Source organism: Megascapheus bottae, chromosome 14, assembly GCF_031878675.1.
Source record: "Megascapheus bottae isolate mThoBot1 chromosome 14, mThoBot2.hap1, whole genome shotgun sequence".
Classification (NCBI taxonomy): Eukaryota; Metazoa; Chordata; class Mammalia; order Rodentia; family Geomyidae; genus Megascapheus; species Megascapheus bottae.
The window spans coordinates 21,980,175-22,095,560 of NC_143522.1; the positions used below are offsets into that span (position 1 = coordinate 21,980,175).

The window sequence follows — 115,386 nt, forward strand, 5'->3', positions numbered from 1 at the left end:
ATAGCAGTGAGTTCAACTGCTTTAGAACTGGCATGGGAACCAGAACGATGCCTAGAACACTGTGACTGCTCCAAATAACTGCAGACTGGACATTCTGGAAGCTCTCTATTGTGAGTAAACAGCCTCAGAAGGGAAAAGGAGAAGGCTCTGAATATAAACGTACCACCACTTCATTCTCACCAGCTCAATAGTAACTATGGACAAAGCTACCTTAGCTTGGGCCAAAGATACCACCTGGGCTCTATACAAACGAGATAAAGGATGGGGACCAAGTACCTAAAACTGATTCTGGGAGTAAAGTTAGGGGATTAAGGAGCTAAAAGTTAAGTACCTCTTGAATACCACAGCCATTCCTGGTGGCCTCACAAAATTTTGGACTATATTTTGGAGAAGAGGTACAACTAGTATAAAAAAATTATTCTTTCAATTAGAAAAACAAAACAAAAAACAGCTTCTTCAAGGTTTCTTTTTGTGTCTGTGTGTGTACACCAATACTACAGCTTGATCTGGGCCTTTTGCTCTTAGTTAGCTTTTATGCTCAAGTCTACTGCTTGCTCTAAGACTTCAACCACATCTCCACTTCTGACTGTTTGATTGTTAATTGGAGACAAGAGTCTCATGGACATTTTTGCCTGGGCTGGCTTTGACTTGCGCTCCTCAGATCTCAGATTCCTGGTAGCTAGGATTACAGGAGTGAGCCACCAGTGCCTGGATACTTCCAAGTTTCCTTAATAATAATATAAATTTGAATTTGAAGAAAAAAAAAAAAGACTACAGATTTTGGTGAAAGCCAATGAGAATGACAGGACAGTGGGAAGCCTTGAATTCTCTGTGGATCGCCTTTAGGAGTCTACCCCCAGACTCCAAGCCCCCACTCTCCAAACTGGACTCTAATCTGAGTAAGGTAATACTGCAGTTTTTGTAAAGACTAAGATATCCAGCAGTTACCATCACAGGCCACTTACTCTCCCTGTCATCCTACGTACTTTAATCCTTCTCTCTGAAACACTTCTGAAACAATAGCCATCCTTACGGTTTCAAATATAAAGCAATACATATATGAAAACTCAAGATAGTGGATGTTTTTCAAAAGTGCATAAAACCATCCTATGTAATTGTTTTTCACTTCATTTTTCCAATCCCCCCCAAAGTCAAACATTTAAATTTATGAATAATACTGAAAAAAAGTGAATCTGATTCTCCTACATTTTAAATTAAGATGCCTTCATTCTCAACTTCCTTTTACATGAACTGACTGATTCCAGTATTATAACAAGTTGAGCTCTTGTTTGGAAAATACAGGCGGTACAAATGTATAGTATTTTTAGGATAAAAAAATTTTCTGCATATAAAAATGCTTTCTATGCTTCAAAATAACACTTTTAGATTCTCATTACAGTTCTGCTTGGTAAATAAACCATGAAGTACCCAAGAGGTTTCCTGTTTTGTTTTGTTTTTTTCTTTTTAAGTAACAAAAGGTAACAACATGGTTTTAAATACAAAGTTATATAAGGACCACTCTATCTGTGGATCATCCCCATAGAACATTTGTTTCTAGCTGAGAAAACCCCTAAATATTTTAGTCATACAATTTCATTATCAAAAACTAGCTTAAAATAGAAATCTATGAGCTATTATGATTGCCAGAATTAACCAGCGTAGCTTCAGTAAAACAGAGAATTGTCTAGAAAATACAATCTCCAAAATGTGTGCAAGTACTGCAAATCAGACAGCCCAGAGCAAGCCAGTACCCTCCAAGCCACGTCCTTGTTTGACCTCCAGCAGTTCCGGGATCCCCAATCCCCTTCTTCAGCCTTGTGTGCTTTGCATGTCGCCTTTCCAAACGCATCTCCACGTGGCTCAAGTGTTGAGGAGAAAGAGCGAGTTAGGTAGCTGTAAACGCTTCACATGACTGGGTCCCCAATAAGAAAGTGTGGGAGCTTAGATGAGCCTGGAGCTTTTCAGGAACTGAATGAGAACTCTGTACACAAATGTGTACTGGCAGAGAGTCTGCACCAGCATCATTCTCTGCTGCCTCAACATATCCAGCACTCTTGGGATGTCCAGCACCTAGAGAAGAGCAGCAGTGGTGAAGGGGGAGACAAAGGCTGGGGACATGGCTGCACCAGCAGAAAGCTGGCGTGCTGCAGGCAGGGCTCAAGTGGTAGAGTGTTTCCCTAGGAAACTGGCTAGAACATGGGCAGTCTCTTCTAACACACAATCTGATTCATTTTAACTACACATAGAACATCTGCCAGGCACTGGTGGCTCACACCTGTAATCTTAGCTACTCAGGAGGCTGAGATCTAATCACGCCTCAAAGCCAGCCCAGACAGGAAAGTTCATGAGACTCTTATCTCCAATTAACCAGGAGAAAACCGGATGTGGCACTGTGGCTCAAAGTGGTAGAGTACTAACCTGGAACAGAAAATCTTAGGGACAGCCTAGGCCCTGAGTTCAAGCCCCACAATGGACCAAGAAAAAAAAAATTAATTAAAAAAACAACAGAGCACACTGGACTGCACTCCTCATCTTTGAAATATTGGTATTATGGGGAAAAGTTCTTCATTCAAATTAAAAAAAAAAAACTAGATAAAATTAAACAGCCTTATTTATCACATGGCCTCTCAGTCTTCAGTCTGCTAGTTGAGACTGGGCAAGCTGCAAAACTTAGTCTCTTGTCAGCAATACATAACATGCTGAGGTCACCACAGTCCCAGGAAATGGGTTCAGAAAGAACCATTCTCCTTCCTTGTCTTATTTCCAGCCCTCCATTCATCCCACCAGAAAAGGTCAGGCTCATGTAAGTCATCACCTCATTGTGTTCCAGACAGGCGATCATGATCTCGGACAAAATGACCACACCAGTCCTTCCCACTCCGGCACTGCAGTGGACCAACAGGGGAGGGTTGGGGCTCTTTGGTTCACCTGTACTGTTTGTATGGCGTCGGACAGACTGAATCTCTTCAAGGTATGCTGTAAAGAATCAATGACATAAAAACATATGCACTGTTAAGAATATTGCAGACAGCCAGGCGCCGGTGCTCACGCCTGTAATCTTAGCTACCCAGGAGGCTGAGATCTGAGGATCCTGGTTCAAAGCCAGCCTGGGCTGGCTTTCTCTCCAATTAACCACCGGAAAACCAGAAGTGAAGCTGTGGTTCCAAGTGGCAGAGCGCTAGCCTTGAGCACAAAAGCTCAAGGACAGAGTCCAGGCCGAGTTCAAGCCCCCAACTAACAAAACAGAAAAAAAAAAGAAAACTCCAGATAAAGAACACTGGGCACCTGTGAGCCCGTCCAACGCTGCCTACGTCGATGGGCAGGCCAGCACCCCAACCAAACGAAGGGGAAGACATGGAGAAGCAGTGGAACACATTCCTTGCTAACAAAATTGGCCCTTAGAAACTTCATTTAAGTCCCCCCACCACAAAACATTTCTGTTCTTTATTTTAAAACAAGCCCCATCAGGAGGCTGAGATCTGAGGATCAAAATTTGAAGCTCGGCTGGGCAAATTCCCAAAACTCTTATCTCCAATGAACCAGCAAAAAGCTGGAAGTGACACACGTGGCTCAAGTAGTAGAGCACCAGCCTTAAGAGACAGGATGAGTAGGTGTGCAAGTCCAGGAATTCAAGCCCTGGTACAGACACAAAAAGAATTTTAAAAAAATAATGGTTTTTTTTTTTTTTTTTTTTTTTTAAAAAGTGAATCAAGACCCAAGTTTAAATGAGGCAACATAAGGAAATGATTTCAGAAGCCTAAGTCTAAAGCACGGGCTTTCCTGGGCACAGAGACACTTACATAAAAAGCCCTTGAGGTCTTCAGGACAGCCATGCTCTGGCCAGTCTGTATACTGGAGGTGCCACACTGTCCTCTCCTGTCCTGTGAGGAGATGCTTCATCTTCAAGCCCGTGGTGGCATAGCAGCCAGAGTCTGTGCGAAACCTGGTAGTGATCTTAAACCTTCCATAGGTGACAGTGTTATGCCTGGAACCAAGTCGCGGCCAATATCTGAAGCTCTTCTCCCTTCCACCCTCCTGGGAAAGACAAGCAGGCTTCAACAGCAGCACAAGATCCAACTGCAGACCCAGCAAGCCTCAAATGCAGGGCCAGAGTCCTGCCCTCTCCCCTTCCTCTACAGACCAAGGGAATCAAGGAAGAGAAATGAGCATGTACCTCTTCCGCCGTCACCATCGCTATAATCGCCACTCCCTGCTCCCACACCATCTGCCAGAAGTCCTGACAGGTGTTCTGTAGTGGGCCCTGGGTGGCGATGTAATCCCACTCGATTCCACTGACAGAGACCTAAAATTGAGAAAGGTTAAAAATGACTGTGTGCAGGACAAACATAGGGATATATTCATGGTACAACTAAAAAATGGAATGGATTATTCAGCAGAGTTATGACAGGCTCCTTACCTTATGCTTTTCTTTGAAGACAATGTCCATTACTTACCTTAGCATAAATAAATGCATGATTGTATATAAAATATGTATGTATATATAAACACATTTTATATGTGTGTAGATATAGATGTATACCTTATACATAATGTCTTTATATATGTGTGTGTACATATGTGTATGCATGTGTGTGTGAATTCAGGTAGCAATCTATCAACCCTGAAATCACAGGGTTTAATACATCAAATGTAAATGCTTCCCACACAGGAAAGACTGAAAAGAAATATATTGTGTCAGGCATGTAGGTGCTAGCACAAAACCAAAACACAATTTCCCATCATGAAGTATTACATATGTTGGAAAATGGATAAATGATCAAGCCAAAAACCTGTTAAATGTCAGATTTCTAGAGAAAAAAAATATTTTCACACGTAAGTTTCTTCATCTTGAGCTTCTCAGTCAAGATCCTTCTCCAGAATAATACCAAGTTTCCGCTTGAGATTTAACACCCTTGAGCAATGTCTAATGTCACAGTCATTACAGGATCTACAGTCAGGAAAGGAAACTTGGGCTCCAGCAACATTCAAAGATGATATACAACTGTCTCCTGAGTGTTCCTCCAACACGGAACACCTTGCCGAGGACTATTTCACGCGCTTTTCCACCTTCTCCTGAGCACCTGCTCACAAGGGTTGCTCAGGGGAAGCCCACAGCTGAGGTCCTCCAACATGCAAGTGAGAGGTCAAGAGGTCAAGCCAATGTGCCCAATGCTAAGGCCCCAACTCTTCCCATGACTCTTCAATTTGCCACCAAAGACTGAAAGAAACTACAAGTACACCACCATTGGGGTCTTACTGATTCACTCATAAAAGACGAGATCAGATATCCAAAAGAAGTATCCATATTAGAAAACAAAACAGGAAAACAAAACAAAACAAAATAGGGCCGGGAACGTGGCCTAGTGGTACAGTGCTTGCCTAGCATGCTCGAAGACCCAGGTTCCATTCCTCGGTACCACATAGATAGAAAAAGCGGGAAACGGTGCTGTGGCTCAAGTGGTAGAGCATTAACCTTGAGGAAGCCCAAGGACAGTGCTCAGGCCCTGAGTTCAGTCCCCAGGATTGGAATTTTTTTAAAAAGAAACAAGAAAACAAAAACAAAAACAGAGCTGGGTGCCGGTGGCTCACGCCTGTAATCCCAAGTACTCCAGAGGCCATGATCTGAGGTTCCAAGCTAGCCTGGGGAAGGGAACATGCTAGAGACTCTTATCTACACCTAATCCAGGAAGATGGAAGTGGAGCTGTGATCCAATTAGGAGTGCTAGCCTTAAACCAAAGAGCTCAGGGACAGAGGTCAGGCCTTAAGTTCAAGCCCCCAAGTCAGAATTCCACATGCATACATTTCCCCCAAGCCATTAAAAACACATACAGATTGTCAGGTGTTCAGAAACCCTCAGGGGTCAGAATGGTCTCATAGTAAATAAGATTTGGACACTTAAGAAAATGTGAGTATATGAATTCTCCAGCCAGTAACATAGTTGTCAACAAGGTTCAAAACCAGGGCATTTGTAGAATACAAACTGCAATACAATTCTGATGGATTCTAAGAACCCCCACCATACCATTCCTCTCACCTTAATATGTGAAGCATTGATGTAGCCAGTGTTGTTTTCCTTAGTGGGGACCAGCTCCACTCTGGCATCCTCATAAGGAAGTACATCCTGGAACCGGTTCCTCTCAGCATTTTCAGGAAGGCGGGCTGTGGAACACTCCCCATCAACCAGCCGTCTCTTAAGAATCCTTTCATACTCAGTGAACACTGTCCCCTGCTCTAACCGCTGCTCCAGGACTTTGCACTGTGCAAGAGAATGTGTGGAATACAAGGAATGTAGTCACATGCTTCAACATGCCTCTGTGCTTCAGAAAGCTTGTCTCCTGCCTCAAGCCTGGCATTACCAAATAAAAGTCTTTAACATGTAAACTGAAAAATTTGAACAAGTTATACAAGAAGCGAACAAAGAAAGTTGATGAGACATATGAAAACAATAATCTGTTTCTAAAATTGAAAACTGCTAAAAATTTCTTTCCTCCAAATACCTTTCTTTAAAGTGCTCCAAATCTCAAATTTTTTGAATCCTATCCCCTGCAACATGAAACATGAATTCTCCTGGTGAACAGTAAATCCCACAGTAGAATTAGTTCCAATGTCTGGGAACAATGCTCCTACCTACGATAAGTGATACCAAAAAGTAAACATGGCAATTTTTACCTCCTAGATCCAGTAGTAAGTTAGAGAAGATTCCCTCTTTTCTGACTTTGACATAATAAAATCTCAGAAAATACACCTCCAGCAAAGAGGAAGTTATAAGAGGTTTAATAGACTATTTTCTCTTGAGATAAAAAACATATCAATGTAATGAAAGCAGTCGCGCGCGCGCGCGCGCGTGTGTGTGTGTGTGTGTGTGTGTGTGTGTGTGTGTGTGTGTGTGTGTGTGTGTGTGTGTGTAGAATTCCTTCTCATCTTTAAGGAGATCAAAGATCAACTACCCAACTGACTGACAGAAGGTAAGGAAGAATGTTCGGACTGGAATAGTCCACACTGGAACGTGAAATTATCAGGATACTAGCTATCCATTTGCCCAGTAACACTTACTTATGACTATTCAATAATGCTGGAAAATTCATGGCCTCCATGTCCTGCCTTTCTGGGTGTCCCCGGGAAGTCAGGCAGCCAGTGTGTGGCGTACGTACCCTCTCATCATTCGTCGCTCCGGTAGACACTTCCTTCCCTTCATCAGGCAGAGGCAACCGAGACAGGGATAGTCCATTGAGGGCAGCCAACTTAAGGGGGCCAATTTTTTTTGCATCCACCCGAGACTTTTTCATTCCCTATAAATATATATCCGTGCATAAATATTAAATATACACAGAGAACCCTTTGAAGATCAATCTCAAAGGAGAAAGCTTAGAAACAAACTGAGTGTCCGCCTTCCCTCCTTCACACATCTGTTTAGCAAACATGAGGAGGGAGACATTCCTTTCAAGGCCAAAGCTCTGATACTCAATTGGTTCAGAAACTCAACTGGTTACAAGACTCTGTTGCAATGAAAGGTGGGGCTCCTGGGAGGCAGCATTCCTTCAAATGCTGAAGTTCAACACACACACACACACACACACACACACACACACACACACACACACAAACCATAGTCCCCCCAAATCTTTAAAGTGCCATTGCTTGATTAGAATCTTCCATAATATTTTCAATATAAATTTTAAAAATTATTCTAAAAAATTAAATGTTTTCCTTTTGAGCATTGTCTTCCCATGTCTACTTTCTATTGCAAAATTGTGTGACATGGGCAGGATCATTATTATTATTTTTTTTTTTTAGAATGGCCATGGTTGTTTTGTTTGTTTGTTTGGCGGATCATGGGGCTGGAACTTAGCCTGGGCACTGTCCCAGAGCTCTACAGCTCAAGGCCACCTACCGCCCTGCCCCTGGCCTAGATATTATCCCTGAGCTCTCAGCTCAAGGATAAGGCCCTACCCTTGAGCCAAGCACCACTTCCCATTTTCTAGAGGTTAATTAGAGATAAGAGTCTCAGGTCCTTTTGTGTCCGGGCTGACTTTGAACCTTAATCCTCAGATATCAGCCTCCAGAGTAGCTAGGATTACAGGTGTGAGACACTGTGCCCAGCTAAAACAGCCATGCTTTAAAAAAAATAAAAAATAAATAAAGCATGTCTGAAATTTACATCAGGAAGATGAATATAAGAGAGAACAACAGAATTCTACCTCCTGAAAATAGCTATTTCCTGAAGTTATTATTAAACAATGATTTTCCTTTCAACAGCAAATAAGTCTAAGAAAGCTAAGTCTCCTTGGATATTCATTCTACAATTTCTTAGAAGCCACATTAAGTGGCACCAACTTGAAAGAAATCAGGTTTATTCCAGTTTTACTAGCCCAGAAAAGGTTCCAAAGCCCTGATGTCAAAATGATTGTAGGATACAGTATTGTGTTGGTGATATCTAACAATTGGCTCCAAGAGAAAAAGCTGTTTGTTTTTATCTGTCATGGGGCTTAAACTCAGGGCCTGGGCACTATCCCTAAGTTCTTTTGCTCAAAGTTAGCACTCTACCACTAAGCTACAGCTCTACCTCCAGTAGTTTCTGGTGGTAAACTGGAGATAAGAGTCTCATGGATCCTGCCTGGGCTGGATTTGAACCATGATCCTTAGATCTCAGACTCCTGAGTAGCTAGAATGACAGGCATGAGACCCACCAGTGCCTGGCTAAGAAAAAGTTCTGATCTGCATTTACCAGCTTCCCTGGTATAAAATGGGACATCAATAAGCTTGTCTCAGTCATCTTGTACAATTTCTGAAAAACTGTCTCAGTCAACTGGTCCTAGCACTTCTTTGCCTAAAAAAAAAAAAAAAAAAAATGATTCAAAATGTTCCAAACTGACATGCATGCTAAAAAAGCAAGACCATTTTAATACCAGTATTCCAAGAAAGCCAAAACTAGCCTTCAATAATCCTTACTTCACTCTTAAGAGTATAAGTACATGGATTTAAATATACCAATCTGTAGGGTTTTTATTTTTGTGGTTTTTGAGGAGTGAAGAGGGTGATTTTTATGGCAGGAGGGGCTGGAGGCAAGGGGCTAAAATAGGGTCTTGACTAATGTAGCCCAGTGTGGCCTTGAACTAATGATCCTCTGCTTCTCAAGTGCTAGGACTGTAGCTATGCTCCCACCATACCTGGCCTGGTGATTTCTTAAGCCAGAACAACTTTATCAAATGAAAATCTATATGCAGATATATGAGCACCCAAACCTGTCTGTCTTTGAAATGACAATGCAGCAACTAGAGGTGGCGACACATGGGCAGGGAATTCTAAAATGTTCCTAGCGTGCTAATATCCTTTTCACTGTCTGTAACACTAAGCCATGTCTTTCACTTTAGTTCACATTCATGTATCTATCTGCTATACAAATGACATAAATTGGCAAGTTTGTGTTAGGGGTCAGAAGGTTAGCAGACAATTGGTCTTGAGAAAACAGGAGATTGAACAGATGACACAACCCTATAGTTCAGTTAATGTTGACCGAGCACTGCTCCATGTGGAGGACATGAGATGTCTCTGGAGTCATCTCATTTACAAATAAAACGAAGCCCAGCACCAGTGGCTCACACCTGTAATCCTAGCTACTCAGGAAGCTAAGATCATGATTTAAAGCCAGCCCTGGCTTGGCAAAGTCTGTGGAACTCTTACCTCCAACTAACCATCCAAAACCTAGAAGTAGAGCTGTGGTAGAGTGTTAATCTTGAGCAAAAAAAGATCAGGGACAATGCCCAGGCCCTGAGCTCAAGCCCTATAATGACCAAAAAAAGAAGAAAAATAAAGGGAAAAAAAATGATGTTATAGAGACACTGAACTGCTTGCTCAAGGTTGCAAGGTTGCCTTTTGATAAAGGAATTACTGTTAAAACAGTAAAAACAAATTGTTTATCCCCATTAGTCTAGAAGGAGAACATAATGCTACAGAGCAAGGGACAGGGCAGGGATGACTGTCTGGGGTTACAAACATGCCTGATGGTCCTGTCCACTGATAAGAGCGCGAACCACGGGCAGAGCCCAGACTCACACCCAAGGTTTTTCTCTCTTAAGGTCTCTACTCTTTCTTGCTGACCACAGCTGCCATATACATTTTTCTTTAAACATAAAATCCCTTATGTACAAAGAAGAGGGTGGGGGGAACACAATCCAATGACAACGTTTTCTTAATTTAACACTTTACGTCTCAAAAGTCAGTGAGCTTGGCTAGACATCAGCAGCTCACACCTGTAATCTTAGCTATTTAGGAGGCTGAGATCTGAGGATCACAGTTTGAAAGCCAGCCCAGACAAACGAGTCTGTGAGACTTTTACCTCTATTAAACTACCAAGCAAGAAGTAGAGCTGTGGCTTAGGTGGTAGGGCACTAGCTTTGCGCAAAAGAAACTCAGGGACAGAACCTAGGTCCTGAGTTCAAGCCCTATAACCAACATCAAAAACCAAAGTCAGTGAGCTGATCACCACTGGCTCTCTCTCCCTTATAATTCTAGCTACTCAGCAGATCTAAGGATTGTGGTTGCACCAGCCTGGACTTGTTCAGCCTTGACTGTTCAGATACAAAAGAATGTATCCTCAGGAAAAAGTAAAACTTAAAATCCAAAACCGATTCAAAGAAAAGTCACTGAAATCTATGGCCCTTTTTGTAAGTAGTTCCTATCGGGAGTATTGGTAATTCACACACTATAATCCTGCCTATCAGGATGCTTGCTCTCTAGACACACACTTGACATGGGTCCTCAGGTCTCTGTAAGGAGGGGAGAAAAGCCTTCCTGGCCAGAACTCAAATGGAGACAAATGGAAATAGCTCTGGCTCCACTTCAGTGCAGGACATGGTGGCTTGAGCCAGAAGGAGCAGATGCCTGAGCAATACAAGATGACTTAGTGTGGATACACTCTGTGATATGGTCACAAATGTTTAGGCAAAGGTTGAGAACTTAAATGTTACAAAGTTTCAGTGGCCAGACAGAATAGCAAAGCTTCAACAAATAAATTATTATATTTTAATGTAGAACATTGTAGATGGTAAATTTGGACTAAAAATGTCAGGTCACTTGAGTGACCTTGGAAAAGCTACTATCCACTGGATACTGTCCAGATTTTGTTTGTTTTGTTTTGTTTTTTGTCTTTTGTTTTAGGGGGTCCTTTGGGGGGCCTGGAGCTTAAACTCTGGCCTGAGCCTGCTCCTGAGCTCTTCAGCTCAAGGCTATTGCCCTATTCCTTGAGCCAAGCCCCACTTCCCCTCTTCTAGTGATTAATTGGAGATAAGAGTCTCCTGGCTTTGTATTGCCCAGGTTATCTCTGAATCAAGATCCTCAGATCTCAGCCGCCTGAGTAGCTAGGATTACAAGAGTGAGGCACCACACCCCGGGCTTGACCACTGCTTTATCTGTAAATGGGCAGAACAATACTAAGCTGGTTGTAAAGTAGATATAGAAAAGACAATCAGCCCTAGGCCTATAGTAAACCTAGTCAGAGCTGGTGCCAGTGGCTCATGCTTGTAATTACTACTAAGGAGACTGAGATCTGAGGAGTATGATACAAAGCCAGCCTATTTATAAAGCCCATGAAACTCTCATCTTCAATTAACTACCTAGAACTAGCTGGAAGTGGAGCTGTATCTCAAGTGATAGAGCACTAGCCTTGAAAGAAAGAAGGCTCAGGGGCAGTTCCCAGCCCCCATCCCCCCCAAAAAAAGGCAGTCAGAGATGATAGTATTTGTTTCTTTTACATTTTGTTTCAAACAGGTAAGAAATGCTTAATTTACATTTCTTGACAACACAGAGTAGTAAAGAACCCATATTTCTGCAAAGAACTTGCCTAGAATTCTTAGTTCACTTCATCTTTCATCAAATGAAACATGGGATTTGGGGGGTAGGAAGAGTTTATCTTGGAAAAACTTCCATGCTGACTCCTAGGCCTCAGAGGTCACGCAAAAGTGAGATATATTCAAACTGTGTCCTTGAGATATAATGAACTAGAAACACAGCCTGGGGCACCTCCCTCAGACCCCACCTGGGCGGCCCTGGGAAGCTGCCTCACAGATTTTTAGCATGTAGCTAGGAAATCAATCTTAGCTAGTCATGAAATCTTCACCTCTTCTCCCTTAACACCGCACTTCTAAGATATTTTCCCATTTACTCTGTCCCTTGTCTTCCATGGAGCCTTTTCACTCCATCAATTATCTCTTGGAAAATCACTAACATGTCTCATCAGTCCACATCACTCCCATATATAAACACAAATGTGTTTAAAATAAAGACCAAAGTACAGGGTCCTGGTAGCTCATACCTGTAATACTAGCTACTTAGGAGGCTGAGACCTGAAGATAGAGGTTCAAAGCTAGACTGGATGAGAAAGACCATGAAACTCTTATCTCCACTTAACCACTCCAAAAGCCAAAAGTGGAGCTATGGCTCAAGTGGTAAGAGCACCAGTCTTGAATAAAAAAAAGTGAAGGGGCAGTGCCCAAGCCCTTAGTTCAAGCCCCAGTACTCCAAAAAGGAAGGTAATATGGAGGAGGAGGTGTGAAAATGTTAAAGAACAAGAAAAAGACGCTGAGAACCATGGCAAGTAATGAGCAGAAGAAAAGAAGTATTGAGAGACAGTATAGGAGGAGCCAACTGGGGCATCCAAGCTCTGGGGTGGCTTACCCCCACCGGTGGAAGTCCTTCCACGATGTGCTTCTTCCCCGAGAGGAGATCTGACACAGGCCTCTTCTTCAGAGAGTCTCGCCTGGCTCGGTATCTCCCTGACGTGGTGAGGTCAGACTCGGACATGGAGGGCGTCAGCCGTCCATCCCTTCGGAGCCTCTGGCCTTCCACGACCAGGTGCAGGGGGGTAACGTCCCTGGCTCTCTTCTCTGTCTCAGTGACATGGGACTTGGGTTCAAGAATGTGAAGAGGGCCACTGACGGCACTGACCGATGCATAGGGGTAGTTCAGCTGTGGCTCCTGGCCATAGGGGGCTGGGGGGCGAGGCTCCAGCCGGCCAGGGAGGGCCTGCAATCTACTGTCCTCCTCCAGGTCCTCGTCCTCTTCACTGCTATGAATCAGCATGGTGGCATCGGACAGGGACTTCTTGTGGCCATAGCTTCCGCCTTCCTGCCGCTCCTCCTCCTTCTCCTGCTTGGCTCTGTCTGAGAAGATGCTGGACTGTGAGCCAGCAGAGAGGGCCCTCGGGACCACCTCTGCTGCCGAGGCCGACAGGGTCCTCTCCTTGAGCCTCAGGCCTTCCAGGCCATGGGTGAGGCCGGCGATCTCGATGCTGTTCCTCTTCTGCAGCTGCGCGTGTCTGGCGGCCGTGAGGGGCTCGCTGACCTCCTGCAGGGAATGGGCCACGGGCAGGCTGTCCTCCTGGAAGGTCTGCACCGAGTGATGGACGCGCCTGGTGATGAGATCCGGGTTACTGCTGCTGATGTACGGGTGGCGGGACAGGTCCGGGGTGCTGTTGGCGGGCCTGGGGTAGGGGTAGGGCGGAGGCGGGCGGTACACCTGGGTCCTCATGATGTTGGGGGCCGGGTAGTCGTGGGCCTGGAGCTGCGCGTTGGTCAGCTCGGGCACACTGACGGCGCCCACCACGGGCCGCCGCTCGGCAGGGTAGGGGTAGGGAGACTGGCTGTGGAAGCTGTAGTTCAGGTTGAAGGGGTAGTGGGCCGCCTGGGGAGAGGTCAGGTGAGGGTGCTCGCGGATCTCGGGCTGGCTGTAGACCAGGGCATCGGGCCTGCTGTAGGCGTACGAGTTGCCGATGCTGAGGTTGCGCAGCGAGTGGCTGTGGCGCTCGGCGTGCGCCAGGCCCCGGTTGAGCTGCTTCATCACCGTCTCGTAGTCCGGGGTGGGGCGGTAGGAGGGGGGGATCAGGGCGCTGTGCCGGTGGGAGGGGACGTAGTCGGGTCTCATGAGGTCGCTGCCCGTGATGCTGGGGTTGGAGGACACGGGGGAGGGCTGCAGGTAGGACTGGGGGGTGTTGAGGGAGTTGGTGCTGTGGGCACTGTACACGCTGCCATTGCGGATTCTACCGCTGAGGTCCAGCTGGGCTCGATCCAAACTTGTCTGAGAGTGACAGTAGTACCCGTTCTGGTTGGGCACAAAGAGGTTATCTGGGAAAAGAAAAGTTTTCAAATGAGTTTCTTCTTTATTTCTTTTCTTTTGGACAGTCATGGGGCTTGAACTCAGAGCCTGGGCACTATCCCTGAGCTTCTTGGGGGCTCTACTACTTGAGCCACAATATCCCTTGTGGCCTTTTCTGAGTAGTTGATCGGAGGCTCACAGACTTTCCTGGCTGGGTTGGCTTCCTCCCTCATGTCTCAGCCTCCTGAGTAGCTAGGATGACAGGCATGAGCTAGCAGTGCCAAGTTTATTTATTTTTAACGTATTAAACTGAACCAATTCCCCCAGCAAACAGTTGAGGTAGGCCTTGATTTTTGCCAGCAGGAGTAGTAAAAATCCTGACTCAAATGACATGTCACCAGCCACACAACCTAAATGGGTCCTGGGAGCTTGGCATTCCTCTTCAATAGGAAGAAGGGGGGGTCTACTTGCTAACAGAAAAGGGATTGGGCACCCCAAAACAATCAGCCAAACCTAAGTCCAATGCTAGGAGTACAGTCACACAAATCGAAGTTAAATACGGATGGGGGAGAAGATGAAAGGAGTGGCATCCAGCTAGACACACTGTGTTCACACACTGACATGCTGAATGGAAACCCTTCTGTACAACTATTTAAAGACCAATAAATATTACATAAACAAACAAACAAGCAATAAAAACGTGTTTCCTCAGAGACACAGAACAAACTGGAATTCTTGGTCAAGGCACTGAATCACCAACTGCTTTTTCTGCCCGAATACGGAGGCAGCCAAGGCTGATGCAGAGCTAGTACAAACACCGTCAGTAAACATTTCCTTAACTGGAACTTTTATTGTCTGCACAGATTCTTCCAGAATGAAGAAAAGCATCCCACTATAAAAGGACACTGGCTCGACAGGAGCTGAGCGTCTCCTGCCCACAAGACCCCTCTAGCAGTTGCAACCTCACAAGAGACCCAGAAGGTAAGGAGGCTAACGGCTTCAGCAGCCTGTGCCCGACTGGCATGTTTCAGTAAGACTTAGGTCACAGAATCACATTCACCTTACAATAAATGCCAGGCAGACACCTGCCTGGGACTGAAAGGGACCCTCTGTTTCTTCTGGCCAATCTGTAGCTCACCTGGATCCTAAGCTAAGCATGATAACTAGGCTACAGTAAGAACAAACAACAACAACAAAAAAAAAAAAACAAAGAAACAAACTCAGTCCTAGGCACTACACACTTATAATCCTAGCTACTTGGGAGACTGAGGTCGGAGGATCATGGTTCAAAGCCATGCTGGTCAGGAAAGTATGTGAGACTCTATCTCCAATAAACTATCAAAAAAAGCCAGAAGTGAAGCTATGGCTTAATTGGTAGTACATTAGCCTTGAGCAAAAAGAAGCTGAAGGACAAAGCCCAGGCAATGAGTTCAAGTCCCAGGACTGGCACAAAACCCAAAATACTCTCAGTCCTTCCTCCAGAGAATTGTTTCCTTTGGAAGCATCCTTGTCCCTTCCAAAGCTCTATTATGGCTTAAGGGACAGCTGATCGTCAGAATACATCACAGTTCCACAGAAATAACACTCAAGCACCTCTCCTTTCTTCCTGCCAGCACACACTGCCTCCTTGTCACTGGATGCCATGGACACATCACTAAGTTTCCGGAGTCCATCTCAGCTCAGATGCTTAGCCCAGCTTGTCTGGACCAGTGTGACACTTCCCCTCTGGATCCCTCAAAGATCCATCTCGGTGAGCCTGTCATATGTAAAGGACTAAGAGTAGGCAAATAGTCACCATCAATGAAGGAAAGAGAAGAGCTAAGGGGGCTGGCTTCCCTTGAAGGCACTGGAATGTGGAGGATCTGGCAGCAGTAACCCCTCTTTACAGCAGCCAAGGCAAAAAGGGGAGGGCAGCCAGACAGCAGAGCACATAGAGGTCATGCTTAAAGGAAAAGTGAAAAAACACAAGCCAACTGTCTTAAGAGAGAGAGGAAAACCTATTAGGACAGCTATCATAGAAGGAAGACTGACAAGAGCTTCATCCAGAGAGTGAGAGGGGCTGGGGTTGAAGAAACAAACTCCCCCCAAAAGTGGACGCTCTAAATCCAAATCTGAATTCAACATTGCTGCCCCACTGCCACCCGCCCTTGCGCAGATAGTCTCATCTCCACACCCAAGTCCCTGCCCTAGTTGTACAGTGGCAATCTGCCTTCTGTCCTTTCCTGCAACTCCTCATGTGGAAGGGACCACCCAAGGCTCCAACTCCCTCTCCCTCATTCCAGGCCTCAACAGTCATTGTCCCCAAATCCAGAGCGGCTGCAGAACTGCTGAAACCAGCCACCTCCAACTTCCGGAGTCTATTTTCCATCAAATTGCATGTACTATCTCAGCCAAACAATCACGTTCTCTCTGTACTCAAATTGTGTGCTATGAGAACCTCCCAGTGGGATAGCTCCAAAAATCACAACGATTTGGGGGTAAAACATCAGCCTAAAACTACCTAGGCTTCAGGATCTCCAGGTCTCCACAGATTTACTCATTACAAAACACATATACTTTACCTTGGGAAGAGGTATATGGCTCTGTGAAATGTCCATTGTAATGCAGCTGGGGTGGGGGGGCCATCACATAGGGCTGGGGTTTTGGCTATGAAATGGAAAGGTGGACATAGGGTGAACAAATGGCAAATGAACAAATGCAGCCATGGTCTTCGCTGGACATTGTGTTGAAAATGAACTACATACCTCGGGGGTGGGGATGAGAGGGGAAACTGGGAGAGAGGGAAGGGTGACATAGTTCAAAAAGAAATGTACTCTTTACCTGACTTATGAAACAGTAACCCCTCTGTATATCACCTTCATATTCTTTTTTTTTTTTTTGACAGTCCTAGAGCTTGAACTCAGGGCTTGCACACTGTCCTTGGGCTTTATCAAACCTAGATTTCTACCACTTGAGCCACAGCACCACTTCTGGCTTTTTCTAGGTATGTGTGGTACTGAGGAATCAAACCAGGTCTTTGTCTTTGTGCATGCCAAGCAAGCACTCTACCACTGGGCCAGACTCCCAGCCCACATCACCTTTATAATCACAATTAATTTCTTTAAAAAAAAAAAAAAAAAGTTGTGCTGGGAGTTTGACCTAGTGGTAGAATGCTTGCCTATCATGGACGAAGGCCCAGGTTTGATTCCTTGGTACCACGTACCTAGAAAAAGCCAGAAGTGGTGCTAAGGCTCAAGCGGTAGAGCTCTAACCTTGAGAAAGTCCAAGGACAGTGCTCAGGCCCTGAGCTCAAGCCCAGGACTGGCAAAAAAAAAGAAGAAAAAGAAATATATCTGAAGGAGTTAACCAAATTCTGTATGGTACCTAAACATAGAAGACATAACAAACGCTACCTTATCTATTCCTGTAATACCAGCTAATGTAATGGATGGATGACAAAAACATGGAGGCAACACAAGAAAATCTGCTTCTAAAAGGTTACGAACAGAAGCAATAAACACTAATTTCTTTATAAAGCCACAAATATAAGATTGTGCAACCTCTTTATTTATTTATTTATTTATTTATTTATTTATTTATTGGGGGGCCCAATCTTGGGGCTTGAACTCTGGGGCCCAGGCACTGTCCTTGAGCTCTTTTGCTCAAGGCTAGCACGCTAGCACCATTTCCGGCTTTTTTTTGGTGATTAATTATAAGTAAGAATATCACTGACTTTCCTGCCCGGGTGGGCTTTGAATTGTACAATCCTCAGATCTTAGCCTCCGAAGTAGATAGGATTACAGGAATAAGCCACTGGTATCCAGAGAGCCCATTCAATTTTATTGACAAAGTCACCAAGTAATTTAAACACCTATCAATTTCTCATTATTCTTGGCTATAATCTGTAGTAGTTGACTGGACTAGATATTTGATTATGAATATAATTTTGAATTAATGAAAAAAAATCACCACTTCTCTGGATAATGACCCAATGTCAGTATACTTTGGTGTTCAAATTCTAAACACTACAAAAAAAAAAAAAGCACATTTTATCAAGGAAAATGACACCACCACAAAAAAGCAAACAATTACATTTTCCTTCTTTCTTACCAGAGACATCCTTGAAGATGACCTCCGCCTGACTGGGTTTGTGGCGACAGTCTGAGTTTGCCTACAAAAGATACAACATAAGACAAGTTTACACACTTCCTAGCTTTGCCAAAATAAATGAGAAATCTTCTAAGGCAAAAGATAAAGTCATAATTAGATACCAGAAAAGAAAGTTGCTACCTCCATGTGGAACCTCTGCCTTTTGTTATTTTTGCTAGTGCTGGGATCTGACCTCAAAACCTCCTGCTTATTCAGCTTGCTTGCTAAGCTGGTACTCTACCACTTGAGCCACATCTCCAGCTTAGCTTTTTGCTTTTTAATTAGAGATGGAGTCCCATGGACTTTTCTTCCCTGGATTGACTTCAAATTTCTATCACCCAGATCTCAGCCTTCTCTGTATCTCGTCTACACTGTAGCTAGTCTGCACCAGGTGTGAGCCACCCACCAGTAACAGACCTTACATAGATAGATAAATAGATAGATAGATAGATAGACAGACAGACAGACAGATATGCATACATATATATGTGTGTGTGTATCTATATATTTAACTAAGAGTATTCAAGAATGCTAATATTTACTTGAGGCCTAGAGCATGGCCTAGGGGTACAGTGCTTGCCTAGCATGCATGAAGTCTTGAGTTCGATTCCTTGGTACCACATATACAGAAAAAGTTGGAAGTGGTGCTGTGGTTGCAGGGGTAGAGCACTAGCCTTGAGAAAGCCCAAGGACAGTACCCAGGCCCTGAGTCAAAGCCCCAGGACTGGGGCTTTGTAATTTCAAACTATTTGAATAAACAATTAGATGAAAAAAGGAAAAAGAAAACAGAAAAGCCCCAACAATTTTTTTTCCTCTTGTGTGAACAATTTTACTGCAAATAAGATCTTAGAACCCAAACATATTGGTTTTTTGGCTTTGTGAGTGACATGGTATCATCAAAGGATTTTTTAAAACTCTTTTTCCATCTGATCCTGGCTTATGAGCTTATGTAATATATAATCAGTGATTACAAAATCCACTTTGTGACTTTTGGTTACTATAAGAACTATTCACTACTCTGTACATCACCTTTATACTGACAATTTTAAAAATCTTTTTTGGCCAGGAGTTTGGCCTAGTGGTAGAGTGCTTGCCTAGCATATACAAGACCCAGGTTTGATTTCTCAGTACCACATACATAGGAAAAAGCCAGAAGTGATGCTGTAGCTCAAGTAGTAGAGCTGTAGCCTTGAGGAAGTCCAAGGACAGTGCTCAGGCCCTGAGCTCAAGCCCAGGACTACATATAAATAAATAAATAAATTAATTAATTAATTAATTAAGATTTACTGGATAATCCCTTCACACAAAGTGAATATTTAAAGAACAAATTTACCACGGTAACATGCCTCTTCTTTTCAGTTAACATAGTTCTTAGCAATCTGATAAACAACATCTATATTCAAGTGCTGAATTTAACTTACCTTGCCAAGATTTCTGAGATAAAATAAAACTAGTAGCCAGGTACTTAGTACTAATGATTCCTGCCTATAATCCTAGCTACTCATGAGGCTGAGATCTGAGGAGTGTGACTTGAAAACAACCCAGAAAGAAAAGTCCTTGAGACTCTTATCTGCATTTAACCTCCAAAAGCCAGCAGAGGAGCTGTTGGCTAAACACAAGCCTCACTAGGCTTTTGTAAAAATGCTCAGGGATAGCAACCAGGCCCTAAGGTCAAGAATCAGTATTAGCATAAGGAAAATAAATAAATAAAAAAAAACACCTGATATTTCAAGAATGCAATTGCTTTTATTAAGTAACTTCTTTAAAATATTTCCTTATGCCTGTACTCCCAGCTATTCAGATGGCTGGAACCTGGGGGTTAAAGTTTGAAGCCAGCCTGGACAGTTAAGTGTGAGACTTGTATGTTCCTATAAACCACCAAAAAGACAGGAGTTGTGGCTCAAGTGGTAGAGTGCCAGCTGCACACAAAATCAAGCTAAAGGGCAGTGCCAGGTGCCAGGTTCAAGCCTCAATACCAGTTGAACAAAAATTTTAAACCTTGAACATTGGAAAGTAGGCTGTTGATTAAAAAAAAAAAAAAGATTTTCCTGACCAGCTGGCTTTGAACAGGCATCAGCTACCAGTGCACCCCTAACAGACATCTTTTCTAAAGGGTCTTTCCTAAGGACATTTCGAGCTGGACTCAGTGGCTAAAGCCTGTAATTCTAGCTACTCAGGAGGCTGAGATCTGAGGATCAAGATTCAAAGCCAGCCCAGGCACAAAAAGACCTGAGACTCTTATCTCCAATTAACCTCTAGAAAAAGGGAAGTAGGGCTTAGCTCAAGGGTAGGGTGGTAGCATAAAGCTGAAAGGTTCAGGGACACCATCCAGGCCAAGGGGTAGGGTGGCAAGCCTTGAGCTGAAGAGCTCAGGGACAGCACCCAGGCTGAGTTTAAGCTGCATGACCCACAGGAAAAAAAAAAAGTTCATGTTAAACTAAGCTTCATGGTGCACCTGGGCCTTTTCTAAAACATAAGACACTGCATTTTGCTTTCCTCTGTGGGCAGAGTTAAGTGTAGGTACACAGAGGTCTTCTTAGCTTTATATTTGGTCTCTCAGAAGTTCACTGTCTGTACAGACTGAACTTTTTTAAGTACCATAAACTCAAGAACGGAGAAAAAAGATTACTGATAGAGTACACTGACAAACTGCAACATGTCCAAAGCTGCCCAGCCTGGGGCAAAAACAAAACTGAAATCCAACCCAAGGATGTAGGGCCCAGGAGCAGAGGGCAAAAACTCTCAGCCACGCTATCTCTGAAGGCATCTTGCTGGCAGCACCCAGCACCAGCAGAGACTGCCTATTGCTGAAGCCAGTTCTGCTAAACATCAAAGAAACAAGTACATATTCTACCTACCAAATTGGCTTAACCAGCAGTTCTAATAGTCTAACCTCTTCTTTTCTCCTCAGCACAGTTCTAAGGACAGTTTGCTCTGTGGTCACCCATCATCAACTAAGCACACAAAAGAAATTGATGTAACTCCTGGGTGTTCTTTCCAGATACTAGGGGTGGCTTCTATGCTGATGGACGCTATTAAATATGAGACAGCTTAAAAAAAAAAATCAGCCAGGCTCCAGTACCTTGAGACTGTTATCCTAGATTCACAGGAGGCCGAGCTAATGATCATAGTTCGAAGCCAGCCAGAGAAAGAAAGTATGTGAGACTCTTATCTCCAATTAACCAGCAATAAGCCAGAAGTAGAGCTGTGGCTTAAGTGGTAGAATGCTAGCCTTAAGCAAAAATAGTAAGCAACAGCTTCCAGCTTCAAGGCCCTTAGTTCAAGCCCTAGGACTGGTGCATACGGACACACATATACACTTCTCTTAAAAGAACTCACTGGCATGTGAGCACTAGAGGAGATAACAAATAAAAACAGCTGCATGCCCAATACTGCTCATCGAAACTGTGCTAAGGACAGATTTGATTATCTCAGGAAACCCAAACACCAACCCTGAAAGGGAGGTCCAATTATTATCCTGATTTACAGGTGAGGAAAGTGATACTTGGATTAAGTAAACCAGTCCAGGTCATGTGACAAGCTACTAGCAGAACCAGCATTTGAACAGGCAGCAGCTTCTGAAAGTTAGCTGTGTGACTCCTCCCCGACCCCACTAACTTACAAGCTTCACAGAGACCTCAGACAACTCACAGAGTGGCAGATGCCCAACACACTGCCTGGCACACAAGAAACCCTCAGGTGTGTGCTGAGCAATGGAATGACATCACGAGTGGGCACTGACGGGACCCTCAATCCTGAGCACTTACAATTGAGCCCATGTGCCAGAGACTTTGTGAGCTTCCTTTCAGTTGTCTACTATGCATCTGTATTTGGTGAAGCAGAAATTTTGATACTTAAAAAAAAAAACGATTAGATGGTGAAAATACCTAGAAAACCACTTTGCTCTTGAGCTTCCTTCCCATAAAGGTAACAAAAGCAAAAACTCAGACTCTTCCCCCTCTCTTTCTCTCTCTAGTCCAGGGTAGTCCAGTACATCTAGGCTGCTTCAAAGTCACTGGTCTAGCTCTGAAGGCCTGATCCCCCACTTGTTGCAACCTTCTCCTGGGTGTAGCCAGGAACCCAGAAAGGGCTCACAGAAATCACCCCAGGTAACAGCCCCAAACAACCGACTGGCTTCACAGACAGGCTTTTTTACAATGATACTGACCTTCGAGTATGTGATCAGAAAGGAAATCTGCCTCTCTCCAGCTATGCCCCATGCTCCTGTTCCCAAGTCTTGTCTGAAAGCCATCCATTCCCACTATCCAATGTGGGACTGCCCTTCAACTCCAACTTTTTACTGCCTTGCTCTTTCCCCAGGATCCACAGGAAGAAAGAAACCATGGGCCAGAAGACTGGAAAGGGAGATGGTATTCTACCCCTTTCCAGACTTCCTATAAGTCTGTAGTGGACCCACAAGAAAGTGGAGCAGCCTCTTTCCCCTTTCAGGCAGGGAGGACCTATGTCAGTCTCTCCATCAGAGGCCACTGGCTTCAAGGTTCATCAACAGCCCTAACCTATAGGGGGCGCTCACCAACACTCTACTGCACTCAGTTACCAGCACGCGGCTGACTGTAATCCAAGTTATTCTAGAGAGTCCTGGGTCACTTGGTTTTCTAGTCCTCTGGCTCATGGTTTGTTTTCAATTTTATTCCCCATCAAAATAATGAAAGCTAATATTTAAAAGCTTCATTTTCAAACTTCATTTTAAGCCCTGAGTTCAAACCCCAAGACTAGCATGCATGCACACATGTGCGCCCACATGCATGTGAATCCGTGCACATGCGCACACGCACACACACAAATCATCATCACTAGGTGACATCTGCCCAAAAAAAGCCCAAAACAATTAATATGGATATGCCTGCTGGAAGGGTACTATAGTTTAATCAACATGATTGATTCTCCAGTCTTTTCTAGAAAAGGAAAGAATGCAGGTAATGATATAGACCACTGTGAATAATCTTCAGTTTATGAGAGGCCTTAAAAAGAAAATGCTGTGTTCCAACAGATTCCTATGTGCTGCTTGAAGCTTAAAACACATTTCTGCACATAAGTCATGTCATACAGGGCTGGGTAGCAAGGCCAGCCAGAGGAACCCTAGATTCTGGACTAGTACCATTGAATCTAACTACCAAGGGGACACACGCAAACAAAAATACACTCCAAGGCAGGCAGCCAGCAGAAAAACCAGGCTATGCTATAAAGAACAAACTATGTCCTATGAAGGAAAATGAGTGAAATTGGAGATCATTAGGTTGAAAGAAGCACACCAGATTTTCATAAAGACAAGCGTAACATTTTTCTCATCCGTGGAACTGCAAAAATAGAAGTAATAGACAGGTGAATATTACCAAAATAAGCAACATGAAAGTTTAAAAAAATGTTACAGGGGCTGGGAATGTGGCTTAGTGGTAGAGTGACTGTCTTGCACTTCCTCAGTACCACATCAACAGAAAAAGGCAGAAGTGCTCTGTGGCTTAAGGAGTAGGGTCTAATCCTAGAGCAAAAGAAGCTCAGGGACACTGCTCAGGCCCTAAGTTCAAGCCCCAGGACTAGAAAAAAAAATTTTTTTTAGTTTAAAATTTTAAAAAGAGAGAAGGGCTGGGAGTTTGGCCTAGTGGTAGAGTGCTTGCCTAGCATGCACAAAGATGCAGGTTCGATTCCTTGGTACCATATACATAGAAAAAAGCCAGAAGAGATGCTGAGGCTCAAGTGGTAGAGCTCTAGCCTTGAAACCAAGGACAGTGCTCAGGCCCTGAGCTCAAGCCCAGGACTGGCAAATAAATAAATAAATAAATAAATAAATAAATAAATAGAGAAGTATCATGGGTTTTGTGAGCAAGGGATTGTTGGTGATGGCGTTTGTTTTTGCTTTGAGTTTTTTTTCTTCTGAGGAGGTAAGAGGGAAGTGCAGGAAGGGAGAGAGAAAGTGTGAACAAATACAACCATGCTATTCAGTAGATACTATGTGGAAAACAACCTGCAGGTAGAAATGTGGGGGGAGGAGGAGGGGAAAGCAAAGGAAGGGGAGACAGTGTCCAGAAAAAAAAAAAAGAAGAAGAAATATACTCATTACCTGACCCCTCTGTACACCTTAAAATTAACAATACCTTACTTGTGAAACAATACCCCCGGTGTATCGCCTTTATAATAACATTTTAAAAAATTGAATTATAGGCTGGATGCGATGGCTCACACCTGTAATCCTAGCTAGTCAGCAGGCTGAGATCTGAGGATCATGGTTCAAAGCCATCCCAGGCAATACAAAGCCCAGAGACTCTTATCTCCAATTAGTCACTAGAAAATGGGAAGTGGGGCTGTGGCTCCAGGGGAGGGCAGTAGCCTTGAGCTGAAGGGACAGTGCCCAGGCGCAGAGTTCAAGCCCTATAACCCACCAAAAAAAAAAAAAAAAGAATTACAAAATTACTAAAAAGGAAAGAAGAACTAGAATGAGCAGCACTAGTGCAAATAAGCCAAAGGCGGAGGACGAGGGAGGGAGTGCTCGATCCCGCAGCCAGGGAGGCATAGAGGAGGGGTGCATAGCGCCAGGAAGAAGAAACAAGACAGAGGAAGGTGAAGTGGCACAAGCTGTGATGGAGGGGGCAGGCAAGGGTGGTGAGGAGCAGCTGTCAGGGCTCATCCCCACGGGCGTAATGGCGCACATGGGAATCCCAGCACACAAGAGATGCCTGGCTTACATGGTTAGACCCCATCTCAAAAGTCAGAGCAAAGGCAAAAACAGAAACAAAGAAAAGCATATCTTCTCAGACAAGTGGCTTCACTGAGGGAGCCAGGCAGCAGAGATGAGGAACAATCATTCCAGGCAGGGAAGAGCAAGTGTACCATGTCTGAGAGTGGACGCTCATAGCCACAAAGGACTCAAGTGAGGAAGTGGTAGAGGAAACAAGATCAGGAGGGAATAAGGAAGAACCGCCTCTCACACAGCCTCATCCATCAGCTGTAAGGGAGGGATTCCAGGGACTGGGGGGACCTGACTCATATCAAACTACGATCAATCTAGCCAACTTCTGGAAAGTAAGCCACAGAGAGGACAGGCACGGGAAATGGAGAGTCAGAAAGCTACTGCAGTGGTCCCCGTGAAAAGCAATGGCAACTTCAGCCTTCAGAGAGGTGGTTAAAAAATGATCAGATTTCAGATCTGTCTTCACAGTGGAGCTGGCAGGGCTTGCTGATGAGCTGGAGGTGGCAGGAAAGAGGAATGGAAATCGGATCTCCTATCTTCTAGGTGTGGGGCCCAAGCAACCAGGGGAGCGTGGTGCACGGTGCATGGTTTCCGGGTGGGAAACATAGGGAAGAAGTGAATTTGAGATCAAAGAGTCAGAAGAGAGGGAGAGAAGTTTGGCTTAGACATATCAAATTGAGATGCCTCGTAGGCCCGCACAGGCACAGGTGAAATTAGCAGTGGGATTCAGGAGCATTCTCAGGAGAGGGTGAGGGCAAAGGTAAAATCTGATGCAGTGACAAGAAGGCCTGAGGCTGGAAGTGGAGAAGAAACAGCCCGGTGCCACCATCTCCAGAGGACGTATTGCCCTGGCAGAAGAGGCTCAGTGGCAGAAGTGGTTGAAGGCAGGAGAGGAAATGACAGCGGGTGAGAGTCACCTGGCTATGGCAAGCAGTCCATAGTGTAGTCCTCAGAGAAATGGGGTGAAAGGAAGGGGGACCAAGAAATGTTTCTCTTGGGCCATGTGTTTGGCCTAGTGGTGATAGAGTGCTTGCCTAGCATGCATGAAGACCCAGGTTCAATTCCTTGGTACCACACACAGAAAAAACTGGAAGTGGTGCTGTGGCTCAAGTAGTAGAGCTCTAGCCTTGAGAAAGCCCAAGGTCAATGCTCAGGCCCTGAGTTCAAGCCCCAGGACTGGCAAAAAAAAAAAAAAAAAAATGTTTCTCTTGCTTCTCAATCCCTCCCAACTCTAAAATAAGTCTATGCTAAAATGAAAAAGGAAGAGAAGGCAGCAGTGATATCAGTTCTTCAAATGGCTTGAAAGGCTGAGTATTTACTTAAAATACTGACCAAGTTATCAATTAAAAAACATTAGGGGCGAGGAGTGCGGCCTACTGGTATTGCAGTTGCCTAGGACGAATGGAGCCCTAGGTTTAATTCCTCAGTGCCACAAACACAGAAAAAGCCAGAATTGGTGCTGTGGCTTAAGTGGTAGAGAGCTAGCCTTGAGAAAGCTCAAAATCAGTGCCCAGGCCCTGAGTTCAAACCCCAGGTCTGGCAAAATACTACTACTACGACTACTACTACTACTACTAATTGTCTCTAGTCTCTCTCTCTTTTTTAAACTTTTGAGAATCAGAATGGTTTTAATATACATAATTGAAAGAAATTTTAAGAGACCTAACTGTTATTAGAAGTTAGTACAAGGCCAAAATGGGAAAAATGGAAATATTATTTTCATAAGCAAAAAGATTAGAAACTGTCAAAAGGCTACTATTTGATAGGATTTACCTTTGTAGATGATACAATATAAAATTTCCAAATTCATTATTTTCTGGAGTTTCTTTCTTTTTTTTTTCCACTTTGCACAATTTCTAAGAACAGGACATACTCACAGATTACACTGGTTCAGCCTGTAAAATTTGTGCCGTGCAACACATAGTCTCCACACATATTTCGCTGTTTCCATGTCTTCCTGGGAAACAAAACAGTAATAAAGTCATATGAAGGCACACATGCATACACACAGACACAGATGCACACAGACACAGACGCACACACACATACACGCATGCATGCAAATTAGAGACTAAGACACAGCTGGGTGACATTCTGCCCCAGTCACTTTCCCCCACACCGCGACCCTCTCATTTTCTAACACTGTTTCTTGTATGAACACTATAAGAATTTATATTGTAGGGGCCAGATGTGTGGCTCAGGTGGTAGGGTGTCTGCCAATGTGCGTGAAGCCTCAAACAGTAAGTTCAAGTCCCATTTGCAAATGGAAAAAAACAAACAACAACAACAACAACAACAACAACAAAAAAGCACACAGGTTAAGCTACAAAGACAGAAAATCTGTTCCACTAATGTGAGTTTGATATTTAAATGATCTGGAAATTTAAAACTTATTAAAATATATATTTTTTGAGGGGGTGGTCCTAGGGCTTGAACTCGGGGCTTCTGGTGGTTAATTGGAGATAACAGTCTCACAGACTTTACTGCCCAGGCTGTCTTCAAACCAGGATCCTTAGATCTCAGCCTCCTAAGAAGCTAAAATTACAGGCATGAGTCACAAGTGTCTGGCTCATTTTTTATTCTTTTATTTTGTGTGTGTGTGGTCCTAGGACTTGAACTCTGGGCCTAGGCATCTGAGATTTCTTTGCTCAAGGCTAGCATTCTACCACTTGAACAGTACAACTTCCAGCTTCTTCAGTGATTAATTGGAGATAAGAGTCTCATGGACTTTCTTGCCTGATCCTCGGATCTCAGCCTCCTGAGTAGCTAAGATTAGAGGTGTGAGCCTTCAGGGTCTGGCTCAATTTTTATTGCATAATTTTCAAGATGGGGGTCTCATTTTTATGCCCAGGCTGACCTGGACTTTAATCCTCCTATTTGTGCTTCCCCTTGTCTCCAGGATGCCAAGTATGCACTAGGCTTCCCTCACAGCTTGGGATGACAGGCATATGGCACTGTACCCAAGTGCTATTTTGCAGAATAGGATATTATAAAACTTCATGTCTTATAAAATTATGTAATGCTATCATTTTAATGCTACCTCCCACTGCAAACACACAAGGGCACACAAATGCTAACTTGTTAACTTTAGGAAGAACATTCCCACTCTGATTCCTTACTGTTTACTCACAGTTTGAAACTGGATGGTCTCCTCTTTACTTGCCAGCTCTAATGCAAAAAAGGACTTGTTGTGGGACATGTTTGCAATGTCATGCCACCTGAGGACAGCGGAAAACAGCAACATAGTGTTTAATCAGACAGCGTGCATTTTTCTAATTCAGATATTATCTAGTTTCAAAAACCTGAACACAGCCAGCCAGGAGTCATTCACGCCTAAAATCCAACTACTCAAGAGACTGAGATATGAGGATCAAACATTTGAAGACAGTCAGGGCAGGAAGTGCACAAGAATCTTAACTCTAAATAACCAGCTGAAAGCTGGAATTAAAGAGATGCTCAGCCTGTATAAAATAATATATAAACCAGGCACCAGTGGCTCAATCCTGTAATCCTAGCTACCAAGGCAGCTAAGATCTGAGGATCACTGCAGGAGGCCAGCCTGGGCAGGAAAGTCCATGAGACTCTTACCCCCAATAAGCTACTCAGAAAAAGTAAAAAGTATGGGCCGGGAGTTTGGCCCAGTGGTAGAGTGCTTGCCTAGCATGCACAAATACCCCAGTTCGATTCCTCGGTACCACATACATAGAAAAAAGCCGGAAGTGGTGCTGAGGCTCAACTGGTAGAGCTCTAGCCTTTAAAAGTCCAAGGACAGTGCTCAGGCCCTGAGCCGAAGCCCAAGACTGGAAAACAAAAAACAAACAAACAAAACTATATGTTTAAAAAAAAAAAAAAAAGGAAAAAGTATGGTTGTGGCTCAAATGGTAGAGCACTAGCCTTGAGTAGCTGAGATCTGAGGATTGTGGCTCGAAGACAGCCTAGACAGAAAAGTCCTTTCTGGGCAGAAATAGCCCTATTTTAATTTTCTGCTGATGTCTTAACTATCCACCTAACAAACATTTTAAATATTTTGGGCATTAATGCCCCCAAAACTTTCTCATCAGAGTTGTTCTCTAATAAATCATGCGGAGTGCTTTTGGCACAGTATCTGGCTGAGAAAATTTCTTAAAAAGGACAGGCACAAAACAACCCAGAAAACAAAAGTGATAGAATATATTTTACCACTTTGTAAAAACAAAATCAACTTCTAATTCTTTATCAAGAGAAAATAGAATTTCAAGAGTTAAATCAGATTTTCTAACGCTCTTAAGAAATTCTGTGGGCTGGGCAAGGGGGGAGATACACGCCTGTAATCCTAGCTACTCAGGAGTCTAAGATAGAAGGATCACGGTTCAAAGACAGCTCAGACAGGAAAGTCATTAGACTCTGATCTCCAATTAACCACCAGAAAACTGGAAGTGGCAATGTAGCTCAAAGTAGTAGTGTTTCAGCCTTGAGCAAAGAAATCTCAGGGACAGGATCCGGATCCTGAGTTCAAACCCCAAAATTGACCAAAAAAAAAAAAAGTAAAACTTTTGGCTGGCGCTGGTGGCTCACATCTGTAATCCTAGCTATTCAGGAGGCCCAGATTGGAGGATCACGGCTCAAACCCAGCCAGTGCAGGAAAGTATGAGAGACTGTTATCTCCAATTAACTGCCAAAAAGCCAAAAGTGGAACAAAAGAGCTCAGGAACAGAGCCCAGGTTCAGAGTTCAAGCCTCATGATGGGGGGAGGGAGGGGGAGCCAGGGAATTCTAATGTGAAACAACATGGTTCCTTCTAGTTTTCCTTCTAGAATACATTCCAAGACTGACCCAAATCCCTTCTTTGCACTGGGGGGGTGGGGGGGAGGCGCAGTGGGGGGGAAGGGGGAAATGGGATCAACACTGCCAAAGTAATTGAAATTTGCTGAGATGTTGGTATTTAAGGAATTTCATTACATAACTAAAGCCAGAAGAAAGGTCTAGATTTTCCATAACAACAGTCCTAGAAACCCAGAGCTCAAAGGAAAACTTCATGTGAAGAGCAGGAATAGCCTCCAAATGGCAGGAACCAGGGCGTGCATTTTCAAGCATCTTTAAGACATATCTTTTAAGAAAGCACCATTTTCTACATATTTGGTTTTGAAGAAGGTAGTCTATTAGTTTTACTCTAGAAAAAGGTTATTTCCATTTTCTAATGATAAACGGGGAGAAATTTGGAAGCAATTTAACTACTACAAATACTTTAAAAAAAGAAAAAGTCTGTCACCAACAGGAGCCACAGAATGTTCACAGAAAGAAGGAAGAAAAATACCTAAATAGCACAGGAGGCCTCCCATTCTTGTGTTTCACAAAGATACCTTCAAGACAAGCTCCAATGGATATGTCGCTTCCTTGACTGTCCTGAAAGGGAAGAGTGAGAAAGCAATGCTGAAGAAACAGTTGCACTGATCTGACCACAAGATGCACTGGCCGGAATCTGCCTTCCAGGAATGAAAAGAACTAAGAGTAAAACAGGCTGAATGAAATGAATGAGTTATCTTAGAAACAGCTCTGAAACACAAAGGCTATGAACCCTTCAGGAACTCCATATCCAGATCATTTCACAGCACAAACCACAGAAGCTGGAATGTGTTGCTTTACTACAAAAATTCTGGCCACAAAGACCTTGGCTTTTAAGTTTTCAGGGTTTTGCACCTTAAAGCACATTCGAACTTTCTCTCTACTCTCAAATTGTTAAGACTTTATTGTTTCCTTTTTGGACACAAATCTTGGCATGTGCCCCACACTTGCCTCACTCTCCAGGGATCTGCCTAATCTCAGCCTCCCAAATAGTTGAAAGTACAGGTGCCTGTCACATCCTGCTTATCAAGCCTAATTTTAGAGAACTCCAGCCTTTCGGCCACCCTTACCTTGGCAGGGTAACTCTCTTCTCCATAGCCATCCATTCTCTCCACCTCCTGCATATACAGCATTTCAGCATCAGGAGCTGTAAGCCCTCTGAGACCCAAAAGACATTGGTGAGATTCTTTACAAAAGTAGACCCTTTTAATGTGGTATAAGAGCCACATTTCAATTTGACATAAAACATTACACATTTCAAACTTTTACCCATAACTAACCAGAATGATCCTCCAATATTTAACAAAAACTGACTACTGACCTGCAAAAGTGAACTTTAGAATTCTGTTAAGAGTACTAGAATATTGTGCTGAATGCCAGGGTGATTTATTCAAGATCTAATCCTTAAATTTTAGGTAGGTAAGAGCAGAGACAAAGGATGAGGCAAGCCCTAAAATCGCTCCAAGTTAAAACCAGATTTTTTTCATTTTCTTTTCTTTTTGTGCCAGTCCTGGGGCTTGAACTCAGGGCCTGGGCATGATCCTTGTGCTTTAATGCTCAAGGCTAGTGCTATACCTCTTGAGCTATAGTACTACTCCTGGCTTTTTGGTAGGTTTTTGTTGTTGTTGTTTGTTTGTTTTTTGGCAATACAAGTTGTACAGACTTTGCTGCCCAAATTGGCTTCAAATCAAGATCTTCAGATCACTGATTCTGGAGTAACTAGGATAATAGGTGTAAGCCACTGGCATTCTGCTCAAAGCCACCTTTTTTATCCTATATCATCAAGTAATTGTTCAATTACCCCCACATATCAGGCATTGAAAATTATATGTTCAAGTCAAATGATAAATGGAGAAATTGGGACACAAAGATGATAGGTATAAATCCTCCTTCAACTCAGGAGACTGGAGCACTGCAAGAACATGTAGAAAGCTGGTTGCTGGTGGCTCCTACCTGTAATCCTAGCAACTCATGAGGCTGAGCCAGGGATGGAGGGTTCAAAGCCAGTCCAGACAGCAAAGTCCCTAAGACTCTTATCCCCAATTTACCACCAGAAAACCCAAAGTAGAGCTGTGGCTCTAGGTGATAGAGCAGTAGCCTTGGGCAAAAGGAGTTCAGGGACAGGGCCCAGGCCCTTAGTTCAAGCCCCATGACTGCGGAGGACACAATATAGGAAAAGCTGGGAGTCCATGGTTCATACCAACAATCTTAGCTGCCTCGGAAGCTGAAATCTCAGGGTCACAGACTGAAGCCAGTCTGGGCAAGAAACATGGGGATAATATTTACCTTAAAGATTACTATAATTATATGGTAAATAAAGTACCTGGAACTGTGTGGTATTTGACTTACAGCTAGCATTTTCTATGAAACAAGTTTTTGTATATATATCAAAGAGTCAACATATACAGGCAGACATACACAGCAGAGTTCAGCATAATGGGTACCAGAACTCCTATCACAGGGCACAGGGGATGGAGAACAGTTTGCAAAGCAGCACTGGCATGGAAGTTGGCATGAAGGAGCTCAACTGAGATCCAGAAGCTAAGGCTGTAAGACTGGGATCAAGGCCAACACGAGCTACACAGTAAAAACCCAGGTTGTGGAGTGCTTATCTAGCACATATAAGACTCTGGGTTTAATCCCTAATACCACAAAACAAAAACAAACAAAAAGTATATAGGAAATGGCAAGTGTGCAATTCTTACTGACTTGTAAAAGAAAACAAAGATACCAGGAGGTCACACCTGTAACCCTAGCTACGCAGCAGACTGAGAGCTGAGGATTGTAGTTCAAAGCCAGCTCAGGCAGGAAAATCCATAAGACTCATATCCAATTAACCACCAAAAAGCTAGAAGTAGAGCTGTGGCTCAAGTGGTAAAGTGCCAGACTTGAGTAAAAAAGAAAAGAAACAGCACCTAGGCCCTGAGTACAAGCCCTTGTACAGGGTCAAATAAAAAGAAAAAAAAAAAAAAAAAAAAAAAAGAAGGGGGATTGGAGGAGAGGGTAATGGGGACCAAGACATGTGAAAGGGTATCAATATATGTGAATTAATGCACCTTCTATCTGGCAAATATCATGTAATCCTTTTATTAATTATAATAAAGAACATGAATAAGAAAAAGAGAGAATAGAAGAAAAAAAAACTCTCCCTATAAAGCACCTATAAAGATCTGGCTACCAAACAAACTTCTAATATATGGAATGACAGACTGGCATCTTCCAATGACTAGCTATTTTCCATTTCCTCAGTTTCCTGATTGGTAAGATGGATAAAAAAGAAACCAACACAGGCAAGTGCTCAACACTTGGCACACAAGTTACCATGGACTTCTTTAAATGCAGTGGTAGCAGCTACAGTAAAGCTATCCATATACATTTAATCTATCAACACATACTGCACATCCAAGCTGGCATTAATTCTATACCAGTTCCATGTCTTACATCTTAATGTTACCTGTATTTCTGATGTAGTAAGGCCACTTTCTGGGTTGCTTCTTCCAATACTTTTTCATCCTGTAACCATTCCTATAACATACAAAGCAGTAAAAAAAAAATATACACACACACACACACACACACACACACACACACACGTAATAAAAGTAAACCTAGGAGGAATCACTGCTACTCTTACTGGCTCATCATTATAGGTAAAACTATAACTAGTAAGCCAGGCACCAGCATCTCACACTTAAAGTCCTAGCTAATGAAGAGGCTGAGATTTAAATATTAGAGTTCAAAACCAGCCTGGGCAGGAAAGTCTGAAAAACTCATGTCCAGTAAACTACCAGAAAACTGAAAGTTGCACTGTGGCTCAAGTGTTAGAGCACTAGCCTTGAACACAAAGAGACTCAGGCCCTGAATTCAGAGACCCAGAAGCAACCCCCCCAAAAAAGTAATATTACTACTTGGATGGGTTGGCCTATGTCTATGATCTTTCTAAGGAATTAACTGACTTCTGCTCAGGAGCCTAAATAACTTGCTTTGCCTTTTCAGCTCAAGTTTTAGCTGAGTTATTTCAGATTGGTAACACTCATTAGCCACTTCTGAGCCCTGTGCAAAAAATATCCTGTGCATTCTCTGGCTAGCTATGTAAATTCTCAAGAGTGCACTCCACCTCCCTCAGTTGTTTCAAATATCATTTTTGTGTCATTTCCAACTGCATTAACTTTAAAAAGTTGTGCTGGGACTTTCTGATGAGAAGCCAAATACATTCCAACATTGATTTTGTGATCAAGCCTCCAGCTGAAAGCAAAAGGGCTGTGTGCTACTCAAAAGCCAAGAAAGCATCCCTCTCCTCAGGTTCATATTCAAATCCAAAAAGAATTTCTCTAGTCGCAGCAGGGTGATTGTCCCTCACTTCCATGATCTGACAGTTGGGATGTATCCCAGAGGGAACTGATTTAACACCAAGCCCTAGCTAGGAGCTCTAGTAGACAGACTTCATTTTAGGAATTCAGTAGAAATTGCTTATAAAATTGGGAAAGAAGCCATTTAGAAATTGGGAAGAATTTGTTTATAAAAAGGTCCAATAATCAAGAGTCTTACCACAGGAAACAAGGCAAATTTCTGAAGAAAGTCTTGGGATTCATACTGATCGAAGTCCCCAAAATCAGCTATTGTAAAAAGACAAGGGGGTGGGGGAGGGAAATGGGGACAAAAACATGAGAAGGGGTATCAATGTATGAGAAGTAATGCACCTACTACCTGACAATGTAACAATAACCCTCTACATTATCCCGACAATAAAAAAAGATAAACATTCACATTGATTATATTTTCTTGGCATAAGAAAACAAGCACAATAAAACTCAATTTGCACTATGTTGATGGTATGGTTGATTCAGGAGGCAAATTATTTTTAATAAGCTGCTATAGGTTGCAACAGTCTGTTTTTCTATCAACCAAAGAGACCAAATAAGCCAGTAGGTAGCTCATGTCTGTAATCTTAGCTACTCAGAAGGCTGAGACCTGGGATGATCAAGGTTCAAAACCGATCCAGGCGAAAGAAAGGAAGGAAGAAAGGAAGAAAGGAAGGAAGGAAGGAAGGAAGGAAGGAAGGAAGGAAAGAAAGAAAGAAAGAAAGAAAGAAAGAAAGAAAGAAAGAAAAAATTCCATCTCCAATTAATCAGCAAAATGCTGGACTGGATATATAATTTATGTGGTAAATCACCAGCCATGAGAAAAATTACTGAGCACAAGGTTCTGAGTTCCAAGCTCCAGTACCAGCATACACAAGAAAAAAAATAAATAAATAAATGCTTTGAAAATACATGTATCTCTATTTGCTAAACTATTTATTGCCTTGATATACAACAATGACCCTTCTAGAGACTTCTAAAGTCTCCTACTTCACTGGCATAAACAAGGAAGCCCCTTAGAAAATAACATTTCAGAGCTGGGAGTATAGCCTACTGGTAGAGTGCTCGCCTAGCATGCACGAAGCCCTGGGTTTGATTCCTTGGTACCACATACACAGAAAAGGCCAGAAGTGGTGCTGTAATTCAAATGGCAGAGCACTAGCCTTGAGTTCAAGCCCCAGGACTGGCAAAAAAAAAAAAAGAAAGAAAATAACATTTCACTAATCTAAATACATTACTAAAGATGCATACAAAAAGTTTGATAGAAGTTAATTGTCCCTTATGCATTACATACCTTGCACAGCTAAGCCTGCAAGCTGAATTGCTTGCTCTAATGTACAAGGAATGTTTCCTTCCAAGATATCTTTCTTCAGCTGCAAATAATACTGATACCTAGGGAAAATATCAATTTTATAAAGTCAGTATCATCTCCAATCAAGACACAGTGTTATTTACCACTCTAAGGTATACCAGTAAAATAAAATCTGAAAGGTTGGGCATGTGCGTGTACGGATGCGTGCGTGTGCGTGTGTGTGTGTGTGTGTGTGTGTGTGTGTGTGTATGTGTACCTGTCCTGGAGCTAGAACACAGGGCCTAAGGTGCTGTCCCTGAGCTCTGCTCCCCCCACCCCCCCAAGGCTAGTGCTCTACCACTTGAGCCACAGCTCTATTTCTGACTCTTCAGCAGTTTATTTAAGTTTCATGGACTTTCCTGCCCAGACAGGCTTCACCCCATGTTCTCCAACCTCAGCCTCCTGAGTAGATAGGATTATACACATGTGCCAGGAAAATGTTTAAATTGAGACAGTGATTAGTTCAAGTCTTCCCACCCCGCTTCCACTTTGCTCTTCGACTTTTCTATTTCTGACCTGTTTCACTGTCTGTTCGTGTTGCTCTCTACCACCTGACCTGCTTCTTGCTTAGTTGATGGTCCAACCTCTTCCAGTAACTCAGACTCCCATTGTCAGATTCAGAAATATTTAAACAGGGGCCAGGAGTTTGGCCTAGTGATAGAGTGCTTGCCTAGCATGCACGAAGACCCAGGTTTGAATCCTCGGTACCACATACATAGAAAAAGCCAGAAGTGGTGCTGTGGCTCAAGAGATAAGAGCCCTAGCCTGGAGAAAGCCCCAGGACAATGCTCAGGCCCTGAGTTCAAGACCCAGAGCTGGCAAAAAAAAAAGAAAGAAAGAAGTAATATTTAAACAGATTCAAACTGTCAGATTCAAACAGCTTTCCTCAGGCACAGATCACTGCTACATTCTTATACCTGATACTATCTTTGCTATCATACAAAAGGTAAAGGTAAAGTTGAAAAAAAAAAATGGACTTAAACTCTAGGAAGCTGAACATTGGTGGTTCACACACCTGTAATCCTAGATTTTCAGGCAGCTGAGATCTGAGGATTACAGTTCGAAGCCAGCCCCAGCAGGAAAATCCATGAGATCTTATCTTCAATTAATCACCAAAAGTCAGAAGTGAGGCTATGGTTCAAGTGTAAAACTTTGAGCATAAAAGCTTAGGTATAGCACCAAGGCCCTGAGTTCAAGCTCTAGGACTGGCAAGAAAAAAAGTAAAAATCTAGGAAAATGACATGTAGCCGAGCACTGGTGACTAACACCTATAATCACATCTCAGGAGACTAAGACCTGAGGATCATGGTTCAATGCAAGACCAGACAGGAAAGTCCATGGACTTCTTACCTCCAATTAACCACCAGAAAACTGTAAGTTGCACTGTGGTTCGAAGTGGTACAGAGCTAAAAGAACTCAGTGATAGCACCTGGGTCCATGATTAGAAGAAAAAAAAATGATACAAGCAAAAATAATAATTGAAGTCTGTGACAACCATCATCCTAACGGAAGTACCAGCAAATTCTCGGGCTGTCTGGAGAAGACAGCTCATTCCAGGCTGGGTCAGAGTTTTGAGGCAGAGGGCCCTTCTGAAGAGTAATTCAGAAGATGAAAGGGAGCCAGGCCCCGGGGCTCACAACCACTGTCCTAACCACTTGGGAGATGGAGATCAGGAGAATTTTAGGACAAGGCAAGTCAGGGCAAAAAGGCAGTGAAATCCATCCCAGAGCCCGGCATGGTTGTACTCATCAGGCCATAGGTAAAGATTCCAGTCCAGTGCTGGACCCAGACAAACATTTCCTGAAAGACTAAAGCAAAATGAATAAGGGTGTGGCTCCAGTGGTAGAGCTTCTGCCTAGCAAGCACAAGACCCTGAATTCAAACCTCAATATCTCCTCCTTCAAAAAAAACACCACATAACTGGGGCTGGGAGTTTGGCCTAGTGGTAGAGTGCTTGCCTAGCGTGCACAATGACCTGGGTTCGATTCCTCAGTACCACATACACTGAAAAAAGCCAGAAGTGGTGCTGTGGCTCAAGTGGTAGAGCTCTAGCCTTGAAGAAAGCCCAAGGATTATGCTCAGACCCTGAGTTCAAGCCCCAGGACTGGCAAAAAAAAAAAAGAACAAAACACATAACTATGAGAAAAATCTAGAAAACAAGTATTTAGTTTCTCTATCATGCATCTTAATATTATCTTCCCTTTCTGTGTGCCCTTCAAGTGTACTTACTAGCTAATATTTTCTGATTGTTAATTCTGTGTCTCCTACACCCTAATTTTTTTCTCTCACCAGACTATAAGATTCAGCTTCTAGAGTTATAAGGCTATTTAAAATAAAAAAGTCTTTGGCACAGGTTTTGTGACTTTTTTTTTTAATCCTCTCATTCCCTTATTGGAAAGGAGCAGAAACAAAATCAGCAAAAATATCCAAGATGATACCACTACAAGAGTTCATAGAACCAGGAAGCCAGTAGCTCACTTTTTTTTTTTTTTTTTTTGCCAAGCCTGGGGCTTAAACTCAGGGCCTGGGCACTGTCCTTAGATATCTCAAGGCTAGCGCTCTAGTACTCTACTACTTGAGCCACAGTACCACTTTCAGCTTTTTCTGTGTATGTGGTACCAAGGAATCAAACCAGGACTTCGTGTATGCTAGGGCAAGCGCTCTACCACTAGGTCACATTCCCAGCCCAGTAGCTCACTCTTATAATCCCAGCTACTCAAGAGGCTGAGATCTGAGGATTAAAGTTCAAAGCTAACACAGGCAGAAAAGTCCATGAGACTCTTTTATTTTAAATTAACCTCCAAAAAAAACAGAGGTAGAGGTGTGACTCAAGCGATGAGAGTACCAGACTTGAATGAAAAAGCCAAGAGTGTGAAGCCCTGAGATTAAACTCTAGCACACACACACCAAGACAGAGAAACACAGAGACAAAGAGACAGAAAAAGACAGAGATGGAGAAAAGAGAAAGTGTGATGATAGTGTAGAAATATCTTCTTTTTAACCACTGCTCTGTTCAGGGCAAACATACAATTCATTCAACTCACAATCCGAAACACCGTGCAGAATCAATATGACATGTCCCATAGCAGAACCCCTTGGTGATATACAAGTTAAAATGCAGGGTGGGTGCCGGAAGTTTGGCCTTGGAGTAGAGTGCTTGCCTAGCATGCATGAAGACCCGGGTTCGATTCCTCGATACCACATACATAGAAAATACAAGGTGGGTGGGCAAAGTTTTAGACTTTTCCTGCTGCCTTCAAGTGTGGCTTCACTTTGCAACCACTGCAGGTATAGAATTCCTCACCTGGTAATCTCCTGCTGCAGCTGGGAAACTGAAGGCACGTAAAACACCACTCCAAAGTACACAGTAGGCTCCAGTGCGTATTTATCCAGCTGTTTCTTCAGAGGTTTTTCCAGATCTACCCATCGGCGCTGATTCTGCTTGTTGTAGTACCAGAGGCTGAAGTAAGTGGCCTGGAAGGACAGAAGATCACTGAGAGAGGTAGAGATGCATGACAGGATTTCAGTGATTTCAGCTGACATAGTATATGGTATCCAGTTGCCTCTTTTCTCACAGGGATGACAGTAAGATGTAAAGGAGGGGAAAAAAGTCAGACTTATCACAGAGATAAGAAGTAGTATAAGACAATAGTACAAGTGAGAGGCATAGAGGCAAAAGTCAACTGCAGATCATTTCTTTTATCTCTAGGGAAGTGGAGATATGGTTCAAATGGTAGAGCATTAGGAGCTGGGGAGGTGGCTTAGCAGTACAGTGCTTGCCTAGCATATGTGAAGCCCTGGGTTCCATTCTTCAGTACCATACAAAGAGAAAAGGCTGGAAATGGCACCAAGGTTCAAGTGGTAGAGTGACAGTCTTGAGTACAAAGAGGCTCAGGGACACCACCATTACCAACAACAACACAAAAGGATTGCACTGATCAAGATTCAAAGCCAACCCCACGAAGACAAATAGGAGAGATTCTTATCTCCAATTAACCACCAAAAACCCAGACACGGAGACGTGGCTGAAGTGGAACAATGCTAGCCAGCTTTGAGCAGGAAAAGCCAAGCAAGAGCACAAGACCCTAAGTTCAAGCTCCAGTACCAGCAGTTCTGGGTTTGATTTCCAGCAGGTCCTTCTACCTATGTGGTACTGAGGAACTGAAGCCGGGCCTTCATGCATACTAGGCAAGTACTCTACCACTAGATCAAATTCCCGCCCAACCATTACATTTTATCTGCCAAATACTCACACACAAAAAAAATTACAAACCCCTTCCTCCAAAAGAGGAATTTATTTGTTCACTATCTGTCATTACATATATTTGGATAGATTACAACAGCACAGTACATTTTTATATAATATGTTTGCTGTGTTCCATTTTAGGAAACAATTTGGGACTGCACATAGCATGCCTGCTCTACAATACACAGGACTGCTACCTACGCACTTAATTACACACTTACTTCTGGTCATAAAGTCTGCACCTGGGCAGTAGGCCCAGGACAGGCATCTTTTGGATCTAAAGCTGTTTGATTTATAAAAATATGTTGTTGTTTGGTGCTGGTTCCTCAGCTTGGTGCTGTGATCCTAGGCTGAGATCTGAAGAAACCAGGCTGTTGGGTCTGGGAATGTGGCTTAGTGGTAGAGTGCTTGCCTAGCATGAATAAGAGGCCCTGGGTTCCTTTCCTCAGCACCACATATGCAGAAAAAGCCAGAAATAGAACTGTGGTCCAAGTGGTAGAGTGCTAGCCTCAATCTAAAGAAGCTCAGGAACAGTGCCCAGACTCTGAGTTCAGATCCCAGGACTGGAAGTGGAGGCGGAGAAGAAGAAGAAGCAGCAGCAGAAGCAACCAACCTGGGCAGGAGAACCTCTGAGACCCTTATTTCCAATTAATCACCAGAAAAACCAGAAGTGACACTGTGGCTCAAAGTGTCTTTAAAGTGCTAGCCTTGAACACAAAAGCTTAGGGACAGAGCACAGGCCCTGAGTTCAAGCCCAATGACTGACAAAAAAAAAAGTCACTTTTAGCCAAAATTAAAGGTCTTAAACATTCTTTTTGCATATATTACTCTCTCTTTTAAATAAAGATACACTTTGTTGTCCCCAAAAAAGAATTCAAATATTGAAGAGTCTAAAAGTATTTGCTCCTGTGTTCAAGTAGTTAAGAAAGAAATCAAATTTATATATTGTTAAGTATTTCCAAGGAGGCATTATATTTGTAATACTGCTGTTAGAAATGTGCAGACACATTTCATTAAAATCACATAATGGGAAACTCTCATCTCTAATTGACCACCAAAAAGCTGTCAGCATCACAAAGATATCATATTGATGCTAGGCAACGGGAGGCTGGGATCAAAGGATAGCCATTCCAAGCCAGAGGAGGCAGGAAAGCCTATGAGACTTTTTTATCCAATTAAATACAAAAAAGGCAGAAGTGGAGCTGTGGTTCAAGTGGTAGAGCATTAGTCTTCAGCTAACAAGCTCAGGGATAATGCCCAGGCTGAGTATAAGTACCAGTACTGACACCAAAACAAAGAAGAGGGAAGGACTAACGAGAATGCTCAAAGGGGTGACATTTATCAACATCTATTTTATTCACAAACTGCTTTGCTGAATAACAACTCCTCTTTTTTCCTTTTCTTTACTTTTTCTTTTTCTTTTTTTTTTTTTTTTGCTGGTCCCAAAATTTAAACTTGTGGCCTACTGTCTCTGAGCCAATTTGTGCTCAAGGCTAGCACTCTACCACTTGAGCCACATCACAACTTACGCCTTTTTCTGTGTAGTTTATTGGAGAGACTTTCCTGCCCTGGCTGCCTTCAAGCCGTGATCCTCAGATCAGTCTCCTGAGTTGGCTAGGATTACACAAATGAGGAACCTGGCTAATTTTTTTTTTTTTGGGGGGGGGTGTCATTCATGGGGCTTGGACTCTGGGCCTGGGGTTTGTCCTTGAACTCTTCAGCTCAAGGCTACCACCCTACCCCCTGAGCCACAAGCACCACTTCCAGTTTTCTAGTGGTTACCTGGAGATAAGAGTCTCAAGATCTTTAGCGCCCAGGCTGGCTTTGAACCTCGATCTTCAGATCTTGGTCTCCTGGATAGCTAGGATGACAGTCATGAGCCGCCGGGTAAGGTGGCTATAAATTTTTATTCAAGCTGTCAAGTACAGTTTCTGTTTTCTGTTAACAATAAAGCACACATCTTTTTTTTTTTTTTTTTTTGCCAGTCCTGAGCTTGAGATCAGGGCCTGAGCACTGTCCTTGGACTTTCTCAAGGCTAGAGCTCCACCATTTGAGCCTCAGCACCACTTCCGGCTTTTTTCTATGTATGTGGTACTGAGGAATCGAACCCGGGTCTTCATGCATGCTAGGCAAGCACTTTAACCACTAGGCCAAACTCCCGGCCAAGCAAACATCTTATACTCTAACTTTATGATAAATTTTGATATATAGCAAAAAAAAAAGTGAAATGGCATAGGCTTCTTTTCAGACAACATCGTTCACTTACTCTACATGAACTGACACCACCTGTTCTTCCTAACAATGCAGTTTCTTGTCTAATTATTTTAAGCGTCTTTCTGGTTGTACTATTTTTAAAGCAAAGCAAATAGAAACCCAAATTAGCTGGAGGATTTTTTTAAGCCACTAATGCATTATGTTTGATAAACGTTAATCCCATATAAAATTACAGATATAATTTTATCCTGATGCCTTTCTTAGACCAAGGCTGAAGTCAGAAGACTTTCATCGGGGAATGATGAGAGGAGATGAGAGGAGATAGCCCAAGATATAGTCTATCCCAGGCAGAGATCACCTAACAAGGGCGGTTAACAAGTATTAACCTAATTCAAACCCTGAGCTTACACATACAGAGTCTGCCATAAATAATGAAGCATCCTAATTCTGCCTTCTGACAGATGGTCACACCGTCTCAAACAGGCAGTCTTCTCTGCTGTTTCATTTTACTATGTTCTGGACCGGGAATGTGGCTTAGTGGTAGAGTGCTTGCCTAGCATGTATGAGGCCCTGGATTCAATACCCTGCTACCACATGAACAGTAAAAAGAAAAAAGAAAAATTTAATTTTACTCCGTTCTTTTCTCTCCTTGCTTAAGTAACATACAATCACCTTACAGGAAAAGTGGTAACATGTAATGTCGACAGTCTGTGAAGAGAGAAGCTACATAGTATGCCAGACACTCAAAGTGTGTGTGTGTGTGTGTGTGTGTGTGTGTGTGTGTGCATGTGCGCACATGCGCGTGGTACGAGGGTTTGAACTCCAAGTTTGTGAGTAGAGGACTCACCCTCTACCACTTGAGTCACACCTCCACCTCCAGGTTTAGGTGCTTGGTTGGAGACAAGACTCTCACTGACAATCCTTAGATCTCAATCTCCTGAGTAGCTAGAACCACTTCCATTTTACTTCGGGAAAATAGTCACAGTATTTCCTTTCTTTTAATACAGAAAGGCTACATATCCTTCCTTTTTTACTAATATATAAAATTCCACTTAACAAAGACTATACTTGTAGGGTTTTGTTTTTGGCTTTGGTGGTTTGTTGTTTGGATTTTTCTTTTTGGTAGGACCTGAGCCTGAACTCAGAACCTTGTTCTTACTATGCTGGCTTGCTAAACTGTTGCTCTACCACTTGAGCTATGGCCTAACTTTTTGTTGGTTTTGGAAAGTGTGTCTAGCCTGCCCAGGCTGACTTTAAATCTGGACCCTTCAGGTCTTACTCCTGAGCAGCTAAATTTATAGGCCCGAGTGACTGGAACCCAGCTGTTCGGGTTATTTTTGAGATAAAGTCTTACTTTACTTATTTTTCTGGAGTGAAGTCTTACTTCCTGTCTAGGCATGTTCCTCAACTATGATCTGCCTATTTTAGACTTTCAGGTCCTTGCTGCGCTCAAAGTCTTATACCAACACATCCAGCTCCCTTCACTGAGATGAACTGTCTCATGGACTATTATTCTGCCTGGGCTGACAAGGACAAGCCAAGCACGGAACACTGTACCACCATGGTTGAGAAGGAGCTTTGTGAACTGTTTTCTGCCCAGAGTGGCCTCAAACCTCTATCCTCCCACCCTCAGACTCCCAATGAGTCACAAATTGTACTCATGAGCTAGCGACCAATACCCAGCTCACACTTAAAAGTTTCTTTCTCTCTTTTCTTTTCTTTCTACTTGTGCAAGTCCTAGGGCTTGAACTCTGGGTCTGGGCACTGTCCCTGAGCTCTTGGGTTTTTTTGTTTGCTCAAGGTGAGCATTCTACCTCCTAAGCTACAATTCCACTCCCTGGTTTTTTTGTGTTTAAACTGACAGTAAAAGTCTCACAGTCTTTCCTGTCCAAGATGGTTTGCAACCACAATCCTCACACCTCAGCCTCCTGAGCAGCTAGGATTACAGGAGTGAGCCACCAGGCCCTGGACTGAGTTTTCCTTTAACCTATGTTCCTCAATGAGGAGAAGGCAAAAGGCCCTATGTGAAGATGCCTAATCCAGAAATACATATTCAACATATTTATTTTTTGCTAGTCCAGGGACTTGAACTCAGAGCCTGAGCACTGTTCTTGGCCTTCCTCAAGGCTAGAGCTCTACCACTTGAGCCACAGCACCACTTCCGGCTTTTTTCTACGTATGTGGTACCGAAGAATTGAAGGGTCTTTGTGCATGCTAGGCAAGCACTCTACCATTAGGCCAAACTCCTGGCCCCATATTCAGCATTTTTAACTACTGAACATTTAAATACCAAACATACTTTCATCTAATAAATGCTCTTTAAATATACTTAAGACAAGAGATCTTCTATATTGAAGAGTAGAAGAGGTGGGGATATAACTCACAGGCACAGCGCTTGTCTACCATGTTCAATGTCCAGCATAACCAAAAAAAAAAAGCTGAAAACGAGCTAACCTTAACCTACACACTATTAGAATATTATAAATCATCTTAATACATTATTCTATATCCAATTGGTATTAATATTCTATATTCAAGGAATATAACAGTCCAAGTCTCAATGGAAAATAAGGCAATAAATATTAAATAAGATGATTATCTAGAGAGGAAATTTTTTTCCATTTTATTATCGAAGTAATGTATAGAGGGGTTACAGTTACATTTGCCAGATAATGGGTGTATTACTTCTCACACACTGATACCCCTTCTTATGTTTTTGTCCCCATTTCCCTCCCCCCAACCCCCCTCTCGATCATCTTGTTTCTCCCCCTTGAGAGGAATTTTTTTTTTTTTTTTGCCAGTCCTGGGCTTGAGCTCAGGGCCTGAGCACTGTCCTTGGACTTTCTCAAGGCTAGAGCTCTACCACTTGAGCCTCAGCACCACTTCCGGCTTTTTTCTATGTATGTGGTACTGAGGAATCGAACCCGGGTCTTCATGCATGCTAGGCAAGCACTTTAACCACTAGGCCAAACTCCCGGCCCCGAGAGGAATTTTTTAACTATTGCTTTATTTATTTATCTTTATTCATGTGGCACTGAGAAATTGAACCCAGGACCTCAGAATGCTAGAAGTACTCTAATCACTAAGCCACATTCCTAGTCCTAGAGAGGAATTTGAAATGAAACAATGATTGACAGTGGTCCTGTCTGTCCTTGTGCCCATAATTCATGGATGATCTGAACTGCTATAATACAGAAATGTCATGTGTGCCCTGCAGCAAGATGAAGGCAGCAAATGCTTCAGTGGGCTCGCTAGCTGCTTTGCCTTGCTTCATTATTGATTCTGACTCTACCGCTCTCCAGCTTCATCCAAAAGTACTGTAACCAGATACTGCTTTGGAAAAAAAATCAGCCAGCAGGGGACTCTCCGGGCATCTATTTCTTCAGCCTGATACTTCCAACTGTGCAAGAGAACAAGCTCACAAAAATACTCACTACCAAACAGCCCAACCACTGATATTCCCTCCTTCCCCATCTAGTCTTCTCACAGTAGTAACTCTGGTTCCTTTTCAGGACTCTTCCCTCACCTCTGCTGAACTCAGAATGTGCTTTTACAAACAAGAAATTGTACAAATGACAAAATAAATGGTAACATATCTCAAATGCATTTGAAACAAATCAGCATCAGATGCAGAAGGCCACTCTGTCCAGGCATTACAGGTAGGGGCACAAGAGCAGGACACCTGTCCCTAACCCAAGGTTATATGATAGAAAAAGAGGATGAAGCTTCATGTGATGGCTCACGCCTGGAACCCTGGCTACTCAGGAGGGTGAGATCTGAAGATCTTGGTTTAAAGCCAATCCAAGGGGCCGGGAGTTTGGCCTAGTGGTTAAAGTGCTTGCCTAGCATGCATGAAGACCAGGGTTCGATTCCTTGGTACCACATACATAGAAAAAAGCTGGAAGTGGTGCTGAGGCTCAAGTGGTAGAGCTCTAGCCTTGAGAAAGTCCAAGGACAGTGCTCAGACCCTGAGCTCAAGCCCAGGACTGGCAAAAATAAAATAAAATAAAATAAAGCCAATCCAAGCAGAAAAGTCAATGAAACTCTTATCTCCAACTAACCAGCAAAAGACTAAAGCAGGTATGTGGTTCAAGTGGTAGAGTACCAGGTTAAGCTAAAAAGGTAAAGGATAGTGTCCATGCCCTAAATTTAAGCCTCAGGACCAGCACCAGTGGGAGAACGACAGACAGACAGACAGACAGACAGACAGACAGACAGACAATGAACTAGAAGAACAATTTCGGATGTTGTTTCTACTACATAGCCAGCAGCAAGTTACAGAATCTTTGTATTTAATTTACCTATCTATAAATGAAGATGAGTAAGAGTTTGTGTCACTAATATGATTATTAAGTTTTAGAATAATCAAAAACCCTTTAAGCACTTGAAAAAATGTCTCATGTTAAAAGGGCTCAAGTAGGGGCCGGGAGTTTGGCCTAGTGGTTAAAGTGCTTGCCTAGCATGCATGAAGACCCGGGTTTGATTCCTTGGTACCACATACACACAAAAAAAAGCCAGAAGTGGTGCTGAGGCTCAAGTGGTAGAGCTCTAGCCTTGAGAAAGTCCAAGGACAGTGCTCAGGTCCTGAGCTCAAGCCCAGGACTGGTGCAAAAAAAAAAAAGGGGGGGGGGCTCAAGTAATGTGAGATCTTATCACAGCTTTCAACTCTTCTGAAACTGTGTAAAATTACATTTTTTTTTTCTGGTCAGTTGTGGGGTTTGAACTCAGAGCCTGAGCCCTGTCCCTGAGTACTTTTGCTCAAGGCCAACATTCTATCACTTGAAGCCACAATTCCACGTCCAGTTTTTGAGATAAGTGTCTCATGAGGACTCTCCTGCCCAGGTTGGCTTTGAACCACTATTCTCAGATCTCAGCCTCCTGTGTTGTTGGATTATAGGTGTGAGCCACTGATGCCCGGCTATATTTTCTTTAGCAGAGGAAATTTAGTGCTTACATGTATTTAGCTTTGGTAACTTTTCATTCCTCTTGAAATAAAATAATTGAAACTAGGAACAGAAGGATTGCTTCTTTTTTAGAAGAATGGAGAATGGTGTGTGGCTGAAGCCAGAGGGCCAAACAAGGGCCTCTGGATACTACATGTGGGCCATTCCTAGCATGGCACTAGGTGTGGGCCTCACGCCTGGGCACTGATGGTACTGAATGCAGTATAGAGCAAAGGCTGCATCCAATTTTGTCTTTGCTATTATACTGGAATGTAAAATTATAAAGTCTTCCACATAAATTTGACTTCAAAAGATGTGCCAGCCGTAAAAACAAAAAGAAGTCAAATTTGTACTTGTCTAAACATTACCAGGGAAGACAAAAACAAGTGAATGAGAATGAAGGTTGTTTTGTATACATCAGAAAGAAAAGAAGTAATGTTATGGTAATGGTCTTACTTCTCCAAATTTAATCATCTTAACAATAAGACCTCTTCTAGTCATTTCTGTCAGATCCATTTTTCTCTCTGGCATATTATTCCATTCAACTACTTTCAGTGAGGAAAAGGAGATCGGGAAAGTGCTAAAGAAATCCCACACTAAAAATAAATAAATAAATAAATAATAATAATAGAGTTGTCAGTTAAGCAAGTGTAAGGCAGGCCCTGTTCCATCACCAAGATGGCAGGAGGGGAAATCTCACCAAGTAAATCTCACACACAACTGGCCTATATAAAGACCAAATTCTTCTTGGTACTTGGTACTATTACCCAGTAAACAGTCATTCTTCAGAGATCTGAACCCACATTCAACTAATCTTCCACTTCTGGCTATCTACCCAGAACATTACAAGTTGGGATACTGTAAAAATACTTCCGCAATCATGTTCATTGCTGTACTATTTCCAATAGCCAATATATAGAAACAATCCAGATGCCCTACAATAGATGAATGGATCCCAAAACTGCAGTTCTAGTACACAATGAAATTTTACACAACCATTAGGAAGAAAAATATTGTGTCATTTTCAGGGAAATAGATAGACCTACAACAAATCATATTAAATGGGGTAAGCCAAGCTCAAAGACACAAGCAGTGCACATTTTCTCTCATCTGCAAATACTACATCTAAAATACACTAGGACATGATAAATTGTATAGGACTCTAGGCATTCATACACAGTAAGACCAAGTACAAACACACTTTGGAAAGAAACACAGAGCATAATGTGTATGTGTATCTGATCATAGAAAATAATATTTATCAAAATAAACTCCAGGAAATAGAAACAGGAGATTTTTTTTTTCTTTTTGCTCTTTTTGTTTTCTTTTTTGTCTTGTTTGTTCATTTATCTGTTTTTGAGGATAAAGGGAGGCACAGAAATGGAGGGCCACAGGGTGAAAAAAATGCAGCAGTAATACTCACCAGATGCTATGTGGAAAATGAACTATACAACATATGGGTGAGAATGGGAGGGAAAAACTGAGAGAGAGTGAGACAAGGGATGACAATGTGCAAAAAGAAATGTACTTATTACCTGATTTATGTACCTCTGTACATCACTTTTATAATGACAATTTAATAAATTAACTCCATCTTATTGCTTCCAAAATCCTACTTTGCAAAGTGCAGCTTAAATTTAACCATACAAAGTTAAATTGTGCAAAGTTAAATCATACAAAGTGATTCAAACCTAAACAACATGAATGAGGCAAGACAAGTAGCTGTTGGATTTATAAAAAAAATTAGGCAGATCCATTCTAATCCAGCAAGGGAAGGAAAAAAAAAAAATCACCTGCATTCTGGAGAGAGAAAAAAACAGGAAAGAGGGAAGGAGGGCAGAAAGGGGGTACAAGTACACAGGCATACCAGCTTCAGTTGTCAAGCACGAGATTAGTTGGTATGTTGTTTTAGCCTGCCTAGTTAAAATTTATTCAAAATAACACAATTACTCTGCCCTACTCAGCAATTTAAACTTTTTAGGTTATCTACTACTACAGCATGAATCCTAGACAACTAAATAATTTCTACCACATGCTGTTTTCATATAGGAGTTGTGAAATAAATAAGTTTCTTCTAGAATAGTCTAAGTCAAAGTTTAAATGGCCTCTGGCTATCTTATCAGTTGATTAAAACATACAGGATGGGGCCAGGCACAAGTGGCCCACACCTATGACCCCAGCTGGCAACTCCAGCTGTTCACTCCTGTAATCTCAGCTATGAGAGAAGAAAAGATAGGAAGGATCACAGTCCAAGGTTGAACCATGAGACCATATCCTTAGAATAGCCAAGGCAAAAATTGTGGTGACAGAGTGAATGCCATCCTACCAAGGGTAAGTTTCTGAGTTCAATTCCAGTGTTGTCCTTCTCCTTCCAAATAAAATCAATTGTAGTACTGAGGTCTGAACTCAAGGCTTAATTACAATTGCCACCATTATATCTTCAGCCCAGATTCTTGCTAGTTATTTTTGAGATAAGATCTCATACTTCCCACCCAAGCATGTACCTGATCCTTCCCCCTCCCCACCTACTTTAGACTTCCTGTTACCATGGGAGCCACAAGCGCCCTCCACTTTAGTACATCTTCCCTCCATGAAGATGGAGTCTCAAAAACTTTTCTGCCTGGCTGATCTGGAATCCTGATCCTCCCAATCCCAGCTTCCCCCACAGCTTAGGACAACACAGACACGCCACTGTGCTGATAGTGGCTGAGAAAAGGCTAGGTCTCTTCAACTTTTTGTCCCAGATGAGCTTTGAGTCATAGTCCTTGGTAATTAGGATTACAGAAATAAACAACTAGTACCTGGATACATTTAAGCTGTTTTATTTATTAGTTCTGTGATCTTGCACAAACCACCTAAACTTTTCACAACTTCAGTGCCTTTATTTTAAAATGGAAAATCATACCTAATCTGTTTGCGAAAAATAGATGAAATTGTTGTGACAAGATTGTCCCATGTTCTGGGAATGACCCCCTTCCCCCTTGCTTAGGGCCCATGTACTTGAACCCCAGGTGGCAACAGCTTGGTGCTCAGTGGTTAGACACCTGAGCTCTGATTCCACCAGTGGTTTAGCCAATCAGGTAATTGTAATTCCCCTATAAAGGCTGTGTAAAATCCTTGCTCGGGGCCTCTCAGCGTTGCCGGCTCCGGGTACGTGGAGGCCCAAGTCTAGACTCGTAAATAAAACTTTTTAGCTTTGACTGTGGCCTCTGGTGGTCTTTTCGGGGTTCTAGGAATTCGGGTACAACAAAATAAGAGGCCTGGCACTGGTGGCTACTCAGGAGGAGGCTGAGATCTGAGGATCCTGCTTAGAAGTTAATCGGACAGGAAAGTCACTATGACTCAAGTGTACAGTGACAGTGTCGGGGAGAAAAAGGGCAGACTCAGGAACAGGGCCTCGGCCCTGAGTTTAAACACCAGTAGAGACACAAAAACAAAAATAAAAAGGAATGGAATCTGAAACCACATACCATATACGAAGGACAATGACAAAACTCAAAGAGAGCACCCCAAAAACACCTTTGGAGCTCAACTCATAAACCTACCCAAGCCTAAAACAAAAACAGATCCAGGCTTAATTCCATTTGGTAGTGAAATTAATGTGAAAAAAAGCAACAGAGGAGCCAGGAATTTGGCCTAGTGGTAGAGTGCTTGCCTAGCATGCACAAAGACAGGTTCGATTCCTCGGTACCACATACATAGAAAAAGCTGGAAATGGTGCTGTGGCTCAAGTGGCAGAGTGCTAGCCTTGAGAAAAGCCCAAGGACAGTGAGGACAGTGCTCAGGCCCTGAGTTCAAGCCCCATGACTAGCAAAAAAAGAAAAAGCAACAGAAATGTAAAAGTAAAGAAAATCCTCTGAGCATTCATAGCTAAGGATTATTTATATGCAAAGGTCAATCCAGTGTTACAGTTCTTTCAGAAGGTAGAATAACTTTAATTTAAAAGACTTATTAGTGGGCTGGGAGTTTGGTCTAATGGTAGAGTGCTTGCCTAACATGCACAAAGACAGGGGTTTTATTCCTCAGTACCACATACATAGAAAAAGCCAGACGTGGTGCTGTGGCTCAAGTGGTAGAGCCCTAGCCTTGAAAAGCCCAAGGACAGTGCTCAGGCCCTGAGTTCATGTCCCAAGACTGGCAAAAACAAATAAATAAATAAATAAATAAGACATTAATCCTGTCTATACTTCAATATTATTAATATGATAAGTTATCTGAATTACTAACTATGCAGCTCAAAAGATTAAAAAGGAAAAAATCATTTACAGTTTAATATATTTCTCCCTTACACATATTTCAGTTATTTTTAGAGTCCAAGAGAAACCAGCCAAGACAGAAGGAAATACCCATGAAATTCCTGAGGTCTACTCAGGTAACAGCAAGATAAGGTCAGTGGATATTTGAAATACCTAACACGCTACTTATTCCAATTAATCAACCTTGGGCAAAACCGCTCCCATTGGCCCGCAGAGAACTGTTTCAAGGGGTAGGGAGCTGGCCCCTGCCTTGACATGGCAATAATTCCTGAGCAGCTGCTAAAAGCATATCCCTTCTTAAATGATTCAGAAAAACAACAAAAGGAAAAAGAAAAGACTAAAGGGAGGCAGAGGCAGGAGGATCTGAAGTTAGAGGCCAGCCTGGGCTACATAGCCAACCCTGAAGAGAAGAAGAAATGAAAAGAGAAGAGGGGAGAGAAGGAATGAGGGTGGAAAAGAAGGAAAAAAGTGCTAGAGTGCTTTGGCTGGGTATGATGGCTCACTCCTGTAATCCTAGCCCCTCAGGAGGCTGAGATCTGAGGATTAAGGTTCAAAGTCAACCCAGGCACTAAAGAATGTCAGACTCTTATCTCCAATTAATCCCTAGAAATTGGAAGTAGGACTGTGGCTCAAGGGGTAGGGTGGTAAACTTGAGCTGAAGAGCTCAGGGACAACACCCAGGCCCAGGGGTAGGGGTAGAATGGGAGCCTTAAACTGAAGAGCTCAGGGTCAGTGTTCAGGCCCAGAGTTCAAGCCCCATAATGTCCCCAACCCCCCAACCCCCCAACCCCCCCCCCCCCGCAAAAAAAAAAAAAAAAGAGAGCTTTATACCAATATACAAACCTTTGGAAACAGTAAAAAAAAATTCTTTCCCGGAAATAAAATTGTAGGGCAAATAAAGGCAATCCATGCTTATCACTGCAAATGTTGAGTTTAAGTTAAGAGGATATTTGTTTAGCCAAGTCTGCGCTAACACTAGAGAACAAGAGTCCTATTCCAAAGCAGCTTACCAAGTTCAAAAGCAAAACCTTCATGTGTGTAATTCACTACTACTACAATTTACAGTATATTTTCTGGAGATATACTAATAATTTAGTTACAGGCTAATCAAATATCCAAAGCCTGTAACAAAAAACATGGGAAAATTTTGCTACAATATCTACCTTCTAAAAAGATAAATAGATAAATAGCCATTCTAGGGATGACTTTTGTTTTGTTTTGTTTTTTGGGGGGATCATGGGGCTTGAACTCTGCCTGGGGGCTGTCCCTGAGCTCTTCAGCTGAAGGCTGCCATCCTACCTTGAGCCAAGCTCCACTTCCTGTTTTCTAGAGATTAATTGGAGATAAGAGTCTCAGGTCCTTTTGTGCCCAGTCTGGCTTTGAACCTTGATCCTCATATCTCAGCCTTCTGAGTAGCTAGGATTACAGGCAAGCCCACCAACCTCACCAACCACCTGACTAGGGATGACTTTTAACTCACCTTCCAAACTCTACTAATCAATGTAAGCCATATATGGAATCAACAATGAAAACCTCCCCTAATGGACAAACAAGTAAAGGAAATTTCCTTGTAAATTTAGCTTCAACTGTTCACACCTCTAATTCTAGCTTCTAATGTGACTAAGCTTTAAGGACTGAGGATCTGCCAGTCAAGGTAGACATATTTGAGACTCTTATCTTCAATTAACCAGCAAAAAGCCAAAAGTGGAAGTGGCAAAAAACCAGAAAGAGATGTAGGGCTCAAGTAAGTAGAATGCCAGCCACTAGCCAAACAACTGAGCAAGCACATAAGGACCTAAGTTCAAGACACACATGCTCGTGCATATACACAGACAACATGCACACAAGCAAAGATTTAGATTATAAACGTATTCACCAAAACAAAACAAAAGAAAACAAACCTTTCCAGGCATCAGTGGCTCACACCTCATAATTGTGGCTACTTAGGAGGCTGAGATCTAAGGGTCACAATTCAAAGCCAGCCCATGAGACCCTATCTCCAATTAACCACCAGAAAACCAGACGTGGCTCTGTGGCTATAAGTGGTAGAGCACTAGCCTTGAGCAAAAAAGCTAAGGGACAGAGCCCAGGCCCCTAGTTAAAGTCCCATTCTTTTTTTTTTTTTTTAAATCATCTTTATTTTATTTTTTTGCCAGTCATGGCCTTGAACTCAGAGCCGGAGCACTGTCCTTGGACTTTCTCAAGGCCAGAGCTCTACCACTTGAGCCTCAGCACTACTTCCGGCTTTTTTCCATGTATGTGGTACCAGGGAATTGAACCTGGGTCTTTGTGCATGCTAGACAAGCATAAAGTCCCATTCTTAAAAAAAAAAAAAAAAAAAAAGAGCCAGGCACAGTGACTCATAGCTATAATCCTAGCTACTCAAGAAGCTGAGATCTGAGGATCAAAGTTCAAAGCCAGCTGGGGCACAAAAGGACAGACCAGAGACTCTTATCTCCAATTAAGCTCTAGAAAATGGGAAGTGGGGCTTGGCTCAAGAGTAGAGTGGTAGCCTTGAGCTGAAGAGCTCAGGGACAGTTCCCAGGTTAACTTCTAGCCCCATGACCCACAAAAAAAAAGGAAGGAAGAAAAAAAAAAAAAGAATCAAAGAATAGCAGGGTATGCAAGAAAATAGTTTTATTGAAATCTATGATAGCCTAACAATGTAATTATAATCCTAATGAAGAAGAATTCTCAAAAAGGCATGCTATATACACACACACACACACACACACACACACACACACACACACAACCTTAAACTCTGACAGTTTTTTTAATTGTAGGGTTTACATTGAAGCTAGATAGATGCAAACAAACAGCTCCACTTCAAAAAGCCTTAAACCTTACTAAATCAACTTAAACTGTACTGCAGGTCTGTTTTCAAAGGGAATGGTTAGTGTTATGATACTCATTAACTTTTTTTTCAGCTCACATGGAAACAGTGGTTCAAAAATGGCTACTAAATTAGATGGCATACTAAAATTTAAACAATTTAACAATGTGTAGGAAATATGATTACCAGTGCTCACTATAAAAACATGCTATAAAAAGCATGCATCCTGTACATTAATGGAAAAACAATTACTGTTACAAGAATATGCTATAAAAGCCAGGTACTAGTAGCTCATGCCTATATTTCTAGCTATTCAGGAGGCTGAGATCTGAGGACTGTGGTTCAAAGCCAGCCCGGCACAAGTCTGTGAGACTTCCAATTAACCATCAGAAGACGGGAAGTGGTGCTATGGCTCAAGTGGCAGAGTGACAGCCTTGAGCTGAAGAACTCAGGGACAGCGCCCAGACCCAGAGTTCAAACCCCACAACGGACACTTTTCAGTCACTGAAAAGTGGGCACAGAAATCGCAAACAAATAATAACAATGGCTTGGATGTGGTGGCTCCCACTGGTAATCACAGAACTCCAGAGGAAAAGGCAGAAGAGCAAGAGTTTATGGACAGACTGCATAGCAATGACACCCTGCCTCAAAAACAACAGCAACAACAACAGAAAATTTAAAACAAACAACAACAACAAACCTCTTTAACCTACCCACAGCAACTTATTCCCTAAGACTGATGGCATCTAACAGGAGATGACATTTCCCTGGATTTCTTGACCAGAAGGAAAGAAATGCCAATGGACTCAGTCCAGCCTGAATTTATTGGGCACATTTCATGCTGTGGTGCAAAAATAAATACACCATACTTCCTAAGGAAGCTGATTCCTTGTGGGGACTGTAGGCAGACCTGGTACCACTGGATAAAATTTCTAGAAAAAAAAAAAAAAACTAAAATTGGGGAAAAAAGAGCAACTGGAGGAAGATGGGAAGGGGAGGAGGAGGAGGAGGAGGAGGAGGAGGAGGAGGAGGAGGAGGAGGAGGAGGAGGAGGGAGAGGGACAAAGAAGTAAACACAGGAGGAAGAAGAAGAGGAGGAGGAGGAGGAGGAAGAGGAGGAGGAGGAGGGGGGGAGGGGGAGGAGGAGGAGGAGGGGAGGAAAAAGAAGTAAACAGCCATAATGTCCTGGTTTATGTTCTTTATGTTCTTTTCCTCTACACTGGACTCTTCTCTATTCAACTGCAACCAGTCTGTTCCATCTTTTTTCTTCCCTCATCCCCTCACTTCCCGCACCTGGGCAACTCAGCTAAGCTGCTGATTTCCAGGTCTCTTCCCTTCAGTTTAGATCTCCTGCCTGAGCACCTATCTGTTCAACATCTCAACCTCGAAGTTGGCATTTACTTCCAAAACTGAACTCCACTCTTTTATTTATGTTTCCTTCCCCCAATTCCAGCCCCTACCATTTCAATTAGACCCCCCCCCTCCTTGCTAATTCCTCCACAATACCTAAAAGGCAGGTCTGGTCCTAAATAGCCACTATTTCCCCTTATCCCCATCCAATTCTAGGTGACATGCCTGCTGTTTAAAACTTTTTCACTGCTTTCCCCATATTTAGCAGGTTAAGTTCAAATCCTTTCACAAAACGCCGTTGTTCCCTTATACTGGAAATCTTTTGCAGCCCAGGAGGTCTACCTAGCCCACACTCTAGGTCATACACAGCTCTAACAACACTTTCCCAGGGAAGCTTTCCCAGCCCCCTCCCTACCCTCCTTCCCCTATCCCACTATGCACCACGACAGTCTCCTCACTATCACCAACTCTTTTTCCCAACCCCCAGTCCTAGGGCTTGATCTCAGGGCCTGGGCACTGTCCTTGGACACTTTTGCTCAAGGCTAGTGCTTGCCATTTGAGCCACAGCATCATCACTTCGGCTTTTCCTGTGTATGTGGTATTGAAAAATGGAACCCAGAGCTTTCTGCATGATAGGCGAGCACTAGGCCAAACTCCCAGCCCTACCACCAACTCTAAGGTAAGCTTCTAACACCTATGTATTTGGCACCAATGGTTCTGCAATAAGAAATGATCAGCAAGGGGCCGGGAGTTTGGCCTAGTGGTAAAGTATTTGCCTAACATGCACAAAGACACGGTTTGATTCCTCGTTACCACATACATAGGGGAAAAAAAAGTCAAAGTGGTGCTGAGGCTAAAGTGGTAGAGCTCTAGCCTTGAGAAAGTCCAAGGACAGTGCTCAGGCCAAGCTCAAGCCCAGGAATGGAAAAAAAAGAAAGAAAGAAAGAAAGAAAGAAAGAAAGAAAGAAAGAAAGAAAGAAAGAGAGAGAGAGAGAAAGAAAGAAAGAATCAGCAAGGTACTGATTGACTCACTCTTGTTAGTCTAGCTACTCAAGAGGCTGAGATCTGAGGATCAGAGTCAAAGCTAGACTGAGCAGAAAAGTCTGGGAGATTCTTATCTCCAACTAAGCAACATAAGGCTTAAAGCAGAGCTGAGGCTCCTGTGATGGAGAACTAGCCTTGAGCTAAAAAGCTAAGGGATAGCACCAGACCTTGAGTTCAAGCCCCAGGACCAGCACATACACACACACACACACACACACACCATATATACATACAGTTATATATAAATCACTATCTATATATGATATAGATAGATAGACAGGCAGACTGACTGACTGACTGACTGATTTGTCTAGGGGCCAAGCTGCTCTATTCTTTGTGTAGGTGAGTGTGAGTGAGTGTGTGTGTGTGTGTGTGTGTGTGTGTGTGTGTGTGTGTGTGTGTATAGGCACCCCTGCTCTGGGGCTTGAACTCAGGTCCTGCCTACAACATCATGAGAAGACAATCTGGAACATTCTCATGGCCAGAATACTTTTCTAAGTTACACAAACAAACTGAAACTTGTGGACCCAAAGAAGTCCTGCTACAAACTGGAGACAGGCAGGCACATATAGACATACATGCTGTCCCTGAGCTTTTTGGTGGTTAACTGGAGAGAAGAGTCTCACAGACTTTCCTGTCCAGGCCGTCTGCAAACCGTGATCCTCAAATCTCAGCTTCCTGAGTAACTAAGATTATAGGCATGAGCCAGTGGTACCCAGCTTTATTCCTGATGATGTATTAGTATTCTTAATGTGAATGTGGGATTTCTAGTTGGGAATATAGCATCGGAAATCAAGTGGAATAACCAGTTTCTCCTTCTTTGTCTTACCCCAGAGCCAGACAACAAAACACAGAGAGGGTCCTAGGTTTAATTAAAACCCTTCCGTTATGGAGTTTGCATAGCCTTTACATTTAGGACATTATGTGGCTATGTAAAGTCAAGACTCTAAAGTTTCCTTCCTAGTAGATGAGGGGCTTCCCAGAGTAAAACTTCCTGTGATTATTATAACAAACTAGTTATTAGGGTTATGGCTTTACATGCATATTAAATCACACAACTACTCCAAGAAGTGGGCACTGCTGTTATCCTCATCTGAACCACGTGAATAACTGACCTAGGGTTACACAATTCGTTGGTGAGGAAACCAGACAGCATGTCTAGAATCTTGGTCTGTGGAACAGTCAGCATTCAATGACTACTGAATGAATGAAGTCAGTAAACTACTAATGATCAAGAGGATATGACCTGGGATTGTAATAGAAAAATAACAACTTGGGACTGAGATCTGAGGATCACAGTTCAAGGACAGACCAGTAGAAAAGTCTGTAAGACTCTCATCTCCAAGTCAACCATCAAACAGAGTGAAGCTGTGATTCTAGTGACGAGAGTGCTAGCTTTGAGAACAAAAGCTAAAGGGTCAAAGTTCTAGTCCCAGGACCAGCACAAGAAAGACAGACCAGCAGAAAGAGGAAGGAGGGAAGGACTTGGGTAACCCAAAATGCATTCAACTTTGATTCCTGGTGACATTTTTTGAGGGGGAAGGTGGGACATAGCATGTTCAAAAGGACTGCTGTTTCTTGTAGAAGCACAACCTTAGGCAAGGTTTTCTGGTGGCTTTATCTTTTTTTTTGCTCCGGTCCCTTCTTTCATTGGTAGATGAATGCTGGCAGGCTCAACTGGCACATTACAGTCAGCGTGTGCTTGAGGGGCAAGAAACGGCAACAACCTGCAGCCTCTTTTGTAGCTTACCTCCCTCAACTCCAGTCTCTGGGCCACAGCTTCAAGGCTCTCCTGGCCAGTGCTCTCCACTGACAACGTAAACTCCACAAATTCATTATCAAGCAGCTGGATCCGGGCAACCAAGCAGCTCTTGCTGGACACTGTGTAGCGCCGAGTGCGCTTCAATTTCAATCCAAAAGGCAGAGGCATCTTCTCCCTTCAATCGTGGACAGGCAATGAGGGAAGAGGCCCCCAACACTGGTCCAGTGAGGATGAGGCTGGCACAAAGTGACCTTGTCCCGTCCAGAAGAACTGCAGTCCAGTCTCCCAGATCACCCAGCAGCCGCTGCAGCCATTAAAAAACAACGAAGTCGCCAAAGACCATGAGAAAAGCACAACCAGTCCAGCGCTGAGGAAAGAAGAACATGTTAAATCAACCACACCAACTTGGGACTAGGCTTTGAAATGACCATCTGTGGAGCTCTGCCTCTCTGATAGTTAAAACAGCTACTGGGGAAGTTTATCATCGCAGCTGAGGGTTGGGCTCTGGGATCAGACTCCACCCCTCACTGTGCCCACAAATAGTGATAACAGCCTGTGGCTATTGTCAGGATTAAATGAGATAATGCCCTGCATGACTGTAATCCCAAATTTAGTAGGTAGCATTAGTGGTCATCTTCCTGTTTTGGATGGGGTGTTGAGAGGTAAGTCTGTTGAGCTCCCTAAAACTCCAAATGTCAAAGTTCTTTACTCTGGAGGTGATGTAAGTGCAAAACACCGTCCCACACCCCACACCCCACTCCCAGCGGAGGTTCCAATTCCTGTCCCTTTAAGACAATCAATTGCAAAAGGAGAAAGGAACAATCCAACCTAGCCATGCAGCTGTGGGGTTCAAAAGGAGGCGAAGTGCATTTGCAAAAGGAAAAATAAAATATCCTAGTTGATAACTATTTTATGTCACCAGCATGATCAGTTTACAAACAAATCATAGGAGCTCTTAAAGCAGTTCTTAAAAAAACCAGACCAGGAGGCCTGCCCCCAGCCCCCCCATCTCCCTGGCAGGACATCGGTGCTGACCTAAAAAGGGTAAGGGAAGCCTGAAACATCATCCTGGGTTCCAGAAGGGACGACTGGGTTCTGCAAGCCCAGGAAGCCCAGCCGCGGCTCTGGCCTGTGGTCAAGCAGGCCAGCCAGTCGCCTGGAAGCCCCGGAACGCTCGGCCGGCCGCCGCGTTTCCGGACGGACGCGCAGTGGGGTAGGACCGGGCTCCCGGCTCCCGGAGGGCGCCTTTCGAGGGTTCGCCGGCCGGAGCCCGACGGGCGGTCCGCGGGGCTGGGCTCGCGGCTGGACGCCGGATGTGGAGTCCCAGCACCCCGGGTGCCACACCGGCCCGAGGGCAACCTGCGGAGCGACGGGAGACGACTCCCCCAGAGGAGTCGACAGGACCCCCGCCGCCCTCGCCAGACGCGCTCACCACCCCTGCCATCCCCGCGGGGCTGCACTGCGGCCGGGGGTGCGGATCCGAACCCACCCCCCACCCCGCCGGGCGGCCCCGACCCGGGCCCCAGATTACTCCCTCACTCCCAGTCCGTCCTGACTGCGGCTCAGACCCCTGAGGAGATGGGAGAGCTCGGGGCTCGGGGTATGGTCTGAGCTAGAAGGAAATAATAATAATAATAATAATAATAATAATAATAATAATAATAATAATAATAATAGGTTTAGCGATTAGCCTAGGCTTTGCCAAACTTCACCTTTTGAAATTCCACCCACAAATGTGTACGGCCGGCTCTGAGCGGGAGCCTGATGAGCATCTGGAGAAATCTAAGACCAACCCTAAGCTGTGGCTGTCCTTAAGGAGATTACAAGCAGGCTATAATTACCCACAGAGCTGTATCTCTAACCCTAGCCCGACCGCGACGGTTTACTTTCTGGGTTTTGGTTGCCTGTGTTCTGGTTTCCGTGTTTTCGAGCTCTGGTTTTCCCCAGAAGGATAAACAAAAAGTTATAAATAAAAGGAGGGGGGACAGGGGCTATGACCACCTAAAACAGTGTTAACGTTTAGGGGGTGCTTCAGTGGGGTAAAAGCACTCTACAAATGAGGGAAATAGAAAACAAATACTATAAAAAGACAGCCTATACCTATGGTAATTTTCAGTGCTCCTAGCTTGTTTCAGGATTATAAACACATGGGGAAAAAGGCACACTTAAGGATCTTAAGTAATAAACTTTTCACCAGAAGACTGCCTGAGAGTATCGTTGTAATTGTAAAAGATAATATACACATCTCGTGCACACTGAATAACCTTTCATAAGGTAAAGTGGTAGATGCCACGCTTATGTACAATTATGGTATCAAAACTACCAATAAGTCGTGTTGATGAAGAGACCATACATAGTGTATGCAACCAAGTACAGATTTGATGTAGGGGCTGTTTGAATATAATAGTTTCTTCACTACAAGGATAGAACTATGCTTTCAACACAATAGACACGAGACTGTGGAACCTAATTATTAACTTAAGGTCTGATTAAACGGAGTTGGAGTAAAACTTCCAGTTGTCCCTGAGATCTGAAATGTTTTACACAATGAGGGATAAGGAAAAGCCAATGTTTGATCTTTTACTTTGGTAGATTTTAAAATGAATGAAAGAGTTGGAGAGGAAGTTCATTTTTCCAAGATGTATTCTGAAGGATGATTTGCTTTTTACCATTGACCTACACATCTTAACTTTCAGATCTGTACAGTATCTGCTACCAAATGATGTCATAAACTCATGAATGTTTGGATATAATAAAACTAGGTGTGGTAAGCACGCTTTTGGGGGACTGCTTCCGGTATAAAATATGCAATAGCTTGAAAGGTAATTGGATCTGGGATTATAATTTAACTACTAACAGGAATAACTCATAAGTAGCTTTTGAAATAAAAAGGCAGGAAATAATTTCTCTACAAAACCATTTTGTTGATTGAGAAAGAAAACCGTATTAAATTTTGCATTCGTGCAAGTTTCCAAAAAGCACTCTATTTATGAATTCCATTTTTCTCTCCAGATCTCCTTCCACTCTCTCAAATATACTGTTATCTAGCAGTTCACTCCCTCCCCCCAACTAAAGTCCTCACCACGTGTCATTTGCCAATGGCACTTTAACATAAATAGCCACTTATAGGAAAACAGGGCCTTTTTTAAGAGTCTCTTTTTCCGTTAAATCAAACCTACAGTTCCCAAAAGCAAACATTTGTGTGAAACCACCTCTACAATAAAGATGTCCTAGAAACAAAACAGATCACTTTCAGAGTAAAAGTACTGTCATATTCCAGACTTTAAAAAAAAAAAAGCATGCTAGCAGCAACCTTTAGACATACAGTAGCGATTGCTAGTAGGAGTCCCCGAATGTTCTGAATGTGTTTTCCAGCACACGCTAATATAAGACTGTCTCCGCATGGGAAAAAAGAAAGAAAGAAAGAAAAAGGACAGGCATGCCTGCCCAGGCACGAGCACCCGAATCAGGATTTGCAGAAATCACAAGTCCAAGTCTGCAAATTTTTCGTCCCCCGCCCCAACCTCAAAGTAACCAGGCTTTCCTCCAAGAAAAGGAAACGAGGCGTGCGTGCCAGCCCTTCCCCACGCCCCGCTCTCGCCAGCTCTCCGGCCAGCCCCACGCCGCACGTACTCCGCGGAGCACAAGTATGCCCCGGTGCCCAGCGAGGCCGCGGCCATCCGCCGGGGAGTGCAGGGGGCGGCGGGACCCTTTTTAGAAATTACTCCAGGAGATCGGCGCGCACCTGGGGAGGGAAGCCAGACTGGGCTCTTTGTTTCGCTCCAGCCGGGGTCCCGGCGCCGCCACCCGTCCGGCGGGGCCCCGGGGTCCCCGCCCCGCTTCTCCCGCGGCCCAGGCCCGCGCGCTCACCTGCTGCGGCTCCCGCGTCCTCGGGGCCGCGCAGCGCTCAGCGGCCCGCCTCCCCGGGCGCCAGCGCGCGGCCCCCGCGCCCGCACCCGCGCCCGCTCATGGGGCTCGCGCGTCTCACTTCCTGTGTCCCCGAGCGCTGCCGGCGGACCATTCCCTCCGGCGAGGCCTGCCACGGCACCGGATCGATCGGAGGGGCCGACTGCAGTGCGGGCCACAGAGGAGCCCGCGGGGCGGCCGGGGACGCGCGGGCCGGGCGGCGGGGCCCGGGGTTCCTCCCCCAGCCAGGCGGGGCGGAGCGGGGCGGGGCGGCGGGGATCGGGAGGCGGCGGCTCGTGACCTCAGAGAGTTGGAATGCGGGCGGCGGGGCGCGGGGGAGGCACGGACAGCTGCGCCCGGACGCGGGAGGGGGCGCCCCGCCGCTTTCTCTACTCTGCGTGAGTGCATGTGCGTGTGTGTGTGTGTGTGTGTGTGTGCGCCTGTGAAGGTGTGTGTGCCTGTGTGTGTATGTGCGCCTGTGTGTGTGTGTGCGCGCGCGCGCCTGTGTCGGGGTGTGTTTGTGTGTGTGCCTGTGTCGGGGTATGTGTGTGCATCTGTGTCTGTGTGTGAGCGCCTGTGTCAGTGTATGTGTGTGTGTGTGTGCCTGTGTTGGGGTGTGTGAGCGCCTGTGTCAGGGTGTATGTGTGCCTGTGTCAGTGTATGTATATGTGTGTGTGCCTGTGTCTGTGTGTGAGTGCCTGTGTTAGTATGTGTGTGTGCCTGTGTTGGGGTGTGTGTATGTGCCTGTGTCAGTGTGTGAATGCCTGTGTCAGTGTATGTGTATGTGCCTGTGTGTGCCTGTGTCGGGTGTGTGTGTGTGTGTGTATGTGTGTGTGTGTCTTCTTGTCTGTGTGTCCAGAGTTTCCAAATCAAGCTAAGGCTTGTAATAAGAGGGGCGGGGAGGGTGACTATTTCTACTCGGGTAGTGGTCTGGAAAATGCTTCTATTGTCAGGGTGGCTCGGTTTATTCTTGCACAATTCGGAAGACAGCATCTCGTCGTGCAGGCTACAGACAGCACTGGTAGAAGAGAACACCACAGACCCCAATGACAACAACAACAGGTCTCCAAAAGAGAGCTATAGGCACATGCAATTAAGCCCTCCTCCCCAAGGGGACAGGGAGGAGCACGGATGCCCCCGGGGTCAACTTGTGTGGATTTGAATCTAGTTCTGCGCCATCAGTTAGTAGCTGGTTGACCAAGTGCAAGTTTCTTAACTTCTCTGGACTTGATCCCTCTCCTATAAAACGGTAATGATAATGATCACTATCCAATAAATTGGAGTAAAATATATGAGGAAAGTTTGGCTTAATTCTAGGCCTGCTAGTAATGTTTATTATTATATACTGTACTATACTGCTGCACTCTTTATTGCCTGTATTTCAACATCTAAGCTGAGGAATAAAGCCAAGCAACATTACAAGAGTGTTTGATCTTGATGTGCATGGGATTTACGTAGTTAGAAGCCAGAAACTTTCTCTCTTCTCCCCCTCCTCTTTTTCCTTTTACCTTTTTTTTTGGGGGGGGGGATACTGGGTTTGAATTCAGGTCCTCATGTTTGCTACACGGGTCCTCTACTACTGAGCATTGTCTGGCTGGCCTCCAACATTCATCTCGCGGATTTCAGCCTCCGGGTTAGCTGGGATCACAGTCATCAGCCCAGGCAGTGAAACCTTTTCATTTACACACATTTTAATTTCACTTATTTGTGGTCTCTGGGTAGCTATTTAATATTAATAACATCTCATTTTCTCCAACAAGGAGCAAACAATAAAGTTCTTTTTTTTATTTATTTTTTCTTTCTTGCTAGTCCTGGGGCTTGAACTCGAGGCCTGAGCACTGTCCTGGGGTTTTCTCAAGGCTAGAGCTCTACCACTTGAGGCACAGCACCACTTCTGGCTTTTTTTCCACGTATGTGGCACCAAGGAATTGAACCTGGGTCTTTGTGCATGATAGGCAAGCACTCTACCACTAGGCTAAATTCCTGGCCCACAAAAATACAGTTCTTAATACACCTGAGACACACAGTCCTTGCACAAAAAATGACTGCTAGGGTAGTGTGAACACTGCTACATGTATTGTGCAAGGCCTCAGTGGGGAAGATTCTCATAAAGGTTTGAGTATGATTAGAAGAAGAAAAAAAAAGCCCAAGCTTTTTGATACCTGTGGCTCAAACCTAGAATCCTAGCTACTCAAGAAGTTGAAATCTGAGGATCACAGCTTGAAGACTCTTATCTCTAAGCAACCACCAAAAAGCCACAAGTGGAGCTTTGGCTCAAGTGGTAGAGCACCAGTCTTAAGGGTTTTGTTCAGAGACAGCAGTATCTAGGCCCTGAATGGAGCCCTGATTCAAGTACAAGAAATGTCTCAGGAATTCTTTTTCTCTCTTGCTTCTAACCCAAACCCTCACAATTTTGCATCCTTATTACTCCAACAAAAGTATTGCCTTGCATCTAGTTTCTCATTCTTTCCCTTCCATGCTCCTGCCAAGCTCATGTCTTGTGTTTACCACCTCATCACTGAGAACCCAAAACAAAGCTCTGCTGCCTGCGTTTTGAGGACTTCATCGTTCTCTCAAGTGTTTCCAATGTTTCCCATTAAGCACATTTGCCTGGACAGCAGGACCCTCAGTCCTGCTTTCCTTTCATTTCAGCTTCTACTTTTTCCCAGCCTCCCATCAAGACTCCTGCCAAAGCAACTTTCTAGCCACTCCATTCCTGTCATCTCTACACTTGGCAGCAACTGTGAAAATTGTCTCCTGGAGGTTTCTTTTACATCTAGAATTCCTAGGACAGTACTGGACACGGAGGAGGCACTAAATAAAAACTTGTTAATTGAATTGGGAAGAAAATAAAAGAAATTTAAAAATAGAAAATGGTCATAAAACCCAAGTGGTGTTTTAGACAACTATGTTGAGCCTCTTCACCCACAGTCCACAGATGGCATTCACTGACCAAGTACTTAAGCCCCATTTTCCCTCAGTCATGCTCATTTGGCAATAACATTCCTACCACAAGACCTGTGAACAATCCCCTCAAACAGCCATGAAATTATTTGTGGGGCTGGGAATGTGGCTTAGTGGTAGAGTGCTTGCCTAGAATTCATGAAGCCCTGGGTTCGATTCCTCGGTACCACATAAACAGAAAAAGTTAAGAGTGACACTATGGCTCCAGTGGTAGAGTGCTAGCCTGGAGCAAAAGAAGCTCAGGGACAAAGCCAGGCACAGTGGCTCATGCCTGTAATCCTTGCTACTCAGGAGGCTGAGATCTGAGGATCGAGGTTCAAATCCAACCAGGGCCCTAAAGACCATGAAACTCTTATCTCCAATTAACAACTAGAAAATCAGAAGTGGCATTGTGCTTCAGGGGGCTGGGCAGTAGCCTTGAGCTGAAGAGCTCAGGGACAGCACCCAGGCCCAGAGTCCAGGCCCATGACCAATTAAAAAAAAAAAAAAAGCAGCAGCTCAGGGACAAAGCCATGTGAAATTCCATCAAAAGCAATGTCCATTCATCCCACATTTACTGGAAGCTAGGTGTGTTGCAGGGAAAAAATAAAGAAAATACACACCGAACTCACCCTATGACTATATATTCTAGTGGGTGAGGAAATTTAGACTTGGGTATAAACTCCAAATAGATTGGTAATATCTAGTTAATCATTATGATAAGCCTCTCTTCTTTGAGTCTAGAAGGGCAAATACAAATTCATTAAGTACTCAAGAGAAGAAGAGAACCAGGTACTGGTGGCTCACTTCTATAATCCCAACTTCTCAGATGGCTGAAATCTTAGGACAGAGGTTCAAAGCCAGCCCAAGGAAAGAGGAAAGTCCATGAGACTCATCTCCCATTAATTGTCAGAGAACCAGAAGTAGTGCTGTGGCTCAAAGTGCTAAAGGGCTAGCCTTGAACAAAAGAAGCTCAGAAACAGCGCCTAGGCCCTGAGTTCAAGCCCAATGACCAAATGAAATGAAAAGCATTTCAGTACGGAAGAAACTCACTCCTCAGCTTCTACACAGGGACTCACACGCACAAATTAGAAATTCAGCTGAAATATACCTATGAGAAGGCTGGAGATGCAGAAGAACCATTGTGAGAAGACTCAGGCCTCCATGAATTCATAGCAAATGCTCTTTTCAGTTACCTCCTCTCTTTGGAAGGCAGCCTAGAGTCTGCTTACCTCATACTACCACTTGTTGTATTCTGGTCTTATTCTATCCCTTAGAGCAAGGGTGGGGAGCCTTCTTTCTGCCAAAGAGCATTTGGATATTTCTAACATCACTTACAGACTATATACAATTATCAATAGAGGCAGATGTTCTCATCCAGAAGCTGTTGAGAACATACGAACAGTGTAGCATCTGTCCTGTCATATACCAAGTAATTTCAAGGGCTCTATTGAATTAATTATTATGTGCTCAAGGATATTTCTTTGAGCCACAGATCCATTTTCAGCTTTTTGGTAGTTAATTGGAGATCAGAGTCTCACAGACTTGTCTGCCCAGGCTGGCTTTGATCTCAGCCTCCTGAGTAGCTAGGATCAAGAGCTTTACTGTGGCCAGATGTTGACCTGGCTTAATATTTCTAAAATCCAGTACCCTTCCTCCCTTCAATGCTGTGGTTTATGAAGCTGCATCACAAAGGGAAACATATAAACGAACTGGAACCCCCAAGTATCATTGGCTTACAGTGGTCACTCCTCTGTGACTCATTCTGGATCAACTGAGATCAGAATGTGTTTAGTTCTCAAATAGTCTCCAAGTCCCCTTTCCACCATTGTGAGCTGATTGTCTTAAAAATTAACATGTTCTCCAATACCTTTTGGTAAATTTCCTCATTTTATTTTATTTTGCCAGTCCTGGAGCTGGAACTCAGGACCTGAGCACTGTCCTTGGGCTTTTTCCTTAAAGCTACTGCTCTGCCACTTGAGCCACAGCACCACTTCCAGTTTGTCTATGTATATAGTACCGAGGAATTAAACATGCTAGGCAAGCACTCTACCACTAGGCCAAACTCCCGGCGCCAGTTTCCTCATTTTAAATACATTTGAATGGAAACACTGTTTTATTTTACTTTATTTTATTTTGTTGTTGTTGGTCATGGAGCTTGGACTCAAGGACCTGGTCACTGTCCATGAACTTTTTTAAAAGCTCAAAACTAGTACTTTACCAGTTTGAGCCACAGTGCCACTTTCCCATTTTCTGATGGTTAATTAGAGATAAGAGTCTCACAGAGTTACCTGCCTGGGCTGGCTTTGAACCACGGAGGTCAGATCTCAGCCTCTTGAGTAGTTAGGATGACAAGTACAAGCCAATGGTACCTGGCTAACACTTTCTATTTTTAAATATCCCCTCCCCCACCAGTATCATCTAGATATTGACTGCCAGTTCACCAACAATGATAAAAATGTTTTGTTATTACTTCTAAAAAGGTGGGTAAAGGAAGAGAAAAGAAAAGCTTACTTTCAGATGGTGAGTGGCATGAAAGCAGAGACTTTGTCTCACTCATCTGTGTGCTCTGGCTTCAACCAATGTCGGGCATCGTTGCAGTCATTTAATTTTTAATCAACAAGCATAATGCAGCTATGAGATAGCAGATTGAAACGATCCACAAATATTAACTTACTTCATCCTCATAATGACTCTTTGCAATAGAAACTAGAATAATACCTCTGCCACAGAGGAGGAAACTGAAGCATAGAGAGAAAAAATAATTTGCCTAAGGTTTCATAGGCCACCATTTAAAAACAGCCAGTCTAGTTCTAGTCACTCTGCTTCTCTGCCTCCCACTAATGTGGGAATGTACAATAATTGGATTTATACAGGAAGAATACTACTTTTCCATATTGTCTTTGATTTCTTTGAAACTACAAATAGTTAATAGCTGCTTATTATGTATCTTCTATCCTGAAAGAGACTTTGTAGAAATACTGAGACCCACAGAATTCATTTTACGATTTTGCTATGAAGAATAAACACACATGAATTCACACTATAAAACATATAGTCATAGTAGTATTAACCATATAGATGCCATAGGAATTCAGATGCAACGTTAATGAATTTATGAACAGGTCAGTAGCAGATTTTAATTATACCACGACTCTTATTCCTGTATAAGTCCTATTGCATCTTGTCCAACTCATTTGAGAATGGATTGTTTCTAGCTAACAAATATAAGGCTCACCAATACAAATAAGGCCCTAAATCAATTGATTCTGGCATCAGGCCCTGGGTGAGCCTAATTAGATGGAAGTTCTTGAAAGAGGAACTAGGTCTTCTCTGAACTGTGAAGCACGCTTCTCTTTGCTAGGGTTAAGTGAGCCACTATTGAGGAAACCCTTGGCAGGGACTATGGACCAAACCTAGGACCAAAGAGTCTACAGACAACAGCATGAAAAGAGCTGACTCCCTACCCATAAAACTATAAGGTAGCCTGTGCGGTGGCTCACACCTATAATCCTAGCTACTTAGGAGGCTGAGATCTGAGGATCAAGGTTCAAAGCCAGCCTAGGCACAAAAGAACTTGAGACTCTCATCTCCAATTAACCCCTAAAAAACAGGAAGTGAGGCTTGGCTCAAGCAGTAGCCTTGAGCTGAAGAACTCAGGGACAGTGCCCAGGCCGAATTCAAGCCCATGACCCACACACAAAAAAACAACTAGAAGGTAATGATTTGATAAGAACTGGAATTTGAAAAGGAGCTAGTTCTCTCAGTCCAGCATTTCACAAAAACTTGCTTGTCTAACACTTCCATTTCACCTTCTGAAGACTTAAAAGAAGCTGTGCTCAGATTGTTGGAGGAAAACGATTAAATGAGAAACGTTTTGTGGTTTTCATTTTGTGGTGTGTGTGTGTTCCAGTACTGGGGCTTGAACTCAAGGGTCTGGGTGCTGTTTTTGAGCTTTTGGTTCAAGGCTAGCACTCTACTCTACCATTTGAGTCACAGCTCCATTTCTATATGAGTGTGTGAGAGTGTGTGTGTGTGTGTGTGTGTGTGTTAATTGGTAAGATTCAAGGACTTTCCTGATAGGGCTAGCTTTGAACCTGCATCCTTAGATCTAAGCCTCTTGAATTGCTAGGACTACAGGTATGAGCCACCTTGCACACATGTTTGGTGTTTTTGTGTCTTGGGTCATACTTGGAGCTTGAACTCAGGGCCTGGGCTCTTCCCTGAGTTAGCTTGCTTGCGTGCGTGCGTGCGTGCGTTTTCTTTCTTTCTTTCTTTCTTTCTTTCTTTCTTTCTTTCTCTTTCTTTCTTTCTTTCTTTCTTTCTTTCTTTCTTTCTTTCTTTCTTTCTTTCTTTCTTTCTTCCTGCCAGTCCTGGGGCTTGAACTCAGGACCTGGGCACTGTCCTTGGACACTTTTTGCTAGAGGCTAGCGCCCTGCCACTTGAGCCACAGCACCATTTCCAGCTTTTTTTTTTTTTGAGCATGTCACACCATGTGATACCGAGGAATCAAATCCAGGGCTTCATGCATGCTAGGCAAGCACCCTACCACTAGGCTATACCCCTGGCTCTCTGAGCTCTTTTTGATCAAGTCCAGGGCTCTACCACTTTAAGTCACAGGCCCACTTCAGGCTTTCTGATAGCTAATCCAAGATGAGTCTCCTAGACTTTCCTCCTTCCACAGGCTGGCTCTGAACCTCTATCCTCAGAACCCAGCTTCCTGAGGTTCGCCTGGAAGAAGTGACTCCTGCACCTAGAAATCCCCTCCCAGCACCCCTAACCCTGGCTACTGGCAGGCCTGAGGGCCATGGGAGGTCCCCCAGTCTGAGGTAGTTCCCCACCCGCTGAGATCCACTTCCCTTATGGCTATACCTCTCCCCCTATATAGTCTCTTGCTTCTCACCATGGGGCCTCTAATTACTCCACCCAACTCCATCTTGGGTGGCATGGTACACTGAGTAGCTAGGATTACAGGTGTGAGTCACCAACCAGGTTTGTTTTGTGTTTTTAAGCTGCTAAATTGGTGGTCATCTGTTACCTAGCAAAAGATCACTGACAGAAACGGCAGTGGGGAGTAGAGAAACTTCCCTCTATGCCTATTCTGCTTCCAAAACAGAGACAGACAGGAGAGAAATAAAAAATAATTTGTAGAAAATAATTTGAACGAGAGAAGGGGAGGTGATGAAGATGACTTTGAAACCCACTGGGTTTGCAGCAAATAAAATAGGCCTAGTCACTTAAGACTCGGGAATTGAGAAGTCAAGGAAAGTGGACATTTTGGTAACAAAATCTTGAAGAGTTGTCACACACACACACAAAATTGTCCAAGGTGAGGGAAGTGATGGGGGAGAAAGAAGGGGAGAAAAGAGAGGAGGAGGAGGAAGGGGGGGGGAAGTTGGGAAAGAGGAAAGAGGAGGAGGGAGGGATGGAGAGGGCTGGAGGGGAGGATAAAGGAAGGGGAAGGAAAGAAGTGTTTTTCTGAAAGGCCTTGGTGTAGCAGGGCTCAGAGGCAGAACCAGGTCCTGGAGAGCTGCGGTGTTTACAGAGGAAGGACAGTGTTGGATGGGATCAGCTGTGTGCCTCTCTTCAGTGTAAGTGGTGTCACCTATAGGTAAGAAAATGGAGGGTTCAGAGTCCAGTACATGGATGGCATCCGTACCAACCGTAAAGGGAAGGCTGGAGTTGGAATCCGGATCTTACAGCGCCGATGACTGTCCTGCTGACACACTAATTTCATCCTTACTATCCACGGGCGGGCAGGAGTGAGAAGAGGCTGCGCGTCCTGCCAGGCCACCTGCCCGCCGCGGTTCTCCGTGCTACCAGCAGAGGTCCCCCGAGTCTCCGGGCTGCTCAGGATGGGAAACGCGCAGGCGCGAACGCGTGCGCAGGCGCACCCTCTCTCTTTCGCCGCTCGCACGGGGGCGCCGGGCCGGCGGGGGGCGGGACACGGCGAAGCGGCCGTGAAGGCGGCGGAGGCTCGAGCTGCGGCGTGGGGGGGGGCGGGGGGCAGGGTCGGCGGCCGGCTCCGGGTGAACGAGGCACCGCGCTGTGCTGTGTTACTGACCCAGACGTCTTCCGCTGAGCCATGGAGATTGGCACCGAGATTAGCCGAAAGATCCGGGTGAGGCCGGCTTTAGCCGGTGCCGGGCGGCAGGCAGGCGGGGAGCCGGGCCCCCGGCGGGCGGTTGCCTGGAGTAACGGGGCCGGTGGGGCCTGCCCGCGGCGCCGCCTCGTCGTTTCCGCTTCAGGCCTTGAGGAGAGCGGCGGGCCTCCGGGTCGCGTTCGGGAATGGCGGGAGCCACGCAGGGAGGCCGAGGCGCAACTCGTGCGTCGCGGGCCGCGGGCCGGGGCGGGGGGGGGGGGTGTGAGGGGGAGAGGCGCCTCCCCGCCCCCACCCGGCCGTCCTGGGGCGGGAGGTGCGCGGGGGGGTCCGGGGACGGTCAGGGGTCCTGGGGCGGGCCTACGGAGGCGCGCGGGCGTGGGGGGGAGCCCGGGGCGGGAGGCGCGCGGGGCGCGGGCGAGGGGGGGCCCGGGGGCGGAAGGGGCGCGGGGCGCGCGGGCGGGCGCAGCGCCACGGGAGGCCCGCTTTCCTGAGACCCCGGTTTCTCACCTACATCTTCGCATTTTTATCCCTCCCGCCCTGCTTAGAGTGCCATTAAGGGGAAATTGCAAGAATTAGGAGCCTACGTCGGTAAGTTTTTGGAGTGAACGTAGAGTTTGCAGCTTACTGAATTCTAGGGCTTTTATCCCCGTCGTGCTGTCGACGCTCTACCTGACACGGCCTTGAAAATTCAGTACTCTTGAGGTTGGTTCTGCTGTACCTTCATTTCAACAGCCTTCCTTAAGTCTCTCCTACACCTTCTTCCTCAACTCTGAAACGGTGTTTTGAGAGTTTGCTTTCTAGCTGGGAGTTAAGCCTAGTGGTAGAGTGCTTACTTAGCATGCACAAAGGCTCGGGTCCCATTCCTTGGTCCCACATACATAGAAAAAAAGCCAGAAATGGTGCTGTGGCTCAAGTGGTAGAGCTCTAGCCTTGAGAAAGCCCAAGGACAGTGCTCAGACCTTAGGTTCAAGATCCAGGACTGACCAAAAAAAAAAAAAAGACTAGTGCGAGAGTTTGCTTTCTAAACTAAGACTGTGGCTTAATTTTCTGTAATGTGTCATAGATTTGTGTGTGTGTATACATGTATACTGGAGTTTGAAATTCGGGGGCTGGATGCTGGCTCCTTAGTTTTTGTGCCAGTGGCTGAGGCTGTATCAACTTGAACCACAGTTTCACTTCTGTTAGAATTGGAATTCTGTTTAATTGGAGATAAAAGTTTAATGGACTTTATTGCCCAGGCTGTCTTCAAGCCGCAGTCCTCAGATCTCAGCCTCATGAGTAGCTAAGATTACAGTTTGAGCCACCAATGTCCAGCTGATTTACTGAGTTTTATCTTTAGATCTCTGAATGTTCATCCTACCACTTTGCAGTAAGGAGCTCTTTCTGTCAGACTAGGCCATGTGCCTGGGCTCACCTGGTTCTGTATGTGTATTCCCTTTATACATAATACCTAGGAAAATAGTGAAAAGGTATGTGATAATATCCACATTTATCCTCTCTGTGATCAAGGCTAGCTCTCTACCACTTGAGCTGTAGGGCCACTTCCAGTTTTCTGACATTCCTTCCCAGGCTAGTGTTGAACACGTATGAGCCACTGGCACCTGGCTTTTAAATTTTTAATTTTATTATTATAAAGGTGCCATTTTAGTTTTATACGATAGCCATCAACAGGTAGTAACATACACATAAACCACAAAACTCAAAACTAAGCAGTTTGAAAATTGCTGGTTTTATGGTTTATTTGGTAGGTAAGTTTCAAAAATTGTTTGAGGACTGTTGTGAAAGTCTTAACTGCTGAGAAAAGTGATGCTCAGAGAAGACAAAGCTGAACCAGAATTTGTTTATTTACTCAACACTTCATGGATGCCAACTATGAACCAGTGTTTTAGTTCAAAAAGTGCACCTAATGAGAATTTTCATAATCCTAATATACAAAAGCACAAGCTTACTGTTGAGTCTGAATTCTGTCTTTGCTTGCTTGCTTTGCTTGCTTGCCTGCCTGCCTGCTTGCCTGCCAGCCTGCCAGTCCGCTAGTTGGCCAGTCCTAGGGCTTGAACTTAGGGCCTGAGCTCTGCCCCCGAGCTTCATTTTGCTCAAGGCTGGTGCTCTACCTTGAGCCACAGCACCACTTCCGGGCTTTTTTGGAATAGTTTAGTGGAGATAAAAGTCTCATGGACTTTCCTGCCTGGGCTGGCTTTGAACCGAAATCCCCAGATCGCAGCCTCTTAAGTAGCTAAAATTACAGATGTAAGCTCTCAATTCAATCTTGTTGGTAACTTCCATATATAATTATAGTAAAAGTAATGTTTTATTTTATTTTTTTGCCAGTCCTGAGGTGCTGTCCTTGAGCTTTCTCAAGGCTAGCACTCTACCATTTGAGCAACAGCACCACTTCTGGGTTTTTCTGTGCATGTGGCTTCCCTCATGCTAGGCAGGGACTCATTAGGCCACACTTTTGGCCCCAAATATTAATACTTTATCATTTTAACACTTTCTTGTAGTTTGTTTTTGAACACTGCTAGATTGGGGTAAGAAATGATAAGTGGAATTTGTAGGGGGCTAATTACCATTAGAACTCGTCAGTAACAGGTTTAGAGCAAGGAGCATGGGAGTTTTGGGTTTTAGTGCTTCTGTTAACTTTATAATAGAAACTTAGCTGAAAAGTACATTAGAGTCAGGCACTGATGGGGCATGCTTGTAATCCTATCATTCAAGAGGCTCAGATCTGAGGACAGTTTGAAACCAGCTGGGCAGAAAAGCCTATGAGACTCTTATTTCCAGTTAATCACACGTGAGCTTTCTGAATACTTAGGATTATAGATGTGAGCCACATGTGCCCAGATCCAACTTGGAAGGTTGATTTTTTTTTTTTTTTTTGGTCAGTCATGGGGCTTGAACTCATGGCCTGGGCACTGTTCCTGAGCTGTTTTTTTGCTTAAGGTTAATGGCTTCACCGCTTTGAGCCATAGCTCCACTTCCAGTTTTTGGGTGGTTAATTGGATTTAAGAGTTCTCAAACACTGATTTGCTTCATCTGGCTTCAAACCATGATTCTCAAATCTCAACTTACTGAGTAACTAGGATTTCAGGCATGGGCTTCTTTAGTTTTTTGATTATGGATGACACTTTTACCACTTGAGTCACACCTCCACTTCCAGTTTTTGGTAGTTAATTGGGCATGACTCTCTCAGACTTTACTTTTTCAACTCTCAGTCCTCAGATCTCAGCCTCCTGAGTGGCTAGGATTGTGGGCTGGTACCACCACTTTGAGCTAATCTTATGGTTGAGGTTTTAAGTTAGGTTGTTAGATTTTTGAGTGGTTTGGGTGTAACATTGCTACAAATTTATTATATTAAGTAATTGAAGTTTACTTCTATCACTGACAAAGATATTCTCTAGAGAACTGAGTATTTGAAACAGCAATAAATGGAAAACAAAGCTCAGTTATTCTTAGGATGTCTATTCTTTCTAGAAGCTTCTCTGGAGTGAGTGAGCACTATGAAAGATTTCTTTTAGGGAAATGAATGCCTTCCTAAGATATCTGTAATCTAAAATACCTGGTTTTATAAGAAGGAATTCAATTATTCATAATTCTCAACTTTCTAATAATTGGACTCATGCAATTTAAAGAAAAAAAAGCTGAGCTTTCTTGTCTAACATAATTCCAGTACAGAGTGAGATACAATTTTGAAAGATGGATTTGTATTTTCAGTTACATCAACTTTTTTTTTTTTTAATAGGCTTTATTTATTTATTTTTGCCAGTCCTGGGCTTGAGCTCAGGGCCTGAGCACTGTCCTTGGACTTTCTCAAGGCTAGAGCTCTACCACTTGAGCCTCAGCACCACTTCCGGCTTTTTTCTATATGTGGTACCAAGGAATCGAACCCTGGTCTTCGTGCATGCTAAGCAAGCACTTTAACCACTAGGCCAAACTCCCGGCCAGTTACATCAACTTTTAAGTATTAAGAATCAAGGAAACAAAAGTTTTGATATACTTTTCCTTTTAAATAGATGAAGAACTTCCTGATTACATTATGGTGATGGTGGCCAACAAGAAAAGTCAGGACCAAATGACAGAGGACCTGTCCCTGTTTCTAGGGAACAACACAGTTCGGTTCACCGTATGGTATGTTCCTGACTCTGTTTCAGATTAAGTTTGGGGAAAATCAGAGTAGGTGTTCTGTCTAAAAAAAGATTCTCAACGTTCCAGTTAGTTCAGTGTAGAGAGGCAGTTAGTGAGTGCCAGGAGCACAGCTTCTAAGAAGCCAGACTGCCGTGGTGGCCTTGTTTCTTCATGTGTGAAAGGAGAATAGTTCCTCATCAGTTATACAGAATTATCATGAGAATGAAGTCTGCTAATACATGTTTTTTGCCTGTGTGCCTGGCCCAGAGTAATCCTTAATTTATGTCATCTGTAGGTTCATTTCTTTTGATATCTTATGCATCTTACTGCTTTTTTTTTTGAGTAAAGCCTGCTACTAGATGTTTTTTGAATGAGATTGATTCCTCTATTGTATTTTTCAGTGTTACTTATTACCAGGCACCAGACAGGTGTTTTTTTTTGTTTTTGTTTTTTGTTTTGCCAGTCCTGCAGCTTGAGCTCAGGGCCTGAACACTGTCCTTGGGCTTTCTCAAGGATAGTGCTCTACCACTTGAACCATAGCACCACTTCCAGCTTTTTCTATGTATGTAGTACCCAGGAATTAAACACAGGGCTTTGTACATGCTATTCAAGTACTCTCCCACTAGGCCACACTCCCGGCCCCGTTACACCAGGCAGTTTTACTCCCTCTTGTAAACGTGTGCTTTCAGCAAAAATCTCAGTCATATTTTAGAATTTAGAAGAAAATTTGTGTGTGTGCACTCATATGTGCCAGTCTTGAGACTTGAACTCAAGTCTTCTGTTCCGTTCCTGAGCTTTTTTGCTCATTTCTAATGCTCTACTACTTGAGCCACAGCTTTATTTCTGTCTTTTTGAGTGTTTACTTGGATATAAGACTTTCACAGACTTCTCTGCTGGGCTGACTTTGAACCATGCTACTCAGATTTCAGTCTTCTGAATGGCTAGCATTAAAAATGTAAGCCAATAATATCCAGCCACAACTTTTTTTTTGTAGGTCATGGGGCTTGAACTTGGCCAGGGCACTGTCACTGAGCTCTTCAGCTCAAGGCTACTGCCTTTTGTTCCCCAGGCTGACTTTGAGCCTTAATCCTCAGATCTCAGCCTCCTGAGTAGCTAGGATTACAGGTGTGAGCCACTGTGCCCGACTGCAGCCACAACTTTTTCTCTGTTTTTTTTCTTAATTGTAATTAATACAAGGGTTACATTATATTTGCCAGATAGAATGCAGCCACAACTTTTTTTTATTTTTTTATTTTTTATTGTAATTAATAAAAGGGTTACATGATATTTGCCAGATAGAAGGTGCATTAATTCACATACATTGATATCCTTTCACATGTCTTGGTACCCATTACCCTCCCCCCCACCCCCCCCACCCGTCTTGGTTTTCCCCCCTTCCCTATCAAATTTCAAATAACCAAATACAAATAAATTCAATATATCAGATAACAAAGTGAGATACTGTAACAATATGAGATACCCAAGGGACAGCAAAGGAGATGAGAGATAACATAGTACATTAAGGACAACAATCATTCGTTATATCAGCCACAACTTTTAATGTCGTGCCCCCCGCCCCCAGTCCTGGAGCTTGAATTCGGGAGGGGGGCACTGTCCTTGGACTTTCTCAAGTCTAGCACTCTAGCCACTTGAGCCTCAGTACCACTTCTGGCCTTTTCTGTTTGTGTGGTGCTGAGGAATCAAACCTAGGGCTTCGTGCATGTTAGGCACTCCACCACTAAGCCACAGTCCCAGTCCCTTAACAATTTTTTCTGTAAAATTTAAGAGTGCTCTTTTTAAAAATGTTTTATTCCTTTCAATGAGAATAGTGACTAAAGCTTAAATTACTTTAAGAAGGCCAGCTGCCATTAACCAGATTTGATGCAAATTAAGGTTGTGGAAGATAAATATGGCAAGATAGAGACAGGAGTTATGTAAGGGTCTTTAGGGACTATCTGTTTTGGTGAAAGTTGCTGTGGACCAAAGTTGAGTGTGCTTGACCTGCAAATCCCATTTGAGTAGCAAATGATGCCTGTAAACTGTCTTGAAACCAAAGGTTGTCTTCATAGTGTTTTTGTTTTAGCAGGCAAATAAGGTAATATGCTTCATGGCTCTTGTGAGGATGTCTTGAAACTCTGCATGGATTTCTCTGAGTTTATATTATACAGTGTGGAGAACATTGTAATAGTATAGTGGTCCTCATATGTTAAGATGTACACATTACTTTGTTTATAAATACTACAGTTTGTCTATTGGTTACTGAGAAAAGAAAAGGGTTATTATGAACCTCAGTCCTCCAAATCTGAGCTACATGACTAGCTAGAGTCATATACCAGCACCTATCTGTATGAACATTTTGAGGACCTGACTTTGGTTTTACCTGGATCTAGTCCAGGTAATAAAAGATAGGAGATAGAGCTGGGCACTGATGGCTCATGCCTGTAATGCTGGCTACTACTCTTGAGTTCAAAGCTAGTCAAGGCAAGAAAGTTCATGATACTCTTTATATCCAAGTAAGCACCAAAAAAGCTAAAACTTGGAGCAATAGAGCATTTACCTTGAGGAAAGAAAGTTCATAGGTAGCACCTAGTCCCTGAGTTCAAGCTCTAGGACTAGCACCAAAAAGCAAAAAGATGAACTAGAGATCCCTTTTCCCAGTAACTTGATGAAATATTTAAGATAGACTTTATTAGCTAAATCTGACTTAAAAGCCAACTTAATTCAGCTTTGTTATTGTACTATAAATTTAATTTTTTTTTTTTTTTTTTTTTTTTTTTGGTTGTGGGGCTTGAACACTGGGCTTGGGCATTGCTCCTGAGCTCTTCAGTTTAAGGCTACCACCATACCCCTTGAGCCACAGCACCACTTCTGGTTTTCTAGTGATTAATTGGAGATAATAGTCTCACAGTCTTTAGTGTCCAGGCTGGCTTTGAACCTTGATCCTGAGCTCAGCCCCTTGAGTAGCTAGGATTATAAGCATGAGCCACTGTACCCAGCTTAAATTTAATTTTTTAACATGTACTATTCCTAAATTTAAGTGTTCATTAACACTAGGCAGACATTATCCTGTTTGTTTAGAGGTTTGTTTTTGATACAAGATCTGAGGTTTGAACTTGCATGCTGGCATGGCTTTTTCTGCACATGGCTTTGAGACATGCTTCCAGTTCCACTGTGATGAATTTTTTTTTTTTTTTTGCCAGTCATGGGCTTGAGCTCAGCGCTTGAGCACTGTCCTTGGACTTTCTCAAGGCTAGCACTCTACCACTTGAGCCTGGCTTTTTCTATGTATGTGGTACTGAGGAGTCAAACTTGGGTCTTGTTCATGCTAGGCTAGCACTCTGACACTAGGCCAAACTCTCAGCCACATATCCTGGTGTTTTGTTTTGTAGTTCATGGGGCTTGAATTCTGGGCCTGGGCGCTGTCCCTGAGCTCTTCAGCTCAAGGCTACTGCCCTACCCCTGGGCCTGGGTGTTATTCCTGAGCTCTTCAACTCAAGGCTACTGCCCTATGCTTGAGCCAAGCCCCACTTCCGATTTCTAGTGGTTAATTGGAGATAAGAGTCTCGGGTACTTTTGTGTTTGGGCTGGCTTTGAACCTTGATCCTCAGATCTCAGCCTCCTGAGTAGCTGGGATTACAGGTAGCTAGGATTACCACACTTAGCATCCTGGTATTATTATTATTATTATTTTTTTTTTTGCCAGTCCTGGGCTTGGGCTCAGCGCTTGAGCACTGTCCTTGGACTTTCTCAAGGCTAGCACTCTACCACTTGAGCCTCAGCACCACTTCTGGCTTTTTGCTATGTATGTGGGGTACCAAGGAATCGGTCTTCATGCATGCTAGACAAGCACTCTACCACTAAGCCAAACTCCCGGCCCCAGCATCCTGGTATTTTTGAAGCCTTGAAATGGGGTGGAGGTGTGGCTGTGTTGGTAGAGTGCTAGACAGTGAGCAGAAGCATCAGGTACCGAGTTTGAGTACCAGTCTCAGACCAAAAAGCAAAAAGAAGCCATGGGGAAACTGACAAGCAAGTAGGGTTCTCAGTGATATACTGTGAGATTCTGGTGTTATGGTGAGCTTATTGGAAGGAGTTCAAGGCAGATTTCCCCAATATATAGGTACTGAAATACATTATCTTGTAAGGAAGTAGTTTGAGTCTAATTTTAAAAATAGTGAAATGATGTAGCATAATTTGAGATTTCTTTTTTCACTGAGAATTAAGTTGTCTGAGAGATATTAGTAGGCATTATAGCTTACTGGTTGCATGTGTGTTTAGTATACTCATAAATAGTCCTAGATCCAGTTTGCTACATCAGTATAAAAAATTTATGATTTGTATATGCAAAGTGACTGTAAACAGTTGCAGCAGACAATAGCATGGTATGTTTGGATTATACATGTCTGTTTCAGGATATGCTGGTAGCAAAAGTCTTTCACCTTTAGGCAGGAAGATGACATTTTGTTTAAACTGAGACTCATTTAATGAGACCTTGCTTCACTTTTTATTTTTTGATGCTAGCATTTGAACTCAGTGGCTTGTGTGCTGTGCCAAGAACTTGCTGCGTTCTTAAGCTACACATTCAGCTACAGTGAAGCAGCTAGATGTTGGGGGGAAAAAATACTTTTTTCTTGTAGTACTAGGGTTTGAATTTAGAGCTTTGTTAGCTAGCTATGCCCTAAAAGTATTCACATGAAGCTTTCATTTTTTTATTTTAATGTCAGGGTAGTGTATAGAGGGGTTACCATTACATTCATCAGATAGTGGGTGCATTACTTCTTGTCCCGTCCAGCGGGACGTCAACTAGGGCCAAGAACCTAGAGGGAGGAATGAAAGGGACAGGAGACACGAAGAAGGCAGCAAGACAAGCGTTCTGATCAAGCTGTGAATTTTATTTTTCACACGGGGGTTTATATGCCTCTTCAGGAGAGGCAAGAGGAGGTTGGGACACTGCTCAGGGTAGGAGGTCCTGTGGTAGGATGTTTGCATATCAATACAAGCAGGCATGAGTTGCTTAGTGACCTAATTACAAAATGTTGCCCTTAGGGCAAAGGAACTAAGGATTCAGGGAGGGGGAGAATGTTCCCAACAACTTCTCACACATTGATACCCTCTTTGTGTTTTTGTCCCCCTTTTCCCCTCCCAATCATCTTGTTTTGTCACTTTCTCTTCCTTATTTCAAATAAGTAAATGTATATACAATAAACCAGGTAATAAAGTCAGATGCAGATTAACCATAAGGGGAAAAAGAAAAGAAAAAAAATAACTGCAGATAGTACATTGAGAACAGCAATCACAGAGATAAACCTCTTGTTTCTACATCCTGGAGTTTATTTTGTTTAGTCTCATCCTATATGACTGTATGTACAGAGCTTTTGTGATCCTCTGCTAGGAAAGTCTTAGATGTATACTAATTATTACAAACAAGGGAAACCATGTATCCTATGTGTTCCTTTGGGTCTGGCTTAGGTAATTAAGTCTTTAACTCCCATTTCTAGCATGGAAAGTAGAGAATGTTTTTCTTTCTCTTGTTATACTATAGTAAATGCTTCTTAAAACTTAAAAGGGCAACATTAATTTCTTTTTCATTGATTTAAGTGTCTTATTTATGTTTATAATGTTGGAAAATGCAGAATATCAGTCTTAAGTGAGGCTTTTTATTTTTTTTTTTAGGCTTCATGGTGTATTAGATAAACTTCGTTCTGTTACAACTGGTAAGATTTGTAACATTAAGGGTTTTGGGAATTCTTGCCACTGTAGCACATGATCCTTTAATTTTAAAAGTCATGGGGAAAGCTAAGGGAAAAAATGGCCCATAACTTTGAAAAGTGATTTATTTGATCTTTGTAAAGAACTTCATTTTTATAAATGTAAGAGCAGAAAATTTAGTATGATTTGATAACTTAAATATGAAAGAGTACAACTTACCCTAAAAATAATTATAGATGTGCAAATATTTAAAATCCTCCAGAACTTCTTGTCTTATTTTGTAATTGAAAATTACTTATAAGTCCAGTAATAAATTGCATAAGTTATTGCCATATATGGAATGATTCTCAAATGCATACAGAGATGTGTCTTGTCTTGTGTTTTTTTTGTTGTTGCTGTTTTTTTGTGGGGGGCCAGTCTGGGGCCTTGAGCTCAGGGCCTGAGCACTGTCCTTGGACTTTCTCAAGGCTAGAGCTCTACCACTTGAGCCTCAGCACCACTTCCAGCTTTTTTCTATGTATGTGGTACCAGGGAATCGAACCTGGGTCTTTGGGTCTTCATGCATGCTAGGCAAGCACTCTACCACTAGGCCAAACTCCTGGCCCTTTGTCTTGTTTTTTAAAACATGTACTTATTAAAAAAAAAAAAATCACCTTTAAGCTGGGCGTGGTGGCTCAAGCCTGTACTCCTAGCTACCCAGGAGGCTGAGATCTGAGGATTGGTGCTCAAAGCCAGCCCGGGCACTAAAGAACATGAGACTCTTATCTCCAATTAACCACTAGAAAACAGGAAGTGGGGCCGTGGCTTAAGGAGTACGGTGGTAGCCTTGAGCTGAAGAGCTCAGGGACAGTGCCCAGGACCCATGACCGACCCTCCCCCCCCCCCAAAAAAAAAAATCACCTTTGATGTAATTGGTGATTCAAATAAAGTTTTGTTCCTTTTGAGTTGGTTATGTGAGAGAAAAGTGGTTATGAAAGGAGATTAAACTAGACCATGTGTTTTTCTTCCCAGAGCCTTCTAGTCTAAAGTCTCCAGATACCAACATCTTTGACAGTAATGTGCCTTCAAACAAGAGCAGTTTTGGCCGGGGAGATGAGAGAAGGCATGAAGCCACAGTGCCTCCCCTGGCCATTTCTAGTAGTAGATCTGAGAAAAGAGATTCCAGAGGTTCCTCAAGTTCACAGGAACAGAAAACCACTAGTGTTAGGTAAGCGTCCTGTGTAGGTCTACTGGGGACAGACGGGTATTTGTATGTGGTGATTACATCTTACCATTCTTATCTTTCAGTTTATGTTTTCAGAAAATTTTGAAAATGATGAGCAACTTTTTACCTAAAAATAATGGACAAAATCAAAGTGATTATTTTCTATTTCAAATGTTTCTACTTCAAAGTTTAAAAGTACTTTGATTAAAATGTATAAAGGAAGTATCCACATTTTTTTACTAAATTTTTTAAAGTACTCTTTGAATATTTGGAGGTGAAATTACCCTAATTTTGCTGAACATGGTGGCTCAAGCCTGAAACCTTAGCTGCTTTTTTTTTTTCCCGAGTCCTGGGGCTTGAACTCAGGGCCTGAGCACTGTCCTTGGGATTTCTCAAGGCTAGTGCTCTACCACTAGAGCCACAGCACCACTTCCAGCTTTTTTTTTTCCAAGTCTTTGTGCATGCTCGGCAAGCACTCTACCACTAGGCCAAACTCCTGGCCCCAACCTTAGCTGCTTTTAAGAAGAGGAAATGAAGAAGTGATTCTGTGACTCAAGTGGTAGAGCACTAACCTTGAGAAAGCTCAAGGACAGTGTCTAGGCCATGAGTTCAAGCCCCGTGACTGGCAAAAACAAAATAAAACACAAGGGCTAGGAGCATGGCCTAGTGGTAGAGTGCTTGCCTAGCATGCATGAAGCCCTGGGATCAATTCCTTGTGCCACATACATAGAAAAAAGCCAGAAGTGGTACTGTGGCTCAAGTGGTAGAGTGCTAGCCTTGAGAAACTCCAAGGACAGTGCCCAGACCCTGAGTTCAAGCTCTAGGATGTGGGGGAAGTAGGGAAACACCACCCACAAAACCAGGAAGAAGAAATTAAGAGCTTATTGGGGAAAAGAGAGTTTGAGAGAGACTATCTCAACCAGTGGCTGGGTGCAGTAGCACTTGCCTTTCTTCCCAGCTACAGGAGAAGCGTAATAGGTGGGTACATTGACATGAGCCATCATATCCTCTGCAGTGTGGAGTAGCACAGGTAAGATCACAGTCCTGACGTGCTCGGACAACGTGAGACCCTGTCAAAAATAAGCACAAGTCAAATGCCAGTGGCTTACACCTATAATCCTAGCTAATTAGGAGGCTGAGATCTGAGGGTGGTGGTTTGTAGCCAACCTGGGCAGGACATTCTGTGAGACTTACTACTGATTAACCCACCCCCCCCTCAAAAAAAAAAAAGGCCAAGTGGAGCTATGACTCAAGTGGTAGAATGTTAGCTTTGAATATAAAAGCTCAGGGACAGCATCCAGGCTCTGAGTTCAAAACTCTGGGCTGGCGCCAAAACAATCACCAAAATACAGAAGGGCTTGGTGGAATAGCTCAAGTGGAAGAGTGCTTACATGTCTTTAGTTCAAACTCTACATATACATATACATATATACCTATATAGAGATGCATACATATATATGCATTATATTTGAAAATCATATGTATAGTTCTGATTTGTTTGTAATATATTTTGTTTTGTAAATAGACAGACTTACGATGATGGTGCTGCAACCCGACTAATGTCAACAGTGAAACCCCTGAGGGAACCAGCACTCTCTGAAGATGTGATTGATATTAAGCCAGAGCCAGATGACCTCATCGATGAAGACCTCAATTTTGTACAAGAGAATCCTTTATCTCAGAAGAAACCTACAGTGACAGTTACATATAGCTCCTCTCGGCCTTCTATTGAAATTTATCGACCACCTGCAAGCAGAAATGCAGATGGTGGTAGTCATTTAAACAGGTTGCAATTTCAGCAGCAGCAAAACAGTATTCATGCTGCCAAGCCACTTGAAATACAGAACAGCCAGGTGTATGAAACAGGACGTTTGTGTGAACCAGAACTGCTTAGCAGTTTGGAAGAGACTTACAGTCCCTTTTTCAGAAACAACTTGGAAAAAATGAGTATGGAGGTTTGTATGGTTTGGGGCTTGAATTCTGGGCCTGGGTGTTATTCCTGAGCTCTTCAGCCCAAGGCTAGTGCTCTACCACTTCCAGTTTTCTGATGGTTAATTAGAGATAAGAGTCTCCCCCACATCCCTGCCCAGGCTAGCTTTGAGCTGTGATCCTTAGATCTTAGCCTTCTAAGTATCTAGGATTATAGCTGTGCCTGGTTGTGTTATAGTTTTGCAGGTACCCAGTAAGTACCTTGATAATTTTTTTTGTCAGTCATGGGGCTTGAACTCTGGTCCTGGGTGCTGTCCTTGAGCTCTTTAGCTCAAGGCTACTGCCCTTACCTCAGGGCCCGGGAGTTGTCCCTGAGCTCTTCAGCTCAAGGCTATTGCACTACTCATGGAGCCACAGCACCATTTCCAGTTTTCTAGTGGTTAATTAGAGATAGGAGTCTTAGTGCCTGGGCTGGCTTTGAATCATGATCCTCAGATCTCAGCCTCCTGAGTAGGTAGGATTACAGGTGTGAACCTTTATGCTCTGTTCCTGCTTGTGAATTTTTTTTTTTAAAGATTTTTATTAACATTGATTTCTACATCATATTTCAAATGTCATGTTTAACAAGTATTCAAGAAAGGAACTATATACAGTAACTGGCACATAGATTTTTAGAGCATAATTAAAATTAAGCTGAGGGTTTGTATGTCATAGATACATATTAATCTATGTAATAAAACATTATGTCTATAGAGTATATAGCCCATCATAGATTTTTATGTCTATGTAGTTATGTTTATATCTCCAAGACCATGTCCATAACCTTGGGTACCCAAGTATTGAGTCATCGCTCAATCTAATATCCACATATTAAGGATACCATGCATCTTTTGTTTCTTCGGTTTTGACTTATCTCACTCAACATGATTCACTCTAGTGAATCTACTTCCCAGCGAATACCATTATTTTGTCTGTTGGCTATGTAGAATTTCATTGTATATATTTACCACACTTTTTGTGTCCATTCACTGGCAGTAGGGCATCTGGGTTGTTTCCATTGCTGGCTGTTGTGACTATTACAGAGAGTTGAACATGGCTGAGCAGGTGTCCTTATATCCTGGATTATGATGCTCAGAGTAGGTGCCCAGGAGTGTGTGTGGTACTGAGGAACCCAGGGCTTCATGCATGCTAGGCGAGCACTCTGCCACTAGGCTACGCTCCTGCTCCTGCTTGTGAATTCTTAATATATCTTTTCTGTCCCAGTACTAGGGCTTGAACTCAGGGCCTTACACTGTTACCTCGTTTAGCCTTTTTGCTTCTCGGTGATGTTCTTCAGCTTGAGTTAACCTCTACTTCTGACTTTTTGCTGGTTAGTTAGAGGTAAGTGTCTCAGATTTGTCTGCACAAGCTGGCTTTGAATTGTGACCCTCAAGTTTTCTGAGTAGCAAGAATGACAAACATGAGCCATCCGTGTTGGGCCTTTTTCTTAAAACAAAAAAATATTTTGTGGTAGAATTTCTTTGTTTTCTGAGACTGGATTAGCATAAATTTATCTGATTGCAGGATGAAAACTTTCGGAAGAGAAAGTTGCCTATGGTAAGTTCAGTGGTTAAAGTAAAAAAATTCAGTCATGATGGAGAAGAGGAGGAAGAAGATGATGATTTTGGCTCCCGAACAGGAAGTGTGTCCAGCAGTGTGTCAGTGCCCGCAAAACCTGAAAGGAGGTAACTGGACATGACTGTGGTTTCATCTTTTTCTTCTTTTTTGTTGGTTGTGGGGCTTGAACTTTGGGCCTGGGTACTGTCCCTGGGGTCTTCACTTCAAGGTCTTCATGTCTTTAGCTTTACCTCTTGAGCCACAGCACCATTTCTGGTCTTCTGGTGGTTAATGAGTCTCACAGACTTTTGTGCCCATTCTGGCTTTTGAACCACAATCCTCAGATCTCAGCCTCCTGAGTAGCTAGAATTTTAGGCGTGAGCCACCAGTGCCCACTTGTGTCAGAAATCCAAAGAAATTCGGGAGTGTGGCCTAGTGGTAGAGTGCTTGCTTAGCATGCATGAAGACCTGGCTTTGATTCCTTGGGACCACATACATAGAAAAAGCCAGAAGTGCTGTGGCGCAAGAGGTAGACTCTCTAGCCTTGAGAAAGCCCAAAGACAGTGCTCTAGGCCCTGAGTTCAAGTCCAAGGACTGGTGCAAAAAAAAGAAAAAGAAACCCAGGGACTTGTGCTTGTTGGTCAATCATTCTATCACAGAACTGCACTCCTGGCCTGTGTGAATATCTTAAAGATGATAATTATTGAAATAATTATTTTAGTATCACATGTAAGGCATTTTTTTAATTGCCCTTGAGAATCACTTGCAATGATGAGATACCTTATGTTGGGGAGAAGTTTTACCAGAGAGGGCTTATAGGGTGGTCATTTATTGAAATTTCAAAATATTTTGAAAACACAACTTTTGAAACTTTTAGACCTTCTCTTCCACCTTCAAAACAAGCAAACAAGAATCTAATTTTGAAGGCTATTTCTGAAGCTCAAGAATCTGTAACAAGAACAACTAACTATTCTGCAGGTAATTTAAATCTTGCATGACTTTTTTGGGGGGTGCAATTTAAAAATTTAGCATTTTTTTTTTTATAAGGGAACTTATATTGTGACACTTCTGTGCATGTATACAGTGTACCTCATGAACCTTACCCTCTCTGACCCTTTGTTATCAACCCTCTTTCCCCTTAAAACAATTTTATTTGGTTTTTATGTTTGTGTAACATACCTTATATTCATCCTCTGTCACCTTCTCCATTCACCCCTTCCAGTGATAATTTGCTCTCCAACAGCTATTGTTATACTCTCTTGTCATGTGTGTGTGTGTCTATGTGTGTATTAATGTACCTAGGAGTGGATGGATGCTAGTTTTTTTTTCTTTTTGTGTCACTACTGGGGCTTGAACTTAGCTTGGGTTCTGTCTTTTGAGTATTTTTGTGCTCAAAACTAAGGTTCTACTACTTGAACCACAGCTCCCCTTCCTTCAAGAGATTAATTACAGGTATGAGTCACATAGTGCCAAGCACTGGTGGCTCACATCTGTAATTCTAGCTACTCCAGAGGCTGAGATCTGAGGATCATGGTTTGAAGCCAGCTTGGGCAGAAGCCAGCCTGTGAGACTCTTTATCTCCAATTAACCACTAAAATCAGAAGTGAAGTGGCACTGTGGCTCAAGTGGTAGAGTGACAAAGCTCAGGGACGGTGTCTAGGCCCTTAGTTAGGGCCCCTTAACTGACCCCCAAAGTCACATGGCATTTCCTACTTAATCTGGTTTCAAACCTGTGTCTTCAGATCTCAGCCTCTTGAGTAGTTAGGATTATAGGAGTGGTTCCCTGCCACTTGGCTTCCTGCATTTCTTTTAATGATCCCCTTCCTGAAGGGAAGTAAAATGCCATCAGTTTTTGATCCTGATATTTTCTGCTGCTTCTGTTCATCCCTAACCTTGGACATATAAAATTAAATAGGCTTTGGCAAGTAGCTTATCAGGCAAAGGCCAACATTTGACCTAAAAGTTAATGACTTTACACTCTCTTCTCTAGTTTACCATCAGTATATGATATGAATGATAAATTTAGAGAGTTCCTAGGATCTTAAAATACTCTTTCTTCATCTAAGTTACAGTTACAAAGCAGCTATAAACATCTTTTGTGTGTGTGTGTGTGTCAGTTGTGGGGTAGGGCTTGGGCTCTGAAACTCTCTGTGTTCTACCACTTCAGTCATTGAAGTTTTGAGTGGGTAATTGGGAACAAGAGTCTCATGAGGACTTTTCTGCCTGGGCTGGCTACAAACAATAATCCTCAGATCTCAGCCTTCTGAGTAGTTGGGGTTATAGGCATGAGACACTAGCACCTAGCTTTAAACAACTTTTAGTTAGGAATAAATCCGTATAGGGGCCGGAAGTGTGGCTTAGTGGTAGAGTGTTTGCCTAGCATGCATGAAATCCTGGCTTTGATTCCTCAGTACCACATAAAAAAGCTGGAAGTGGCGCTGTGGCTTATTTGGTAGAGTGCTAGCCTTGAGAAAGCTCGAAAGAAAGATGTCTATATGTACTCTATTGTACTCATGGCAATATGGATTACATTTGTGAGGACATCATTTACTTGCATTTAGGTTAATGAGTCTGATGTCTGTCTTAGGAATGTTGTTAAGATAAACAGTTGGTGTCTTTGGACTAGGTTGAACACCTCAAATGCATTAGACCTAGGGAAGCATTTATGTTGACATATTGCTAATTTTTTGTGTTAATGGCATTTGCTTTTCCAACTCTTTGCTTTTATGTAAAAGTCCCACAGAAACAAACACTTCCAGTTGCTCCCAGAACTCGAACTTCTCAAGAAGATTTGCTAGCAGAAGTAGTCCAAGGGCAAAGTAGAACACCTAGAATAAGTGCCCCCATTAAAGAAGAGGAAACAAAAGGAGATAATATAGAAAAAAACCAAGGTAAGAATGTAGTGATGTTTCATTCTCTGCTCAGCACACTCTTAATATTTTCATATGTTTTGATATGAAGAAAGGGATCCTTAGGCTCAAAAAGAGAATGGGAAGACAGGAAGAGAATTCATGCCTGTTTTCCAGATTTTTTTTGTTGTTGGTGGTGGTGGTGATGGTGTTTGAACTGTGGGCCTGCGTGCTGTCACTGAGCTTTTCAGTTCAAGGTTAACGCTCTACCACTTTGAGCCATAGTGCCACTTCGAAGATAAGAGTCTCACAGATTTTCATGCCCCAGCTGGCTTTGAATGGCAGGTCTCAGCCTCCTGCATAGCTAGGATTACAGGCATGAGCCACCGGCGCCCGGCTTCCAGAAATTTTAACAAGCTTTTATTATAGAAAAGTTGGACTCTTCTCAAAGATGGAAAGACCCGTGGATCATGTCTAAATAATTACTAGGATTTTGTTGGTCTGTAAAGAGATCCTTCTTAAGGACATATTTTTTTCATTTTTCCTTTCCATCTTACTGTTGATATTATCCCTCTTCTTTGCAACTTGAAACTCCGTTCTGCTCTATTTCTCTCAATGGCTCTGCTCTCCCTTTGTGCCTACCACACTAAAAGCAGTTTTCAATTGACTGAAGATCCTAGTTTTAGTCCACAGGACTCAAGCAAAAGGAAAAGATAGATTATTTCAGAATAGGGTAGAGGAGAGAAAATTAAGAGATCATAAAGGGGGCCAGGAGTTTGGCCTAGTGAGTGCTTGCCTCACACACACGAAGACCTGGGTTTGATTCCTCCGTATTACATGTACTAGAAAAGGCCGGAAATGGTGGCTGTGGGTTAAGTGGTAGAGCTCTAGAGTTGAGAAAGCCCAGGACAGTACTCAGGCCCTGAGTTCAAGGCCCAGGGCTGGCAAAAAAAAAAATCATAAAGCATGCAAAAACAGTACAAAACCAACTTGGAAAATCTTTGGAATGGGATGACAAAAATTAGAAATAAAAATTTAAAAATGATATTATAAGCCTGAGGCACTGGGTTCAATCTCAGCACCCTAAAATGAGTAAGCTATAAGTCAGATTTAGTGTGTTTTAAGGTATCTTTAGCCAGGCGCTGATGTGTCTCATGCCTGTAAAAATTGCTGTAATCCTAACTATTCAGAAGGCTGAGATCTGAGGATCACGAAAGTTCATGAGACTCTTTATCTCTAGCAACTTCAGAATTGTTAGCTAAATAAATTTCAGAGAGTCAGAAGTGGGGCTGTCGCTCATAGTAGTAGAAAGCTAACTTTGAGCAAAAAATGCTCAGGTATAGTGCCTAGGTCCTGGGTTCAAGCCCCATGACTGACCAAAAAAAGCGAAAGATAGAAATTGAAAAATAAAAGTCATTATAGACATTGAAGATAAAAGTGAAAGAATGCTTTAAAATTAAAGAAGATGTATGTGAAGTAATGCACCTTCCATCTGGCAAATGTAATGTAACCCTTCTATTAATTACAATAAAAACTATATGAAAAAAAAGAGTTGAGTGCTGGTAGCTTACGCCACTTAAGAGGCTGAAATTTGAGGTTCTTACTTTCTTGTTGTTCACCTCTTTTTTGGGTGCTGGGTGCATATGCGATACTCCTGAGTTTGAACTCAGGATTTAGTGTTGCTGTGAGGGTTTTCTTTTGTTTGTTTGTTTTTAGGTCATGGGGCTTGAATTGTGGGCATGTGTGCTATCCCTGAGTTCTTCAGCTCAAGGCTACCGCCTTACCCCTTGAGGCACATTGCTCCTTCCCAGTTTTCTGGTAGTTTATTGGAGATAAGAGTTACGGACTTTAGTGCCTGGGCTGGCTATGAAACCAGATCCTCAGATCTCAGTCTCCTGAGTAGCTAGGATTACAGGCATGAGCACCACGCAGTTGCCTGTGAGGTTTTTTGCTCAAGGCTAGTGCTGTGCCACTTGAATCACATCTCTACTTAAAGGCTTAAGGTGGTTAATTGGAGATAATCTCAAGAATTTTTCTGCTCAGACTGGCTTTGAACCATGATCCTCAGATCTCGGCCTTTTGTTTTTAGTATTTCTGTGGGTAGGCATGAGTGTCTCTTAGATATAAAGAGGTGGTTAAGTGGGGATATGACTCTCATAAACTTTTCTGCCAGCTAGGATTGTAGACATGACTCACCAGTGCATGGCGTACTAGAACTGATATAGTTGGACCAGTTTCTGTCATTGTTTCATATATAATTGGATGCTTTTCTCTTTATCCTTTAATGCTTTAGTGCATTTCTTTAATCCTTTAGTGCATGTGTGCATGCACGTGCCTGTGCGCGTGTGTATGCGCGTGCCAGATCTGGGGCTTGAACTTGCAATGCCTAGGCACTGTTTCTGAGCCTTTGTGCTCAAGACTAGCATTCTACCACTTTGAGCCACAGCTCAATTTTTGGCTTTTTAATAGTTAATTGGAGATAATAAGATATATAGACTTTCCTGGCTGAACTATCTTTGAGTCACAATCCCCAGATCTGAGCCTCTTTCTTTTTTCTTCTTTTTGAACTCTGGGCCTGGGCACTGTCCCTGAACTCTTCAGCTCAAGGCTAACACTCTGTCACTTGAGCCACAAGATCACTTCTGGTTTTCTGGTGGTGAATTGGAAATAAGAGTCTCATGGACTTTCGTGCCCAGGAACCATGATCCTCAGATCTCAGCCCCTCCTCTGAGTAGCTAGAATTACAGTGCCTGGCAGATCTCAGCCTCTTGAGTAGTTATTGGATTTTTTTTTTTTTTTGGCCAGTCCTGGGCGTGAGCTCAGGGCCTAAGCACTGTCCTTGGACTTTCTCAAGGCTAGAGTTCTACCACTTCTGGCTTTTTTCTATGTATGTGGTGCCAAGGAATCAAACCTGGGTCTTTGTGCATGCTAGGCAAGCACTCTACCACTAGGCTAAACTCCCAGCCTGGTTGTATTTTTTTTTCTTTTTTTGCCAGTTGTAGAGCTTGAACTCAGGGCCTGAGCACTGGCCTTGGGCTTTCTGCAAGGCTAGAGCTCTACCCTTGAGCCACAGCACCACTTCCAGCTTTTTTCTATGTATGTGGTGCCAAGGAATCGAACCTGGGTCATCGTGCATGCTAGGCAAGCACTCTACCACTATGCTAAACTCCTGGCCCTTGGTTGTATATTTTTTGACCAGTTCATAATTTAGGTGTTTCATATGTGTTTTTAGTGCCTGCTACTGAAATTTTGTCATGGAAATTCAACTTACTATTTAAAAAGTTATATCCTTACCTCATTCTTAAGTAGAATATGAAGTTCCCAGAAGCATAGTTTTAGTCTTGAGCTTACCAATTTGATCAGTTTGGTTGTTTTTGTTTTTGTTTTTTATTTTTTGCCAGTCCTAGGCTTGAGCTCAGGGCCTGAGCCCTGTCCTTGGACTTTCTCAAGGCTAGAGCTCTACCACTTGAGCCTTAGCACCACTTCCGGCTTTTTACTATGTATGTGGCACTGAGGAATTGAACCCGGGTCTTCGTGCATGCTAGTCAAGCACTCTATCACTAGGCCAAATTCCCGGCCCTGGTCAGTTTTTTAAAAATGCATCAATTGGTACCATGATTTTTGTCTAGAATGTTTGTTCAGATTTTCCTACATATGTTAATGATCATTTGATGTCACTGTGATTATTTTTTTTCCAGCTGGAGTAAGGATTTTGATCTAATAGGATAAAATAGGGAGAAATAGTAATATTCCCTGATCTCCATGCAGGAAACCGGAGGCGTTAGACTCCTCATTATTCTCTTAACATTTGTTTTTCTTTTTGAGGAACTGGGAATTAACCCCTGGGTCTTGTGCTTGCTAGATAAATACTCTATTACTTGAGGTATGCCTATAGTTGTGTTTAAAATATTTTGAAGTACAGCCTTTAGAAGTTGCTTTAAAGCAAGTCTTTTAATTGTATGTTTCCAAGTTTTATTGCCTATAAATATTTTCATTTCTCCTTGTTGTTGTGCAAATAATTCTACTGTATTTCCAAATTTAGCCAGAATTAACTAGCTATCACACATTGTATATATTATTCCATTGTCTTCTGGGTTCCATTGTTGTTCAGTGGACTTCTCTCACTCTAATTGTCTGTCATTCCTTTGTAGGTGATCTGTCCTTTCTCTCTGGCTGCTTCCAAGATCTTCTCTTTGTCTTTGATGTTCTACAGTTTTACTACGATGTTTCTAGGCATGGATTTCTTTGTATTTTTCCTGTTTGGCATATGTTGTATGAAAACCCATATAATTTAAAATAAATTATTTTACAGTATGAAGTATATATTTACCAGAGTGTTTGGAAAAACAATTAGTATGTAATGTCTGTTGCTAGATCAGAAAGTATCTCAGTACATAATTTAGAAATCAATGCTATATTTAAAGAGTTTTTTTGTGGACTCTCCAGGAGAGTGATGCATAGACTTGTTCCTAGACTTGTATGGAATTGTTTTCGAATATTTTAAAAAAAGAGAAAGAAAATGCAGCTTTACTTTCCTTAAACCTACTTAGAACACCTATATTAGCCAATAATTGGGCATTATTATAGAAAACTGCCAGGTGCTGATGGTTCACGCCTGTAACCTAGCTTACTCAGGCTGAGATCTGAGGATCATGGTTTGAAGCCAGCCTGGGCAGGAAAGTGTATGAGACTTACTTCTAATAAGCTACTCAGAAAAGGCTGCAAGTGGCACTATGTCTCAAGTAGTAGAGCACTATCCTTGAGCAAAAGAAGCTCAGGGACAGTGCCCAGGCCTTGAGTTCAAGCACCAGGACTACCAGAAACAACAACAACAACCAAAAGCACCCAGCTTGATTATGAAGTATTGAATATGTCATGTAATTGAGTATGTAAAACACTCTAGGGTATGGTATTGGCTACCTACCCCTAGAGTGTGTGGTTGGGTGGGGTCTGTGGCTCCTGGTCACTACCTAGCATTGTATGGGAGAATCTTACCACCTGTTTACCCAAAAAGGTCAAAGTATAGTCCCATTATAGCTTCTGAATACCTATCACTTTCATACCACCATCATGTTGGAAAATTGAAAGACACGAATCATTATAATGTAGGCATTCTTTTATTCTTGATATGTGTCATCTTGGATAGAATAGACTATTCAAGATGCTAACAAGTGTTTACACTTAGATTGAAACATTAGATCCACTCTTTGGACCCCATCTTGCTCACTATCCTTATAGATTAGCACTGCTAGGTGTTTGGTACTCATGTAGTCTCATACATGCACTTTTTAAAAAATCTGTGAACATATGTGCCCTTCATATATAATGATGAGTGTGTTTATTTACACACATCTATGTACATGTAAGTTAGGATTTCATCATGGAGTTCTCTATTATGTTCTGTTCTACTGAATGTCTCTTGGAGAGAGCTACAACATAGATTACATGATTCACCAGCCTAGAGTGTTAATCCAGATGCTAATCCAGTGTTAATCCGTGTAGTAGCTGTTTTTAACCCTTCTGTGCCCAATCATAGCATTATTGTGAAGAGTAAATGTTAAGATATGTAAACTCTATCTGCTGATGGATTGTTATATTATAATCTTTGGGAGGGCTGTTTGGGGACACTGGGGATTGCATCCAAGGCCTTGCACGTTCCAGGTAATTGCTCTAACCATTTGAGCCATGGCCCCGTCCATTTTGTTTGTATTGTTTTTGTGATAAGGTCTTTCCGTCTTTGCCTGGTCTGGCAAATTCACAGACTTTACATTCCTATCTCCCAAGTAGCTAGGATTACAGGCTTGTGTCATACTTAGCTTGGAAGAGGAAGGGCCTTTTATTACTTTGCATCCTAAATGTAAGGCACCAGGGGCTATATGGTAAGCATCCACTGGACTCTCTTTTAGGTTCCTTGCTTCTCTGTTAAGCAACTTTTCTTAGTTAGCTTTCTTTCATTGAGATAGTTAGCTGCCTTTTGGTGAACCTCCCAATGTGTAGATGACGCTTTGCTTAAAAACTGTTTGAGGCTGACTGTTGGTGGCTTACATCTGTAGTTCTTGCTACTCAGAGGCTGAGACCTGGAATATTGCAGTTTGGAGTTACTGAGGCAGAAAAGTCCATAAGACTCCATCTCCAATTAACCAGCAGAAAGCTAGGCTGGAGCAAGGCTCAAATTGTAGAGTGATGTTGTGAGCAAGCTGAGTGTGAGGCCCTGGAGTTTAACATCTTGTACCAGCAAGATGAACGAAAGAACTCTGAAGCCAAAGACTTGAAAGTTTTGCATATTTTCTGTTGGAATTAAAATTCACAGAGTTAGATCATGAATAAAATTTGTTACATAAATTCCAGGAGATGGAATTTTCCCTTCCCTATTATGGGCTTGAGCTCAGGGCCTGAGCACTGTCCTTGGACTTTCTCAAGGCTAGAGTTCTACCACTTGAGCCTCAGCACCACTTCCGGCTTTTTCTATATATGTGATACCAAGGAATCGAACCCGGGTCTTCATGCATGCTAGGCCAGCACTTTAACCACTAGTCCAAACTCCCGGCTCGAGTGACAGTTCTTTATAAAGATTTTTTTTTTCTTCCAATCTTGGGCCTTGAACTTACGGCACTGAGCACTGTCCTTGGGCGTTCTCAAGGCTAGAGCTCTACCACTTGAGCCACAGCACCACTTCCGGCTTTTTTCTATATGTGTGGTATGGAGGAATCAAACCCAGGTCTTCATGAATGCTAAGCAAGCACTTTTACCACTTGGCCAAATTCCTGGCCCAAGAATTCTTTTGAATAGGCTATCATGTCCACCAATTTAAACTCTTTTAAGTTATATAGCTTACCTATTTTTTAGAATAAGCTAGAGTGAAAATAACTACTCAGACTATGGACATGGAAAGATTTTCCAGGCTGATGGATTGGTAACCTTATATACTGTTAAAATAGCATGAGTCCACAAGTTGCACAACAGGTTTGTTTGTTTTGTACCAGTCCTGGGCTTGAGCTCAGAGCCTGAGCACTGTCCTTGGACTTTCTCAAGGCTAGAGCTCTACTACTTGAGCCTCAACACCATTTCCAGCTTTTTTCTATGTATGTGGTACCAAGGAATCGAACCTGCGTCTTTGTGCATGGTAGGCAAGCACTCTACCACTAGACCAAACTCCAGCCCCTTGCTCAACAGTTTTAACTAAATTTTTGTTGAAATCCCTGCTGGCTTTGCTTTGTTTTGTTTTTATAAATTCTCAATTTCTATTGAAATTCTTGCTAATCCTAAAATTCTCATGGAAACAAAAAAGGGACCTAGAATAGCCAAAACTATAAAAATAGTATAGTATTGGAGGTTATATGTCCTAATTTCAAAACTTGAAATACAAAGCTCTGGTAACCATATTGGTAAACACACACCAATGGAACAGGATTAAGAATTTAGGAATTTAAGCAGGGCATGGTGGCTCTCATCTGTAATCCTAGCTACTCTGGAGGCTAAGGTCTGAGGATCAGGGTTCCAAGCCAGCCCAAACACAAAAGGACCTGAGACTCTTCAGTTAACCTCTAGAAAAAGGGAAATGGGGCTTGGCTCAGGGTAGGGCTATAGCCTAGAGCTTTAGAGCTGTGGGACAATGCCCTGGCCCAGGGGTAGGGTGGTAGCCTTAAGCTGAAGAGCTCAGGGGCAGCGCCCAGGCCTAGTTCAAGCCCCATAACCCACCAAAAAAAGAAAAGAAAAGAAATCAGTGCATTTGCATTTAGGGACGACATATTTTTTGGGAGGGTGGGAGGTGGGGTATAGTCCTGGGGCTTATGTACTCAGGGCTTGGGTGCTATCCCCAAGCCTCTTTTTGTTGTTGTTGTTGTTTTTGGTCATGGGGCTTGAAATCTGGGCCTGGGCGCTGTCCCTGGGCTCTTCAGTTCAAGGCTATTGCCCCAGCCTTGAGTGTTGTCCCTGAGCTCTTCAGCGTAGGATTACCACCCTACCCCTAGAGCCACTGTGCCATCCACTTCTGGTTTTCTGGTGGTTACTTGGAGATAAGAGTCTCCTGGTCTGTAATGTAGTGCCCAAGCTGGCTCTGAACTGCCATCCTCAAATCTCAGCCTCCTGAGTAGCTAAAATTACAGGCCTGAGCCACAGCACCACTTCTGGCCTTTTCTGAGTAATGTATTGGATATTATGAGTCTCACGTACTTTTCTGTCTAGGGTGACTTTGAACCTTGATCCTGAGATCTCAGCCTTCTGAGTAGCTAGGATTACAGGTGTGAACCTCTGTTACACAGCTAGGATCAATTCTTGATGAGAGCAATAAGAGAATTTAGTAGAAAAGGAATATTCTTTAATAAATAGTACCAGACAGTTGGATGTGTACACACAAAAGAATGAATTTGGGCCCTTTCAAATTATAATGTACAAAATTTAACTCAATGGAACAAATACCTATATTTAAAAGTTAAAACTATAAATTTTTTAGGGGAAAAATCAGATATCTACATGATCTTGGACTAAGGAATCATTTTTGAGATATGATAGCAAAAGCACAAACAGTGAAAGAAAAGAAAGGTTGAATTTTTTCACAATCAAATCTTGAGGCAGGCATTGGCGGCACATTTGTAGTCCTAGCTACTTGGGAGGCTGAGATACTGATGGAGTTTCAGGGCCAGCATGGACATCTGTATCCCTATAGAATCCCTACTTGTCCAGTCAGTGGGTCAAGTGGTATATAGTTCTGGCATATCTCAGTCATTGGGAGATTGAGATTGGTTGGCTGGTAGTTTTAGGCCAGTCTGTACATACGGGAGACTTCATCTCATCAAAGGTGTCTGCAGAGTTCGTTATCTTACTCACAGCAGACGTTAAACATAGGCAGATCAAAGTCTAGATGCCTCTCTGGGCAGGAAGAGATAGTGTCTTAGGAGTTTGGTATAGTGGTTGAGTGCTTGTCTAGCATGCACAAAGACCCCCAGGTTCATTTCCTTGGTACCACATATATAGGAAAAAGCCAAAAGTGGTGCTGTGGCTCAAGTGGTAGAGCTCTAGCTTTGAGAGAACCCAAGGACAGTGCTCAGGCCCTGAGCCCAAGACCAAGACTAGCAAAAAAAAAAAAAAAAAAGTGGGGGGTGGAGACATGCCCCAGGGGTAAGAGCTTCTGTGAATGAGCACAAAGCCTCTAGTTTAAACCCCTATGTTGCTAAGAAAAAACAAAACTTTGTTTCAAATAGTACTATTATGAAAGTGAAAAGATTGCCAGCGTATGCCAAGTACCAGGCCCTGGAGTTTTATTCCTTTAGTGTCCTCTCAAAATCCCACAAAGTGGGAGAAAATATTTGAGAACCCAATCTAATGATGTCATCAAATGAAGACAGAGTTCTTACTTCATCCTTAAACTCACGTCATCTTTGAATTTTATCTGACCGATACATAATATGGTGTTTTTAATCCCCTCACCGGCATTGAATTTGTCTAGGCAGGCGCCCCATGAGTCATGTCCTTTTTGGTGGGTCATGGGGCTTGAACTCAATCTGGACGCTGTCCCTGAGCTCTTCAGCTCAAGGCTACCTCCCTACCTTGAGCCAAGCCCCACTTCCTGTTTTCTAGAGGTTAATTGGAGATAAGTCTCAGGCCTTTTTGTGCCTGGGCTGGCTTTGAACCTTTATCCTCAGGTCTCAGCCTCCTGAGTGGCTAGGATTACAGGGGTGAGTCACCATGCCCCCCCCCTTTTTTTTTTTTTTTTTGCACTGGCTATCTCTGAGATATGGTCATGTGCAAGTCTTGGGTCTGCCTATTTAATCAATAGGATTCCTTTTGTAGCTTGGATGACATGTATACACCATCACTCTCCGGGTGTGCTTTGAGAAGTCTAAGAGATTCTTCTCCCCAGGCTGACTTGGAACCAACATTGTCTTGTTCTCAAACTACCAAGTGGCTAGGATTGTAAATGTAGTAAGCTACTGGTACCCAGCCGACCACATGTGTTTTTAGCGATTTCTCTGCAGTCACCATTCCCATCGCCTTCCCTTCTTTCCTTGGTATCAGCAATGCAAAAATATTACTGATTGTCATACATTATTTTCAAGGGGAAATTGAATTTCAGGTATAATAAAACATAATCTAAAGCTTGGAATTACAGTTTAATAGACAAAGAGGAAAGATAATGTTATGCTGTTAAATTTATGGTGCATCTCCTTTTGTGTTTGCATCATGTGAAGTAAATAGTGGAGCATTCTTTATGTCACATGTCTGTAGCCAATCAGCAGCCAGGGTTATTTTATATGTAATAATAGGGTTTATTTGCCAAGGAACTATAAGTAGAACTTAGAGGATATAGGTGGTTATGTACTAGGGTGCTGCTAGTGAGAATAGTTGTAGCAAAGAGAAAATTGGACTAGTATATTTAGCAATTTCAGATTTACTTTGAATTCTGACTCTAGAAATGTACAACCTTAGTTTTTCAGTTATAGGTTTTAAAATGCTACTTTTTCTTCAGGTAGCATTTATCACTGTTTTTGCTTTTAATGAGAGATTAAATGAGCTTTAAAAAAAATTACCAGAGACCTAGGAGAGAAAGAATTTTATTAAAATGTCTTCAAGGTTCCCATCTCCACCAGTTTGCCTCTCACCAGAGAGGGCTGATTTAGGTTCTGTAACAAGTTCTTCTTGTTCACTGAATGAGCTAGACAATATTTCCCACCTCTTAAAGAAAATATCAGCTGACATCAATGAAATCAAAGGAATGAAGGCAGCAATTTTGACGGTGGAAGCCAATCTTTTTGATATAAATGTTAGAGTGTCACAGAATGAAGCAAAAATTTCATCTTTGGAGGTTAAGATGAATGAATATTCAGCAACAGCACCTGAATGTAACAGACAGTTGGAAGATTTTCAAGAGGGAATTGACTTTGAGTCCCAACCAAGAGCTACTGGTATAAAAATAATTGGCTTCCTTAGAGATATTGAGAAAGGTAAACTGATCTTCATCCTGGCTGTATTGTGGTACAGAAGCAGCAAGACAGAAGTTGAAGTCTCCATTGGTTTGGGCTCCATAGTTAAATATCTTGGAAACTTATGATTATCAAGACAATACTTGTTTAATGGTATAGGCTAAAATATTTTCCTTGTTTTGTTGTTGCGTTGTGGTACTAGGAGTGAATTTAAGGCCTTGCTTATGTAAAGTAAGCACTCTTATCATTGGATTATATTCTGCACCATGTAAAATTGGTGTTTGTTAGTTTGACCAGTACTGGGGCCTGAACTTAGGATTTTGTGTTCTCACTTAGCTTTTTTGCTCTTGGCTGGTACACTACCACTTGAGCTATAATTCCACCTTAGAAGAATAACTTGATATACCATCCTTCTGTTAAGTTTTCTTCCCCAACCTCAGTTTTATAATGACTTTGATCCTCTTTTCACAGGTTCCCAAGTAATAGCTAGGATTATAGGTGTTTGTTCTAATATCAGGCTTCAAGTGATGATTTGAAAAGGTAGATGAGTGTAGCAGTGAAACAAAACTTGAAATGGTCTTTCAAGTGTCTGTGGGAAGTTATTTTAAAACATTTCATTTTTTTCGGTTTATGTTCAAGAAACTTGTATTTACACATAGGGTTTGGGTTATAAGAACATTCTTTTGTAAGCATAGGAGTATAGCTTGACCAAATGTCATATTTTCAGATCTTTCTCAAAATTTATGTTACAGCAATGATAATTTCAAAGGAATTTACCCTTTTTTGCGTATACTGTGGAATAGTAATATAACAAACATTTTAAAGAAAAATATTCTGTAGATGATTAAATGAAGTATATCTTTTAAAATATAAGCACCTTTTAATAAAACAGATACTAGGCCCACTTAGATGTTGGTTCCGAGTAAGCAGAGCCTATTCTAGCAGAAGCCTACGTCGACACATAGCACCTTACTGAGGCTTGAGTTCTGATGACCTTTGCACTCGCTTCCTTTTGTACACTGAGGTTTTAAATCATCAAATGAACACCTGATACCTGCTAATAAGCATTTGCAGGGGCACAGGAAAGTGTGGCATCATTCTATCCCTCAAGAAGTTTATGAAGATAAACCTATTATTGCTTCATCAGTCTCATTAGGAATATTAAGAACTCATTGTCTCATTTTAATACTAAGAACTTAATATTAGGAGTTGCCGTAAACTTCTTTAAGAAATAGTACTTGTATTCTTATGTATAAGAGACTGTTACATTTATGTATCCATAGATAATAGGAACACTCTTAGAGATATGGAAGTGGGCAATTCTAGACTGGATTTTTATATTCTGCCCAAGTCGGGCTTGGTTGCAGGATTCTGAGTGTCATATTTGTTTATTGTTCTTTTGCATTTACCCATGCCCATTGTCTATCCTTCGGAATTCTCTGACACGGTTTGTTGCCCTGCGGTATGTGGGAGCAGGAGTGTGGCCAGCGTTCAGGTGACTGTGGAGGAACTTGGCAGGTTTGTTGGCAGTGTCCACGTAGCTCCCACTCCAAGGCCCTGTCGCCTGTGAGATATTTCCTCCTTGCTGTTCTTCCCTTTACTTCTCCTGCAGACTTAACTTCAAGAAAGTTGGTCTCTCCAAGAAAGTTGGTCTCTTCGGGGAGAACTAGGTGTGTCCTCTAGGCGTGTCCTCGTTGCCATTGTTGGTTTAACCCTCAGTACAACTTTTTATCTTGCAAGGATATTCCTGTGGTCTGTACATATTGCCAGGTCCAATTGTTGAAGCTTTATTTGTAAGACTTTCTTTCCAGAAATACTAATTTCTAAAAATCAAATGCTGGTGCTTCTGTTTCCAGGTTTAGTAAAGTTTTAAAATTTGTGTTCTAGGAGCTCAGCAGAGGCAGTTGTTATCCCGACTGCACATTGACCCAGTGATGGCAGAGACGCTGGAAATCAGTCAAGGTAAGTAGGTCTTAAATTCCCACCATAGTACAACAGTTTTCTGTTGTCACCCACATCTACCCCCCACTCAGTGCATCATGTGCCTCTTAGATCCTGCCCTAAGATGCCACATTTAGATCTCTGAAAATATTTTCGGGCCAGGAGATAAGATCTACATTCTCTTCATGTTTGTGTGATGTTCTTATTTTTTGCCTTATTTTGTTCTGTTCATGCCATTCTTGTACCCCTGGCTGTTTATACTCTTGCTGTCAGGACAGCTTGAGTCCTGACTTGCTTCTCTACCTCAGCATAACCATTGTGTGAGCTGCTTCAGTATTCACCTTACCCTCACTCAGACTTCACTTTAGGATCTTAGTGCAGGGGCCATCCCTAGAATTTATTCTAGAACTACCATCATACTTGCTGGTCTCTCCTACCTCAGACACACATGCTGGTGGGACTTCAGAACTGAGCAGTGTTCCATATTTATCTCTATCCTCAGTGCTCAGCCCCTGCCAGATACAGATGTTCTGTAGCCTCCAGCTCTCAATCCTCCTGCCTCAGCCTCCTGAGTGCTGGGATTACAAGTGTGAACTGCCATACTTGCTATGCTATTCCTTCCTTACTTCCCCTAAGTCTGCCCTTGCTGGAGGCTCTGGTCCCTTGGCTCCTTTCCTGAAGGCTTTTCCCCAATTTTCTTTTCCCTCAGTCAAGACTTAACAGTGACAAGAGTTCCCAGCTCTGTCTCAAGTGGATGTGCTTTTCTCCCCTCAAGATTACCTGCACCAGATACCAAAGTCCTCCCCATCGGTTGAGCAGGTCACATGCTCCATCCCTCCAGCTACCTCATGCTTTCCTCTGCTTCTCCCTTCATCCTTGACTTTTGCCCTCCTTTATCTTTTAACATTCCATCCTGCTTTTGACATCATATTTGAAAAAGGTTGGGGGCCGTAGTCTGTATGTTATGCTACTTCATCAGCTCTTGGGTATCTTTATTTAGTTTTTCATTTTACTCTGTGTACCTATAGCTTGAAGCATCAAGTAGCTGTAAGACATAAATGACCTCATTCCTGAAGTTCCTAATTCCCTATCATGCCTTTTATTTCTAAGAGTCCTTCTCTTTTTGCATATTTCCTTTTCTCTTTTTAAAAGTGTACTTATTTTGCTTCATGTGTATGAAACTTTATTTCTCTGAGGATATTAAAGATGATTTTGACATTTTTTTTTCCTTTTTCTCTTTGGTCCTATTTTTTTCCTCCAGGTTGGTTTTGCTGTTTGATGATAGAGGTGTCCATGTGAGGTCCTTATTATCTGTTGAAAGATGACTGGCAGGTTGAGTTCATAAGTTGGGGCTGGAAGCTGGGAGGGTAAATCCTTATTTGAAGGTAGATCCTTTGGTGGAAATGATTTGTCTTGCTAGTTTGGGGGCATCCTGATATCAGTGCCTTTTAGGCCTTTTCTCTCTTTAGTCTCTGTAATCTTCTGGTCGTCAGAGTTCAGATAACTCAGTGAAGAAAGAAGGCTGGGAGAGGGCACACATAACACAGTGTTCACTGAATGCTCCCCTCCCCGTTTGACTGTGCCCTTTGTCTGACTATGGCTGGCATCCTTTGGTGTGAAGATGGTCTCTCTGTTTGCCTTCTCGAGAATCCTAAGCCAAGGGTGGAGATAGGAAACGGGCGAAGATTATCAAGAAAGCTACAATTTTTTTTTCTTAAACTCTAGGGAATTTATTGTCACTATCAGGAATGGTATTCAGTAGTGCCATTCAGAACCAGTTTCTCTTCCTGTGGTCTGCCATCAGTGGACATCTTTCTCAGGTTGATACCAAGATGCTGACAAAAAATCTAAGCATCATACCCCCTTATGGAAACATTTAGCAGAAAGAGGAGTCTACTTTGTTTCTGTGATTTTTTTTTTTTCCTAGACAGCAGACAGCAGAGTCTCTAAAGCTCCACACATTCTAGAAGAATATTATTTGTGTCTTATTGGTCAGACTTGGGAGATAGCCATTCTTTAGTGACTGGCAGGACACAGCTGCCTTTGTACCAGAAATGTTAGTGGTATACATTGAGGTTATGCCATTGTGGTACCTTTCTGTCAGAGGCTATGATCCTAATTACTGGCCTCGTGGCAGTGATCAACAGGAAGCCCATCTCTAATCATTCTGTAATCTTCATTGCAATGGGAGGGGGAGGGATGGTATAGATCAAGGCAAAGAAAGCAGGTGAATGGACAGAAAGAAGGTTTCATTGCCTCTGGCGTGGGCCCTCTACTTCTCTTTATTTCCTCCTCAGCCTTTGGAGAACCTTTTGCTCTGGACTGTTTTGTTACTTGCTTAGAACTTAGTTTTTACAGAGCTCCTACTCATGTTTTACTTCCAAAATGTGGTTTTTCTGCAGTTACTTTCTTGGGGGTGTATGCTTTTTGTTTCGTTTTAAAAAAGACAAAACCTGATCCTTTTCTGGTGGAGTTATCAGGCGCCTGCGTGACATGTGCCTCCCTTAAACCTTGTTCTGTCGTGGGCACATTACCCGTCTGACGTGAAGAAAAAAAAAAAAGACAAAGCCTTGGGCTAGGTGCACTGGGTTATGTCTGTAATTCCAGCTTGTAGGAGGCAGATGCAGCTTCAAACCTCATTACTACTGAAAAAAATATTTATTCCCATTTGTGTAGTACTTGAAGGATCAGAGAGTAAATACATAATTTTTAGCCTGCAATGTGTCAGGAGATGGCATCACTGTCCATCTGTCTGGCTTTCTCATGACCTGATTGCTGCTTTAAAGCATACAGAAGTGGCAGGGGCATCTGTGGAGTGGAAACTTGATTTCAGTGCCATCCTTGCCTGAGTGCAGCAGCATGTGACTGGCACTCGTGCTTCTGTGCTTCCTTCAGTCTCAGGATTTCACACCTGTGTTCTTCTCGTTACACCCCATTCTCTGCTCTGCCCCCTTTCTGCAGCTGGCCTGTGACCTGCTGTCAGCATTTTTTTTTTTTTTTATGTTACTGTCGGGATAACATAAAGAGCTGTTACAGTTAATAATGAGTACATTACTTCTTGAACATTGATACCCCTTCCCATGTTTTTCTCCCCCTTCTCTCCCTGCACCTCTCAATCATCCTATTTTTCCCCTTCTCTTCTCTATTTCAAATAAATGTATATATAATATACCAGGTAACAAAGTCAGATACAATAACAATGTGAGATAAACCATAGGGGGGAAAAAGAGAAAAGAAATAACTTCACAGAGTACATTAAGAATAACAATCCTAAAGATCAACCTAATGTTTCTATTATCCTGGAGTTCACTCCACTTAGTCTCATCCTGTATGACCATAAGTATTTAGCTTTTGAGATATTGTCATCCTCTGCTAGGAGAATCCTAGATGTGTACTAATTACAGATGAGGGAACCATGGAGCTTATGTTTCTTTGGATCTGGCTTCATTTAATATGATTTTTTCCAAGTTTTTCCATTTCCTTACAAATGGCCGATGCCATTCTTTCTGATGGCAGCATAGAATTCCACATCTTCTTGATCTGTTCATCTACTGAGGGGCAGTCTGGTTTGGTTCCATATCTTTGCTATGGTGAATGATGTTGGCATTGTTTTTCTCTAAATCCCTCCTCAGGCTTGCTGGGAGGATTCTGGGAGAGTAGTAGGTAGCCCTGCGAGTGCGGAGCTAAACGTTCACTTTGCCTCTGCTTTCCCGTACATGGATGCCTTTCCGTGGATCAGATTCAGAATTTTCACCATCTTTGTTAAATGTACAAGAGTTCCCCAGAGAGTTCAAACCAAATACATCTAACACTGAATTCGTCTTTGCTGTCCCCTTTCTCCTCCTGTTCTTCCTGCCCTCGCCCCATCCCTTCCCCCTTTGCCGTCTGTTCTGCCCTCCCCAGAGTCACCTGCCCCTTCCCACAAGGTGATTGAAGTGGCAGCTGCTGTGGAGCCCTGGAGAGGAGGAGAATGTGGAGATGTCCCCCCTCCCCTCAGCTTGTTAGAGGAAGATTCCAGGACTCCCATTTCTTTCCTAAGTCTGTTTTTAAAACACAACTTAATCATGTCACTTCTCCCTTAGGAATCTCTTTTTGATTTCCAGTTACTTGTAGATTTAGTTCTCTAATTACTTCTGCAATCAAAAGTATTGAGACCAACTGGCTAGCTCATTATATTCTTTAGCCTGTCTTGGCTGCTCCCCTGCCAAGCCCCCACCTTTCCCATCACTTTCCTCAGGTGCCTCTCTCTGCCTGGCTGCATGTGCTTGGTAACTGCTTGACCTGCTCTGACTCTCTCAGTCATTCCTGCTCAGACCTTTCATACCCACCCCAAGCTTTCCCTTGACTCCTCTGTTGGACACTGCCAACACTTGTTTGTACCCTTTTTGGATCCTGCTATTCTGAGACTGTATGGGTTTCCTTTTCTTTTTCTATGTGTACTTGGCACACTTGCCAGGTATAGTAACTATTCAGTGAATGAATATTCTGTGAATTTGGTCCCTGTTATTTACCTTTTATCTTTAAAAGAAACATGTTCACTTATAGGTCAGCCATACATATTTTAAGCTGTAGGTTTACCATATTTGAATTGGTACTATGCAAAATGAATAGGGAACATTAAGATTCTTAACTTCTCCCTGATTTTAGAAAACGTTGTTTTGCTGTCAAGTGTGTATTGTTAACACCCCACCAGATCCCATCCAAAGAACCAAACCTTTGCTCTAGTACCATATGAGGAAAGAACCACTTAAGTTCTTTGAAAAGGTGTTTGGAATAGAATTACAGCCCTATTCCTATATAGAATTAGTTGGGATTTGCCTTGACAATAAGTAAGAATATATAAAAGATTGACATTCTTCTCACATGTATGATGTTGGGAATGAAAGATATTCAGAAGTAAACATGTGTGGCCAATTTTTTTGGCTCAGATTACTATGACATGGAATCCATGGTCCATGCAGACACGAGATCATTTATTCTGAAGAAGCCAAAGCTGTCTGAGGAAATAGTAGTGGCACCAAACCAAGAGTCGGGGATGAAGACTGCAGATACCCTTCGGGTACTTTCAGGACACCTTATGCAGACACGGTAGATGGTTTATTTTTCTTGTGTAGCTAATTTATGTGATTAGATAGCTCAGGCCTACGCTAGTTCTCCAAGTCTACTCCTCCCTGCCCCAGCCTACAGTGTTTGTATTGACTTAGTAGCTAGGCCATGAATAGCTTGCTGATTATCTTTGTTGTTGTTGTTGTTCAGAAATCCATTAAAATACAGATAAAAGCTCATTTGATTTAATACCTCTATTAATAATAAGATTAAGATTCTTTTATTTGGTTTTTAGCCATTCCTGGGGCTTGAACTCAGGGCCTAGGCACTGTCCCTGACCTTCTTTTGCTCAATGGTAACACTCTACCATTTGAAACCACTTCTGGCTTTCTCTGTTTATGTGGAACTGAGGTAACAAACCCAGGGCTTCATGCATGCCAGGCAAGTACTTTACCACTAATTCACATGCACATTCATGAAGTGGATTTTTTTTTTTGGTAGGTCATGGGACTTGAACTCTGGGCCTGGACACTGTCCCTGAGCTCTTCAGCTCAAGGCTATTGCCCTACCCCTTGAGCCACAGCACCACTTCCTGTTTACTAGTGGTTAATTGGAGATGAGTCTCACTCTCTTTAGTGGCTGGGCTGGCTTTGAACTGTGATCCTCAGATTTTACCCTACTGAGTAGCTAGGATTACAGGCGTGAGCCACTTCACCCAGCTTGAAATGGATTTTTTTTTTTTTTTTTGAATCTGTGTGTCTTTCCTGGGTCTTGAAGCTTTTTGTGCTCAAGGCTTGTACTCTATCATTTTGACTTTTTTAGGAAGTGTGGGGGTTAATTGGAGATGAAGAGTTTCACAGACTTTTCTGCTCAGGCTGGCTTCAAATGGTCATCCTCAGATCTCAGCCTCTTGAGTGGGTAGGATTACACATGTGAGCCTGGCTTCATGAAATGGAATATGTAAAGCCAGGTGACCCAAATCAGGAAGTCTTTCTTAATGGAAGTTAGAGGATGGGGTTTGGGACAAAGTATTCAGTGTGGGAACAGATGTTAGCCAGTGTATTTTTTTGTTTTGACTTCCGTGTTGATCCCATGGAGATCGTGTGGACAGTAGTCATGGTGGAGGGAAGTTGTCCTCAGTACACCCTGGAGGGCCACTGGTGATGGGCCGCAGTGGCTGGCCTTTGGCATGTGTGGTGCCAGGAGTCCACTAGCACTCTACTGCCACTCCTACCAAGTCTTTTTCACTGACCCAGATGCAAAGGAAGGAAGTAATAGTTCTGCTGAAGAGTACTTTAGAGGCTCAGCATTTTATGTTTATTTCCCTAATTCTATGGTATTTTTTATCTGTCTGGCAGAGATCTTGTACAACCAGATAAACCTGCAAGTCCCAAGTTTATAGTGACGCTGGATGGTGTCCCCAGCCCCCCAGGATACATGTCAGATCAAGAGGAGGACATGTGCTTTGAAGGAGTGAAACCCGTAAACCAAACCGCAGCCTCACACAAGGGACTCAGAGGGCTCCTCCACCCACAGCAGTTGCAGTTGATGAGCAGGCAGCTTGAGGACCCAGATGGTAGCTTTTCCAACGGTGTGTTGAGAGCACAGACTTGCCCTTTTCAGTGTGCTGGCATTATGAAGGCAGACTGCCTGTGTTTCTACTTGACTATTGGTTGGAGGACTTGCTTCTGTTTATATTGAGTAATGTTCTTTTTTCTTCTTCCACACAAAGCCAGCAGTGAAATTTCAGACTTTTCTCCTATATCCATTCCCAGGTGGGCTGTTTAGTGCTAAAATGGAGTTCGGCCATCAAACATTCCTCTTAATTTTGCTTGTCGCAGGATGAACCGTCATTCTTGATGCCTTGGTTCTTTTATTTCCTTGAATTGCCCCTCTTCCCTGAACCAGCAGCTGTCTCTCAGGGATACCTCTGGAGGAAGGTGGATTTGAATTTTAATGCTTTTTCCACCTCAGTAAGATTTTGCATCTGTGGGGAGACTTCCTGTAGAAGTATGGAAGGACTCTAAGCTGACCTTAGAATGGAAGGGTAGTATTTAGAACCCTGTGCAGTGATTGCGAGCTTCTAGGCAGAAGTGTGGTTGACCAGGAAAAACCCCACCTTCCCATTCCTGACTTTTTAGAAAAGCCCCTTCAACATCGGGAGAAGTGATTGATTACCTTTTTAAATTACGTTATTATTAAAGCTTACAAATGAGCAGATTCAGAGAAAACATTTTTTTGAAAACTATTCATCTTTGTAGGGTTATGAAAATGTTCTGAGTGCTGAGTTCAGACTTAAGGGAGAGGGGGCTGGAGTTAGGAAATTATAGCTACCTTTCAGAACTTTTCCATGTAAATAAATCAGTGACATGTGTCAACTTTTCATTTTTGGAGGAAGTTGGAAATCAGACCTTATCAACAGGAAACACATTAAAACAGTAACGCAGTAACAGAACGATAGCTGCAATAGCAATGTAGATTTCATCTCTGAGGTCTGGAGGACTTGGTGTCAGAGCTGACCTTAAAACCAGACTGACCTTGAACCTCAGTCCTTCTGATCTCTGCATTACCAGTAGGATTATGAACATCCCTCAGCAGTGTAGATTTCTTTTTCTTTTTTTTTTTGACAATCCTTGGGGCTTGAACTCAGGGCCTGGGCACTGTCCTTGAGCTTTCTCAAGGCTAGTGCTCTACCACTTGAGTGAGCCACAGCATCCCTTCTGGCTTTTTCTGTGTGTGTGGTACCAAAGAGTGGAACCCAGGGCTTCATGCATAGTAGGCAAGCACTCTACCAGTAGGCCCCGCTCCTGGCCCAGCAGTGCAGGGTTCTTGACTTCCCCAATCCCTGTATTTTGTCTGATATGGAAATGATTTCTTTTTTATTTTTCTCTACTGCTTTTTGTTTGGTGGCTTAACACTTGGGTCTGTGTTGCGCTGTGTTGGTTTATGAGTAGTAGTTACGTCACAGTCCTTGTGCAGGTTGCATAGTGCTGGGTTCTTGTGGAGATGGCTGGAATGAGTGGGGAGCCTCCTCTCCCCATGTTTTGTGCGGTTTTGCTGCCACAGCCCCTGTCCCTCCCTGCCTCTTGTACAGCGCACAGGGAGTTGCCATTGTTTTGCTTTGGAGTTGGTATTTTGGAGCTGCTTCCAAATGTTACTAAGGACAACATCTATTTTAAGTCACCCCATTGGCCATTCTTACATAGCAGCGTAGACAGCCTCAATAAAAAGTGAATCAAACGTAAGCAGTAGTTGCAACATCTGATGAAGTAAAATATTAGTGAGGAAGCTCACAGGTTTGAGCTTGATCTTGTGGTGATTGCTCATCGTACAAGGAGAATGTTTCCTTGTATTTGTGTGTGTGTATGCACACGTGTGCGCGCACAGTCCTGGGTACAGTCAGGGCCATGCACTGCTTGATCCATAGCGCACTTCCAGATTTTTGTTGGGTAATTGAAAATAATAGTTTCACGCATTTACTTTCTTGCCTAGGTTGGCTTTAAACCACGATCTTTAGTTTTTAGTGTCCGCAGCTAGAACTACAGGTGTGAGCCACCAGTGCCCAGCCCTAGCGCTTTGAGTTTCCTTCAACTTTATTGGCTCTCTCTTGCTGTCCTTCCTTTTAGGTCTATGTTCTGAAATGATAGATTTAGAAGTTTTGGTGAAAATCTAGTCTGTAAATGCAGACTTACTTTTCTTTTTATGGTGAGAACTATAGTAATGCATTGTAGTATTCTGTTAACAGAGTTGACCAGATTATTTGGCTCGTTTATTTTGTAGGTTGTAATGGTGGGGGTCGGGGAGGAATTTATTAAAGGGACTATGTTTTGAGTTGGTCATAACAAGATGCTTTGAATCTCTTCCTCATCATAGCTGAGATGAGTGAACTAAGTGTGGTCCAGAAGCCAGAAAAGCTGTTGGAACGCTGCAAGTATTGGCCCGCTTGCAAAAATGGGGACGAGTGTGCATATCACCACCCTGTCGCGCCTTGCAAGTAAGTGGCAGCACCCGGGTGTTGTTAGCGTCTGCACTCATGTATTACAGAGCTTGTTTTGTTTTTTCTTTTCTGTAGGTACATTTGAGTTGGTGTGTGTGTGTATGAATAGGTTTCATTATTGTTCATACCATGTGATACTAGATACTAGATTCTTGGGGACTTCATTCATTAAAGAAACTAAATGTACATGTACCAGTTGGGACATTTTCTTCATCTATCAATTTTTGTGAGGGTCTGTGGAGTTTTGGGTAATGAAAAAATATCCTAGACTGAAGTTAAAGTTTTCTTACCCAGCTGCCTGTCTAATGGAATGAGCTTTGTGAGGACCGGAAGTCAAGATTATCCCATGCGAAAGTGAGAGCTTCTCTCAGATTAGCTGTGTGCGGTGACACACACTTGTAATGTCAGCTACTTGGAAGTCAGAGGGAGAGAAGCTAGTCTGGGGAAAAACAGACTTCTCCTTAAAAAACTCAGTGCAAAAGATGGTAGCACACTTGACTAGTAAGGATGTCCATGCCAGGCCAACGCTTTGTCTTTGAACTACATCTCCCTTGCCCATTATTTCTCCACTGGCACTTTACAGTTTAACCATGTCTCCAGCACTTGTTTTTCAAAATAATTTGTAATGAGGTTAAGCTCCTCTATAGAACACTTGATAATGCATTGAGAATATTGTATGTGAATAATGTTTTTGTTTTATAGAGCCTTCCCCAATTGTAAATTTGCTGAAAAATGTCTGTTTGTTCATCCAAATTGTAAATATGACGCTAAGTGCACTAAGCCAGACTGCCCCTTCACGCACATGAGCAGGAGAGCCCCCCTGCTGCCTCCAAAACCAGGTGAGTGGCCAGCTTGTTACAACGGCGTTGGGTAGAGAGGGTAGAATGACGTCCTCTGTAAGTGAAATGAAGCAATAAAGGGAACAGTTGTCATTTGACAGAGAACAAATACCCATTGTGTAAAACTGAGAATTTTGTTTTTGAGTCATGAATACATAAAATTTATGACTCTTAGTGGTTCTCATTGCCTTAAAAAACTCTTTTAGATTGCATTAAAAATTACGTTGCCAAATAGCTTTGATCAGTCTTTTAATTCTGATTTTTGTTTGCAGTTACAACACCATCACCGTCCTCTACTGGTCAGCTCTGCCGTTACTTTCCAGCTTGTAAGAAAATGGAGTGTCCATTTTATCATCCAAAAGTAAGAACCTTCACTTTCCCAAAAATTGTTTCAGTGGTAACATCTTGTTCTGAAGAGGAGAAATTGGCTGCCCTTTTGCTTTCCTTCCCAGTTTCACTTTCTTAAAGATCTTTCTGGTCAGCTGGGCGCTGGTGGCTTGTATTGGTTATCTTAGCTACTCAGGAGGCTGAGATCTGAGGATCACAGTCAGGAAAGTACATGAGACAGTTGACTCTTACCTCCAATTAACCACCAGAAAACTGGAAGTGGCACTGTGGCTCCAAGTGGTATAGCAGTAGCCATGAGCAAAAAAACTCAGGGACAACGCTCAGGCCCTGAGTTCAAGGCTACCCCCCATATACCCCTAAAAAGAAAAAAATGTTTCTGGTCTTTTAAGACATGTAAGCAGTTTCATACCTGCTGCTGAGCTGTCCAGCCCTTTCACTAACGGATTTGAAACTCTTCATGGTATTATCCTAAAAATTTTGAGAAATGAGTTTTCTTGTCTCATTATCCATGCTCACCTGAACATTTGTGTGTGTGTGTATGCGTGTGTATGCCATGCATGCACTCCTGGGGCTTGAACACAGGGCCTGGGCACTGTTGAGTGTTTTTGCTCAAGGCTAGCTTTCTACCACTTGAGTCACAGCTCCACTTTTTACCTTTTTTTTTTGGTCAGTCATGGGGCTTGAACTCTGGGCCTGGGCATTGACTCTGAGCTCTTCAGCTCAAGGCTAATGCTCTACCACATTGAGTCACAGCACCACTTCCAGTTTTCTGGTGGTTAATTGGAGTTTTATGGACTTTGTGTCCAGGCTGGCTTTGAACCACAATCGTCAGATTTCAGCTTCCTGATTAGCTAGGATTATAGGTAATCCTATAGTCCTGGGAGCCACCAGCTCCCAGCCACTTTTGACTATTTTTTTTATGCTGATTAGTTGTACATAACAGTCTCAGATATTCTTGCCTATGCTGGCTGTTGAACTATGATTCTTAGATCCCAGCCACTGCTGCCTGGTTTGGGAGTTTCTCATGCCAGACCAGATCTGAGATGAAGAAATCCAGTATTAACCAAATTGTACTGATAGTTTTAGGTTTTTTTTTTTCTTTCACTTTTTAAAAATGTTTATTGTTGGGGTAATGTGCAGAGGGGTTGCAGGTACATTCATCAGGCCCAGGGTACATTACTTCTTGAACATTGTTACCTCTTGTACTGATAGTTTGGTATATGTGTGAGCCATAACTCGTGTATCTAGCTCCTGCCAGTGAACTGTGCTCGCTTTATTAATTAATTAATTAATTAATTTTTGCCAGTCCTGGGCCTTTGGACTCAGTGTCCTTGGGGTTTCTCAAGGCTAGCATGCTCTACCATTTGAGCCATAACACCATTTCCGGCTTTTTTCTATGTGGTACCAAGGTATCAAACCCGGGTCTTCGTGCATGCCCGGCCAAGCACTCTACCACTAGGCCAAACTCCCAGTCCCTGCGCTCTCTTTAAATAGCAGACAGAAGGCCTTTTGAAAAGCTGTCACTTTTGTACTTGGGCAGAAAGAAACTGTGAGGAGTGAGGAATATTAGGCAGAGAGCAGGGATGACTGCTACACTGATCAGAAGAAGCTTGCAGTGACAGTAAAGTTTTTTGAATTTTCACCTGCAGTGATTCTTGGTCTAGGATTCTATGTCCCAAGCGAAAGTTCTTATTTTTCAAAGGCTTCAGTAGTATTAAAATAGATTTCTTAGTTGGCTAATTATGGTGGCTGGGTACTGTTATTTTCATTTATTGTAGGTTCATTTGTATTAATCTTGCAAATAGAGCTGAAACTCTGTTGTTTTTCAGCACTGTAGATTTAACACTCAGTGCACAAGACCAGATTGCACGTTTTATCATCCCACCATCGCTGTACCACCAAGACATGCCTTGAAGTGGATTCGACCACAAACCAGGTACAGATTTAAATTACCATTCCTCATCTCATGTCTTTTGCAACTATTCTTACAGAATATAACTCTTGAAATGCATAAACACACAAATCTGGGGAAATTGAACAGTCACTTTGATCCCCCCTACCCCATGCTGTGTCCTTTAGTGAAATGGTTTATCAATACTTTTTTCAATTAATTGCCCTCCTCATTTGTTGATTAGTTCAGGAGTGTGGAAAGGGGGCTTCATTTTCCCTAGGCTTGCTTGCTCACTCCTGGACTCTACCACTTGAGCCACATACAATTTTAGCATTTTGCTAGTTACTTAGAGACAATCTGAAAAGATCTCCAGGTCTCAGCTTCCTGAGTAACTAGGATTACAGGCATGAATCACCAGTGTCAGGACGTTTATTTTAATCTGTATCATCTTTTTTTTTTTTTTTTTTTTTTGGCCGGTCCTGGGCTTGAGCTCAGGGCCTGAGCCCTGTCCTTGGACTTTCTCAAGGCTAGCACTCTACCACTTGAGCCTTAGCACCATTTCCGGCTTTTGTTTATGTATGTGGTACCAAGGAATCGAACCCGGGTCTTTGAGCATGCTAGGCAAGCACTTCAACCACTAGGCCAAACTCCCGGCCCCGTCTGTATCATCTTTAGATCAGATTAGATTTCTTTTACCGTCGATCATACACTGAAAACATTCTAAGTTATCATATGCCTATGGCTTAAAAATGTCAAATCAGTTTTCTCAGAAGAAATTAAAGTATTTTAAGTTTTAGGCATTTTGTATTTCATTATCTGACATATATACAAAATTTGATGCTTGCTGATCCAGTACTCATTGTCTGAAAATATGTATCTTCAGGTATATGGTATATATGGATGTAAAGCAGTAATAAATAATTTTTTATTTTGCTTATTCAGTGAATGACACCCAGTCTTAGCTGGCAGAAGACCGTGCAGTTTGAAAGCTTCCGTCTATTGATGAAAGACCATAGAACTTGTCAAATCTTTGAAGCTTGGAATATATTGCTATCATAATATGAAGTTTATTGCCTATTTGAAGTGTCTTAATTTTTCAAGTTTGTAAGTTTATTAAGTGATTTTTTAATATTGGGATTTTTGTTGTTGTTGCTGTTTTATTTTTACTATGAAAAGGCGGTTTGGTTTGGGACAGCTCTGCAGCTGGGGCAGAACTGTCATGAGGACAGTGTCCCTAAAACTTCAGTTTCTGCTTCCCCAAAGAAGATGTGTTTGTAATCCACTATGAAGATGAGGGGAGCCAGAAGTACCATGAGGCAGCTTAAAGTAGGCATTCAAATCTGCTTTTAATCATTATACTTAGAGAAGCGTGGTCACTGCTACAGCAGTGTGGTCCCTAGCGCCCTTCTGTGAATGACATGGCATGTAGGGTGAAAACACATGCAAAAAATAGACAATTCCTTCAAATTACTTCATTTACTGTTAACATACTTTTAAAATAAATTTTTGGGGGACTACATTACCACAAAATTATAGGAAAGTTTTTACAAGTATATACATAAAGTACCAGAAAACAGACTTTAAACTCACAGGATTATATACATATATATTCCCACATTCTGAAAAATAACGTTCCCAGAAATAAGTCTACCGAAAATATACTTATTACCGAAGATAATTTTTGAAATGTAAAAATTAGATTTAAGTAGTATATTTTAAATGGTATAACTATATAATTACAGAGTACTCAGATGGGTAAATACAGAATTCAACAAAACTTGGCCTACTGTATTAATTATGGAGTTTTTTGTGTTTGGTTTTTATAATTGTTAAGGCAAGAAGTGTCATGTCTTAAAATTAAATAACAAATGGAAAACTGATTTTGAAGACTCGATGTATATAATGCTTTTCAAAATTAAAGCTTTATGAGGTGGTTAGTAAA

At 42.8% G+C, this 115,386-nt stretch overlaps 2 protein-coding genes and 1 pseudogene across 4 annotated transcripts; 2 read left to right on the forward strand and 1 right to left on the reverse strand.

Moving 5' to 3' along the window:
* Window positions 1–501: 501 nt before the first annotated feature.
* Ptpn21 (protein tyrosine phosphatase non-receptor type 21) lies at window positions 502–62,207 on the reverse strand. Its single transcript, XM_090344673.1, has 19 exons — window positions 61,976–62,207; window positions 58,094–58,472; window positions 38,760–38,929; window positions 35,399–35,496; window positions 34,292–34,359; window positions 33,198–33,268; window positions 30,814–30,901; window positions 30,216–30,304; window positions 28,054–28,141; window positions 26,801–26,880; window positions 18,179–18,239; window positions 16,651–16,735; window positions 12,674–14,118; window positions 7,153–7,290; window positions 6,036–6,257; window positions 4,175–4,303; window positions 3,801–4,035; window positions 2,816–2,976; window positions 502–2,070 (listed from the first exon to the last, which is right to left on the reverse strand). Exons 2-19 carry the CDS (start codon window positions 58,271–58,273, stop codon window positions 1,942–1,944), a joined length of 3,537 nt encoding a protein of 1,178 aa, XP_090200799.1. The 5' UTR covers window positions 58,274–58,472; window positions 61,976–62,207; the 3' UTR covers window positions 502–1,941.
* Window positions 62,208–70,946: 8,739 nt separating this feature from the next.
* On the forward strand, window positions 70,947–114,521 carry Zc3h14 (zinc finger CCCH-type containing 14). 3 transcript variants are annotated; one of them, XM_090344678.1, is made up of 17 exons: window positions 70,948–71,075; window positions 71,603–71,645; window positions 75,068–75,182; window positions 80,850–80,890; window positions 81,897–82,092; window positions 83,615–84,044; window positions 85,582–85,742; window positions 86,492–86,592; window positions 88,350–88,505; window positions 101,270–101,344; window positions 106,252–106,411; window positions 107,728–107,960; window positions 110,243–110,363; window positions 111,069–111,205; window positions 111,478–111,566; window positions 113,383–113,489; window positions 114,387–114,521. In XM_090344678.1, exons 1-17 carry the CDS (start codon window positions 71,040–71,042, stop codon window positions 114,391–114,393), a joined length of 2,208 nt encoding a protein of 735 aa, XP_090200804.1. In that variant the 5' UTR covers window positions 70,948–71,039; the 3' UTR covers window positions 114,394–114,521. The 3 variants fall into 3 exon arrangements, with proteins under 3 accessions (XP_090200806.1, XP_090200804.1, XP_090200805.1); XM_090344679.1 differs by lacking the exon at window positions 70,948–71,075 and adding an exon at window positions 71,148–71,279; XM_090344680.1 differs by lacking the exons at window positions 106,252–106,411; window positions 107,728–107,960 and having other exon boundaries at window positions 70,947–71,075.
* Window positions 103,780–103,867, forward strand: LOC150054797 (small nucleolar RNA U13; annotated as a pseudogene).
* Window positions 114,522–115,386: the final 865 nt, after the last annotated feature.

What these genes read in the sequence shown, in the direction of transcription:
- Zc3h14 (XM_090344678.1), top strand. Translation starts at nt 71,040, where the DNA reads ATGGAGATTGGCACCGAGATTAGCCGAAAGATCCGG. An exon ending in TGGAAAAAATGAGTATGGAG is followed by an intron (nt 84,045 to 85,581) that starts GTTTGTATGGTT and finishes ATCTGATTGCAG; the next exon opens with GATGAAAACTTTCGGAAGAG. An exon ending in CCCGCAAAACCTGAAAGGAG is followed by an intron (nt 85,743 to 86,491) that starts GTAACTGGACAT and finishes TGAAACTTTTAG; the next exon opens with ACCTTCTCTTCCACCTTCAA.
- Ptpn21 (XM_090344673.1), bottom strand. Translation starts at nt 58,273, where the DNA reads ATGCCTCTGCCTTTTGGATTGAAATTGAAGCGCACTCGGCGCTACACA. An exon ending in CTGCAGCAGGAGATTACCAG is followed by an intron (nt 35,497 to 38,759) that starts GTGAGGAATTCT and finishes TATTTTCCCTAG; the next exon opens with GTATCAGTATTATTTGCAGC. An exon ending in AGGCCTCCTGTGCTATTTAG is followed by an intron (nt 28,142 to 30,215) that starts GTATTTTTCTTC and finishes CGCTGTCCTCAG; the next exon opens with GTGGCATGACATTGCAAACA.